Source organism: Schistocerca nitens, chromosome 6, assembly GCF_023898315.1.
Source record: "Schistocerca nitens isolate TAMUIC-IGC-003100 chromosome 6, iqSchNite1.1, whole genome shotgun sequence".
Classification (NCBI taxonomy): domain Eukaryota; kingdom Metazoa; phylum Arthropoda; class Insecta; order Orthoptera; family Acrididae; genus Schistocerca; species Schistocerca nitens.
The window spans coordinates 694,020,181-694,164,359 of NC_064619.1; the positions used below are offsets into that span (position 1 = coordinate 694,020,181).

The 144,179-nt window shown below is 39.7% G+C and overlaps 1 protein-coding gene and 1 non-coding gene across 3 annotated transcripts; one reads left to right on the forward strand and one right to left on the reverse strand.

Moving 5' to 3' along the window:
* Positions 1-6,839: 6,839 nt before the first annotated feature.
* On the reverse strand, positions 6,840-83,818 carry LOC126263012 (polynucleotide 5'-hydroxyl-kinase NOL9). Of its 2 annotated transcripts, XM_049959978.1 has the most exons (8): positions 83,501-83,818; positions 81,771-83,419; positions 60,081-60,297; positions 59,816-59,958; positions 48,538-48,772; positions 27,063-27,164; positions 9,810-9,997; positions 6,840-7,132 (listed from the first exon to the last, which is right to left on the reverse strand). In XM_049959978.1, exons 1-8 carry the CDS (start codon positions 83,575-83,577, stop codon positions 6,879-6,881), a joined length of 2,865 nt encoding a protein of 954 aa, XP_049815935.1. In that variant the 5' UTR covers positions 83,578-83,818; the 3' UTR covers positions 6,840-6,878. The 2 variants fall into 2 exon arrangements, 1 of the variants encoding a protein (XP_049815935.1); XR_007546796.1 differs by lacking the exons at positions 6,840-7,132; positions 9,810-9,997 and adding an exon at positions 39,890-40,062 and having other exon boundaries at positions 27,077-27,164.
* Positions 30,417-30,491, forward strand: Trnas-cga (transfer RNA serine (anticodon CGA)). Its single transcript has one exon. It is a non-coding gene; the product is annotated as a tRNA-Ser (tRNA).
* Positions 83,819-144,179: the final 60,361 nt, after the last annotated feature.

Below are 144,179 nucleotides of genomic sequence, written 5' to 3' on the forward strand. Positions count from 1 at the left end.
AGTGCTTCAGACAGAACTTGCAGAATGTTGTTAATAATTTTCATAATCATGTTGCTGTAACAGGGGGTGACTTCAACTTGCCAGGAGTAGACTGGGAAAGTCACGCTATCAAAACTGGTGCCAAACATGGGGATGCATTTGACACTATTCTGAATGTCTTGTCTGAAAATGACTTTGAGCAGACAGAGAACCAACTCATGAAGGTAATGTCTTAGCCCTCCTAGCAACAAACAGATCTGAACTTATCGAATCATTTAATGTAGAGGAAGGAATCAGTGACCATAAGGCTGTGGCAGCAACTATGACTATAGGTTTTATAAGGAATGTTAAGGGGCTCCGGAAAGGCTCAAAATCATGAAAAGTTCAATTTTTACTTTTTTGCGTTTTCTGAATCTGCAGACTATTACCTTTTAATAGATATATAATTTATTCAATTCCGAAGACTACAACTATTTTTAAATTTTTTTTGAAATGTGTTCTACATGGGCGTGACCCACTGTGGCGCTGTTAAACTGCTGTCAAATGGTGTTATTATTAACGTCCGTGTTCATCAGGTACATTTTAGTTATGTGAGATAAAGTATGTGTTGTGGCTAACCTGTGATGGTTCAATATATATAGCTGGTGTGATTGTAGATTGTTTCATGTTTATTTACTCTGTCGTTATCTCGAAAATATTCGTAATTAATTCTGTTTCTTGAGTCTCTGTTTTGTTGAAGTATAATAATGAGTAAAAGTAAAGTTATTAGAAATCCTCTGAAGGCTTTTAAGAAAAGGAGAAATGTTGGAAAGCCAAAGGTATGTGTTATTACTGTAAACAATAAAGACGATGAAAATCCCCAACATAGCTTGTGTCCCAAAGAAGAAGACAGTTGGTGTAAATATAACAAAGGATTGCTAACTGGTGAAGTGTACACTCATAAGCATAGTCTGCCTCATGCAATAATGGAGGTGATAAAACCTATTTTCAGAGACTTAGCAGCACCTGAACTGTTGAAAAAGTGTATTCATGGAAAAACTCAAAACCCCAATGAAAGTGTAAATAGTGTTATATGGTCGAGAATCCCCAAGACTGTATTTGTTGGAATAGAAACACTTCACTTTGGTGTGTATGATGCTGTTGCGACTTTCAATGATGGCAACATTGTAAGGTGCAAGGTATTTAGAAATATGGGAATGAAGATAGGTTCTAACATGGTACGAGCGATGCTTGCTTTAGACAAGGAACGCCTTCGGGCTGCAGACAGGGCTGTAAAGAGTCTAGAAATACAAGCAAGAGTAAACAGGAGGAGGAACAAGAGGAAGCTGGAGGAGGAGTTTGCAGAGGATGAAGATAATCCATCCTATGGACCTGGAATGCACTAAAAAGTTAATCCAATCTTTGTCGCTCGATTCCCAAAACTTTTATTTTCTCATACTAATTACATGTTTTCTAAGGATCTTCCAAACATATTTGCTTCAAACTTTCAGTAAATGTTACACAGTACCTTCTGCATAATTTAACACAGCCTTTTTCCAAAAAACTGTATATTTTTGAATATATAAATAAAAAATTGCAAAAAAATGTTGTGAATTTTCAGTACAATTGAAAAAAAATCATCTTTAATAACTGAACTAAAATTTTGTAAAATCCCTGTGTTAAGTTGTAGCCCATATTCCAATAAATAATCTGTAAAAAGTTCAACTTCCTACCTCAAATACTTTGTGAGGAAAGATGTAATTTATAAGCGTTATTTTAACATTGCAAGTATAGGGTGTTCCAGAGCCCCTTAAGAAAGATTGGAAGGTACTTTTGCTCAGCAAGAGTGACAAGATAAAATTGCAGATTATCTGAGTAGTCAGCATCAAATATTCAGTGATGAGGACAAAGATGTGGAGCACAAATGGAAAAAAAAATTCAAAAGCATCATTCAATATGTCTTAAACAAATATGTTCCAAGCAAGGCCTTAAGGGATGGGAAAAACCTATCATGGTTAAATAGCCTTATGAGAAAATTGTTACGTAAACAAAGAGAACGCCATCACAGATTCAACAGAAGTAAAAACCTAGCTGACAAACAAAAGGTGAATGAAATGAAAACAAGCTTAAAGAGAGCAATGAGAGAAGAGTTCAATGACTTTGAAAGTAAAAGTTTTTCAACCAATTAGAGTAAAACTCCTAAGAGGTATTGGCCTTATATAAAATCAGTAAGCAATTCAAAATCCCAAGATAACAGAGAGAAGGCCGAAATACTGAATTCAGCCTTTCAAAATTGTTTCACCGTGAAAGATCGTAACATGGTCCCTCCTTTCTATCATTGTACAAATGTTGAAATGGCAGATACTAAGATAACTAATCACAGGACAGGAAATCAACTATAATCGCTTAGTAGTGAAGGTACGTGGAGCAGATGGGATACCTATAAGGCCCTAAAAAGATTGTCCAAAAGAAGTTGCTCCTCTTCTAGCTGCAGTCTGTCATAAAGTGCTGGGGCAACAAAGGGTACTTATGTGACTAGAAAAAACCACAGATCATTACTGTTTACAAGAAGGGTCACAGGGCACAAGTATGTAATTACAGGCCTATATTGTTGATGTCAATTGGTTGTAGAATTATGGAAAATTTTACTCTCAAGAATTAGGACTTTTAGGAAAATTAAAATCTCCTCTAGAAATATCAATGTGGATTCAACAAACAGGGATATTGCAAAATTCAGCTCACTCTTTTCCTCCTGCAGACAACAGTACTCAGGTTGATGCTGTGTTCCTTGACTTCAAGAATTCGTTTGACACTGTCCTGCACTGGCAGTTAATGAAAACAATATGAGCTCATTGAGAATCACACTAGATTTGCTACGGGATGCAAAACTTCCTTGCAGGTAGAACTCAACACGTCACTTTTAAAGGAACAAAATTGACAGATGTAAAGGTAATTTCTGGAATACCAGAAGAAAGTGTGGTAGGACCATTACCATTTACAACATATATAAATAAATGATCGAGTAGAAAGTGTTGGAAGCTCTTTATGGCTATTCACAGATGATGAGGTTAGATTATTCATAGAGGATGTGGTTGTCTATAAGAAAGTAGCAACGCCAGAAGAATGACCTGCAGGGAATTCATAAATGCTGCATACTCCAGCAGTTGATCCTGAATATAAATAAATGTAACATATAGCACATACACTGGACAAGAACACTATTGTTGACAAATTGCTAGACACAGTACTTACTGTAAAATATCTAGTAGTGACTACCAGAGTGACCCTTAGTGGAATGACCACATAAAACAAATAGTAGGAAAAGCAGATGCTAGACTGAGGTTCAGAGGAAGAAACTTACGGAAATGTAACTAATCCATAAAGGAAGTAGCTCATAAGGAACTTGTTCGACCAAGTCTCAAGTATTGGTCATCAATATGCAATCCTCACCAGGTAGGACTGATGGAAATGAGCAAAAAGATCCAATGTAGAGTGGCATGTTGTGTCAAGTGATCGTTTAGTCAGTGCGAGAGTGTTAAGGGAATGCTCAACAAACTCCAGTGCAGCTGTTACATGAGAGGTGTTCTGCATCATGGAAAAGTTTGCTATTGAAATTCCAAGAGAACACTTTCTGGGAAAAGTCAGACAATGTATTACTTCCTTGTGCATACATCTCATGAAAGAGGGAACCAGCCGCGCAACTGGCTCCTTAGCCTTAGCAACAGGTACAAGATGCTACCCACTGCTAATAACACTTCTGAGCCAGTATGGGAGACCTGTTCTGTTGGGTCAGTGGCTGATTTTCCTGCCCAATCCGGACAAGCGCAGAGGGCGATAAGAACATCTGGCAAATTAGAGCCAATAATGGGGCTTACTAACAATCTTTTTTTCTACGCACCATTCATTGGGGGGGGGAGATTAGTGAATATATCAGAAGTATCCTCTGCCACACACCACTTGATGGGTTGGGAAGTATAATGTGTATGTAGATGCAAAATATTTTTCAGTTGTTTGTGTAGTGTCTCCTGGCACAATCTGCAGACCTCCCATTATTCATTTGTCTGCATGTCCAACTCTTGAAGTTTGAAAATGTTGGAGTGGCACTCTGGTTCATTGTTCACTGGCTGGTTAGCTCAGCTAAAAGGTCAGTTGAAGTCAGGACATACAGCCTACAACAGGACCATACCTAGTAAAGCACTGTGGTGTTGAAATCAATCTCCAAGATTATGACCACTTCACTGTACTTTACTGAATAATCCATCAAAAAATTTTCCCTGTTCTCTTCACTTTTTCACTTTCATACTGTCTGTAGACAAAAGCTGACCCTTTTAGTTCTAACAGTGAAAGGCTCAGAATTGACTACATGTTACAATCATTTAAGTACAATGAAAGAAGATGCATATAAATTCAATCTTAAAACTCAAACACTTTTATTTTAAATTGTACATAACGGTATTCTTGACCCTATGCATCCATTTTCAGATGTTGTTTTATTTAACACTTTTTGGTATCTATCCACAGAATGTACAGGTGCGTAGAGACCCCTTACACAGTAAAAAGGTGTGGGGGGATCAGAATTTGAAATTCTATTGACAACAAAGACTACACAAAACACTTATCTTGGAATGCATAAAAGTGAAGAACAAAATTGGCTGCGGCCTTTTCAAATGAATCATCCCATTGTATTTTCCCTAACAGTTTTAGGGAAAATATTCTTTTCAAAAGTTCAGTAATAACCAGTGCACCACCTTGCTCATTAGTATATTTGTGTCTTCCTGATTGCTTTAACATATTATTCACAGTAGATTACAGTATTATTCAACAATTAAAAGTAAATATTTCTTCTTAATGTTTCGCTCATTATATGGCCATTAAAACCCTTCTCTTTTTTAAAATGATGATGTTTGATATCATCATCATCATCATATAATTATTTGGAAGAAAATGAAGGGTAATATATATATACACTCCTGGAAATTGAAATAAGAACACCGTGAATTCATTGTCCCAGGAAGGGGAAACTTTATTGACACATTCCTGGGGTCAGATACATCACATGATCACACCAACAGAACCACAGGCACATAGACACAGGCAACAGAGCATGCACAATGTCGGCACTAGTACAGTGTATATCCACCTTTCGCAGCAATGCAGGCTGCTATTCTCCCATGGAGACGATCGTAGAGATGCTGGATGTAGTCCTGTGGAACGGCTTGCCATGCCATTTCCACCTGGCACCTCAGTTGGACCAGCGTTCGTGCCGGACGTGCAGACCGCGTGAGACGACGCTTCATCCAGTCCAAAACATGCTCAATGGGGGACAGATCCGGAGATCTTGCTGGCCAGGGTAGTTGACTTACACCTTCTAGAGCACGTTGGGTGGCACGGGATACATGCGGACGTGCATTGTCCTGTTGGAACAGCAAGTTCCCTTGCCGGTCTAGGAATGGTAGAACGATGAGTTCGATGGCGGTTTGGATGTACCGTGCACTATTCAGTGTCCCCTCGAGGATCACCAGTGGTGTACGGCCAGTGTAGGAGATCGCTCCCCACACCATGATGCCGGGTGTTGGCCCTGTGTGCCTCGGTCGTATGCAGTCCTGATTGTGGCGCTCACCTGCACGGCGCCAAACACGCATACGACCATCATTGGCACCAAGGCAGAAGCGACTCTCATCGCTGAAGACGACACGTCTCTATTCGTCCCTCCATTCATGCCTGTCGCGACACCACTGGAGGCGGGCTGCACGATGTTGGGGCGTGAGCGGAAGATGGCCTAACGGTGTGCGGGACCATAGCCCAGCTTCATGGAGACGGTTGCGAATGGTCCTCGCCGATACCCCAGGAGCAACAGTGTCCCTAATTTGCTGGGAAGTGGCGGTGTGGTCCCCTACGGCACTGCGTAGGATCCTACGGTCTTGGCGTGCATCCGTGCGTCGCTGCGGTCCGGTCCCAGGTCGACGGGCACGTGCACCTCCCGCCGACCACTGGCGACAACATCGATGTACTGTGGAGACCTCACGCCCCACGTGTTGAGCAATTCGGCGGTACGTCCACCCGGCCTCCCGCATGCCCACTATACGCCCTCGCTCAAAGTCCGTCAACTGCACATACGGTTCACGTCCACGCTGTCGCGGCATGCTACCAGTGTTAAAGACTGCGATGGAGCTCCGTATGCCACGGCAAACTGGCTGACACTGACGGCGGCGGTGCACAAATGCTGCGCAGCTAGCGCCATTCGACGGCCAACACCGCGGTTCCTGGTGTGTCCGCTGTGCCGTGCGTGTGATCATTGCTTGTACAGCCCTCTCGCAGTGTCCGGAGCCAGTATGGTGGGTCTGACACACCGGTGTCAATGTGTTCTTTTTTCCATTTCCAGGAGTGTGTGTATATATATATATACGGAAAAGAATGTCCATTACTACTACTTTCTTTGCATTGTGTTACATGCAAAGAAAGTTTATACAAACTCAAAGGAATTAGAGGTGTCACTATAGTGTGATAAAAAATGTTAAAATCAGTATACTTTCAGAGTCTGAAATATCACTGTGTACATTTTAAACTAAAACTATTTGGAAACAAATGTATATGGTTTGCAGGTAGATAACATTAACAAACATTATTCAAATGCCATATTTTTAATTTGCCCCTTTTACCTTATGATAAAACAATTTGTATTGCAGAAGGTTTGTTCCATAAACAGTGGCACATGGTAAGTATTTTGCAACAGCAATTTGTCTGACAAGCTAAGTAAAACACTAACTTAGTGTCACTGCAAAATTAGGAAAGACATGAAAGTCTAGTAAGTGCAATATTCAGGTCTTGTTACAAAAATACAAAACAATGATTAGAAGATGTATTAAAGCTGCCACAGTATCTGAACCATTTTACACCTTTGCAGTTTTATTTCCATAACATTACAGTTCAACTGCAGATGACAACAGCAAATGGTAAGATGATTTTTGTGAAAGCCTGCCTGTGGGTTGGCCTGGTCCAATGACAGTGTATGGGATATGACCAACAATGCCACAAGTGGCTTCCCTAAGTAGGACACTTGAAGGTAACTGTACTGTTCCCATTACCAGGCAGTTGACTTTCTGGATCTCACTTTCAGGTAGCGGTGAAATCACGTAGAGCTGTCTTTCTTGCATATCCACTCCACGAATAATACCTTAAAAAATATATATTTAAAAAATTAATGACACAAAAGTACTTCTCAAATTGATATGTCCTACTACAAGATAATAATGGGAGGTTTTATGCAGAAGTACAACAAAATGCAAAGAACAGTCTTACAGCAGGGCCTTTCAGTAAGATACTGGGAACAGCGAAGTTTATACATTGCTAGAGTTTGGGCAAAAATGACAAGTTACTTAGCACATTTTTTCAGAAGGAAACAAATAGAAAATTGATTTAGGAAAGGATAAATTGAGCTAAAGGTATTAGTTTTGCATAAATAATAACAGGAACATTAACAAATGTGCTCAAGCAAACAAAAGTATTCGGAATTGTGAGAAGATACAATGACAATATAATTAGAAAAATTATAAAAAACAATAACAGTATAAAGAAGGTAAATCAGAAACTTAACACTGATGTCACATTTCATTTGTTAACATTATCACCAGCCATACAGGAGAGAAAAAGTATAATCACTTAAAGACACCAACTGGCTTTAGAAGTGGATAGGTATATCATATTCGATCATTTGCAGTTCATAAATGTAATTATTGAATAGAGCAATGAATATGAATTACTAAATGGTCTGGAGTTCATAGATTTGGAAAAAGCTTTCGACTCACTTTCAATTAAAGAGCACTTGCGAAACAAGGCAATTATCCAACTTGCATTAGTACACAGGTGAGTATACAGGATGAACCTGAAATCTACTGACAACACTCTGAAGGTTGTTCAGAGATATTGTACAAGTTTTCATACTATTAAATTGTTACCAAGGAATCTGGTGTTAGTAGTAGGGTGCCTATTATATAAAGGCTTCCAGTGACAACAAAACTTTGATTTTCAATACTTCGTGAAATTACTGACTGAATTTGAAAATTTTAAATGATGTTATAATCTACTCATCAAGAGGTATAATCTTATGTTAAAAGTTCAACATAATAAGACAAGTATTACAATCAGAAACTTTGTGTTTGTCTTGAGGGAGGGTAATCGAGGCCAAGCAATGCCCGGACTGTGTTTATGCATTATTTGAGACTTAATGACTTCCAACAATCTCTCAATTGAGATAAATATCCATATATCCCCCATTTTATGTGATGCAGCATGTATTCAAGGACATCATTGTCCTTCTCTCTCTCTCTCTCTCTCTCTCTCGGAGGGGGGAAAAATGTAAGACATATAGCTTCATTGTTTGAGCAGAGTAGTTGTTTATCACAAAGAGATTACCATTGTAATTATTCACACTTGGGAACATTCTCTACTAATTGACAGCCCATGATGACCTGATTGCATCTTATTTCTAACTGACACATCCTACAAGATGTACTGTTCCATGAAAATAAGTGATACTCTGTAACAAAATATTGTTTGAAGTAGTGATGAAGCCACTTCAATTCAGTAAATATGGAAACATTGTACTGTTAATGGGCCTTTTGTTTTCAGTGAAGAGCGAATTAAATTGGAAGATAAAGCTCACTTTTGATAACTCTTCTCGACTGCATATCTTCTCCTGTCAAAAGTGGCAAAATTGCAGTCCCGTTTATGAAAGCTTTCCTGATTTTGTCTGCTGAAAATATGCACTGAAAATTTTTAAATTACTTGACTTGATTCTGTTCTCGTTTGTTTCCTTTTTTGCCTGCACTGATCTTAGTGATTGTGGCCAGGATAACCAAAAGGTGGACTCCTATTGTTTTATTAGATTTTCACCCCATGTGCCAGTAACAAGTGGTATAATGTACTCATCATAATAAAGAAGTAGGAACTCTTATTCAAAGTAAAGAGTAGAAGTGTTAGTTTCACTTTCTGTCAGCTTCACGGTCATTATGTATCATACACGAGATCAGTTTGAATAGAACATGAGGGACAATTGCACACATCCTTCTGCTCTTGGCATTCACTATAGTTATTATACAAAAATCATGGCAGTTCAGCTATATAAACTTGAATAGTGAATATTTTATTGGGAGAGCCTATTTTAAAATTGCACTCCTGACATTACATTTCTATATAGAAAATTAACTCCCTCATAGGGCATTGGGCATTGTCATATGGTTTTTACTAGAGCATTAACATTTTTGGAAACTAATAAGTGGTTTTCCCTTTTCTTTGACATTATTTTATGTAATTAGAGACAAAAATAAACATTCTAGGTACTTTACTGTTCTAAGCAATGTAAAAGCACATATTTCTCTCTCTCTCTCTCTCTCTCTCTCTCTCCCCTCCCCTCCCCCCCCCCCCAACCCCATCCTAAAATAAAAGCAATGTTAATGGTAAGAAAGTAACTATGAACAGATACATTTAATGAATAGTTAGTGAACGCCCATGGATATTTAGCAAAACACAATGCAAATAGGAAATTTTAAGAAAGAAGTATAAGGTACAACACTTATGAAAAAGATCACATATTTGTATCAGAAGGGAAATTTCTCAAAAATATTGTAAAGTTAATGAATTAAGATGAAAATGTTAAATAATTTGTTGCAAAGAAAGTGCATATAATAAAATAGAAAATGTAGTTGTCATTAAAAACTTGTTTTGATATACGAGACCCAAAATCTGCTTTGCTTTGTTAATATGAGAAATGTAAAAGATGCTAAATTTACTTTCTCAGTAAATATGAGGTTGTATCCAGTATTAAAAACAAGCATAAGGAGGACAAAACTCACCAAAACCCAAGCACTGACAAACAGGAGCATGCAGCAGTATACACGGAAGATTTGGATCACTTGGCTGGAGCATTTCCCCTTTCTCACATATACAGAGCGCAACAAAACTGCCATTCATAACACTTAATACTGAGTTTGGGTTTATTGTTTCATGACTAACACACAGTTTCAGATCTTTAAAGCTGCACCTGAAAAAATAAAGATATTGCTATAAAAACAATAATGCTGCTACTGAAAATGTTATGTAAATGAAAATTCACACATTGTATAATTACAAGGTAACAGTTAGGTAACATGAAAAAAGCAAAGGAATTCAGAATCTTGTAACAATGATGCTTATCATGGACTATAGTTTTCTATCTTTCGGGTTTTGATGTGGTTAACTATCATCTTTACACCAGCTCGGAATTAACTTCTTAGTGTTTGAATTTTCTGTTAGAGGTTCTGCTCTACATGATTTTGTCTTTCTGGAAGTATGTCATGAAATGCAGCATTCTCTTTGTTGAGATTTTCAGCATTTCTTTTCTAACTCTAGAAAAAGAATCCTCTGTTTTCAGAACTAGTATGTGATTCTGCTGCACTAATTCTCCATGGTATTTCAGCAAAATAGATCATTATATAACACTCTTCAATGTACTTTAAGATATGATTTATGTCTACAATATTCTGGTTCTAAAGTTTTGTTATCAAACTATTACTTATGGCCTGTTCTTATCTTAACTGCAAAGCACAGGTTCATATTAATTAGATATAACTATCTTGCAACATAATTGCCACTTGCACCTAAATATAGTGCTAAATGTAGTATTAGAAAGTCCTTAATGGAATACAAATAAGGAAAGGAATATTGTGGAGACATTGAGCGGTTGATAGGAACATAAACAAGACTAAAAATGTTGGTAAGCTTTCAGATGGAATTCCACACAGCTATCTAGTACATCTCTCTCTCTCTCTCTCTCTCTCTCTCTCTCTCTCTCACACACACACACACACACACACACCTCTGCATGTAACATTATTCCAGCTGCCTATATTGTGCTCAGCTCAACTGAGGTCATGGGTTGTACCAGATGGAGTGGGTTAGTGGAGGGAGAGAGAGAAACAGCAAGGACACAGGAAAGTAACGTGGCACGTGAGGTGGAGGTGAGGACTTGCGAGGGGGAGACAGAACAGAGGAAGATGAAGTTGACAAACAGGAAGCTGTGTGTGTGTGTGAGGGGGGGGGGGGGGGGCGGCATGGGTACATCGAAGGGCCTGTTGTAAAGAAAATAACCATTTTTGGTAATAGAGAGAAACTGATCTAGGGGGTGGAGAATCCAGATGGCACAGGTTATGAAGCAGCCACTGAAGTCAAGTAACTTGTGCTCAGTTCTGTATTCAGCCATTATGTGGTCAACTCTACTCATTACCTCAGTTTGGCAGCGCCCAGTAATTTAGATGGACAATTGGTTAGTAACCATGCCCACTTAAAAAGAAGTGGGAAGGTGAGTGCCTCCCCAGCATCTCACTGTGTGCCACATGCAACTCTTCCTGCCTGTGGCATATGAGCTCAACAGTGTCACATTCCTATCCTGTGTGGTTGCTGCCTCTCTCCCAGGTAATGCGTGTCTGTGAAGACTGCTGACCTACTATGCTGAAGATCTTACTAATGCCTTCACAGCAGTCAAGTTCCTGTGCCAGTACAATATATCTGTGAAGGTGTATGTGTACTTTGCAGTAGTTAGCTTTGAAGGTGGACATTGTCTAAAAATTTAGTAGCATTCTCAGTCTTGTTTGCATGTCTTTCTGAGAAAATACCTTAAAAAAAGAGAAAAATGCCTGTAACAAATAACTGCCAAAATGTACACCATAAAAATCAGAATGAGATTGATTTGGGGGAAGAGACCAAAGGGCGAGGTCATTGGTCTCATCGGATTAGGGAAGCGAAAAATCAGGATTTGGTTTCTGTATGCGACTATGTACAGCTAATGTGATTGATGTCACTGCAGGGACAGCTTAACTCTGTGCCACTCTTAATTCAGTGAACCCATAAACGAGGTGCATGTAGGCCCACTCTTCATCTGTAAACCTATCCATAGTACAACTGTGTATCAGTATTAACATGCAACTAATACTGCCAGAAAACAAAACCCTAGACACAAGCAGTATTGAATGCAAACCTGAGGAAACGAATTAAGGAGGGCACTGCTGCTGTCAACAACATGTGCTATTAGCAAATGGAAACAAGACATGCTACGCGTACCCATTGACGTTTGCATTGTTGTCAGTGCAATACAGATACAAAGCTAATTAGAGCAAGAAACCAAACAAAATAAATGCAATAGCCCTGAAACAGGAGATGTGAGTTCCTTATACCAAAAAACTCAGAAAGTATCCCTGAACAACCCCTGAAAGTGTGTGTGTGTGTGTGTGTGTGTGTGTGTGTGTGTGTGTGTGTGTGTGTGTGTGTGTGGGCGCGCGCGCGCGCGCGCGTGTTTGTAATTCTGTCAGAGATGGTAAGGCATATGGAAGAGCAGTTGAACTGCATGGATATGTAGCACAGTAGACGAGGTTTGCCATTTGGGCAGTAAAATAACTGATGGTGGCTGAGGTCATACACACCACTGTCAGAACCTTAGAACATGAATATGAAAAGGAGTTAAAAGCGACTGCATGTTAAGCCCAATCAATGGAAAGAAAGACAGTTAAGAACGTGGGCTTACTCTTGGAGAAAGGTCCACAAAATAAGCTGTAGAGACAACTAAAAATTACATGTCCTTCCCCATAGAGGTACGATGGATAAAGGGTAAAACTCAGTCGACAGCCAACGCGTCATTTGCTGAAACTGCAGATAACTAAGACGGCATACGTATATTAGAACATAGGTAGTTAAAAAAAGGGCATTTGGTCAGGAAATGGCGAACTGTCAAAGATTGATGACAATGAGCACAAAGTGGTGGGAATGGTGATGGCTAAAACCATAGTGCCTATTGAGGGTGGAGGGTGCAGTCATCTGCAAGTTGCGGTTCATGTCAGCACCAATGATATCTGTCACTTGGGTTCTGAGGTAGTCTCAGTTATACAAGTGGCTGGCAGGAGGCTGCTGGCCTTGCTCACAAGAAGCCAACAGAGCTCACAATTTGCTGCATCATTCCCAAAATCGACCGTGTTCTACCACTTTCTTCCTTTGTCGTTAATGTTTTACTACTGACACAACACTTCGTTCCATGCTTCTGTGCAGGTATGTCCATTTTTTTCCAACTTTTGTTACTTTCATTGTTTTCCAGCTTTTAGTACCTGCATTTTATGTGCTGTTTTATCTTCTTGTTTCGTGTATTTTACTGACACTTGTCTCAATCTGTTTTTATGCAGGCACTAAAGACCTTCCTGTTGTGCGCCCATACAAACATTTCCATCCATCCTTTAGTTTGGAGTGAAGTGGAGAGCCTCAACCAAAGGCTCCATTCATTCTGTGATGGCCTTGGCTGCAGATTTCTAGAGTTGTGTTATGTGATGGAGAATTGTATAACTCCCCTTGACATGTCAGGAATACACTACACGAAGGAAATGGCTACTTGGGTAGCAGAGTACCCTTGGAGCGCACTTTTTTTTTTCTTTCAAAAAGGAAACAAAAGGCTAGGCATTAGTTTGAGGTCCTCTGATGAACACTCGCCAGCTGATACGCAGAGAGTGAAATCAAATCCCATATGAAGTGAAGACCCTTTGACTGTCAAAATTTTGGCAGTACAGAGTGCGTTCCGTAAGTAATGCGACCAATTTTTTTCTGATGCAACAGTACACCACAGCGTTGTAACCAGCTGGGCTAAGTGGATGGGGGTGTTAGCTTCAAAACACTCTTTGTCTCATTCAGCTGCGAGCTGCCGGAGTGTCAGGACATGCATTTCCGTCAACCCCGTTTTGAGTTTATGTAACACGGCACAATGGATCATTCTGTAGAGCAACAGTATGCTATCAAATTTTGCATTAAACTTGGGAAGTCCGCCACCAAAACGTTTCCATTATTTCAGCATGCCTTTGAGAATGATTGCTTGTCCAAATCACAAGTTTTCCGATGGCACAAGTGGTTCATGAAGGGCTGAGAGGAGATAACCAACGAACCTTGCAGTAGACGGCCATCAACCACAGGAGTCGAGGAAAATGTGATGCATGTGGGCGATTGTTTGAACTCTGACAGACGGCTGAGCCTTCAATTGATAGCAGAAACTCTAAACATGTCAAAAACAACTGTTTTCCGCATTGTGACCGAAGATTCGAACATGGGAAAGGTGTGTGCCAGACTCGTCCCAAAAGTGTTGACCAACAAACACGAGCACATGTGAGTGTTTCGGTGCCGAGAAATGTTGGAAATGTCTGAAAATGATCTGCTTTTATGTAAAGGTTTCAAGTTTAATGTACAACCTAAATGTACTTCTCAAAGTGTAGAAAATTTAATTGTCGACCTCAAAGTTGGGCTTGATTGTTCTAAAATAGCAAAAAATGTGCAAACAAGAATAGCTTATAACGCCTGTAAAATAGTCCAAAAAGATTACTCTATTCAAAATCCTGTTTCTGCTGTACATCAAACGTTGAAGAGCATTAATCTTAAGCTTAGAAATAATGAAGCACTAATAACTAAGGCCGACAAAGGCAATTCCCTAATTATCGCCCACAAAAGCGAATACATCCGTAAAACTGAAATGTTTTTTGAGGAAAATGGCATCGTGCCAATCGAGGTGGACCCCACACCCGTGATCCAAAAAGAGATAAGGTCGGCTCTTAGCAGTACAAAAAAGTTAATCGGCGAGTTTTATAAAAAATGCCTTATAAACATGAATCCGAAACCGCCTATTTTGAGAAGCCAGTTTAAGGTTCATAAAATTTCCCAACCTATCCGTCCGATCGTTGACAGCACCAAAAGTGCATACCACAAACTAGCTTGGTTCCTACACCGTAAATTGAAAGAGTATTTTGTGTTTGAAAAAAATTTCTCCGTCAAAAATTCGGTAGACGTGGCCAACAAACTTAAAACTTTAGCCTGTTCTGACATCACAAAACTCGTATCATTTGATATTAAAAATTTATACACTAATGTACCCGTTGAACAGACGATGGACATTATAGAATCCAATTTGCGATACCATAAAAAATTATCGGCCCCTGAGATCGATGAACTAATGGTTCTGTTACGCACCACCCTCAAGTACAATTATTTCTCTTTCAATAATAAAATATATTCGCAACCCTGTGGTCTAGCTATGGGCAGCCCGTTAGCTGGTATCATGTCAGATATTTTTATAAACTCAATGGAGCAGATGTTTTTTCGGAATTATCCAGATATGGCAAATAATATAATATTCTATGCGAGATATGTAGATGACCTGCTATTTGTGTTTGAAGGTTCCCATGAAGAGCTAGAACTTTTATTTACCACTTTCAATAACCTACATGAAAAAATCAGATTCACGCAAGAAAATCAGACAGCTGATAGGACCTTAGACTATCTCGATCTGACTCTATCCATTATTGGCAACAAAATAGATTTTAAAATTTTTCAGAAAGCAACCTATTCCGACATCATCATCCCAGCTGATTCCACCCATCCTCAGGCCCAAAAAATGGCCTTTTTTCACTCGAGTATCCATCGAGCTCTTTCCATTCCACTTTCGCCAGTCAACTTACAGAACGAATTAAAAGTCCTCGAAAACATCGCTCAGAATAATGGATATAATCCCAGTATAGTGAGACAGTTGTTCAATAAAAAAACACGAAAGAAGACTACCACTCTTTCCAGTTCAGATACTCACAATCAACACCAGGCAACGAAATACATATCAGTTCCCTTTATAGGTAACATCTCCTATAAGGTAGGTAGGTTATTAAAAAACCTAGGGTGCAAAGTTTCATACTCTACCACCAACAACCTCAAAAAGAACTTAATTCATTCCCTGGTTAAAGATAATGATAAATCATCGCTGTCAGGTGTGTATAAAATCACGTGTGCTGAATGCCCTTCTTATTACATTGGCCAGACAGGAAGGGCCCTGTCTGTTAGGTTTAAAGAGCATCTGCCAACAAAAAGCGGTGATGGAACTTGAGGATCTACATTTGCTGAACATCTGGTCCAAAAGGCGCATGCTCCCAAGCCTCTAAAAGACGCAGAGCTTTTGCATAATGAAGTAAAGGGATGTAGGCTAGACACCCTCGAAGAATTGCAAATTTTTAAACATCTTAGTATTGATAGAGACAACTTACTTAATGATCAGCTGCAATTAAAAAATAGAAGTTATTTCGAAGGATTCCAACCTTTACTCCAGTGGAGTTGACCAACAGTCCGCCTCGAATGACCGATGCTGTTTTCCCCATCTGCTTCGTCCCTTTATTATAATGCAATTGTACATGTGTATCTTTGTACCAAAAAAAAAAAAAAAAAAAAAAAAAAAAAAATTTGTTTAATGTTGCTATACTAATAGATAGGTTTGTCCAATTTAGGACGGCTTTCAGTCACATTTTGTTTATATGTATAGTTGCTCTAAGTAATTTTGAGACAGTTGTCTCTCGCCCCTGCGCTTGCGCATGCGCTTGGCCGCGGCCAGCCTCGCCGCGTAACGGCTCACAACGCCTAGTTTTCGAGCCGCTTACGTGTGGTCCTTATTTCTGGCCGGCGTAGCGTCCACATTCGCCTCAATGGTGTTAATTTTGACTGACATAATCTTATGATTATGCGTCGTTAATGTTAATTTTTAATCTGTGACATGACCAGAGTTTGGCTCACAAAATAATTTAATTTTTGTAAGTATCCCAATTTCTTTAATATTCAACATTAGACTGATAATGCATTGTAGTAGTAACATATGTCTGTATGTGGTTTAATTTATAGGTTCTGAAGAAGATTCCATTACTGGAATCGAAACCTAGGTAAACGAATAAAATTACCTTGCAACTGAAGGCTGAAAAAATTGTTTAATTGTTATTCTTGGAACAAAAGCTGTCTGAAACCTGAAGTAAGAAGCTCCAAAATATTTAGCAAGGCAGAGTGTGTGTGTGTGTGTGTGTGTGTGTGTGTGTGTGTGTGTGTGTGTGTGTTTTAAATGACGTAGGAGGGACGGTGTTCAGTGTAGTAGTCACCAAAAATATTGTTTCTATCAAGGTCAAAATTTAATCTGACTGTGAAGTCATCTGGATTGATTAACAGGCCTAGGTGAACTTAAGTTAATTATTGGATGTTTTTACCAGTCACCAAACTGTAGAATCATTCAAAGAAAGTCTATGTACAGTAGTGTAGAGCTACCCAGATTGTGTAATATTAAATTGGAGGTGAATTTAATCTATCCAAGCATAGACTGGGATGTCTATGGATTCACTGCAGGTGTTGCAGCCAGCCAGCCTTATTAAGTACTTTTGAATATGTTTTCCGAAAACTGTCTTGAGCAGCTAGTTCAACAGCTCACACATAATGGAAATATTTTAGATCTTGTAACTGCAAACAGGCCTGACCTTGCCAAAAGTGTCAGTATAGAGACAGGGACTAGTGATCATGATATCATCATAATGGCAATGTCTACTAGTAAAGACCGATTGTGGTTTAATAATAAAATTCAGAAAAATTTAAGAAGTAGAGATTGTTGCATTTTCATTTCAAAAAAGAGCACATAAATGTCAACAGGCAAAAGCTAGTACAAATTTGTACACCTGTAAGAAGATCAATGGGCAAAACATACAACTTCCACACTCATACCTTAGCAATCAAAGGACTCTGTCCAGTCACTTGACAACCAGTCTGATGTGGTAATAGAAGAAAGCAAAAGGAAACCTGAAGTTTTAAATTTCGCATTTGAGAAAACATTTACATATAAGCATCATACAAAAATACCATTGTTTGACTGTCACACGGACTCCAATACAGATAACATAGAAATAAGCATCCCTTACGTTGAGAAGCAACTGAAAGACTTGAAAACAATTAAGCTGCTAAGTCAGGATGGAATCCCAATTTGGTTTTACAGAGAGTACTCTACGGTACTGGCTCCTTACTTAGGTTGCATCTACTGCAAATCTCTTGCCCGGGTGATTCTCCTATACAAGAAGGGCAAAATAACAGACCCACATAATTACAGACTAATTTCCTTAATATAGGTTTGCTTCAGAATTCTTGGACGTATTCTCAGTTTGCATATAATAAATTTTCTAGAGAAAGAAAAGTTTCTGTTCACAAATCAGCATGGATTTAGAAAGCATTGCTTGTACAACACGATGGCAATGGGTAGATTCCACAGTCCTAGATTTCCAGAAATCATTTGTTATGGTGTCCCACTGCAGATCGTTAATGAAGAATTAGGCTCCCTGATATGTGAATGGCTCAAAGACTTAAGAAGTAATAGAACCTGGTACATTTGCCTTGGCGACAAATGTTCACCAGAGACAAGGGTATATCAGGAGTGCCCGAGAAAAGTGTGGTAGTACGACTGCTCATATTCTCTCTATACATAAATGATCTAACAGACAAAGCGAGCAGCAATCTGCAGCTGTTTGTTGATGATGCTGTGGTGTAGAGGAAGATGTCATCGTTAAGTGAGTGTAGGGGGAGACAAGGTGACTTACTGGATACAATTTCTAGCTGATGTGATGAATGGTAGCTAGTTAGTTAGTTAGTTACTTTCATATTCCATTGATCATTTTGCACAATAAATTGTCATGATGTGGAACGAGTCATTTTAGATTCATATTGCAAATTAATTTGTACATCTATCTGGACTCTAAACATTACCACATTATTATTATTATTATTATTATTATTATTATTAATTCCCCCTCCCCGACATGAAAACAAGAAGTACAGATTGAGTCAGCAATTCCTACCCACCACCTTTTACATTACACACTACAAACACAGAAATTCTTCTACAGAATAGAATGAGTTGACAAGGAGAAACTTTATCAATTTATTTTCAAAATTTACCTTTCTGTCTGTTAGACATTTTATATCACTGGATAAGTGGTCAAAAATTTTTGTTGCAGCATTGTGCACCCCTTTTTTTCTAAAGACAACCTTAATGTTGAGTACTGAATGTCATTTTTTCTTCTAGTAATCTAATTATGTACATTACTGTTCCTTTTGAACTGTAGTGGATTATTTACAACAAATTTCATGAGGGAATAAATATACTGTGAAGCAGTAGTCAGAATGCCTAACTCCTTAAACAGATGTCTACAAGATGATTGCAGGTGAGCACCACATATTATTCTTACAGCATGTCTTTGGGCAATGAAGACCTTCTTTCTTAAAGATGAGTTAAAGCAGAACATTATTCCATAAGACATTGCTGAATGAAAATAAGCAAAATATGTCAACTTACTGATTTCTCTCTCTCCAAAATTTGTTATGATACTAAGTGCAAATGTGGCTGAACTAAGTTGTTTTAGGAGCTCCGAAATGAGTTTTTTTTCAATTTAAATTTTCATTAACGTGGACACCTAAGAATTTCAAAGTTACACTTATCACTGGTGCAATACCCCCAGAGGTGCAGAACTGAATATATGTGTCTTTGTGAAATTCAGGATGAGACCATTCCAAAAACCAGTCAATGATACTTTTCAGAACTTTGTTCATCACTTCTTCCATTTCTGTATGTATACTGGGAGTAATGAAAAAAAAAAGTAAGTTAAAGCAGATGAGTAGGAAAGACAATCCTGTAACATTTGAATACAGCATTAGTAGTATGCTGTTGCACAGTCATGTTGATTAAATACCTAGGCATAATGTTGCAAAGCAATATGAAATGGAACAAGCACGGCAGCAGAGAAAGCGAATGGTGAACTTCGGTTTATTGGGAGAATTTTAAGAAAGTGTAGCTCACCTACACAGGAGACTGCGTATAGAACACTATTGCGACCCATTCTAGAGTAGTGCTCAAGTATGTGGGATTCCCACCAGACAGGTTAACGGAAGACATTGAAGCATTTCAAAGGTGTGCTGCTAGAGATGCTTTGTGAACTAAAATAGGAATCTCTGGAGGGAAGACAATGCTTTTCTTGTGAGGCACTATTGAGAAAAGCAGAAAATGTATTTGAGGCTGACTACAGAATGATTCTACTGCCACCAACGTACATTTTGCTTAAGGATCACAAAGATAAGATGAGAGAAGTTAGGGCTTGTATGAAGGCGCATAGACAACCATTTTCCCATTGCTCCATTTGTAAGTGGAACAGGAAAAGAAATGGCTAATACTGGTATGAGGTACCCTCTGCCATGTGCCTTATGGTGGCTTATGCAGTATTTATGTTGATGTAGAAGAATGCTGGAGATTAGATGGGTCTAATGAAGTACTGGAAGGACTTAATAGCACAACCTGACTAAAAGTAGGGATCTGTGGATAGGATACATCCTGAAGGACCAAGGAATTGTCAATTTGGTAATGGAAGTAAGTGTGGGGGATAAACTTTGTAGAGGGAGACCAAGGGTTGAGTATAGCAATCACGTTAAAATGGATGTATGTTGCAGTAGTTATGCAGAGATGAAGAGGCTTGGGGAGAATAGGCTAGCATGGAGAGCTGCAGCAAAACCAGTCTTCATACTGATGATCATAACAACATATTTAGAAAAGGATTTCATTTCTGCCACTTTTATTTTAAGCACATTTATATGTGTTACCTGTACAGTCTTACAAATACTTGCTGATCTTTAGTAATAATAGCTGTTTATTTAATCTTTAATGTAATTTATGCTTACAATCCGGTGGCTCACAGATCAATAATAATATGGAACTGACATTACAATGAAAACACAGAAAGCACACAAATATATACTAGAGACTATGCATGTATTTACATCATTCCTTTATGTGGGTGTTTTCCTGGAGCATTTCTTTTTCTGTTTGCCTGTCACCTCTCCAGTCTATCTCCACCAACACATTCTGTCATTTTCTGACATCAATTCTACGTCTCGCATTCCTCCTTTTTTTCATTTCTAATTGTCAGGACATGTTTTTGACCTGAACAATAATAAATGTATGTCCTCTGGTATTCTTGCGTTTTCAGTTAGCTGGCAGTGCTGAGAAGCTGCAACATTTCAATGAGTTGCATACGTATCAACTTCTGTAGTGTTGAAACACTGAAGATGTCCTCCTATATATACACAACAGGTAGCTTGCCTTGTGTATGCAGGTGTCAAACAGGGAATGTGTCAAGCATAGCACATTAATAAATAGTGTGCCAGCTACTGTTTAGACATGACAGAAGATACGGGTAGAGTAAAATGTAAAACTAGATTAGAAGAGGAAAACAATCTACAAAGAAAAATTCATTAAAGAATAATAAACAGAAATAAAATGAAAAAAAAGAAAATGGAAAAAAAGAGAAACAGAAAAATGTAGGGTTAACAAATTGCTTTATCCTCTGGAGTTCGGTGAAACTGTGCAGTGTGGGAGGACTAAATGACTCATGTAGTACTTTGCCACTCTTGTTTATTGTATTTTGGCACTCTTGTTTATTGAGATGTACTGCAGAGCACTGTTTCTCAACCTTTTTCAACTCAGTTCCCCTTACTACATTGAAATGAAAGTCAAGTCATTTCCACGGTAGACAGTTTGATTGTACCTATCCATGTGCTGTGCCAGTTTACTGTGGTCATCCAAGGTCATTTAGTGTAGACATATAACCTAGTAAACAACTCATGTGGTTGATTCTTCGTTAGCTTACACTGACCCATTTCGTCTCTAGATAGGCGTTTGTTACAATTATATCCCCTTTTTTTAGTATTTACTTATTTACTCTCCCATTCCCCATAAGAACCACTCCCCCCCGACCCATCTCTCTCTCTCTCCATCTCTCTCTCTCTCTCTTTTCCATTTGATCCCTTCTTTCTTTTGATTCATTATGCTTTAATTCCATTATTAATTCCACTTTTCATTTCCTCTTACCAATCCAATCTAAAAAGAAGGTAGAATACTGTCCTTTTAATCTGTATTTTTAGTGATATTACTCTCCACCTACCCTGAATACAATCTCCCCCATCAAATTCAGCTTTCCTTCCTAAGGAAGGCACCTATTGTGCCTAAAGCTAGAAAAGCTGTGCTCTATTTTCATGTACTTCTATCAGCAGTAATAGGTGTTGTGACTCCTTTTAGTATCTATCTGGTTTTTCTTCTCTCTCTGTGATTTTAACAATCTCCTGTGTTGAACTTTCCTTTTTCTAAAATTATAACGTACTATGTTCATACAAAAATGTGGCATGTAAGTAGAAACAGGTCAACTGCCAAAAAATGTAAATTAGAATTATTGGTGAACTGCTGAAACTGCCAAGGCCAACAACATATATTCTGATACAAGTGCCACAACAATGGGAAAGTGTTTACAGCATTTGAAAGATAACATTCATTCTAGCACAACAACATTGATGTTCAAATATTGTGTGTGTGTGGGGGGGTGGGGGTGGGGGGTGGGGGGGGGGTGCACGCACGTGCACATGCATTTAATAATTTACTTTTTCCCTCTTCCGGGATCCTGTAAATGCAAACAGCTTTCACATGGCCAGACACTTAAGTTCTTGAATGATTTCTACTCGTTAAAAGATACAGTGAAGCAAAATTCCTATGCAATGTCTCACATATGTGTCTGCAAAATGATAAGGCAGAGACCCAAAGTAAATAATGGTGCTTATAAAACTGCTCAGCTGTCTACGTAGGAAGATACTGAACAACTGGTAATACCACAGACATCATTTGTCAAGTGACAACTGAGGTGTGATAAACGTCAACTACAACATGTCACCTATTAGATTATTCTGAATCTTGATTCCTAGCAGTGAATTATTCACTCTTAAGAGTTTGCTTTGCCATGTACCTGGGGAGGGGGGGGGGGGGGGAGCAATTTTTTTCCTCACATACATGCACGCACCTGATGCTGAGAGCTGGGGCAGTGAGCTAACCTATGATTTGATTGATTTGTTATGCCTACTCACATAAATCAAAAGAAATCTTTTTCATACTCCATACATAGATTTGTACTGGTATTACAATTACACCGTAAAAATCTCAGTTCATTATCGGCATCACTTTTGGAGGTATAAAGTTTTACCTAGAAGCCATAATAACTTTCCTGGTAGTACAGTAGTAGAGCTAGGGGTTGTAATGTATTCATTTACAATCTTGTACAAAACTATAACCTAGGAGTCAGTTCATAGTTTTCTAGAATTTTTTTTAATTTTGTTAAAACAGTTTGATAACAGTAATCGCGTAAAAATTCTTAGTTAGTTATGTTTTTTTTTAGGGGGGGGGGGGGAGGGAGGGAGGGAGGGGGGGGGAGGGAGGGAGGGAGAGGGAGAGGGAGAGGGAGAGAGAGAGAGAGAGAGAGAGAGAGAGAGAGATCCATAAAGTGTGGACGTTTTATTACAAAACTGTGCAAAATTTTTGCGTGGGGAAATTCTTGTGCAATCATGAATCCTGTGACGTATGTCCATCAAGCATTCTTTTATACAAAAGCAGACACAAGAAAAGTTTGATGTTGATGTTTTCTCTGCTGCACCCATATAAATATACTACACACACTTTAAATCAGTTTCTTATATAGCTTTGCCCTGACAAGCACCGTTCTCTGTTAGGTCCATTTATATCAGCCTTATCTTACCTTATCTTAAAATTGCACTGTTGTACTGTACCATACAATGTTGCTTTCCTGCCACACATTGTTGCTTTCCTGACAAGGTGTTTACAGGCATGGTCTTTCTGACCCACAGCCCATTGCACTCCCTTTGCTCCAAACTTGCCTCAATTAAAAAGCAATTTATTTCACACATCAGCCACACAGTGGTGCCTGGTTGTGCCAGGCTGTAGTTAAGCAAACCTTTCCAACTTGTGGAAACATTTAGTAATTGTATATGTAAAACTATAAAAATAAAGATGTGCGAGTTATATGTACATACTTATGCATTTAATTTCTTATTTCTGACTTATAAAGAGACAGAATTCAGACTGCAAGAAAGTCTGATTCTGGCACTGCACACGGGTTTTGCAACTGCTTTCCCAATGTCACAGTGAAGGGGATAAATCAATCGTTTTATTTAAATTAAATTTGGGTTCATAAATACAGGGTTTCTTTTATAAATTGTTTTCTATAATTACACTGGATGCTACGGGGATTACTGAGAGTACCAGAGAGCTGGAGCTCTTCTGGTTGGATGCGTAAATCATCAGCCTATGGGAATTAAGCATTTCCTATGCTTAGTGCTGGTGCTTTGTGCTGCAGTTCTGTCTCCAAGGTCGCTCAGAGACCGTCATACTTTGCAGCTCAATGTGGAACCACGCCACATAAATTTTTGTTAAGATGAAGAAAATGGTGTGTTCTGTCAGTTCTTTTATCCTAGTTGTGAAGTAACTACAGTTTTAAATGTTTCAGTGAAAGTTTGAGAATTCTGAGCTTGGAAGTTATTTGCATGTGAACTTCTGGTCATATTTCAACTCCACATGGCATGTTTCTTGAATACTTCAGGACATCTTTTTAAGAAGATCAATGAATGACTTGCTGTAGTAACTCGAGAATAACTGTGGGTCAGTAACTGTGCAGGGTGTGAATACTGTTAAGGTTGGAGCAGTCAACTTCTAGCTTCTTATGTATGAAAACTAGTGGTGAAAATAATAGTTTCAGCAGTAAATATGGACTTGATAGCCATTTATCACTTGTTTTGGAGGCAATAAAGCCTGATTAATTGAACTTTAAACCATTTTACACAAATTATTTAGAATCCTGCATGCCCAATATTTTTATGAACTTACAGGCACTGCCTCCAAGCTAGAGTTATGCGAAGTTATGCACAACAAAAATAAGATGAATATGTTTCTTGGATTTACGTGGCAGCAAAGGGTTATTTTATGGAAACAGAACACAATATCTGGTGAAAGGACACTTTTTAATGTCTTGCGATTGTGATTTTACCCACATTGAGAAATGAAAGAGGCTAACTGTGTGTGAAGTTCCAAAATACACTCCTGGAAATTGAAATAAGAACACCGTGAATTCATTGTCCCAGGAAGGGGAAACTTTATTGACACATTCCTGGGGTCAGATACATCACATGATCACACTGACAGAACCACAGGCACATAGACACAGGCAACAGAGCATGCACAATGTCGGCACTAGTACAGTGTATATCCACCTTTCGCAGCAATGCAGGCTGCTATTCTCCCATGGAGACGATCGTAGAGATGCTGGATGTAGTCCTGTGGAACGGCTTGCCATGCCATTTCCACCTGGCGCCTCAGTTGGACCAGCGTTCGTGCTGGACGTGCAGACCGCGTGAGACGACGCTTCATCCAGTCCCAAACATGCTCAATGGGGGACAGATCCGGAGATCTTGCTGGCCAGGGTAGTTGACTTACACCATCTAGAGCACGTTGGGTGGCACGGGATACATGCGGACGTGCATTGTCCTGTTGGAACAGCAAGTTCCCTTGCCGGTCTAGGAATGGTAGAATGATGGGTTCGATGACGGTTTGGATGTACCGTGCACTATTCAGTGTCCCCTCGACGATCACCAGTGGTGTACGGCCAGTGTAGGAGATCGCTCCCCACACCATGATGCCGGGTGTTGGCCCTGTGTGCCTCGGTCGTATGCAGTCCTGATTGTGGCGCTCACCTGCACGGCGCCAAACACGCATACGACCATCATTGGCACCAAGGCAGAAGCGACTCTCATCGCTGAAGACGACACGTCTCCATTCGTCCCTCCATTCACGCCTGTCGCGACACCACTGGAGGCGGGCTGCACGATGTTGGGGCGTGAGCGGAAGACGGCCTAACGGTGTGTGGGACCGTAGCCCAGCTTCATGGAGACGGTTGCGAATGGTCCTCGCCGATACCCCAGGAGCAACAGTGTCCCTAATTTGCTGGGAAGTGGCGGTGCGGTCCCCTACGGCACTGCGTAGGATCCTACGGTCTTGGCGTGCATCCGTGCGTCGCTGCGGTCCGGTCCCAGGTCGACGGGCACGTGCACCTTCCGCCGACCACTGGCGACAACATCGATGTACTGTGGAGACCTCACGCCCCACGTGTTGAGCAATTCGGCGGTACGTCCACCCGGCCTCCCGCATGCCCACTATACGCCCTCGCTCAAAGTCCGTCAACTGCACATACGGTTCACGTCCACGCTGTCGCGGCATGCTACCAGTGTTAAAGACTGCGATGGAGCTCCGTATGCCACGGCAAACTGGCTGACACTGACGGCGGCGGTGCACAAATGCTGCGCAGCTAGCGCCATTCGACGGCCAACACCACGGTTCCTGGTGTGTCCGCTGTGCCGTGCGTGTGATAATTGCTTGTACAGCCCTCTCGCAGTGTCCGGAGCAAGTATGGTGGGTCTGACACACCGGTGTCAATGTGTTCTTTTTTCCATTTCCAGGAGTGTATTTAGTTTGCCTCATAACTGAAACTATGCATACAACACCACTCATAGTGACTGTTATGCTGGAACCAGACTTTTAAGGCTTTTAAGTCAAGTGCTGAAAAACATAAGAATTTCACCAACATGCATATTTCAAATGTACAGTGGATAGACTGACTGCTGAATAGGTAGAGGTACTGCAAGTTTGGTCAACTGTTACTGCAACTGAAGAGTTCAGAGAACTTCATATCTTGAGGAGGAATGTGAAACCTTCTGATCTTCAACAGGTCCAGCTGGGAACACAAGCATATGAATTTAGGTCATCTGAAGAAAAGAGAAGGGATTTAGCTAAAATGATATTGAAAGAGAAGTGACGTTAGGAGAATCTTGTAAAATGAGTGAAAATGGGCACGATTGCAATTATGTTGTTATTTATGTTAAAGCCATTGTGGACAGAACATCACAATCAGATTTTGTATTATTTTGTTCTTAAAGCCACTTATTCAGAGTAAAACCTGTACAGTTTTCATGTTTGTATAATGTTCCCCAACTTTTATGCTGCTTTTTTATAAGTACTATAAACATTTCACTGATTATCTCCAAATCAGTGTTTGGGAGCTTGACACATTATTTACTTACATGCCACAAATATTATCCAAGCTTTTCTTTGTGATCAGCAAAGATTATTTAATTATAATTTCTGTTTACACTAGGTTCATACCATATGCTGGCTCCTGAAATGAATGAGCTATATTTTCAAACACTTTTCACGGCATTGGATAAAAAATTATAGTAACATCAATGTCCATATAAGACACTTGTAAAAGGTACAGCTCTTCCAGTTTCTTTAACAAATGGTATCCCTTATTAATAAAATAAATCAATTTCTTTAAAATACTCACACATAAGGCACTAGCTCTGTTAAGGAGTAGTTTGGGGGCACAGTTATTCCACTCAAATAGGACATAACAACAATCTCTCGCATTGTCCGAGAATCTAGACCCCTGAAACCAAAATTTTAAAAATCAAAATAATACATTATTTGACATAAATATAATGTTTTGATGGCATGTAATTAATTTTTCCTATCGGTTATATGTTAGGTTTTGGAGCAAAAGAGCTGTTTATCACATCTTGGTGATACAATTTATTTCCAACACAAACACATTACCTCTCAATTATCTTAAAAAATGTTCTAAGCCACTAATGTTTCAAAATGAGCATACTATTCACATGCTCACCACAACAAGCACAGCCCGAATAATACCTGAAAAAGTCTACACTAATTTCGCAGCACTCAGATTACATCTCACAAACAAAAATTACTATTTTTTGTGTGTTGGAATATGTGGCATAGCATTAGACTAATTGTGATTGTGGATGTTAAATTATCATCTTTGTCATAACTGGTAATCAGTTTTTTAATAATATTTTTCACCGTCAAGCTTGTATCAACTGAGCAACCACTCATCAGATGCTCTGTTTAAAAATACAGAAAAAAGATAATAGTAAAAAACTAGGAAAAATGTACTACAAAATTAAACTAATTTCTATACACAACTACAAGCACTTGAATACATTGGATGGTAACAAGTCACTCATCAAAATAAAAGTTGCCTACAGAAGTTAGTTTGAGTTTGTAATTTAGTTTCCTAGTATTTTACTGTCCTTATTTGCCTTTCTTTTTAAACCACTATCCAATGGTGATTTGATTGGAAATCAAAACCAGATAAGACTGGAGCCTGAAAAACTCAGCTTTTTAAGATGGCCTTAAGCATGCTGCTGGTAGCCTATAATGAATATTACCAATTCCAATTGAGGGGCACTTTAACCTCCACAACAACAAACAAAAAAGACCTGCTGGTAACAGAAATAGATATTCCAGAATGAGATTTTCACTCTGCAGCGGAGTGTGCGCTGATATGAAACTTCCTGGCAGATAAAAACTGTGTGCCCGACCGAGACTCGAACTCGGGACCTTTCCCTTTCGCGGGCAAATGCTCTACCATCTGAGCTACCGAAGCACGACTCACGCCCGGTACTCACAGCTTTACTTCTGCCAGTACCTCGTCTCCTACCTTGCAAACTTTACAGAAGCTCTCCTGCGAACCTTGCAGAACTAGCACTCCTGAAAGAAAGGATATTGCGGAGACATGGCTTAGCCACAGCCTGGGGGATGTTTCCAGAATGAGATCTTCACTCTGCAACGGAGTGTGCGCTGATATGAAACTTCCTGGCAGATAAAAACTGTGTGCCCGACCGAGACTCGAACTCGGGACCTTTCCCTTTCGCGGGCAAGTGCTCTACCATCTGAGCTACCGAAGCACGACTCACGCCCGGTACTCACAGCTTTACTTCTGCCAGTACCTCGTCTCCTACCTTCCAAACTTTACAGAAGCTCTCCTGCGAACCTTGCAGAACTAGCACTCCTGAAAGAAAGGATATTGCGGTGACATGGCTTAGCCACAGCTTGGGGAATGTTTCCAGAATGAGATTTTCACTCTGCAGCGGAGTGTGCGCTTATATGAAACTTCCTGGCAGATTAAAACTGAGTGCCCGACCGAGACTCGAACTCGGGACCTTTGCCTTTCGCGGGCAAGTGCACTACCATCTGAGCTACCGAAGCACGACTCACGCCCGGTACTCACAGCTTTACTTCTGCCAGTACCTCGTCTCCTACCTTCCAAACTTTACAGAAGCTCTCCTGCGAACCTTGCAGAACTAGCACTCCTGAAAGGAAGGATATTGCGGAGACATGGCTTAGCCACAGCCTGGGGGATGTTTCCAGAATGAGATTTTCACTCTGCAACGGAGTGTGCGCTGATATGAAACTTCCTGGCAGATTAAAACTGTGTGCCCGACCGAGACTCGAACTCAGGACCTTTGCCTTTCGCGGGCAAGTGCTCTACCATCTGAGCTACCGAAACACGACTCACACCCGGTACTCACAGCTTTACTTCTGCCAGTACCTCATCTCCTACCTTCCAAACTTTACAGAAGCTCTCCTGCGAACCTTGCAGAACTAGCACTCCTGAAAGAAAGGATATTGCGGAGAAATGGCTTAGCCACAGCCTGGGGGATGTTACCAGAATGAGATTTTCACTCTGCAGCGGAGTGTGAGCTGATATGAAACTTCCTGGCAGATTAAAACTGTGTGCCCGACCGAGACTCGAACTCGGGACCTTTCCCTTTCGCGGGCAAGTGCTCTACCATCTGAGCTACCGAAGCACGACTCACGCCCGGTACTCACAGCTTTACTTCTGCCAGTACCTCGTCTCCTACCTTCCAAACTTTACAGAAGCTCTCCTGCGAACCTTGCAGAACTAGCACTCCTGAAAGAAAGGATATTGCGGAGACATGGCTTAGCCACAGCCTGGGGGATGTTTCCAGAATGAGATCTTCACTCTGCAACGGAGTGTGCGCTGATATGAATCTTCCTGGCAGATTAAAACTGTGTGCCCGACCGAGACTCGAACTCGGGACCTTTGCCTTTCGCGGGCAAGTGCTCTACCATATGAGCTACCGAAACACGACTCACGCCCGGTACTCACAGCTTTACTTCTGCCAGTACCTCATCTCCTACCTTCCAAACTTTACAGAAGCTCTCCTGCGAACCTTGCAGAACTAGCACTCCTGAAAGAAAGGATATTGCGGAGTTAGCCACAGCCTGGGGGATGTTACCAGAATGAGATTTTCACTCTGCAGCGGAGTGTGAGCTGATATGAAACTTCCTGGCAGATTAAAACTGTGTGCCCGACCGAGACTCGAACTCGGGACCTTTCCCTTTCGCGGGCAAGTGCTCTACCATCTCAGCTAACGAAACACGACTCATGCCTGGTACTCACAGCTTTACTTCTGCCAGTACCTCGTCTCCTACCTTCCAAACTTTACAGAAGCTCTCCTGCGAACCTTGCAGAACTAGCACTCCTGAAAGAAAGGCTATTGCAGAGACATGGCTTAGCCACAGCCTGGGGGATGTTTCCAGAATGAGATTTTCACTCTGCAGCGGAGTGTGCGCTGATATGAAACTTCCTGGCAGATTAAAACTGTGTGCCCGACCGAGATTCGAGTCTCGGTCGGGCACACAGTTTTAATCTGGAAACATCCCCCAGGCTGTGGCTAAGCCATGTCTCCGCAATATCCTTTCTTTCAGGAGTGCTAGTTCTGCAAGTTTCGCAGGAGAGCTCCTATAAAGTTTGGAAGGTAGGAGACAAGGTACTGGCAGAAGTAAATCTGTGAGTACCGGGCGTGAGTCGTGCTTCGGTAGCTCAGTTGGTAGAGCACTTGCCCTCGAAAGGCAAAGGTCCCGAGTTCGAGTCTCGGTCGGGCACACAGTTTTAATCTGCCAGGAAGTTTTAGAAATAGATATTAATGGTCATGCACTATTTATATTGTTAGTATCGAGCACACATAAACTTTGATATATAATGGAAGCACCCAACACAGCACGATCGACACTGTGACTAAAATCAATTATCCTAAGACAGAAATAATGAACAACCAGCAATTTAATGGAACATTGTTTAAATTAACAGTGAAGTTATAAAATCAGTTACTGAGCTTTTGCATTTATTACACTTGAAAACAACAACTAGACAAACAGGAAATAAATATACATAAAAATAAAAGTATCACGAAAGGCTTTCAGTATGCTAAGCAGAGTTTTCACAGCAGTGATTTTCTTGTGTCGGAAATAGAAAATCTACAATTAGTTTGAATTATCAATTTGGTTGACAGCAGTGAGACATGAACTTTTAATATGAAAACTATTCAAAAGCTGAGGATTGTTCAATGAGATAAAGAGATACACCTATGTCACCATCGTATCTCTGGCAAAGATTACTATCAATGTGTTCTCCTGTAGGATCAACTCGAGGAACGAATCTCCACAGTCACGGAACAAGTCAATACATGAAATTGTAACAGAAAAGTAATAAGAGATAAAATAAAATGTTTATGAATCCTAAAAATACAACAAGCTATAAGTTTATATAAAGTCAACAATGTAACATGGAAATTAGCTTAATCTTTCTAGTAACTCCTCGACAGGATAGAAGGAGTGACCCATGAGCAAACTCTTCTGTTTGGATTTTAAAGCACGTGGATTACTTTTGAATCCTTGTGACAGCTTACTGAAAATGGATGCAGCAGAATACAGCACACCTATCTCTATAAGAGTCAAGGAGGTGCAAGGCAAATGCACAGTGAATTTTCTGTGTAGTATTAACTGAGTGAAAGCTGCTAATTCTTGGGAATAAGCTGATATTGTTAACAAGCAATATTTTGCAGAATATATATGCATATTGGGAGGCCAATGTCAAAGCACCCAGAGTAATGAATAGGGGTCGACAACAGGTTCATGAATTTACATCACTTATAGCCCAAACTGCCTTTTTCTGATCCAAAAATACCCTTTGACAATGGGAAGTGTTACCCCAAAATATAACATCATACATCATAAGCGAATGAAAATAATCAAAGTAGACTACTTTTTATATCAAACTATCACTTACTTTAAAACAATGGAAAATCCAGGATGGAACATAAAAATATTATGAGAAGGAAAGTTGCTATTTACTCTAGCATATAGCAGATATACTGAGTTGCATATAGGCACAACAAAAAAACTCTCACAATTAAAGCTTTCGGCCAGTGACCTTGCTCAACAATAGCCCCCCCCCCCCCACACACACACACACAAATGCAACTCACACATATGACTGCAGTCTCACCGTATTTACTCGAATCTAAGCCGCACTTTTTTTCCGGTTTTTGTAATCCAAAAAACCGCCTGCGGCTTAGAATCGAGTGCAAAGCAAGCGGGAGTTCTGGAAAAATGTTGGTGGGTGCCGCCACAACTAACTTCTGCCGTCGAATATATGTAGTGCCACACAGGCATGCTTTGTAGGCACAAAGATAAATACTGGCACCAAAATCTCTGCGTCAGTAAATAAATTAAAAAAAAAAAAGTGGAAGATGAGCCTTTTTCCTCCGCCCAGAGTTTTGACCACTGCATTTTGGTACATTATCCAACGAAGTAAATACAAATTATGTATTGTTGATCTTCGAATGTAGCAGCATTTCAATGTACTATGAAAATCCGACTGGCAAGACTGTTAGGGATGTTTGTCAATATGGCCAACTCTACGTTCTGAATTTTTTTCCTACCTGTGAGAAGAGATGGTTGCTAATAGGAGCTTTTATGAATTGTGAATCACATGTAGTATTCTCTTCGCCATAAGATTAATACGAATATAAACATTTTGCCATGTATTGTTTCGTGTTTGCTACTATCTCATTTAAATCCTGTCTGCCTAATAAACTATGTAACTAGAGTGAGACAACAGCAAACTCGGAAGAATATACATATCATGTCATGTTTATATTCGTATTATTCTTATGTCTGATAGTGATACAGTCAGAAATGAAGCACGGCAACTGACTAGATTTTTAAATCTAAGATGACTCTAATTTCTGTGCAGAATGTAATGAACTAAAGAGGCACCTGCAAAGATTTTCAGACGGAGAAAAATTTTCGCTAAAATTTCGTTCAGAACATCATCTATCATACGCAGTCTATTATTTGGTTCTTGTTGATCATTATCAAAGAAAGCAGTAGTGTAAGTAACAACAAATGTTTCGCTAATGAAACGATTCCTCTCTATTTTTTATTTGTAAGCGGCGGTAGCGCGCACAAAAGCAAGCCACGCCGCGAGCGGCGACAGGCCGTAAACACGCACCTATCAGAATGCGACAAACAATGCATGACACAGTACAGTAATGCATTTTCAGCTTAGAGTGACGTAAACACCTATAACAAAGAGAACGGCACTTATCAGATCAAAGAAAAATAAGCAATCAATTCAAACCAGACGAAGCACGTGAAAAAGGAAGGATATCCGTATAAATATGGATGGAGCGCGTGACGCGTAGCAATGGCTACCTGGTAAACCGTAACTGTTAAGCTTACGACTCAAACCAAACTACTGCAGCTGTATCGTCACTCATTCGACCTAAGTTGTGTCTCATATTACAATTAGACGAACTTTGTTTCGATTTGGAGGTGCGACCTAAAACTTTTCTCTCCCCTTGAATTTCGAGTCTCAAATTTCAGGTGCGGCTTAAGATTTGGGAAATTTTTTTTTCCTTGATTTCGAGTCTCATTTTTCAGGTGCGGCTTGGATTCGAGTGCGGCTTAGATTCGAGTAAATACGGTCAGGCAGCTGAAACCACACTGCAAGCAGCAGCACCAGTGCATGATGGGACTAGCAACTGGATGGGGGTAAGAAGGAGGCTAGGCCAGGGTGGGGGAGTGGGGGAGGGACAGTACGGTGGGGGTGGCAAACAGTGAAGTGCTGCAGGTTTCATGGAGCTTATGGGAGAGTTGGGGATTGGGGGGGGGGGGGGGGGAGGGGGGAAGGCAAAGTAGCAGAAAAGGAGAGAAATAAAAAGACTGCGTGTGGTGGCGGAATGATGGCTGTGTAGTTCTAGAATGGGAGCAGGGAAGGGGCTGGATTGGTGAGGACAGTGACTAACGAAGGTTGAGGCCAGGAGGGTTACAGGAACGTAGGATGTATTGCAAGGAAAGTTCAAACCTGTGCTGGTGGTGGTGGGAAGGATCCACACGGCACAGGCTGTGAAGCAGTCATTGAAATGAAGGAAATCGTGTTTGGCAGCGTGTTCAGCAATAGGGAGGTCCACTTGTTTCTTGGCCACAGTTCGTCAGTGGCCATTCATGTGGACAGATAGCTTGTTGGTTGTCATACCTACATAGAATGTAACACAGTGGCTGCAGCTTAGCTTGTATACCACATGACTGGTTTCACAGGTAGCTCTGCCTTTGATGGGATAGGTGATGTTAGTGACTGGACTGGAGTAGGTGGTGGTGGGAGGAAGTATGGGACAGGTCTTGTATCTAGGTCTATTACAGGGGTATAAGCCATGAGGTAAGGGATTGGGAGCAGGGGTTGTGTTAAGGATGGACAAGTATATTGTGTAGGTTCAGTGGATGGCGGAATACTGCTGTGGGAGGGTTGGGAAGGATCGTGGGCAGGGCATTTCTCATTCCAGGGCGTGACAAGAGGTAATCTAAACCCTGGTGGAGAATGTAATTCAGTTGCTCCAGTCCTGGGTGGTACAGAGTTACGAGAGGATGCTCCTCTGTGGCCGGACAGTGGGATTTTGGGAGGTGGTGGGGGACTGGAAAGACAAGCCATGAGAGATTTGTTTTTGTACAAGGTCGGGAGGATAATTATGGTCAGTGAAGGCTTCAGTGAGACCCTCGGTATATTTCAAGAGAGACTGCTCGTCACTGCAGATGCAACGATCATAGGTGGCTAGGCTGTACGGAAGGGACTTCTGGGTATGGAATGGGTGGCAGTTATCGAAGTGAAGGTATTGCTGGTGGTTAGTAGGTTTGATATGGATGGAGGTACTGACATAGCCACCTTGGAGGCAGAGGTCTACATCTAGGAAGGTGGCTTGTTTTGTTGAGTAGGATCAGGTAAAGCAAATGGGGGAGAAATTGTTGAGGTTCTGAAGGAATGTGGATAGGGTGTCCTCACCTTCGATCCAGATAGCAAAGATGTCAACAGTGTACCTGAACCAGGTGAGGGGTTTAGGATTCTGTGTTTTTAGGAAGGATTTCTCTAGATGGTGCATGAATAGGTTGGCATAGGATGATGCCATGCGTGTGCTCCCATAGCCATACCCCAGATTTGTTTGTAGGTAATGAGTGAGTGTGTGTTCGTGGCGACTAGGAAGGAGGTTGTCGGTTTGGAATCCATCAGGCATTGGGAAAGGTAGTGTTCAATAGTGGTAAGGGTAATAGGTCGAAGGTGTTGGTCTACAAGAGCAGAAATTCTCTGTGCTGCATTCTACGTAGGCATGACTACCAAAAAGCTGTCTGTCTGCATGAATGGCCACCGACAAACTGCAGCCAAGATACAACTGGGCCACCCTGTTGCTGAACACACTGCCAAACATGATCTCCTTAATTTCAATGACTGCTTCACAGCCTGTGCAATATGGATCCTTCCAACCAGCACCAGCTTTTCTGAATTGCGCAGTTTACCTGCAATACATCTTACATTCCTGTAACCCACCTGGCCTCAACCTTCGTTAATCACTGTCCTCACCCATCCACCCCCTTCCCTGTTCTCATTCTAGCACCACACAGCTGTCATTCCACCACCACACCCAGTTTTTTTTATTTCTCTCCTTTCCCACTACTTCCCCCCCCCCCCCTCCCTCCCCACCTGTCCCCTGCCCACCGTATAACCTGCAGCACTTCACCGTCCACCACCCCCACCAGTGGTTTCAGTTGCCTGAGACTGTAGTTGATGTATATGAGTTGCATCTGTGTGTGTGTGTCTAATTGTTGATGAAGGCCAATGGCCAAAATCTTTAATTGTGAGAGTCTTTTTGTTGTGCTTACCTGCGACTCAGCATCTCTGCTATATGGTGAGCAGCAACTTTTCTTCTCATAATATTATCACTTACTTTCACAAGATCCTGAACATGGGCTTTCCATAATGGTTTACTGTCTATCTGAACACCCAGAAATTTGATCATATGCCCATTTTGTGTACCTAAAGTTTCAGGTTTTGTTGAAATATGTGTTAGAAATTGTACAAACTGAGTCTTACTGTGATTTAGTGTTAGTTTATTTTCTACAAGCCATGAACTTATGTCTTGAAACTGCACTATTTGAAACACTGCCAATGTTGCACACAACATCCTTTACTACAAAGCTAGTATCATTACAAAACAAATATTTTATACTCGCCTGTTATACTAGGAGGCATATCATTTATATAAATAAGGAAAAGGAGTGGCCCAGCACTGATCCCTTGGATAGCCCCCATTTAATTGTGCCCCCTTGGGCCCCACATCATAGCCATTATCAATACTGTGAGAATGACCTTCTGCTGTCTGTTCTGAAAGTAAGATGTGAACCAATTGTGAGCTACTCCCTGTAGTCCATAATGGTCCAACTTCGGGAGCAATATTTTGTGATCAACACAATCAAACGCATTAGTTAAATCAAAAAATATGCCTAACATTCAAAACCGTTTGTTTAACCCAGTCAGTACCTCACAGAGAAAAGAGAATATAGCATTTTCAGTTGTTAAACCACTTCTGAAACCAAACTGTACATTTGACAGCAAATTATCCTCATATACAGAGAGCCTTTTCAATAACTTTAGCAAACACTGATGGCATAGAAATAGGTCTAAAATTGTTTACATTATCCGTTTCTATCTTTTTATAAAGAGGCTTTCCTACTGAGTACTATAATCATTCAGGAAACTGCCATTCCTAAAGGAAAAAATTAAAAATATGACTAAGTACAGAGCTAATGTGTTCAGAATAGTACTTTAGTATTCTGCTAGATACTCCATCATAAACATGAGAGTTCTTAGTCTTCAGTAACTTAATTACCGACTCAATCTCCCCCTTGTCAGTATCACGAAGGAGTATTTCAAATATCTGTCTCGGAAAGCCATTTTCCAATAGAATTATATGATTCCCTGTAGAAACTACATTTTTATTTAATTCACCACCTATGTTCAGAAAGTGGTTGTTAAATACTGTACATATATCTGACCTATCGGCAACAAACATTTTACTACATATTGACTTTATATCCTTGTCCTTGTGCTGCTGACCAGACACTTCCTTCACAACTGGCCACATCGTTTTAATTTTATGTTGTGAATTAGCCATTCTATTTGCATACCACAGACCCTTCGCCTTCCTAATAAATAATTTTGAGCAGTTTACAGTAATGGGCTACTGTAGTTCGATTGTGACTTTGATATAATTCCCATTTTGTTCTGCATGATATCCTTATCTCACTACTCAGCCGCCCAGGCTGCCTTTTATTGCTAGTAACCTGTTTTGAACACTCTGATGGAAAGCAACTTTCAAAGAGCTTGAGAAATGTGTTAAGGAAAGCATTAAATTTGTCATCTATGTTATCAGCACTATAAACATCCTGCCACTCTTGTTCCTAGATGAGGTTAAAAAGAAACTCCCTGCTGCCACTGGATTAGCTTTCCTGCATAGTTTGTGATTATACAAAACATTTGTTTGAGTACAAAAACCTTTTAGCCATAGAATTTGCGCATCATGGTCTGAAAGGCCATTCACCCTTTTACTATCAGAATGTGGATCTAGTAATGTAGAACAAATGAAAATATTGTCTAGGGTTGTGCTACTGTTCCCCTGCACCCTGGCTGGAAAAAAAAAAAGTCTGCATCAGATCGTATGAATTTCCCCTGCACCCTGGTTGGAAAAAATACAGTCTGCATCAGATCATATGAACTTAGGAGCCCTTACAACATACTTTTTCTTGCACGATCATATACAAAATTAATACTGAAGTCACCACACACAACTAATTTTTGTACTTCCTGTAAAATGAACCAAAACCCCTCTCTAGGTTGAGCAGAAATGCTCTGATGTCAGAATTAGGGGACATATAAATAACAACAATCATGAGTATAGTTTCACTAACTTCAACTGCCCCTGCACAACATTCAAATACATATTCAGTGCAGAGCTTTGATATATGTACGGACTCAAACGGAATACGGCTTTTTATGTACATGGCTGCTCTCCTAGTCCGCAAACAACCCCTTGAAAAACAGCCAGCTAATCTATATCCTGGTAAAGGAAGCCGCTGAACTGTCACACTATTTAAGTCGTGCTCTGATACCAATGCTGCCAGAGTGAACATCTATAAGCAGTTAACTAAATTTATCTCTAATACCTCTTATATTTTGATGAAATATGCTAACTCCTTCACGAGGCACTCAAGCACTCACAACGGAGTCACCGCACTTGGGTATCATCAGATAAACCACTGGTCAGCCATGCTCAATAATAAAGAGGAACAGTTATTGATTGAAGCAGAATGTGAGCACAGAATTTTATCACACAACCTAGAGTATGTGCAAATAACAGTTCACATTACTTACACAACATTTCTGAATGGAATACTATTACCTGATTCCTTAATGGAATATACTATCAAAAATGTTACATTTCTATATACATTCTTACAATCGCTGAGTGTATGACTTGACCTTCAAATGAGATGGCTTGATGTCAGCTTTGCTATCTGTAACAGTAGGTAACTGATATGCCAGTATGTGTCTGCATTACCAGTGCATGTCTGCATTAGCTAGCAACACACAGACTTCTGTGTGCACTTGGAATGCCACCTCCAAATTAATTACGGGTAGTCAGTACCACCTTCATTGCCAGTTCTATATTTAACTCGGATGCATAATGCCTTTAAGTGATAAGCTGATAGGCTGTCTGATACAAACAGATGCCACATGTCTGTTCATTGCAAACATAACAGATTGTGGTCTAGTACAGACAGCTCCTCAGCCCTAACTGCAAAAACAGTCTGGACATGATTTCCATGGCTCAAAACAACACTGCATATGCAGAAGCAATCTTACGCAACACCCGACCACAGATTTAATCTCTGCTATTGTTTGTTGTTCGATGTCTGACAAAAAGCGAGGGATTTCATAATTGATGTGTAAAATGGGGTCACACGAAGTTGATGGTGTATGAAACACTAGTGGAAACTGAAGAGTGTGTGACTGGTAGAATTCTAGCTGCCTACCTCACTGTACAACAGACAGCCAGGATATTTGAGAGAGTGCAGCAAATTTTTTGTTATGTTGTAACACACACACTGAGACTGGTGCCTGTCACTCTGAAAATTTGCTGTGTACTTCAATTGCTGCTATAAGGTGCAAATTGTTTATGTCAATAAAGAAACTAAATATTTAATTTTCTACCATTAGTTCCATATTTCAACATATTCAGTTTAGGGTCCTCTATTGTCTAATATTGACCCCAAGATCTTTGCACACATAATGCTTTAGTACCTGCAACTAGTGCTGTGTAAGCACCTCTTTGATGACCTCATGATGAAACATATTGCTCTTCTTTGGATCTTCTTTGTCTACTCTATTAATTCTACCAGGCAAGGGTCCCAGAATGAGAAGCAATGCTGTGTATAATGATTACCTAATATTTTATTGGCAATTTACTGAATTTTGGAAAGCTAGTAACAAATCTGAAGACAAAAATAAATCCAGGGAGTGCTGAATCTACAGGAAAGCTTTGTTGTGTGAAAATAAACTAACACGCAGATTCACAAAATACGGAATTTTGTGTGTAAAAATTGTCCATGACCCCATCACAACCAAAATGTGTGTGCATTGGTTAACCAATCATTCATTATTTCCTGCTTAGGAGAGAAAAAAATGAAGTTTCAACAATTTCCATGCTCTTTTTATATTCTTTTCTCTTGAGAAGAGCCATACGTAATTTAAATTTCCATTCTGTTTACACTCAGCTACACGGCTCACACCTCAAATGTTAATATATGACTATTCCTTTGTGAAACATTCAATATGTCTTCAGAAATAAGATTAAGCCAGATCTTTGACTTACAGAGAAAGTGTTCAGAGTGAGTTGATGAAAATACTTCATGGACTAATACAGAATACCAGCTTCCTACTACTTCTGCCTCATAGAGAGACTGAAGGGAGTCTTGGCTTCCAGTACCCGTGGGAGAAAGGATAGTTTCAACACAACCTTCAACTGAACAATGGATAAAAACCAAAAAAAGAAAATACAGATTTTTTAAATTATCTATACTACAAATAATATAGAACATTAAATTTGAACTAGTTACCTCGGCTCACTCGGAAGACAGCTGGACAGTATTCAGCCAAAATATTAGAAGAAGTCGAGATTATGTGGCTGCACGCCAGAAATTTTATGGATCAGTCTTTGTGACACAAAAATATTAAGACGCACATTACATTTGATAACTAGTTTTGGTTGTTCATACAACTATCCTCATATCTGAAAGAACAAGCAGAAACAGAAAACTGCTTTGGATAAACTGTCTTAAAGAGTTTTGATATTTAAAGTTGCTACGCACCATATAGCGGAGATGCTGAGTCACAGATAGGCACAACAAAAGATTTTCACACTTAAGTCTTTCGGCTATTGGCCTTTGTCAACAATAGACACACATTCCCGCACACACACACACACACACTTACGCAAATGCAACTCACAGACATGACTGCAGCCTCAGGCAGCAGCACCAATGCACGATGGGAGTGGCGACTGGGTGGAGGAAAGGAGGAGCCTGGGGCAGGAAGGGGGAGGGATAGTATGGTGGGGATAGCGGACAGTGAAGAGCTGCAGGTTGGCAGTGGGCACGAGAGAGATGGGGAGGGGGAGGAGGGAAGTAGCGGAAAAGGAGAGAAATAGAGAAAAATAAATAAAAAAAGGACTGGGTGTGGTGGTGGAATGACGGCTGTGTAGTGCTGGAGTGGGAGCAGGGAAGGGGCTGGATTGGTGAGGACAGCGACTAATAAAAGGTTGAGGCCAGGAGGGTTATGGGAAAGTTGGATGTATTGCAGGGAAAGTTCCCACCTGCGCAATTCAGAAAAGCTGGTATTGGTGGGAAGGATCCATATGGGACAGGCTGTGAAGCAGTCATTGAAATGAAGGATATCATGTTTGGCTGCGTGTTAAGCAATAGAGAGGTCCACTTGTTTCTTGGCCACAGTTTGTCAGTGGCCATTCATGTGGACAGACAGCTTGTTGGTTGTCATGCCTACATAGAATGCAGCACAATGGTTGCAGCTTAGCTTGTAGACCACATGACTGGTTTCACAGGTAGACCTGCCTTTGATGGAATAGACGTTATTAGCGACCCATACATCCTCCCACCACCACATACTTCAGTCCAACACAAGCTGTGTCATGACAGCTGAACATTCCATAGTCCTCCATTTGAAAAGTGTCCTCTATTTGAAAAGCACTGAGAACAGTTGTTCAATGGTATGCACATAAACTCACAGACTGCTGTGGATGCAGATGGCTAACAGCTGTGGGTGCTTGCAAAGGCCAATTAAGAACTGGCAGATTAAAGCAGTAGGTAGTGCACAAGTATGCACAGCTACAAACCATACTACAAAAAAGAAATATTATTATAGTTTTAAAAAGTAAAAGAAAGGATTAAAGACAAGGGTAAGAAAAACAAATGTATCTGACAATCTAATGGCAAAACTATAGTGACAAAGTGACGATCACTTGAAAGAGAACAGTTACTGGAAAAAGACAAATATATTTAAGTAATGTTGAAAGCCAAGGACTGCCATAAAAATACCAGACATTAACGACAAGCAATCAAAATAACAATAAAAGTTGAAAGACTGCCAATGTAGATGAACCGCTATTTGCCAGCACATGACTACAGTGAAGACTGATGTCAAATGTGCATGAGCACATGGAAGCAGCAAGACAGAAATGCAGACTGCAATTGTCAGGATAACACACAACAAACAACTCTCCAGCAAACATCAGCTAAATACAATTAAAGAAGATCATCAAAAATATTAAAGAAGTAATATAAGATCAAGGGTTTTTTCCTTACAACTATAAGTTTCTAATTACTCCAACAAATCCAGTGTCATTCGTTTGGGCCCATTGCGCAACATCATACCACATCCAACACCCTATACCACATAGCCCTCTCAATGATGTGCACACCAAAGGGCAATTAATTTGAATGTTTCCTGAAACAAGTATAAAAAGAATGGCCCGTCTGGCCAATGTAACACTGATCACAGTCATAACATTTAATTTTATACACTCATGAGTTATTTAATATGTCATGTTTAGGTTCAATTCGGCATTGAATGAGTGTTTTTCGTTTCTTAGTTTTTACAAATATAGCCAGACTGTTCAGTTTGAGACGCAGCAGCTACAAACCTACTTTTAATTCTGCAGTTATTACTGTTAGGCAAAGTGCTGTCAGTCTTACTGTATATGTTGGCACTGTTTTTTTAACTAATCTTTACCTTGATTGTTATGTCGTTACTTTTTTACATTACTGTACCTTGAAATATATTCTTGAAGACTGATTAAATCAATTTATAGAAATTTTCTGTTCCTGCTTGTGCTTTCGGACCTGGAATAATTGTATGAACAATCGAAACTAGTTAATGTTGTATATGTTTTGCAATTGGGACAATTGAAAATTTTTGTATAAGTTTTAAAAATATTTAGTTTTGAAGTGTACCATGAATGTCAGAAATTAAGTATGTGTTATTAGTGCAGTTGAGGCTTATATCACTCCTATTTAGAGCCCATGTTTCGGGAGAATGACTCATGGGTGCACAGTGACAGGTGGTCTGAAGCAGGTTCAGTCGAGTACATAGTTCTAATTTTCATCTGCTAGAGGACAGTAGTGGATAGGACTAAACAGACAGAATTCTAATATAGTTAAGAATTTTGACCACCAGAGTCCAGTAGTGCACAGAGGCACTCAAGAAACAGGCCAAGAGAATGTTTTTGCAAATTGTTCTGTTTATTTCTTGAAGGCTGTTTTGTTTATTTATGTTTATACAGTTTTGTATATGCTATTAGCAGTGTGAATGATGCGTGAATGTGGTCTAAAGTAAATATGTAGATCATTGGTCTACTGATGAACATTGTACAAACTAGTGTGAGAAAGTTTTGAGACAGTGTGAATGCAGAAGACAGGGAATTTTCTATCATAGTATGTTAAGCAAGTTTATGGTAAAAGGAAAGCTAATTTGAATACAAATGAAAATAGTTAATAATGTAAAGTGTAAATAAAATATCAGTATGTTAAATATTTATTTCAGGAAAAAGTACAGTTCAAAAGTGTGTTATTTGTAGATCAGTTAGTCATGAAAAATGCGAACTAATGCAGGAAATAATTTTTTTCTTTATTTCTATTGGCCTTAAAGAAAACTGATCAATCAGAATGGAGTATTCTTCACACATCTTTTCCCTGGAACATATAGAATGTTTACAGCCTTTCAATGGTACGGTCGAGTGTAGTATGAGCTCCAAAAAGGAAGTTATAATTTGCCGGTTTTAGTTATGCTACATGTTTCAAAAGTGTTTTAAAGTGAAGGCATATTTATTCCAGTGTGGCTTTTTAGAAAGTACTGATTTTTAAGTAATTTTGTGTGTGAGAAAAGACAGTAATTCCGTGTGGCATATTGAGCAGATCGGTGACTAAAACCTTGAGTGCATTAGATACCAATAAACTTAATAGTATGGTGAGCATTTTCATTTGAGAACAAAATCCATTTTTAGTAGCTGTTCGGATTTTGGGAAATCTCTCTCTCTCTCTATTCTTTTAGTCGGTTCCGACCCTTCGTGACCCCATGAACCAAATCACACCACTTTTTCCTGTCTTGCACTTTCTCCCGTAGACCTTCCAGGTTGGAACACATTGCTTCCGTGATGCCATCGATCCATCTCATCCTCTGACGCCCTCTTCTTCTAGTTCCTTCAATCTTCCCCAGCATTAATGTTTTTTCCAGCGAGGCATGCCTTCGCATTGTGTGTCCAAAGTAGGTCAGCTTTTGTTTTAACATTAGACCTTCCAGGGAGAAATCTGGTTTAATTTGCTCCAATATTGATCTGTTGGTTCTCTTTGCAGTCCATGGAACTCTAAGAAGTTTCCTCCAACACCACAATTCGAAGGAGTCAATTCTTCGCCGTTCAGCCTTTCTAATGGTCCAGGTCTCACATCCATACATCACAACTGGAAAGACTATAGCCCACACAATACGGATCTTTGTTGCTAGTGTTATATCTCTGGACCTTATAACCTTGTCAAGGTTTGACATTGCCTGTCTACCGAGCAACAGGCGTCTCTGGATTTCATGGCTGCAGTCGCCGTCAGCAGAGATCTGGGAACCGAGATAACTGAATGTGGTCACTACCTCCATGGTTTTTCCTGCTATATCCCACAAATTGGTAGGTGTAGTTGCCATAATTTTCGTTTTCTTCACATTCAGCATAAGACCGGCCTTTTCACTTTCGTCTTTCACCTTCAGTAAGAGTGTTCTCAATTCTTCTTCACTTTCTGCCAACAGGATCGTATCATCCGCGTACCTGAGGTTGTTTACATTTATTCCAGCTATTTTAATTCCTGTTTCTCCTTCATCTAGCCTCTCATTCCTCATAACATGTTCTGCATACAGATTGAATAAGTACGGTGACAGTATGCAGCCTTGCCGGACACCTTTCTGAATCTTTATCCATTTCGTTGTTCCATACATAGTTCTCACCGTGGCTTCTTGGTCAAGGTATAAACTCCGTATCAGATGAATGAGGTGATCTGGTACACCCATGTTTTTCAGTATTTCAGTATTGGGAAATACGTTACCATAAATGTGCTAACATGAACGAAAGCGTTTGTCCATGACTGTGTTAAGATTAGCATGGGCTTGATAGTGAACGTGTACTTTATCGAGGTTCAGAATATACCAGCATTTTGCCAGTATTTCCACCTTTCATTCAAAATTAAGACCTTTTTCTGATTCTTGGAATAGTTATGTTGCATGCAGCCTGGTGCGAGTTGCAGTACGGTAGGTTTCTGCTCAGCTTTCCAACCAGAGACCTGCTGTAATGAGTTGATAGGTAGGTGCAAGTAAAGGATGAAAGGAACTGCGCCGCCGCACACAGTGCATCAGTGCAGGAAAACTGGTACGGCAGATGAAGGAGGTCAGGCTCGCAGTTTCAGCACACCGCGGCTGCAGCATTCAACAAAAGATAAGTTAAGTTTGTTACATTTGTTGTGTGTGTGTGTGCGTGTGTGTGTGCGCGCGCACGTGCGCAAAGACTGAGTAACATGGAAAGTGATAAAGATTTTGTAAATAAGACAAAAGAGGAAGATCTCACATTCACTGTAAGTGCTTCACAAACTAGCACACCCGAACAGAGACAAGAAGTAGATTTTAAAGTAAAAGAGGAGGTTTTTGACAATATTTCTGTGTTATTTACGGACAGTGGAGTAGAATCTGTTTCAGCGATGTCAGTTAATGTAAATAGTGGGGATGGTGTATATCCTGAAAGTGACATAAAGCATGAGATCAGTAACAACCAATTGTGTGTTGACGGTGTTGGTAGTGTTATTGAATCAAATGTGTCAAATGTGGATACCAAATTTGGTATAGTACTGGTGGAATGAGGTAAACAGGAAACAGTGATGCAGAAAATAGAGCCTGGAGGTATGGAAGAAATGTTTGCGGCATTAATGGGTTCCATAAAAGATGGAAACAAACAACATACTAATTTGGCTGAAACAACTGGTCACAAAATTAGTAAACTTGATGAAATGCTCGAAAAGCAGACTGCTGTTTTAAAAGAAACGTAGAAAAATGATTTGAAGCCATTAGAAAGTAAAGTGGATGGCAAAATTTCTCAAGCTGAGAATAACTGCCAACAATTCATTAAAACTGTAAAAAGTGAATTGCTATTGGAAACAAACAAAGGGTAGATTTGATAAAAGAAACTGTGCAGGAAGTAGAGGTCAAAATAGCAGTGGTAGAGTCTATATGTGTAAATGATCACAAATTGTTAAACAGTAAAATCAGTTCTGAATATGCCAAATGTATGAATGAAGTAAAAAGTGTGTCTGACTGAGTGGGTGTGTCTGAAGAAAATATTCTTCAGCTAACTAACCAGGCAGAAGAGGTTGAAAATAAGTTGGATGAGCATAGCAGTAGATTATCCCAAGGTGAAATTAACCTCAGACATGGAACTAACAGTAGTTAGTATAGTTTTGTAGCAGAATCATCTGAAATATCATATGTCGCTAACAGGCAGTTTTTACGTTTTGATCCAACAGGAAATGTACATCCAAAAGAATTTTGGAATGACTTTGAAGGTGTTCTACTTGAGTTTCCCCAACCTGTTGTATATTTTCCATACCTTTATATGCCATAGCTCTTGTAAGCATTTAAAACTAACTTTAAATATGATAATTACACAATAACAGTTCACTCAACCGTATCTTGTACCACTTCGTACTAAAGTAATCATGTTTTGTTTCACCCTCACCCGACATAGATTTTTCATTGCGTGGGTGAGCGGATGTGGAGGCACTTCAGCACTGGTGAACAGCAGCTGGTGCCAGCAGCATCGGATATATGTTGGTTTCTGCGTCTGCATCCCCGCAATGTATGTGAGAGCTGTAGACTCCCTGCACTGGATCTTCTCTGCTGAAGCGTTCTATGCGTACTTCTTCTTAGCAAATACATCGAAATCTTTTTTACTATTATTATCGTTGTGAATTTTTCATTTCTTCAATGTTTTTCCATTTAAATTTCGCTCCATAGGATACTTGAACATATTCCAATGTCTCAGAGTAATCCCCTTGTCTTATTATGTTTGGTTACCTTGGCAACACATAACAGCTTCTTCTCTCATTTTTGACTCAAAATTCCTGTTTTCTCAGTCCTTTCACACAGGTCACCATGTTCTAACATTCTGACGACTTAAAGTGTGAGTGTTGATCTGGGTTATATTAGCTTATTCCCCAAACCACCTTCCACTTCTTTACAAGATGACTTACTTGGAATTTGCAGCCACTCTTCTTTACTGAATAGCCAGCTGCTGAAAACCCTCTTGACTTCTTCTCCATCGAATAACACTAGGTACAGGAATTTTTAGTCTTTCTACTTCTGAAATAAGTAGACATACAAGCTTTACTTTTCATCAACTAACGACGTATTTTACCTCCATATACAATAAAAATATCACTTTCCACATGAATATGTAACTTTCTGCAAGTCTCTCGTGCAGTCGGACGTTAGAAACAAGTAGAGTTTCAGATAAAAGAAAGTTGGCTTGGATACCATGACCTTTCTTAACATGAATCATAAAATGAGTCTTGCCTCTAACTAGGTTGTGTCGAGAGTCCACAAGAATACTTTTTCAACTGTTCTTGTTTTAATAACAATAGTCAATGCCACAATAATCACAGAGCTGCATATAAACTCCATGGTTCTGCCTTACACACTCACTAAAACATCTATGGATTGCCCGAGAGCTGCTTGTCAGCGCCGTCCGACCACCACGTCTACTTTCTTCCCGCGACTGATTTTAAACCCACACACATAAACGTGACATGTGGTAGGTAGGATTCTACCATCCCACACTCATGTCTAGAATATCGTGTATTCGAGACAGTAGAAGGCTGAGTGGTTCTAGAATTTACACACAAATTCTCAAATCACTATAGTACGTAGTTCTAATTTTCATCTGCTAGAGGATGGTAGCGGACAGGACTAAACAGAAAGAACTATAATGTAGTTAAGAATTTTGACCACCAGAGTCCAGCAGTGCACAGAGGCATTCAAGAAACAGCTCAAGAGAATGTTTTGTGAATTGTTCTGTTTATTTCTTGAAGGCATTTATGTTTTTTATGTTGATACAATTTTGTATATGCTATTACTAGTGTGAATGATGTGTGAATGAGGTCTAAAGTAAATACATAGATCATTGTTCTACTGATGAACACTGTACGAACTAGTGTGAGAAAGTTTTAAGACAGTGTGAATGAAGATGATGGGGAATTTTGTATCATAATATTTTAAGTTAGTTTATGGTAAAAGAAAAGCTAATTAGAATACAAATGAAAATAGTTAATAATGTAAAGTATGAACACAATATCAGAATGTTAAATATTTCTTTTGGGAAAAAGTACAGTTCAAAAGTGTGTTATTTGTTGATTGATTAGTCATTAAAAGTGCAGACTAATGTAGGAGAATATGTTTTTCTATTGGCCTTAAAGAAAGCTGACCAATCAGAACGGAGTATTCTTCATGCATCTTTTCTCTTGGAGATATAGAATGCTTACAGCAGTCTAGAAGTCAGAGCACAGCCTTTCAATGATAGTCGTGTGTAGTATGAACTCCAAAGGAAGTTATAATTTGCCGGTTTTAGTTATGCTACATGTTTCAGAAGTGTTTTAAAATGAAGGCATATTTATTCCACATGACATATTGAGCAGATCAGTGACTAAAACCTTGAGTGCATTAGACACCAATAAACTTAATAGTATGGCGAACATTTTCATTTAAGAACAATCCATGGTAAGTAACTGTTCAGATTTCGACAAATACATTAGCATAAACTTGCTAACGTGAATGAAAGGGTTTGTGCATGACTGTGTTAAGATTAGCATGGGCTTGGCAGTGAACATGTACATTATCAAGGTTCAGAATATATCAGAGTTTTGTCAGTATTTCCACCTTTCATTCAAAATTAAGACCTTTTCCCAATTCTTGGAATAGTTATGTTGTATGCAGCCTGGTGCGAGTTGCAGTACGATAGGTTTCTGCTCGGCTTTCCTACCGGCAATCTGCTGCAACGAGTTCACAGGTAGGTGCAGGTAAAGGACGGAAGGAACCATGACACCGCACAGTTTCTCAGTTTCATTCCCCAATGCAAGTTTCCACTAATCCTAAGATCTACTAAAAAGCCACTTACCACTCAGCTTCTTGTCCTTCAGATTTAGACTCTGCAGCTGATGGGATGAGATGCAAATCATAAGAAAGGTTTCTATTAATGTAATTAATGTATTTCAAAGAACTTTTGTAATTTCGAACATATTCAGCCTCCAGGTGTTTTGGATAGTTTCGTTTGTTTGAGCGACTTTGCAGCTGGACGACATTAGTTGGAGATAACATGTGGAGCAAGTTCATCATTAGCTCAACTCCAAGACCTATAAACAGAAAAAATAATAAATCAAACACGGGAACCTCCAGGCAGGAATCACAACACTGTAGGAAAAGACAGATTGCTATTTACCATAAAGAAGACACAGCATGTTGCAGACAGGCACAATTAAAAGACAATTATACAAACCTTTCGCGACAGCCTTCATCAGCAAAAGATAAGACATACACCATTAACACACACACACAAGGAAGCACACCTCATGCACACACAACCGCCAACTCCAGCATCTTGGGTCAGAATGCATCTATCAAGTGGAATGCAAACAGCAATCTGGAGGAGGCAGGAAGGATAAGGGATAGTTGTGTACGTATGAGGAGAGAGATAAACGTTGCGGGAGGGACTAGACTGCCAACAGGTGCAACACCGGGACTTTGTGCAGCAGGGAGGAGGGGGAAAAAGGAGAAACAAGGAGAGAGTGGGGAAAAACAGCCAAATGCATTGGCATAAGGCTGCAAATAAAGAGGGTGGAAGATGAGAATGCGGAATGTGGAGGAGATGATGGATGGGGGGAGGGTGGGTGCAAACAGTTGGGTGAAATGTGGGGGGACAATATACTACCATAAGTTGAGGTTGGAATAATTATGGGAGCAGAGAATGTGTTGTGATGATAAGTCCCATGTGCACAGTTCAGAAAAGCTGGATGTCGAGGGAATGATCCAGGTGGCTTGGGTACTGAAGCAGCCATTGAAATCAAGTCTGTTATGCCCAGCTGCATGTAGTGCGCCCGAAAAGGAAGTGCTGGGTGGGTGGATTGGGCACATTTTGCACCTGAGTCTCCCACAGGGATAAGATCCTTGTGGCAAGGGGTGAGGATTGGGAGTAGCATAGGGTAGGATGTTGCGGAGGTTGGGGGGGGGGGGGGGGGGGGCGAGGGTGACTGAATACCACTTTAGGAGGGGTGGGAAGTATCTGGGGTAGGATGTCCCTCATTTCAGGGCATGATGATAGGTAGTCAAAGCCCTGGCAAAGGATGTGGTTCAGTTTTTCCAGTACAGGGTGGTACTGGGTGATGAAGGGGCCCTTCCTTTGTGGCTGGTTCTTGGGGGTGGTAGGAGTATCGGTGCTGTGAGGGGAAATGGCATGGGATATCTGTTTGCAGACTACATCTGGGGGATAGTACCTGTCTGTGAAGGCCTTGGTAAGACCCTCAGCATATTGGGCAAGGGTGTTTTCGTCACTGCATATACGCTGTCCCTGGGTGGCCAAGCTGTATGGAAGGGATTCTTTGGTGTGAAAGGGATTACAGCTGTCAAAATGCAGGTACTGGTGGTTGGTGCGTTTAATGTTGACAGAGAGGTGCAGGTCATCATCTAAGAAGGTGGCACGCTGAGTTGAGGAGGGCCACGTGAAGCGGATAGGAGATAAGGTGTTGAGGTTGTAGAGGAACGAAGTTATGGTGTCTTGGCCCTGAGTCTAGATCATGAAGATATCATCAATGAACCTGAAACAGACTAGGGGTTTGGTGTTTTGGGAAGCTAGGCAGGTCTCCTCTAGATAGCTCATAAAAAGTTTGGCATAGTAGGGTGCCATGTGGGTGCCCATGGCTGTGCCATGGATTTGTTTATATACCTTCCCGTCAAATGAGAAGTAGTTGCGGGTTAGTAATGAGGTAGTGGGTCTGAAGTCTGAAGGACACTGGGAAAGGTAGCTTTCAACAGTGGTAAGGAAATCATGAGACACTTGGATGTGTTATGAGCATGTTCTGTGCTTAGCCAACAGTGGAAAAACTATAATACTCATTTTTAGTTATTGTAGTGGATTCCATTTTTGGTCCCAGTTGCCATGTAAAATCTTATTGTGCGGGTACTGTTTACATTTTATTTACCACCCACCACATTACAGTTTTATCTACGTTTGGGTATTTCTTTGAGGAGAGTATTAAATATATATATAGTGGCCAACATACCAGCTTACTTGTGGTTTAATGTATAGACTGTATTAAGTGATACAGTTTTCTTTCTGGTGATCAGATAATAAGAGTAAACATTCATCAGTACATCTTTGTTAAGTTACTAGCAACTCAAGGCTCCCTTGGACCACTAAAGTCACACATATAAAAATGTACTTATTTCTACTTCATTGATGTTGATACAGAGGTTTATTATATTCCTTTAACATTACAGCACCTCTTAAATGCACTAAATATAAAACAAAAAGTCTAGGTCAGTTTCTCACTTGGGCCAAAATACACACATACGAGATGTTGTTATAAATTAACGGGACTATTGCTGTAAAACATTTTATTTAAAAAACAAACATATTTAGTTACTGTCACCTTCAATATACTTCACCCCCTATCCATACAATGCTCCAGCTGAATTTTGCATTAAGGGAAACAGTGCTAGAAGTCTTCCTATGTGAGCTCCTTGATGATGCATGCCACTTTTTCTTTCACTGCTTCAGACTAAAATCTCGTTCCTTTTAATGCAGATTTGACTTTGGGGAATAGGTAAAAGTCAAATGGTTCTAGGTCAGGTAAATAAGGTGGGCGATCTCACACTATGAAGTTGTACTTCACTAGAAAGCTCTTAACAGGCAATGCAGTACAAGCCGGTGCACTGTCTTGATGCAAAACCTATGACTTGTTCTTCCACAATTTGGAGCTTAACAAGAACCTTGACCTTCAGGAACCTGGAGAAGATACACAGGCATATATATATATATGGAAACATTCCACGTGGGATGGGTACCAGGATGGCCCCCTCGTACGCCAACCTATTTATGGGTCGCTTAGAGGAAGCCTTCTTGGTTACCCAGGCCTGCCAACCCAAAGTTTGGTACAGATTTATTGACGACATCTTCATGATCTGGACACTCAGTGAAGAAGAACTCCAGAATTTCCTCTCCAACCTCAACTCCTTTGGTTCCATCAGATTCACCTGGTCCTACTCCAAATCCCATGCCACTTTCCTTGACGTTGACCTCCACCTGTCCAATGGCCAGCTTCACACATCCGTTCACATCAAACACACCAACAGGCAGCAGTACCTCCATTATGACAGTTGCCACCCATTCCATATCAAATGGTCCCTTCCCTACAGCCTAGGTCTTCGTGGCAAACGAGTCTGCTCCAGTCCTGAATCCCTGAACCATTACACCAACAACCTGAAAACAGCTTTCGCGTCCTACAACTACCCTCCCGACCTGGTACAGAAGCAAATAACCAGAGCCAATTCCTCATCCCCTCAAACCCAGAACCTCCCACAGAAGAACCACAAAAGTGCCCCACTTGTGACAGGATACTTTCCGGGACTGGATCAGACTCTGAATGTGGCTCTCCAGCAGGGATACAACTTCCTCAAATCCTGCCCTGAAATGAGATCCATATTTCATGAAATCCTCCCCACTCCACCAAGAGTGTCTTTCCGCCGTCCACCTAACCTTCGTAACCTCTTGGTTCATCCCTATGAAATCCCCAAACCACCTTCCCTACCCTCTGGCTCCTACCCTTGTAACCGCCCCCGGTGTAAAACCTGTCCCATGCACCCTCCCACCACCACCTACTCCAGTCCTGTAACCCAGAAGGTGTACACGATCTAAGGCAGAGCCACGTGTGAAAGCACCCATGTGATTTACCAGCTCACCTGCCTACACTGTGAAGGTTTCTATGTGGAAATGACCAGCAACAAACTGTCCATTCGCATGAATGGACACATGCAGACAGTGTTTGTTGGTAATGACGATCACCCTGTGGCTAAACATGCCTTGGTGCACGGTCAGCACATCTTGGCACAGTGTTACACTGCCCGGTTATCTGGATACTTCCCACTAACACAAACCTATCAGAACTCCGGAGATGGGAACTTGCCCTTCAATATATCCTCTCTTCCTATTCCCCACCAGGCCTCAACCTCCGCTAATTTCAAGTTGCCGCCGCTCATACCTCACCTGTCATTCAACAACATCTTTGCCTCTGTACTTCCGCCTCGACTGACATCTCTGCCCAAACTCTTTGCCTTTACAATGTCTGCTTGTGTCTGTATATGTGTGGATGGATATGTGTGTGTGTGTGTGTGTGTGTGTGTGTGTGTGTGTGTGTGTGTGTGTGTGTGTGTGAGTGTGAGTGTATGCCTGTCCTTTTCTCCCCCTAAGCTAAGTCCTTACGCTTTAGTTTGGTAAGTTACATCATCTAAACATTCCACGTGGGAAAAATATATCTAAAAACAAAGATGATGTGACTTACCGAACGAAAGCGCTGGCAGGTCGATAGACACACAAACACACACACAAAATTCAAGCTTTCGCAACAAACTGTTGCCTCATCAGGAAAGAGGGAAGGAGAGGGAAAGACGAGAGGATGTGGGTTTTAAGGGCGAGGGTAAGGAGTCATTCCAATCCCGGGAGTGGAAAGACTTACCTTAGGGGGAAAAAAGGACAGGTATACATTCGCACACACACACACATATCCATCCACACATATACAGACACAAGCAGACATATTTAAAGACAAAGAGTTTGGGCAGAGATGTCAGTCGAGGCAGAAGTGAAGAGGCAAAGATGATGTTGAATGACAGGTGAGGTATGAGTGGCGGCAACTTGAAGTTAGCGGAGATTGAGGCCTGGTGGGTAACGGGAAGAGAGGATATATTGAAGAGCAAGTTCCCATCTCCGGAGTTCGGATAGGTTTGTGTTGGTGGGAAGTATCCAGATAACCCGGACAGTGTAACACTGTGCCAAGATGTGCTGGCCGTGCACCGAGGCATGTTTAGCCACAGGGTGATCCTCATTACCAACAAACACTGTCTGCCTGTGTCCATTCATGCAAATGGACAGTTTGTTGCTGGTCATTCCCACATAGAATGCATCACAGTGTAGGCAGGTCAGTTGGTAAATCACGTGGGTGCTTCCACATGTGGCTCTGCCTTTGATCATGTACACCTTCCGGGTTACAGGACTGGAGTAGGTGGTGGTGGGAGGGTGCATGGGACAGGTTTTACACCGGGGGCAGTTACAAGGATAGGAGCCAGAAAGTAGGGAAGGTGGTTTGGGGATTTCATAGGGATGAACTAACAGGTTACGAAGGTTAGGTGGACGGCGGAAAGACACTCTTGGTGGAGTGCGGAGGATTTCGTGAAGCATGGATCTCATTTCAGGGCAGGATTTGAGGAAGTCATATCCCTGCTGGTGAGCCACATTCAGAGTCTGGTCCAGTCTCGGAAAGTATCCTGTCACAAGTGCCACTTTCCTTGACATTGAGCTTGTGTCTGTATATGTGTGGATGGATATGTGTGTGTGTGTGCGCGAGTGTATACCCGTCCTTTTTTCCCCCTAAGGTAAGTCTTTCCGCTCCCGGGATTGGAATGACTCCTTACCCTCTCCCTTAAAACCCACATCCTTTCGTCTTTCCCTCTCCTTCCCTCTTTCCTGATGAGGCAACAGTTTGTTGCGAAAGCTTGAATTCTGTGTGTATGTTTGTGTGTCTGTCGACCTGCCAGCACTTTCATTTGGTAAGTCACATCATCTTTGTTTTTAGATATATTTTTCCTACGTGGAATGTTTCCCTCTATTCTTACCATACGAAAGTGCTGGCAGGTCGATAGACAGTTTGTGTGTCTATCGACCTGCCAGCGCTTTCGTATGGTAAGTCACATCATCTTTGTTTTTAGATATATTTTTCCTGCGTGGAATGTTTCCCTCTATTATATTCATATCATTAATAAAAACAAAGATGATATGACTTACCAAACGAAAGCGCTGGCATGTCGATAGACACACAAACAAACACAAACATACACACAAAATTCAAGCTTTCGCAACAAACGGTTGCTTCATCAGGAAAGAGGGAAGGAGAGGGAAAGACGAAAGGATGTGGGTTTTAAGGGAGAGGGTAAGGAGTCATTCCAATCCCGGAAGCGGAAAGACTTACCTTAGGGGGAAAAAAGGACAGGTATACACTCGCACGCACACACACACACACACACACACACACACACACACACACATATCCATCCGCACATAAACAGACACAAGCAGACATGTCTCCTTCCCTCTTTTCTGATGAAGCAACCGTTGCGAAAGCTTGAATTTTGTGTGTCTATCGACATGCCAGCGCTTTCGTTTGGTAAGTCACATCATCTTTGTTTTTAGATATTTTTTCCCACATGGAATGTTTCCCTCTATTATATTCACACACACACACACACACACTATCATCATATCTCTTAATCTTGATTTGCTCATTCGAGCTTTTACGCTCTCAGTGATGTTGGGTCCCTCCAATGCACAGATTGGCACTTAGTTTCTGGATCATAAGTGAAAAACCAAGATTTGTCCAACAAACTAGGATCATTTTCAATGGCATTCAAAATGTCAGTACAAAAATTTTCACAAGCTTCCTTTTTGTTCGATCATGAGAATTTTTGGCACCAGTTTCAAGCACACAATTTGTCTTACACATTCTTTGTCAATCCTACAGTTACAGCAATTGATCGAATATGCCACCAATGGTCAGATAAAATCAGACTACCTACTTTTTTGATATTTTCATGTGTTTTTGATGTTGAAGTGCATCCCAGGCACGAGCCATCTTCTACATCTTTTTGGCCACCTTGGAAATATATGAACCACTCAAAAACTAATTTATTTGATAAACAGTCTTCAACATACACTAGTTTTAGTAAAATGTAGGTTTCAGTACAGTTTTTCCGAGTTTCATCTAGAACTTCAGAACAATTCGTCGCTCTATTTTTACACTTATCACTTTTCTGTCAAAGAAAACAGCTCTTACATAAACGAAGGCTGCAGCCACACTGTTGTGCCGACAGACACCAGAGATGCACATTTGACTGAGAAGCCTTCACAGTTCACAGCTATTGGTCGTTCACCTTTCGTGAATGCACACTTATTTTGTGACAGCATCACTTCCATTATTTTATAGCTACACCTTGAATAAAGGTGTACTTAGTCATGTTCCACCAATGTAAAAGCAGATCTTTACTGTATTCTTCTAATGTTATAACGCACTCAATATGCTGCTGTACAGGAAGCACAGAATGTAGGCTTCTTATACAAGATTGTCACAAACAACTGCATAGCTTATACGTGGTTACACACTACACAGGGTGGTGAAAAATGACCTGATAATAAGGTCAGCAAGGTTGGGGACACTGAATGGAGCAAAATTATCCAGTTACCCATTGATTGGAAGTGCACCACTGGGAAGATCCAGCTATAAAATGATAACCAATCAACAATGAGCACACAGTAGTTTGTCTGATAAGCAAAAGTGTTTGGGTGCAAATGAGCTCAGTTTTGTCTGATTAAGCTGCTGTTTATAATCTTAACTGTTGTTACAGTACTTTAAGAGTAGTTGGTTTAACAATCAAGCTCTTATTAGTAAACATCACAGAAATTAACATCTAATGTAGCTAGCCATGGATAGAAATTAAAAATTAGCCTACCTTTGACTGTTCAGCTGAAATCATTACCTTCAGCTAATTTAATTAGTAACTGGAGTCCATAGCATAACAGGTAGCAAATGGGGCAAATTAATATAATTGTACACACTTTCACACAATTGTCACAGCTTGGCTGTTGTTTTATGACTATAGCTTCACAGCAGTACATTTCCAATCTCTGGTTATTTGGAAGATTTTGCCCAATTCCATGACCCTACCTCACTCTGATCCTATTATCACAGTGTTTTTCCCCCTTTATACCAGCAATAAAGTTGTAAATATATCTGTTAGTGGACCCTTTACTTAAGTATCAATAGCCAGAAGCTTTCTTCATGTGCTCAGCCTATCCTCTTTGCATTGGCTTGGTTATCAGAAATCTGCAGTCCAGTTCATAATTATACAGAGTACATACAACAGAACAGTGACAATATGAAAATGGACGTTATACTAAGATTGCAGATATGAATAAATGTATTTTACACTTCAGCAACATGTAATACTGAAAAAAGTATCTTATACAACTATTTAAACATTGGAAAGTCCAGGATCAAATAACAACAATATTAAGAAAAGGATAGATTTCTACCTTCCATATAGACTGTACACTGAGTTGCTGACAGACACAACAAAAAGACTGCTATAAATTTTAGTTTTTGGCCAAAATGCCTTCTTCTGAAGTAAAAAATACACACACACACACACACACACACACACACACACAGACACGCGCACATGCGCGACTACTGTCTCTGGCTGCTGTGACTGGACTGAGTCGTAACTGTACCTGATGGGAGTAGCAATCCAGATGCAGTTGGGATGCTTCAGGGGAAAGGGGGGTAGGGTGGGGTTGGGGGAGGTGGAAAAGTAAGAAATAAAGAAGGGGCAAAGGACTAAGTGGATGCATTGATGGAATAGAAAGTTGTGTTTTGCTGGAGTCGAAGCAGAGAGGAAATAGTGGAGGATGAGGAATAGCAAACGTTGAGGCCAGGGGGGTTACGGGTATGTATGTATGTATATTGCAGGGCAAGTTACCTCTTGCACAATCCAGAAAAGTTTTCCACTTGCACAATCCAGAAAAGCTGGTGTTGGGTGATTCAGTTGCTCCAGTTCTGGGCAGTATGAGTCACAAGGGGTGCACTTCTTTGTGGCCGGACAATAGATGTAGATGAATGGTGAGACAAGGAATGGAAAATCTGTTTCTGGACAAGGTTGGGAGGGTAATTCCAATCTGTGAAGATCTCTGCAAGAGCCTCTCAATATACCAAATGTTTCACAGAGGTCTCCCAAGCTTGTTCAGAAACAGATTTCCTATGCCTTGTCTCACCATTCATCTACCCCTCCCGCACATCTACTGTCCGATCACAATTGGCACTTCCCTCATGATCCAGTACTACCAAAGACTGGAGCAACTGAATCACATTCTCCGCCAGAGTTTAGACTACCTCTTGTCATGCCCTGAAAGGAAGAATATCCTATCCACTATCCTTCCCACCCCTCCCACAGTGGTACTATGCTGCCAACCAAACCTATGCAATATTGTTATCCATTCCCACTCCACTCCTGCCCCTGATCCCATGCCTCATGTCTAATATCCCTGTAATAGATCTAGATGCAAAATCTGTCCCATATATACTTCCACCATGAACTAATCCAGTCCAGACACAGGAAACCCCTATCCTATCAAAGATAGGGTTACCCATGAAAACAGCCACGTGAATTACAAAATAAACTGCAAACACAATACTACTTTTTACATTTACCTGACAGCTAACAAGCTGTCTGTCCGCATGCATGGCATCCAACAAACTGTGACTGTGAGGCAGCTGAACCACCCACTTGCTGAACATGCTGCCCAACACATCATGCTTCACTTCAATGACTGTTTCATAGCCTGTGCCATCTATGTCCTTCCTATAAACACCAGCATTTCTTAAATGTATAGCAGTTCTTTTGTTGTAACTGTCTGTGACTTAACGTCTCCATTATATGGTGAGTAATAATCTTACTCTTTTCATAATATTGTTATATAACAATTTTGTATACTTGTATGAAAAATCATCAGTTCCTTTACCCCATACTGTGTGTTTCTTTTGAGTTATAATAGCTTCTTATAATTTTAGATTTATTATTGGAACCATAGCAATAATCGTGTCATTTAAGTTATAATAACTACTTTTATTTGAGTATGTCAGATTTACATTGCAACAGTTTTCAAATGTATATTCAGCACTTACAGATCATCCTCTCATGTATTTTTTCTGTTGCTATCCAGGTTGCCTACAGATTATCATATAGAACAGAATTGGTAGTAAATACAGGTTTCATTATTAGTAGCTCACGGTATTATAAAAAAATGACTTTCTTTACAGAAATCAATCTGTTCAATTAACTGCATGAATTACTGAAGTATTACACACTGCTACTGCATTATTTTCATTTTTGGTGACAGTCAGTTCTGCAATAAGCATGAAAGAAGATTAACTTCTCTAATGACCTCCAGTTTTGTTATGGTATAAAATGCTCTTAATCAGGAATATGCTGAAATCAATAGTGCAAAATAGTCTGGTGAACAATAATTTTCAGTAATGAAGAGCAATGAAAATAATTAAATCCTGCTCTGACTCACAAGGACTTCAAATCTAAAATTTTCAGATATTAAAACTATGAAAAAGAACAGGCTATTGCATTCTAAACTCACGACTGGTGGGCAAATAATTACTACATTCCAGTTATTTAAGTGCCTCAAAGCTCAAAAGCCAGCCATTCAGTTTCAAAGGATTCAGTGCCACCACAAGAACTTGCACAGTATTAACTCCCCCGTGAGCAATGGGCAAGTATATCTCTCTGTTCCACAGGGGGAGCAACTTAATTTCCTCATTTGTCAGTGCAACTATTAATTTCACTACATCTGTATTACTTGGAATTAATGTCTAAAGCACAGACACTGCAGGGAGAGTACATCAAAATCAGGCATTTGAGATTGTTGATAAAATAACTGAATTTACATATGGAGAGAGAAATGAGGCAGTTTGGAACTTCTTGTGGCATGTAGTGGCTGCCTGCAATGGATTCCTCATCACTATCTTGGTCCCCTTCCCTGTCCATCCACAGGTGCAGCTAAGGTTCATGTTATATTTTACTTGGTCTTACATTCTGCAAGAATATATTTTATTTACCAGATAGCAGTGTTAAGCTGTAGCACATTTCCTGGAAGTCAAGACCCTCGGCACCTACTTGTGTTCCCCTGTCATGTGGATGAAAGGACAAAGATGGGTCTCGCACCACCAGTGTTTGCCAAATCTGTATTTATTCTTACAGGTGAGTTGTTCAGTCTCCAAAAAATGTGTCATAACTCGAATTAACGTCTAATAAGTCTTAACTTATACTACCTCTTTTATCTCATGCCACTTCAAGAAATCTTCGGGTTTGAATCTTTGTGATTATCTATGTATGCCTAGCTTTGTTACCATTTGGTAAGTACAGTTTTAATCTGTCTACATTTTATTGCAGTCCATTTTTGTTCCATACAGGTAGTTTGAACCTCTACACTAGCAAAACGGACTATCTATCAATACATCTGATGGAGTAACCTCCAGAATCCATGTAACATAGGGCAAATAGCCATTTACCTTTGCAAAATCCCATAGTATTAACAAACCATGGAATGTGCTGAAACTCTGCTTGGGATTTGCAATAATCAATTATGAACTTTGCACCTTCAAGGTAGAGTGTGGGACAATTGCTCACATTAACATCTCCTATGAAGACCATCCTGTATAAACATAAGAACAAAGTATATTAGACACAGTAATTTGTGTGGGTCACCTTTATCTTATCAAGAAAAAAACACAGTTGCATTGTATACAGTTTATTGGCTTCAGTTACCAATTTTACCTCTTCGGTTGCAGGAGATGTGTAAAATTTGGCCCAAGTAGTGGCTTCTTGATAATTACAGCAGATATGCAGCCAGGAACTGTAAATTCAGCTTGCCCCAAATCAAAATCAAGACAAAGGATTTCCTTATATGAAGATAGGCTCCTATTTATAAGAAACCTTAGCAAAGTTGATTTTCCAACCCCTTTTCCACCACATATGACAGTGCAGTTGGTTTCTACAAAAAGAAAAAAAAGTCATTAAAAACAACTACACAGAAATACTTAAAACAGCAATTGTCATGTTTCAAAGCAGATCTTCAAAGAAAGAAGACCCACTAAAAAATAAACTTTGGCTCAAAACAATAAACAGTACGTTAATTGGTTATTTTTAAGCTCAGAACACTCATCACAGTAGTTATTAGTGTATATGATATGTTAATTATAGTCCAATTAAAATTACTTGATAGTTAACATCTGTCTCTTGCCGATACAGAGTTGCCACATTGGCTGCCAGCTACTGCTCAGCTACAGGCAACATAAAAAAACATCAGGTTGCTTACCAAATGCTTTTTATGTATAATGTGAAGAAATGCTGGAAGTAGCCACTGCGAGGTACGTCAGAAATGTGAGATGCTCTGTTGGCAACAGATTCTAAGTGACCAATGACTGAACTGCAGCAGACGATGTGTGTAGTAGCCCTGAGTTTAAACTCCTGTCCCAACCTAACAACACCTCCTGATGTGCAATGTATCCGAGAAGATGGGGGCTACAGTCTGCAGCAGAATTAAAATCACGATCACTTTGTTCACGGCGATTAAAGCTAACCTCTATGAGAAAACTCATGACAGAAAAGTTTACATTGCAGCACCAAAGGCAACCTGTAATTTCTCACTGTCATCGGTTACCTGAAATTATCCTATTGGTTACCTGCAATTATCTTCAAACTGGCTACACAAGCTGCCACTTTTCCAACCGAAGAGCAGTCCTGGTTGGCACTTGACTGCAGATTATAGGTGACAAAGGCAGATTCCAAGTGAAAAAGGAATGATAGGAAGAAAAATAATAACAACTAAGAAAGTCAATAAATGATGAAAGTCACATGGAAAAGTATTAGAAATAAAAAAATTCCAATGCATTATGATGAAAGTCACATGGAAAAGTATTAGAAATAAAAAATTCCGATGGATTGGAACCTACATCCTTCAGCATAGGGAATTTATATGCTGACCACTGCACTATGGCAGCACACTGTATTATAGCCTTATATTAATGACTCTGCTGAGCAGTCACAATGATGAATTGAGCCTTCACAAATTCATCTTCACACAATGTCTTGCGAAGCTTATCTAATGTTTGACTTTGATGTAAAATGTGTCCATTAGTTCACAAAAGTAACAAATAACGGTGTTTATAAGGCTAGATGCTACACATTTATATGTGCATTATGTATGTATATTTATTTCATATTCCAACTTTGCATTTATTAAAGAACATATCTCTCAGATTCACTACTCATATCTTGGATATGGTCAAAGATCTTTATGGCTGCATATTTCACTTCTACCTGTTCTAGAGCAAGGTTAAATAGAGAGAATCGTGGAGCTCACAGTTCAGCTCACAACCCACAACCATATTTAGGTATAATTACACAAACCACTGGTAATAATATATCTTGAGAACCTTGTTCCCTATTAAATTGATCAGGCTGATCATGGTTACATCCTGTTTTTATTTTATGTCAATGATTTATCACTAAATATAACATGACACTCAAGTTTATTTGCAGATGACATATCTGTAGACCTACTCATTGAAAGTGAGACCACAGAATAAGTTCTCCAGAGAGTCATTGACACCCTAAATAAATTAGAACATTAGTTTGATGTAAATGGATTAAAACTTAACAGGAAGAAAGCCTGCCTCAGACAGTTTAAAACCAAACAGTCAAAATCATGTGACTTCCAAATTATCCATAAAGGTCACTACATCAAAACACATTACCTCGCACGAGGAATGTTTTTAATGCTTTAACCATTAGGGAAGTTCAAAGTTCCTGTTCGGATAGTAGGTAATTCAGTTGTCAGCGCCAAAGGTATTGGACCAGTAAAGTTAAATGCACTAGTAAATGTTGTATGGGAACCTCGTAAACTGGACAATACATTGTATGTTCCTGGTTTGACAAAAAAAAATCTTTTTTTTTCAGTGAGAGCAGTAGCCAGTAAAGGTTTAGAAGTCACGTTTAACAATAACAACATTCAGATATTTAGTGAGAGGCTGGTGGCAAGTGGTGTAAAAACTGAAAATCAATGTTACAGAATGTTATTTTGAATGGAAAATGTGGAACAAGCAAGTTGTGTATCATCTGACTTTGCAGTGTTATGGCACAAAAGGTTGAAACACGTAAATTTTGAAAATTTGAAGAAACTGACTGATTGTGTCTTGATTCCACAAATAAAATCAGTTGCTTTAAGTAAGTTCTTGTTTGAATCATGTCAGTATGGTAAATTGAATAGGAATGGATCCAGATCAAGTTTTCAGACTTGCTCCTGTGCTCAAAGGAGAATTTATTCATGCTTACGTATGTGGACAGATGCCACACACATCATTAGGTGGAGCTAACTATTCTTTTATTTGTAAGGATGACTGTACTTCATATAGGTTTGTATATTTTCTCGACATTAGAAGTGATATGGCTTCCATGTTCTTAGAGTTTCAACAGTCAGTGGAAAGGCTGTCAAGGAATAAGCTTAAAGTTACTATGACTGATAATGGGAGAGAGTTTATTCATGATCAATTTCATAATCATTTCAAGAAGACTGGTATCATCCATGAAACCTGTTCACCATATACACCAGAGCAAAATGGTAAAGCTAAATGTGAAATCAGATCTATAGTCGAAAGTACTCACCCAATGCTTCTCACTTCGGACAGAATCAACAGGGTAGTGTATACATTAAATTACTGTCCACATAAGCCTAATTGTGATGAGATGCATTATGAGAAATGGTTCAGAAAGAAAAATCATTAAAGTGTATGAGGAGATTTGGTGCTGAATGCTTTATGCATATTCCCAAACATTTTCAATCCAAATTTGAAAGTAAATGACAGTATATGGTAATGGTTGGTTACAATAACAATTAAAGGCATTATTAACCTGTAACAAACAAGATAACTGTTTCACAATACATGGTTTTCAATGAAAATGCCACAGGATATCCTACAGAACTTGGACCCAACAACATTATGCATGAGTACAACTTCCTGACAGATGCAGAAGGAAATGAAGTTCAACAATCTGTTGAAAATGAAGAGGAATTTTTGCAAAAACAAGGACCTTAAGCTACTGAGAAGGTTTCTTTGTTAGGAATAAATCTAAGAAAGCATGATGAACTTGCCCTCCAGTTCCTTCCCAAAATAACTGGCTTATGCAGCAGTCAGTGATGAACTACAAACTTTCAGGGATGTAATGGCATCCAGAGAATGAGAAGTGGTATGAAGCAATGAAAAATGAAAAGTCTCCATGAACACTAAATGGTATCTAGGATTTAGTGGATCTGCCTCAAGATCGTCAGGATGTTAACTGCAAGTGGGTTTATAAAATTAAACATAAACCATATGGTAGAACAATGAGAAATAAAACTAGATTATGTGCAAAAGGTATTCTCAGAAACTGCAACACATTTTTGAACATTATGTACAGCTAAGGAATATCACCATTGACTAACACAGCCACAAGAGTAACTAAGCATTCTGCATCAATCACTGACCGTGTACTAAATGACCTGGAGAAAGCAAACTGTAATGATGTTGTAGGTAACCTGGGCCTTTCATATCATGCCAGTCAGCTCTTAAAATTAAACATAGATGTGGAAAGTTAAACAAAATACTCACACATAGAAGGGTTTTCTCTAAGCAAAAAAGGGTTGAATTTACCATGAAAATGAACACTGAAACATGGGAAGAAGTGTCCTTGGAAACTAGTACAGACAGGAAGTTTCAGTTTCTATCGAAATTTAAATTCAGGTTTGAAGAAGTGTTCCCAAAAGTACTATGAGTCACTAAAACACGAAACAACAGTGACTGGGTGACCAACAGGACAAGGAAAATCCTACGTAACACTCGAACACCTCAGCAGCATAAAAACCAACCAAAATGATACTGCATTTCAAAAATACTATAATCCATACAAAAAATATATATATACAACAGTGTTAATAACAGTAAAATGGCCTCAAAATCATAAAAATTATAGAAAAGGGAGAAAACAAAATGAAAGCATCCTGGGATGTCACCAAACAGGAGACAAATAGAAAAAAGACAGAACAGGTAAACATACAGACACAACACAATGGTGCCACAACACGATCCAAACAAAAATTGCAAATTTTGCAAATCAATATTTCAGTAACATAGCTACAACACAAATTTGACAAAATAAGCCTGTACAAACACTGAACTATGTTCCAAACACAATGATGCTGCAATCCACCACTTCAGAAGAGATAAGCAATGTTGTTCAGAACCAAAAATACTGTTTCACCATGTTTGACACACTGGGGAACACACTGGGGAAAATCATTGATAATATCACAATTAGTATTGGACCAAGCACACTTCCTTGGGGCTACAATATTAATATACTCAGTGACAGAAAGGTGTAGTTTGTTCGAGAGATTTCTACCCGCAGCACTCTCTTTTTTGGGTATGAATGAAACCACTTATTTGCTACCCCTCTTATTCCTATAGCTTCCAGTTTATTTAACAAAATTGTGTAATCTACTGCGTCAAAGGCTTTATTGAAGTCAAGGAAGATGCCTTTTATATGCTGTCATTTATTGAGTGCTTTCAGAACAACACTGGTAAAATGAGCCATTGCAGCTTGCTGATTGTGTGCTTTTATGAGGCCGGAACCCAAACTCTTCTTTACACAGAAGATTGCACTTTGTTAGGTATCCCATGAGTCTGAATTTCATTATGGTTTTGAAAAAGATTGTTTCTATTGAGGTTGACGTGGAGTGTGACAGTGAAGTTTTATGATCATGTATAATAGTTACAGGTGAAACCAAGATTCCACTGTAACAGTCATTCAAAGAAAGTCTATGGCCAGTAGTGCATAAATACCTAGACCATGCATTGCTAGTTGGAGGTAACTTGAACCTACCAAGTATAGACTGGGAAGTCAATGGATTCATTGCGGCGGTACAGGCAATCATGTGTAATGTTTTTGAACTGGTTTTCTGAAAACTGTCTTGGGCAGCTAGCTCAGCAACCCACACGCAATGCAAATTTCTTGCACCTTGTAGCTGCAATTAGGCCAGATCTCATCAACAATGTCAGTATAGAAATGGGGATTAGCGGTCATGTTGTCAGAACAATTATGGTTACGAACATTAATAAGTCAGTCAAGAAAGCTAGGAGTGTGTTCTTGCTATATGGAGCAGATAAGCATTTGTTAGCATCTCACTTAGTGAACAGATATTGCTTAGTTCCAGTGAGATGGACATAGAGGGATTATGGGCAAAGTTCAAGTAAATTGTAAATCATTGTCCGGAGGGTTATGTGCCTAGTAAGTAGATAAAGAATGGCAAAAACCCACCACAGTTTAATGACTGAATTCGGAAGATGCTGAGGAAGCAGAGGCTGTTGCCCTCTCAGTTCAAAAGGGAACACGCAACTGATGGAAAGCAAAGATTTGTAGAGATCTATGCATCTGTGAAAAGATCTATGCCTAAAGCAAGAATAAGTACTGCTGTTAACTTTAGCAAAAGATCTAGTGAAGAACGAAAGAAAATTCTGGTCCTATGTAAATTTGCCAAGCACGTCTGTTTGTTGACCAGTCAGGCGTGGCAGTTGAAGATAGCAAAATGAAAGCCGAAGTTTTAAATTTCACATTCAAGAAACAATTTATGCAGGAGAATCATACAAACATACTTTCCTTTGACCATAGGACAGATTCCCGTATGGATGACATAGTAATAAGCATCTCTGGCACAGAGAAAAAACTTGAAAGCAAATAAGTCACCAGGTCCAGACTGCACTTATTGCGAATCTTGCACTTATTGTGAATCTCTCACCCAGCATTAAGTTCCATGCAACTGGAAAAAAGTGCAAGTGACTCCTGTATATGAGGAGGATAAAAGAACAGCCCCACAAAATTACAGACCAATAGCCCTATGTTCAGTTTGCTGCAGAATTCTTGAACATATTCTCAGTTCTTGGGACTGAGAAGCTTATGTCCAAGAATCAACATGGCTTCAGAAAGCATCGCTCGTGCAAAACTCTGCTTGCTCTTCTCTCACATGACATACAGTGAACTATAGATGAAGCACAACAGGTCTATTGCATATTTCTATATTTATGGAAATCATTTGACATGGTATCCCACTACAGGCTGCCAATGAAGTTACAAGAATATGGAATGAATTCACAGATAAGAGTGTCATTTGAAGACTCTTAAGTAACAGAACCCTGTGTGTTGTCCTCAACAGCAAGTGTTTAACAGAGGCAAGGGTATGTCAGGTGTACCCCAGGGAAGTGCGATACGACTGCTGTTGTTCTCTATATACATAAAAGATTTGGCATATGAGATGGGCAGCAATCTGCAGTTGTTTCCTGATGACACTGTTGTGTACGGTAAAGTGTCAAAGTTGGGAACCTGTAGGAAGATACAGAATGACATAGACAAAATTTCCAGTTGGTGTGATGAATGGCAGCTACATCTAAATGTGGGAAAGTGTAAGTTAATGCAGATGAGTAGAAGAAACAAACCTGTAAAGTTCAGACATGGCATTAGTAGTGTACTACTTGACACAGTCACGTCATTTAGATATATGACTGTAATGCTGCAAAGCAATAGGAAATGGAATGAGCATGTGAGGACTGTGGTAGGGAAGACCAATGGTCAACTTCAGTTTATTGGGTGAATTTTAGGAAAGCATGGTTCATCTATAAAGGAGACCATATACAGGACACAGGTGTGACCTATTCTCGAATACTGCTTGAGTGCTTGGGATCTGTACCTGGTCAGATTGGAGGATGACGTTGAAGTATTTCAGAGGTGGGCTGCCAGATTTGTTACCAGTGGGCTTGAACAACACATAAGTGTTACAGAGATGCTTCGGGAACTCAAATGGGAATCCCTGGGGGGAAGGCGACATTCTTTCAAGCAAATTTAGAGAACCGGCATTTGAAGTTGGGTGCCGAAAAGATTCTGCTGCTGCCAACTTACCCTGCATGTCAGGACCACAAAGATAAGATTCGAGAAATTAGGGTTCACTCTATTTGTGAGTGGAACAGGAAAGGAAATAACTAGTAGTGGTACAGGGTACCATCCGCCATACACCGTACTGTGGTTTGTGAAGTATTTATGTAGATGCAGGTGTATATGCAGGCATCATCACAATTAGCATTCTTTAATAAAAACTGAAAGAACTACAAATAAATCAGACCAAATGTGGAACATTAATTTTCACAAAAAAATTGATGCAAGTTGTATGAATATTTTCTGTGAGTAACTGCAGTGGAATTCTGGCAATGATTCTGAGTCTTAAGCTTTTCACTGGAGATAAGCACAAAAACATTAAATGAAATCTGGGGCAAGCTATCTAAGCATGATGAATGCCATGGTCAACCCAACCAAATATTTATTTATTTATTTATTTATTTATTGCAATTCCTAATGAATATTCGATATTACATGCAGAGATTTCTTTATTCATTTGTCATAAATAGTAGCAAGTTCAAAAATCAAATGAATTCAGTATGGAACAGTGCACTCTTAAAGAGGGGATAAGGCCTAGAACAGAAGCAGTGCCACCCAAGACACATATCCTGTATTGCCTGTAGGTTGGCAAAATGTCTGTTCTGCACAGCGAATAGAAGGGTAGTTTTATGTTGCCAGTGCTAGATGAGGAAATAGGCAATGCAGTTTTAACCCCAAAATTAAAACCATTTCATATTCTTCACAGGTTATTCGTAGTTATGTTGAGCCATGAAAGGTTGCCTCAAACTGTCCCCTTACCAGTGAAGTTTTCTTTGTTTTTGGAATGAAGGCTGTGGTGACAAGAATGATCTGTAGTATTGACCAATGACCACATTACATTGAAAGGTACACAAATAATGAGAGGTTGAGTGGTGGACTGACACCGAAACATGTGGAATGTTTGAACCAGAGACTTGAAAGGTTCTGTGATAAGATGTGGCTGTGATTTCTGTCACAGGTCACAGGGTATGCACTACGTTAGTGGCTGCTAACTAGGAGCTGACTGTGTGTAGGGTGCACACAAGATTTATTTTGTTTCTTTTTTAAGATTACAGAGATAGCCCAGTAGAGATAATGATAGCAGCACTAAACTCTGAAGTATTAGTGTGAGACAAAAAGAAGTCTGTCACAGATGGGACTATTAATCTTAGTGAGCAATTTCTGAAGCATTTGCAACAAATTACAGATTATTATTATTTTTTATTTATTTATTTATTTATTGTTCCGTGGGACCACATTTAGGAGAAGTCTCCATGGTCATGGAACGAGTCAATACATGAAATTATAACACGATTGTAGAAACAGATAAAATGAAATATAAGAAACATATTCAGGCGACAAGTCGTTAGTTTAAATAAAGAAAATCAAGAATGTAACACTGGAATTTGCTTAATTTTTTAGCTCTTCCAGGAGCTCCTCGACAGAATAGAAGGAGTGAGCCATGAGGAAACTCTTCAGTTTAGACTTAAAAGTGTTTGGGCTACTGCTAAGATTTTTGAGTTCTTGTGGTAGCTTATTGAAAATGGATGCAGCAGAATACTGCACTCCTTCCTGCACAAGAGTCAAGGAAGTGCATTCCACATGCAGATTTGATTTCTGCCTAGTATTAACTGAGTGAAAGCTGCTAACTCTTGGGAATAAGCTAATATTGCTAACAACAAACGACATTAAAGAAAATACATACTGTGAGGGCAATGTCAAAATTCCCAGACTATTGAATAGGGGTCGACAAGAGGTTTTCGAACTTACACCATACATAGCTCGAACAGCCCGTTTTTGAGCCAAAAATACGCTTTTTGAATCAGAAGAATTACCCCAAAAAATAATACCATATGACATAAGCGTATGAAAATATGCGAAGTATACTACTTTTCGTGTTGAAATGTCACTTATTTCAGATACTGTTCTAATGGTAAATAAAGCGGCATTTAGTTTCTGAACAAGATCCTGAACATGGGCTTTCCACAACAGCTTACTATCTATCCGTACGCCTAGGAACTTGAACTGTTCCGTCTCGCTTATAACATGCCCATTCTGTCTGATTAAAATGTCAGTTCTTGTTGAATTGTGAGTTAGAAACTGTAAAAACTGAGTCTTACTGTGATTTAGCATCAAATTATTTTCAAAAAATGGTTCAAATGGCTCTGAGCACTATGGGACTCAACTGCTGAGGTCATTAGTCCCCTAGAACTTAGAACTAGTTAAACCTAACTAACCTAAGGACATCACAAACATCCATGCCCGAGGCAGGATTCGAACCTGCGACCGTAGCGGTCTTGCGGTTCCAGACTGCAGCACCTTTAACTGCACGGCCACTTCGGCCAGCATCAAATTATTTTCCACAAGCCACGAACTTATATCATGAACTACATTATTTGATAATGTTTCAATATTACACACAAGATCCTTCACTACCAAGGTGGTGTCATCAGCAAACAGAAATATTTTTGAATCACCTGTAATACTAGAAGGCATATCTTTTATATAAACAAGAAACAGCAGTGGCCCCAGCACCGACCCCTGGGGAACGCCCCATTTAACAGTGCCCCATTGGGACTGAACATCATTACCACTCTCAATATTGCGGAGGATTACCTTCTGCTTTCTGTTCTTAAAGTAGGAGGCGAACCAATTGTAAGCTACTCCCCTTACTCCATAATGTTCCAACTTCTGCAGTAATATTTTGTGGTCAACACAGTCAAAAGCCTTTGTTATATCAAAGAAAACACCTAACGTTCGCAACCTTTTATTTAATCCGTCCAAAACCTCACAGAGAAAAGAGAATATAGCATTTTCAGTTGTTAAGCCATTTCTAAAACCAAACTGTACATTTGACAGCAAATTATGTGAATGTAAATGCTGCAGTAACCTTGTATATACAACCCTCTCGATAACTTTAGCAAACACCGATGGCATAGAAATAGGTCTATAATTGTCAACATTATCCCTGTCTCCCTTTTTATAAAGTGGCTTCACTACCGAGTACTTTAATCGGTCAGGAAACCGACCACTCCTAAAGGAAAAGTTACAGATATGGCTAAGTACTGAGCTAACATACGTGGAACAATACTTCAGTATTCTGCTAGATACCCCGTCATATCCATGAGAGTTCTTGGTCTTTAGTGATTTAATTATTAACTCAATCTCCCTCTTGTCAGTATCATGGAGGAGCATTTCAGGTAACAGTCTCGGAACACTTTTTTCTAAGAGCGCTATATGATTCCCAGTTGGGACTAGGTTTCTATTTAGTTCACCTGCTATATTCAGAAAGTGATTATTAAATACTGTACATATATGCGACTTATCAGTAACACGGACATCCCCACTATGCACTGATTCTATATTCTCGACCTGTCTCTGCAGACCAGCCACTTCCTTTACGACTGACCATATGGTTTTAATTTTATCCTGAGACTTAGCTATTCTATCTGCTTACCACATACTTTTTGCCTTCCTAATAACTTTTTTAAGCACCTTACAATACTGTTTGTAATGGGCTGCTGCATTTAGATTTTGACTGTTTCTAACGTTTTGATATAATTGCCACTTTGTTCTACAAGATATTCTTATACCTTTAGTCAGCCACCCAGGCTGCCTGTTTGTGCTAGTACCCTGTTTTGAACGTTCTAACGGAAAGCAACTTTCAAAGAGCACGAGAAAAGTCTTGAGGAAAGCATTATATTTATCGTCTACTGTATCAGCACTATAAACATCTTGCCACTCTTGTTCCTTGATAAGGTTTACAAAAGTCTGTACAGCAACTGGATCAGCTTTCCTAAAAAGTTGGTAACTATATTTAACATGTGTTGCAGCACAAAAATCTTTTAGACTTAAAATTTGTGCATCATGATCTGAAAGGCCATTCACCTTTTTGCTAACAGAATGCCCTTCTAATAATGACGAATGAACAAAAATATTGTCTATGGTTGTTCTACTGTTCCCTTGCACTCTCGTTGGAAAGAATACGGTTTGCATAAGATTATATGAATTAAGAAGGTCTACCAGCATCCTTTTCCTTGCACAATCACTTATACAATTAATATTGAAGTCACCACATATAACTAACTTTTTGTATTTCCTATAAAGTGAACCAAGAACCTCCTCTAGCTTTAGCAAAAATGTTGTGAAATCGGAGTCTGGGGATCTATAAATAACAACAGTAAGTAGTTTAGCTCCACACCTGCACAACATTCAAACACCTTTTCAGTGCAGTACTTTGAAACATCAATTGACTCAAATGGGATACCGTTTTTCACATACATGGCTACTCCCCCACACCGCAAAGAGCTCCTAGAAAAGCTGCCAGCCAACCTGTATCCTGGTAAAGGAAGCCTCTGAATTATCTCCTTATTTAAGAAGTGTTCAGATATACCAATAATTTCAGAGTCAACATCTATAAGCAGTTCACTAACTTTATCTCTAATACCTTGTATATTTTGATGAAATATACTAATTCCCTCATTAATCGGATACCCAAGCTTTGTAGAAAGTGGTTTCTTTGTTAGAGAGACTTCCCTTAAGCAGGAATACCTATCAGCTGACTTCAATCTAAAAAAGGTACAGCTCTAACACCCACAACTACCGGAATTTTCCCATGAGTGATCCCACCACCCCCACCTATGCTGTCACCTATAAGTTTTGCCAACCTCCCCTTCCCATACCTGTTGAGGTGCAGGCCATGTCTAGTGAAACCCGTCCTGCTGATAGACTCCACCGACACCACTGAAATGTGACTCATGCCTTCTGTCATCAGCGCACCCCCAAGTCTCATGTTATTACGCCTGACGGCTGTATTAAGATGAGGCCGATCGTGACGATGAAACAGTTCCATGAAATGCACATTCGTGTTGCCATCTATGTCATACTCCCCATCCCTATCAATACTATTACCAGCCCCACCCACAATCACTACCTGATCCTCTTTAGTAAAATCCCTACATAACCCCCCTATGTTAAAAGTCACCTGAGCCAATCCTGCATTAGGCTTCACAATGCTGGTGACCTGGTACTCACTCCCCAAAACTTCCTGCAACTGCTGGCCTACACCTCTACCATGAGAACTACCTAACAGCAGAACCTTCTTCTTTCTCTTAGACTTTGCAACTGTCCTAGCCACCGTAACTGCTGAGGTCTGCTGCATACTTCCTACATCTACAGCTACTAGAGATTCCTCTCCGTTAGACTGTGACAGTTGGTCATATCTATTACAAACACCAATAGTAAAACTATCTGAAAATCTCCTTCTCCTAGCAGATCTCTTGCCAACAGCCAGCTCCCATTCCCCAACCCCCTTCTCCCTCCTCATCCTATCTAGCTCCTCCTGTGCGTTTTTCAACTGCACCTGAAGGGCACAGATCTTACGCTCCTGCTCCTCTATCAACTTACTCTTGCTACATAACCTACAGTTCCAGGAGAGGATCTCACCAGAATGCCCACTGGCTTCCCCACTGCATTCCCCCCAGTGAAAAAACTTCGAACAAGTCTCACACCGCAATCCACCACTCACGAACCTACGGCAAAGCCCAGACTTCTCACTCATGGTAAAATTTTACAATTATTGAAACAAGAAAACAACTTTATCTAAGTTCCGCTACTACAATAAGAAGATGTTAAAAACTGACTACAATAATCACAAACTTGCTCTACAAGGGAAGTAACTACTATTATTGACAGTATTAATCAACAACAAACGAGAATATAACAAAATACTAACACAGAAAGAAAATCAAACGTCTAATGACAGTAACGAAACTGAAAGCAGTTCGCAAAAATTTCTTCTGAAGTTATTTCACCGGAAAACACCAAGAACACCGGTTGAAGACTACTAAAGTTCCTAAATAAACTACTATACACAAACAATTAATTAGTACTTAGCTTTCGATGCGCCGCTACAGCTGCAACTGGTCAGCGCGGAATGTAAACACGGGTAAGAGGTTAAGTTGCTCGATACGAAACACTCACAAATATCAGGCCACAACACAATAAATGCAGAGGTGAATGAAGAAACCACTAATAAGTCACTTATATAGTAAATATTATCACAAAACAGTTAAAATATATATCTGAAACCTAAAAATAGATGAAAACTTAGAGAGCGATTTCACACGCAGTCACGTGCTTATGACGTCACACCAAAGATCTTATGAAGTGCTCCTGAAAGCAGTGGAACTCATATAATGCTAGGTACAGAAATCTGGCTTAATTGACAGCAGGAAACTATTTGAAGTAAATTGAAGTGTATACTGAAAGAATAGGCTAGTTGAAAATCAAGGTAGTGCAGTTTTTACAACAGACATGAAACTCAAATTCAGCAAACAAGAAATTGAACCTGCATGTAAGATTGCTGGAGCAAGACTTGGTAACAAGGGTGGGCATAGACTTATAAATGGTTCCTTCTATCGAACACCAGACTCACCTTCCAACCTAACACACGTCTCACACAATGTCACAGATCAATTTGTCGCACCAGTACAAGAAAACCCCAGGTTGTGAGTACGTATATTAGCCAACATACTGCCTTCGCTGGAGGAGACTAATCATCTGACACCTGATTGGAATAATTACAAGCTTGTAAGTTATGGTTTTGACAAGCCACCCTACAAAACACTACCCAATACTTTCTTGGAAAACTACTTACATCCAATAACTTGGAAGAGCGCCCATGATAGAAATATATTACATCTAATGTCAACAAACAGACCTGAGTTCTTTGAGGACATCCACACTGCATCTGTTATCAGTGATCATGAAGCAAGTGAGGCAACAATGATTGTCAAACTCTAAACACCAGCTAAAACTAGCGGGATGATTTACATGTTCAGTAAGCTAGATAAAGATCCAGTCATGTCATCTTATGGAGGAAATCAAAACATTTATCTGTGGGCAGGAGCATATAAAGGAACTGTGGCAGAAGTTTAGAAGAATAGCTGACACATACAGCATACATAACGTACAACAGTTCATGGCGGGGTGGGATCCTCCATGGTATATGATCACAGTAAAGGAACCTTTAAAGAAACAGCAACAACTGAATGACTGTAAAGCAAAGTATTAGGCTCTAGACAGACACAGAATTAAACATATGCTGCCGTGAAAAGGGCAATTTGTGAAGCCTTCAACAACTATTATATCACAATCTTATTGAAAGACCTCTCATCAAATTCTCAGAAATTCTGATTGTGTGTGTAAATTTTTGCAAAGGAAGATACATGGCTACTGTCCCAGCTTAATACTCACACCACTGCAAAAACGTGTCATAGATATCAGTGCCGGTAATACCGAGAAACAGATGAAATCACTAACATGAAGAAAGGTCAAATTCAATGCCGAAACTGCAACTAAGTTAACCCATCTTTTAGTCATAATATACTGTATTCATCAAACAAAAATTTGTTTCCTGTGATTGGAAGAAAGCATAAGTCATGCCCCATCTACAAGATGAGTAGCAGACGTGATCCACAAACCTACTGTCCAGTTTCACTGACATCCCTCTGTTGCAGAATCCTAGAACACATTCCAAGCTCAAAAATAACGGAATATCTTAAAAGAAGTACTTCCTCCACACCAACAAGAAAGATTAAAAAAAAAATCATGCAAAACCTAACTTGCAGTTCTCTCACGTGATATTCTGAAAGCAATGGTTAAAGACAATTAGGAAAATGTAATAGTTTTTTTTATTTCTGAAAAGCATTTGATTCAGTGCCACAAAAAGACTTATTAACAAAGGTACAATCACACAGGGTCTTCTTCCTGTTAGCATTAATCTCTTGTAGAACGGGGTCTGCTGCATTCAAGATTTGGCAACATTATTTTATATTATTTTGTGGCCAGGCATGCTTCCCATCATCACAGTCATCGGAGGGAAGACTTGTGCGCCACCTGTCTGTGAACTGTGTAAACGTTGTTCTGTGTGTGTGATCATTTTTTAACTATTTATGTATCGTACTTTCTGAGAAGGGAATTGGGAACAAGCCCATCATTTGGCTAAAAAGAAAGCATGGGGAACTGCCTGAAAGCCACTCTCTGGGTGTCTGGTGCACCAGTCACGGTCATTAATGTGCCACACAGATCTGATATGCTGCTGCCTGATCGCCCCATCTTGCAAGCCAGCATGCTGAGTGTTTCCCTATACAAACAGGTCTACAATCATGTGGAATATCAAACAAAACTGGACAAAGGGTTCCTTGGTATGAAGGATCAGCGTGTTATCTTGGATATAGAGGCACTGTTAATGCGCTTGAGGCATGCCCTAATGAAGTGTGTTGAGACCCTTGTATTTTAACACCTGGCAGACAGTATCTGGAAAAAACTGCACAAATATCCAGTTATATATAGATAAGATTTCAAAGTGGTTTAAGAATGGCAACTCACAAAACGAAGTATCTAGGACTATATTATCAATTAGCCACAATTGGAATGTCAACTCATAAAATTGCTGGGTGCAACAATCTGTGGGGGGATACGAAATAATATAGGCTGAATCTTAGGCAAAGTAAGTGGTAGACTTCAGTTCATTGGCAGGATAATGGGGAAATGCAGTCAGCATATAATTGAGATTGCTTGTGCTAGAATATTGCTTATGTTTGTGACACCTGTACCAAATAGGACTAACAGAGGATATTGAACATTACAAAAAAGGTGTCATGAATGTCAATGACTGGCCCATAGGAAAGTGTCCCTGAAATGCTCAAAATCCTGAATTTGTAAACACTTCAAGACAGACACCACCTAGTCTGTGAAAGCCATATTACAAAAACTTCAAGAACCAACAGTAAATGAAGAAACTAGGACTACACTAAATATTTGTATGTAACACTCTCGCAGGGATGGCTAAGACAAAATTGGACTACCTTTGTACACAGAGATGCAATTACATGGTCATTTTTCACGCAGTCCATATGTGGTCGGAATGAGAAGAAAACCTCTGCCATGCACTACACAGTGGTTTGCAGAGAACGTGTGTAGATGAAGAGGCACTTACACAGATAGCAGTGCACGTTAAACTGCTGCTTCCAGGATGGGGAGGTGTGTTGGCCCTGGATAAAATCCAGCCAGCGGATTAACGATGAGGATCAGTGTGCCAATCAGCCTGAATGTGATTTTTAGGCAGCTTCTCATATCCCACTATGTGAAACCAGGCTGGCATCCAAGTCCTGTCTCAGTGACAGGATTTGCAAAGAATTAGAAAACTTCCATGCTCTTTCACATGAGTAACATTACACGCAGACACCTGGAATACACACACTCCGTCCCCGCATCCAGCAAGCCCATTAAACTACCCATGCCTACCCTGAGCCAACACGGAACAAATGCACATTAAAAAGAAACAGTATGTATGTGGAGAGGCACAAGGAAGGAGACAAGGGTGGAGGGAAGAGAGAATGACCTCTGAGTGTGAAAGACGTCAAAGGAATAGAACAGAAATGTGGTACCAGTGAGCTCACCTTGGCACAGGCACGGGAAGTTTTATGTGACATGCTATGAAGTGAAGGATTCAATTGGGGAGCGAGGGTAGTGGGAGGGGCGGTGGTGTGGCAGAAACTGTGGAATGAACAGTACAGTACCTGATACATACAACGCATTTTGTCTACGGAGCCAATAAATAAATATAAAAACATGGATTAACAAAGTATAAAAACATATATTAACAAAGTTTAGCGGGAGTATGGGGACACAGGTGAATGTGGTTGTGGGGTAAAGGTCAATATCAGGGCCAGTGGCAGACTTCATGTTCCCTGCAGCAATGCTGTCAGTACTGACCTTGAGGTATGATAGGAATTGAAAGGGGGTGTGACAGCTGCTGATGGTATGCAGCCAACGAGAGAGTAAATGACAAAATGTTTCGAAGCAAGATACTAAGGAATATTGTCACTTTCTTCTATGCCTCTATACCACAACCTTGTAAAACATTCAGAACACCAATCAAGGTGGCGCAATGGTTAGCGTACTGGACTCGCATTCAGGAGGGCAACAGTTGAAACCCGTCTGGCCATCCTGATTCAGGTTTTCCGTGATTTCCCTAAATCATTTCAGGCAAATGACGAGATGGTTCCTTTGAAAGGGCACGGCCAACGTACTTCCCTAATCCAATGGGACCGATGACATCGCTGTTTCGTCCCCTCCCAGAAATCAGCTAACCAACATTTGGAACAAACATTCAAATATATGTGACAACCAAGATTGTAAATACCTAATCACAACCTCGTGATTCATGACATATTTGGGGGGGGGGGGGGGGGCTGGGACAACAGCAAAGAAGAGAACACTATCAATTTCAGTGCCAGACTTGCACTGCCTCTTTTTTCACCTCTCACTGGTTACATTAAAGTATCATTTCACTGGTACATGAAATTGTCACATTGCTAACATTTGGGCACTAGAGAAACACTGCTGTAACTGGCAGTGGCCCTGATCAAAACTGTAGGCAGGAATGTGACTAGTAGAGACTGAAGCAGGAGGACCGTAGAATCAAAGGATGTGTTGTAAGAATAATTCTCATTAGCTAGTAATGGGTGTAAGTAGTATGAGTTGCAAAGCAGTCACCGAGATTAAGTACCCTGAGCTCACTGACCTACTTTGCCACTGAGACATCAGTTTCACTCTTAGCTATAGTCTGGGCCCCAATACCAGCTTTTGCGAACTGCATAGATGAGAAGTAACCTTCCAACACATCCTTAGACCGAAAATTCCTAATGACTAAAACTCTGTTAATTACTTCCTCATACTCAACTCCACCCCTCCATTTCCTAGTGGCTTGCTCTTCATTCAATCAATCTACACCCACTATATGCTCTTTGCTCTCCCTCTTCCTGTTTACCACCCCTCCTCAACCACTTTACTGTATGTGAGATGCAACTACCTTGCCTGCACGAGGACAGGTTCAACAGTGTTACATTCCAATCACGTTCCCTTGCTGCCTGTTCCTCTCAGCTGCCATCCTCCCTTTCTTCCATTCCTCTCTTCTTCCCCTCACCCAATCCACCCAACATAATTTGCCCCCTCAGCTGACCTGCAGTAGCAGGACAATGTAGCCTTCCATGAATATGTACACGTGTGTTTAATTATTCTGTTAGCTCCAAAGAAGATATTGTTGGACTGCTTTAATCTGGCTTATGTGCCTATTGGCGATTCAGTGCCTGTAAGGTGACAGGTTACCCTCACTCCTCTCATTTTTTATCTTCTTACCAGGGCATCCCAATACTGTACTCAGATTGCAAGGTAATAGCTTGGAATGACAGGAATGGGGGAAAGAAATACAGTAGAAGAAGAATGGGTAGCTCTGAGGGATGAAGTAGTAAAGGCAGCAGACGATCAAGTAGGTAAAAAGACGAGGGCTAATAGAAATCCTTGGGTAACAGAAGAAATATTGAATTTAATTGATGAAAGGAGAAAATATAAAAATGCAGTAAATGAAGCAGGCAAAGAGGAATACAAACGTCTCAAAAATGAGATCGACAGGAAGTGCAAAATGGCTAAGCAGGGATGGGTAGAGGACAAATGTAAGGATGTAGAGGCTTGTCTCACTAGGGGTAAGATAGATACTGCCTACAGGAAAATTAAAGAGACCTTCGGAGAGAAGAGAACCACTTGTATGAATATCAAGAGCTCAGATGGCAACCCAGTTCTAAGCAAAGAAGGGAAGGCAGAAAGGTGGAAGGAGTATATAGAGGGTTTATACAAGGGCAATGTACTTGAGGACAATATTATGGAAATGGAAGAGGATGTAGATGAAGACGAAATGGGAGATACGATACTGCGTGAAGAGTTTGACAGAGCACTGAAAGACCTGAGTCGAAACAAGGCCCCGGGAGTAGACAACATTCCATTAGAACTACTGATGGCCTTGGGAGAGCCAGTCATGACAAAACTCTACCATCTGGTGAGCAAGATGTATGAGACAGGCGAAATACCCACAGACTTCAAGAAGAATATAATAATTCCAATCCCAAAGAAAGCAGGTGTTGACAGATGTGAAAATTACCGAACTATCAGTTTAATAAGTCACAGCTGCAAAATACTGACACGAATTCTTTACAGACGAATGGAAAAACTGGTAGAAGTGGACCTCGGGGAAGATCAGTTTGGATTCTGTAGAAATGTTGGAACACGTGAGGCAATACTAACCTTACGACTTATCTTAGAAGAAAGATTAAGAAAAGGCAAACCTACGTTTCTAGCATTTGTAGACTTAGAGAAAGCTTTTGACAATGTTGACTGGAATACTCTTTTTCAAATTCTGAAGGTGGCAGGGGTAAAATACAGGGAGCAAAAGGCTATTGACAATTTGTACAGAAACCAGATGGCAGTTATAAGAGTCGAGGGGCATGAAAGGGAAGCAGTGGTTGGGAAAGGAGTGAGACAGGGTTGTAGCCTCTCCCCGATGTTATTCAATCTGTATATTGAGCAAGCAGTAAAGGAAACAAAAGAAAAATTCGGAGTAGGTATTAAAATTCATGGAGAAGAAGTAAAAACTTTGAGGTTCGCCGATGACATTGTAATTCTGTCAGAGACAGCAAAGGACTTGGAAGAGCTGTTGAACGGAATGGACAGTGTCTTGAAAGGAGGATATAAGATGAACATCAACAAAAGCAAAACGAGGATAATGGAATGTAGTCAAATTAAATCGGGTGATGCTGAGGGAATTAGATTAGGAAATGAGACACTTAAAGTAGTAAAGGAGTTTTACTATTTAGGGAGTATAAAATAACTGATGATGGTCGAAGTAGAGAGGATATAAAATGTAGACTGGCAATGGCAAGGAAATCGTTTCTGAAGAAGAAAAATTTGTTAACATCGAGTATAGATTTAAGTGTCAGGAAGTCATTACTGAAAGTATTTGTATGGAGTGTAGCCATGTATGGAAGTGAAACATGGACGATAACTAGTTTGGACATGAAGAGAATAGAAGCTTTCGAAATGTGGTGCTACAGAAGAATGCTGAAGATAAGGTGGGTAGAGCACGTAACTAATGAGGAGGTATTGAATAGGATTGGGGAGAAGAGAAGTTTGTGGCACAACTTGACTAGAAGAAGGGATCGGTTGGTAGGACATGTTTTGAGGCATCAAGGAATCACAAATTTAGCATTGGAGGGCAGCGTGGAGGGTAAAAAACGTAGAGGGAGACCAAGAGATGAATACACTAAGCAGATTCAGAAGGATGTAGGTTGCAGTAAGTACTGGGAGATGAAGAAGCTTGCACAGGATAGAGTAGCATGGAGAGCTGCATCAAACCAGTCTCAGGACTGAAGACCACAACAACAACAACAGCTTGGTAGTGAGTTAGTAAAACCAGTTAGTTACTTAGTTAGCTGTATGTTCCATTGATCATTTGCACGAATAAATCGTAATGATGTGGAACGAGTCATTTTACATTCACATCATAGATTAGTTTGTAAATATGATTCAAATGGCTCTGAGCACTGTGCGACTTAACTTCTCAGGTCATCAGTCGCCTAGAACTTAGAACTAATTAAACCTAACCAACCTAAGAACATCACACACATCCATGCCTGAGGCAGGATTCGAACCTCCGACCGTAGCGGTCGCTCGGTTCCAGACTGTAACGCCTAGAACCGCACGGCCACCCCAGCCAGCTGTAAATATGGGTACTTGCTGAGCACTCATTAGTTCTTTTGTTTTGTTTATTACTATTATTAAATATACAGATGTGGGTTAGTAATTCCTACCCACCATCTTTTACATATTACAATAATAGAAATACTTCTACAGAATAGGAGTTGTCATGGAGAAACTTTTTAGTTGCTGCATTGTAGCCTATACCTCTGTTTGTGCTACAGACAACCTTTGCACTGAGTACTGTGGCATTGTAATTAAGTACAATCATTGTTCTTTCTGAACTGCAGTAGATTATTTACAACAAACATTATGAGGGAATACACATACTCTGAAGCAGTAGTCTGAATGCCCAACTCCAACTCCTTAAACACTGAAATATCGTGGTTTTTTTTTTTTTGTGAATATTTTGTTGGCTGCCTGATCATTAGTGTAGCTGATAGTCTACGATACACAGAAAGTTAATAGTGTGATGTTGAGTTTCTGAAGCCCAAAAACGTGCTGTACTGAGAGAAGGGTTATCCATGATGACCCAAAAATTATTTTTTAAAGTTATGATGAATATCTCATGAACTTTTGAAGTTATGACCACAGATTTTGCAAATACATTGCACATTCTGTGGCTATAGTCACATCAGGATTTGACACAATTACATCAACTCATTCCTACAAAAACTGTTTGCTGCTCTTCCACTGCATGCTTACAACCTTATATGAGGACATGATTTTAGCTTCAATTACAGTAATACTTCTCTTATGATTTCAGCAGAAAACTGGCAAAAACATACAGTATCAGTTAATTCTAGTTCAAACCAACATGTGCAGCTTTTTTTACACAATGTGGCATAACAAGTAATTAATCATGTATGTACATACCTTTTGAGGAATTTTGGGATAATATCACATCTGATAAACTGTCCCAGTCATCTCTTTTGCAAAACAGTTTCACATTTTCTGCAGAGTTTTCAAGCAATAACTCACAGTCCAATTTTTTCTCTGCAAATGAATACTTCTTCTTTGTTTTTGCAACTGATAAACTATTAGGAAATAATTTATTTGGCAGATGCAAACTCAGATAATCAACAACACTGCTCTCTGCCTTTTCTAATAAAAGTACACTGTCCGACTCTTCTAATGAGTCAATGAGGTTATCAGGTAACTGATTATGTGCACAAACTGTCAAAAGGTGGTCATCACTGGCAAATGTATTACTTGACGCACATGAGGTCATGCACAAAAGACTTACACCACGAGGTGAAAAGATTGTATATTTCTCATGTTCATTACCTGGCTTCAGTTTATATCCCAAAATTTCTGCACAGCCAACAATTACAGAAACCGTAAGCTTTCCTCTGACGTAAACTGAAGCCCCACTTTTCATTATCAATAGGAACCTATCATTTTCCACAAAACGAATATCAATTTGTGTGCCACAGGTGTCAACATCACTGGCTGTAGATACCATAGATTGTGTTTTGCTGCGTGTATGAAAGATATCCCTTAAAACCGAAACATCACAATCATTGGTATCTTCAATGGATAAAGATTGAAATTTTTCCCTTACAAATGTTTGTGGCACATTTAAACTACAATTTGTGTCATCTGGAGTACTAGCCACACCACCACCTTTAGCACATGTGTAAACATGTGAGTCATTACATACTTCTTCATGGGAACAAAGAATTTTCTTCATATTTTGTGTCATTTTGGCAACATCGTCTCTGCCCCCCTTTCCATTTCTGCAAACACTTTCTAGCCTTGCTGCTATAATGTCTTCCATTGAATTCTGACCTTCACTTTTCACTATTAACGGTGCAATATCACACATATCTGTACCACATGATGGCACACACTCTTCAGTATCCACATTATGCACTTGTAGACTGATAAGCTCTGCTGAATCAGACACAAAAGCATTGTGACCTGCAGCAAAAACATTGGGGTAACTGTCATTCTCATGACTTTTCTCAAGTTGGGATGAGATGACAGGAGCTAGGCCTATATGTTCACTGGCACTAAATTCGGTAATTTTCGACTTTCTTTTCTTCTCTTTCCTGTTTCGCAATTTTTTCCTGGATGTTTTTGAAACACTGTCTGCTCCTTGTTTTTCACTGTCATCCTGACTGGTCCCAGTCATGTCACTGACCGGTAGTAATAAAGTAGCAGCAGTAGCTCGTATTTCAACGTCTCTCCTCTCACTTACACTCTTTCGTAAAGGATCACAACTCTTGTTCAATAAGTCAGTTTTTATCTCTGTGACAATTTCTGGTTCACTTTCATTTCCTGAAGTAATGGTATCATCCCTATGAGACATGCCTTTTTGTGGTGTTACTGTATCGGCTGCCTCCAAAATTTTTGACGTGACATCCGTTATAAACTGAACCTCCACATTCTTGTTCTTCTTCATTCTCCTGGGGTCCAATCTCCAGGAACTTAAATCCACTGGTTGCACACCCATTCCGGAAGCCTCGAGTTTACCCCGTGTCGTTAATTCATTATTACCTGACCTTGCTGACAACAAGTTTCTGTCGAAAAAAACATAAATTAGCGACATATTCATTTCACGAGTGATGTAAGGACAATACTGTAAACTAACGTATACTTACTTTACTTTATTTCTAAATCCTTTTCGTTTTTTTAGCTCCTTCGACGCTGTAACATGCGCAGCTCTGAATCTTTCCATGTTTATAGGCTGCTAAATTACTTAACACAAATATTAGCGCACAGGGCAAATAATACATAAATCAGTAAATAGTATTTTCTCGTGAAGATACAGTGCAGTTACGTGTCGAGGGTACAAAATAAAGAATATTTAAGATCATACTTCTCCTTTTCCCCTTCTCCTAAAACTATCACTATAGTATTACACATAATCGAACATGTTTTTTTCCGTTTGTACACAAACCTACACGTGTTCCGCTGGTACAACGTAAACAAATAGTTTTTCGTCTTGCCGATAATGTCTTTGAGCAGAGAAGTCAAAGGGAAAGCTATCATTACATGACGGCATGTACTTCTCATCACCAAGGTCCAAGAACATTAGCAATTGCTGCTACGTGGATCTTCCCTCATTCTGTTTCGTTCAACTCAACAACGCAGATGTTGAATAGTTTGTTTGTCGCGCCTCAGTAGTTAGCACCATGGCAAAAAAATGGGCATTGCCTTTAACTAAGTAAAGAGATATTCACAAAAGGTAAAAGATTTAAAACACTGAGATAAGATTCTCATTACAGCCTTCAGCTATTCCTTATTCCAAAATAATAACACAGCATCGTTTTATGTGACGCAATGTATTCCAGAGGTATTGTCACTTAGAGTATGGAGCAGCTAAGTTAGTTCCGGGATGCTAAACAGCTCTTGTGACAGATCGTTTCACTGGAGGGAATTTGATCGCATGGAAGTTGGGGAACAAAATGACACTCTTCCTAGGCACTGTACAGTGTATATATGAAAATAGCAGAACAGGATGGGAAGATTAGAGCCCTTCAGGCTGAATTAGATAAAGCTAGGGAGGAACTAATAATGTTAAGGGGGGAGAAGGGTGAAGAGAAGTGGGAAGTGGTAGCAGGGAACAGGGGCCACGGAGAGGGGACAGTATCTGACAGTTTCGTTGTTGGCACAAAAATATATTTGCCCTGCTGCCACAGTTAAGTAATGAAGAGCCTTATGTAGATGTAGCTGATGCACAGCAGAATTCAGTTAGGAAGTCTGTTGCTTCAGAAAAAGTAGGAAGTAGAAAGAAAATTCTGCTGTTAGGTATCAGTCATGGAAGAGGTGTGGGCCAACTTCTGCAGGGAAAATTAGGTGGCAGCTACCAGGTCACAAACGTTTTAAAGCCAAGTGCATCTCTCAGCTAAGTGATAGAGGGCATAGGATCTTTGTGAGCAGGTTTCACCAAGGAGGATCATGTTGTAATAGTGGGTGGAGCAGGGTACAGTATCGAAAGAGACCAGGGCTACAGTATTGAGAGTGACCTGGCACAAATAGCATCAGCAACGAACCATACTAATGTTGAGTTTGTGCCTGTTTTCAATCGGTACGATATACCCCAGTTGAACAGCTCTGTGAGTAGAGTCAATATGGAGTTGGATCGACTGCTTCGGGCTGGTGCTGGGTCAGGGATTGGTTTAGTTCCTGTTGACACTATTGGTAGGTGGGGCTTTACTTCTCATGGTCTGCATCTCGATAGAATAGGGAAGGATATACTGGCTAGGTTGATAGCAAATTCTTTAAGGGGGACACTGCAACTAATCGAAGTAGTTCTTTTTTAAGTTAAGCTCATTATCTACACACTCAATATTGAAACAAGATGTATCTGAAAATGTTTAGCACAATACTTGTGAAGATAAAAAAATAACAGTAAATTTATTACATCAAAATATCAAGTGTTTAAAAACAAAATTAATGAATTTCAGATCTGTTTAGATGAGCTACAGTCTACAAATCCTGATGATATTATTTGTATTTCTGAACATCATTTAGGAAGTGAAATTGAGATACTTAATATGGAAGGATATACCTTAGCTTCAAAGAATTGTAGAAAAGAAATGGAGAAAGGTGGAGTTGCCATTTACATTAGAAAGGGTCACAATTATAAAAACATTGACATTCTTAAATAATGTAGTGATAAGTATTTTGAAGCATTTGCCACACAAGTAGAAGCACACAACATAAAAATAATTATAGTCACAACATACAGGGTTCCATCTGGTAATTTCTAGATATTCACTAAACAGCTTGATGCAGTATTAAATTTCTAAACTTCTAAAAATAATGAACTCATACTAAGTGTAAATTTTAATTTAAATTTTCTGGAGGATAGTCACTCAACATCCATACTAAAGAGTCTTACCATTTCGTATAATCTCATTCCCTTAGTTCAGTTTCCAGCCAGAGTTATGGGTACCAGCAGCACTGCTATTGATGACATTTTCATAGATACTACCACACTGCTAAATCATAGTATAAATTCAATATTTAATGGCCTTTCAGATCATGCTTACATTTAATATAGTGGGGTCTGATTCAACTAAAAAACAGGAAGTGGGAAACTATATGAATAATAAATCAAACAGGAACTCAGGGTTTAAAAAACTGTTTGAGGAGTACAGACTGGAAAGATGTATACAATTCCCCCAGGATAAATGAAAAATATAACCGTTTCTCTAATATGGTCATAGGTCACACTGCTGCCCTAAGAAAGTAATCAAAGCAAATAGAGTAAATGTTTCAAAACCTTGGATTACAAATGGAATAAAAGTATCTTGCAAAACAAAGAGAGGAGTGTACCTAATATCAAGGGAAAACGATGGCTAAACAGAGTAATCAGGACATCAAAATGTATTTATTTTCAAGAAAAAATAAATGCCTCTAACAACAAGATAAAAACTATATGGAACATAGTAAAATGTGAAACAGGAAAAACTAACCAGGCAAATGAGGAAATTATGTTAAATGTAAGTAATGAGTTGATTAGAGATACCTCCAAAACTGCAGACACTTTCAACAACTTTTTCCTTTCAATAGCAGACAACTTAGTTTTGCATCGTTCCTCAGAAGACGGCTTAAAACATTTAAAAAATGCATTTCCGCAGAAATTTAACAAAATTCAACTATATCCTACCTCACCAAAAGAGATTTCTAATATTATTAGCTCTCTTAAAAACAAATGTCCCAGTGGTTATGATGAAATCAACACTACCATAATTAAATGTTGCTCCTCAGAACTTTGTGAAATACTGACTTACTTATGTAACGAATCCCTCCACAGTGGTACTTTTCCAGATAGACTTAAATATGCTATTGTCAAACCATAACACAAAAAGGAGACAAATCATCAGTGGAAAACTTCCACCTATTCCATTATTGGCTATATTTTTAAATGTGTTTGAAAGGGTCATGTACAATGGACTTTATAAACATTTAGTACAGAAAAATATTCTCATTCGCAATCAGTTGGGATTTCGGAAAGGATTGTCATCTGATCAAGCTATGTTCACTTTAATGGATGATATATTAGAATCAATAAATGGAAAGTTACTGCCATTTGGAATATTCTGTGATCTGGCTAAAGCTTTTGATTTTGTTAATCATGATACCCTTATACAAAGGGTAAAATATTATGGGATAACAGGAGTAGCAGGCTCATGGTTCTCATCCTGTCTTTTTAACAGAAAACAGTGTGTGTCTGTATCACGCTTACCACATAACAATAGTCATTCAAAATACGAAACCATCAGACAAGGGGTGCCCCAGGCTTCTATTTTAGTTCCCTTGCTTGCCTATTATATATTAATGACCATCCATATGCAGTGTCACAAAATTTAGTCTAATTTGCAGATGATACAAGTATTGGTATAAAAAACAGTACCCATGATCTGACTGAGCAATCAGCTAATGATATATTTGTAAGTATCAATGGGTGGTTCACAGCAAGTGGATTGTCACTGAATTTTGACAAGACCCGGGACATACATTCATTCTATAATTATAGAATATAATATGTTCGACATTCATTGATTTGGTGAAAGCATAGGGAACTTAATTCTGCTTTGTTGGATAGATATAATATGTCTTTCCTCAAAAGTCAGGTCTTCTGGGATTTACAAGCAATCTTTTGTTTTTAAAGGAAAACGGCATTATTCAGTAAATATCTGTATGTTAGAAGAGAATCGTAAATAAACTTTACTGCTCTGTATCGTTTCATACTTCCCAGGGTCCTTAGGAAACGAAATAATGTCAAATGTGGTGTCATTTTATGGTTATTGGCGATTTTTGTGGCCCTTTGTATACTCTCTATTATAAAAACTATGTCACAGATCAGTATGAACGTTAGTATTCGCACTCATCTGATATCGTGTTCAGAAGTGTTGCTTTCTGGCCACTTGTGGTGCTGTTATTGTTGTAGGTAACAAAACTGACATTGAGTCTCAAGTCTCTATGGCAGCCTGTGATGGGAACTTTGTTAGTGCCGACAGAGATTAAAACCTACTTTTGGCATAATTATATCCAATTTAAATAGTATCATGTTCTTACTATCGAAATCACTGTGTAACGACATTTCTGCACAAAAAAAATGGAAATGAGCACATGGCATCGTTGGCTGGGAGGCCTCATCTGGGAAAGTTCAGCCGTCAAGTGCAAGACTTATTTCCATCAACACTACATTGGGCGACTTGCTCGGCAGTGATAAGGATGTCATGATGATGAGGACAACACAACACCCAGTCCCCGAATGGAGAAAAATCTCCAACCCAGCCAGGAATCGAACCTGGGCCCGCTTGCATGGGAGGCGTGCTCGTTACCAACAAACTAAGCAGGCAGACTTTTCTGCACAGCAGTACGAAAACTCATTACAAAATTAAGTAAAGGAAATGTTATGTTTACAACAAGTTTACCCAACACTAATAATAATAATAATGATAAAAAACAGAACTGCCTTCAGGGTGTTCAAAATGGGAGTTAGAATTTCAGATAAAATTTAGAAAAAATGCTTTTGGAAATGCAGTAAGCATATGGATAGTAAATAAGTATCAAATTGCAAGGTTTCATCTCTTTTATGTCTGTATGTACATCCGTAAAGAGCAAGAAACATTGCTCGAAAGGAAATTGTAGTAGCTATACTCATTTCTTTACTTTTCGAATGACATTTAGTCCTCTTTCAACAACATTTCTGTTAAAATCGATTCACATTTGAGGGAACAAAATAGGATGTATCGGAATGGCAAAACATTCCAGAATGTATTTAAATAGTTGCATTAACACAGGACAGGATGTAATGGCCCATCAAACTCATGAGTTTTAACACTGACGTTGACATTGTGATGATCAACTCACATGGTTGTGCTCACATTTTTTAAATAGGAATTGTGATCTTTACAAGGCAAATTTCAACTGTTTTACACGTGAGGTGCACATACACAATGCAGTAGCTTACATACATGGATGCTGGGGTGCTCACTTGTGCGAAAATGACATTTATGGACTCAAATCGTTTGCAACTTGTAAGGATAGCTTGAATATTAGAGAAGCAGTACAGAATGCAAAACTATACAAGAAAGAATGTGGGTCTGCAAAATACTAAGTGATGCAGATGGGGAGTTCTATGCATTATACAAGGATCTCAAGCATGAGGAACCTATATCTTATATTTTAGAAAGTCGAAGCGTAAGTTTTTTCATTTGTTAAGTCAAATTGCAGCCAGAAATACTGAAAGAAATACAGTGTTTTGAGCTGCTATCACATCCCACGAAAACTTGGGTTGTTCAGGGTTAAGTTTAATTACTAATCCAGTGCTAATGTTTGTGCAACAATCATGACCCTCAATACCATTTTCTTCAAGATTTATAAGTTTCCTCTACATCTTGTATTTGGACAGTAACAGTTCAAGTGTCCGTTAGTTACTGAAACCACATAAATATTGACCACTGATGCTTGCAAAACTGTTTCACACACAATTCAGAGAGCTACTTAATAATAAATGAGGCAGACACAAACACATATTTAAACAGACAATTTGCAGTGCCAGCAGGTTTCAGTCGATTTCTTTATGAAACACTACAAATGTCTGCGAACATACAAATACATTACACCTACTAGTCAATCAGATTCTATCCATTGTTCTGTTTTCACTTCAAGTTGCAGCCATGTCGCGATCCATCTCATTGTGTAGTATTAAATACAGCACCAGTATGTAAAAATCCACGTTACAAATGTAGTAGAGCGCAAGTAATTTAGTACACTCATGTCATACAATAAGACTGCTGCCTCATTGCTTCAATTAATCTTTAATTATTTATTATATATTTTAACAAAACAAATAACGAAATGAAACAATTTATAACAAATAATGAACAACAAACAATCGATATCAACCACAAAAACCATGACGAAATAAACTGCGGAGATCTGCACAAGTGTACATTTCCATGTAACCGGAGGAAATGATGTTTTGGGTCACATCAGCTGTGAAAACTTTCTCCACGAAAATTTTTGATGATGGCATGATGTGATGTGATGGGACGGTCAGTGTGGATGCCACCACTTAAATGCATTGCAGAATATTTTGACGGGATGGGACAAGACATAACGTGATGGGCGGTGTGAATTGGTCTATATCCTGAGCTGAATGTTCGCCTCATTTTCCGCAAAGAATTGGATATTCATACTTGTTTACATATGAGTCACAATGCACGTGGAGATCTCTAATTAAATGTATTGAAGTAGTTGCTCAGCTTTATTAGATTTCTAAGTGACAAAAAAGAGCTATAAACTGGTGGAAAGACAACTGGGAATCAAGACCTGACACTCACTTTTGTACTGTAAATATATGTTAATAAAAGCAGTTATGAGCACGAAACCAACTATATACAAGTGCGTTTCTTTCTCCAATTCGAAAAGTGTACTGATGCAGTTTGTCTCAAAATTTTGTCGACTCCTGAGATATTTTCACAATTGAGAAAGTGGAGAGGAATATTTGTGATGTACCTTTACATTGTTTTCATAAACATATACACACAAATTAAATAATACTTGACCCCATTTCCTATATAGTTACGGTAGGACGAGTGATAATCTAGACATGTTAACAGCCGATTGGTCACTGTGATGGATCCTGCACAAGTGACATAATAAGGCCAACATTGGCCATCACATTATATCATGTTCCATCCCATCAAAACGTTCTGCAATGGATTTAAAACAGCGGTATCCGCATTGGCCATCAGTCCCATCACATCACATGACTGCATCGCAAAGTTTCTCATGAAGGAAATTTTGACAGCTGATGTCATCCGACCACAGCTGAGCACGTGATCCCCAAGGTCATTTCCTCCTAATAAACGGCCATGCACAGCTTTCCACATTTCGTTTCGTTGTGGTTTTCATGGTACATATCAGTTGTTTATTGTTTGTTATTTACTAATAATTGTTTTGTTATTTCTTTTGTTAAAATATACAATGTGATGCACAAAGATGTGCAAATATTTTAATATGTTATTCTACAAGTAAAACTAAAGAAAAAATTTCATATAAACATAGGTCTGCAAATGTTAATTTACAGAGTTACTGCTACTAAAATCTTTTGCCTGAAATTTAGCAACTTCGCTAAAATGAAGACATCGTAAAATTGCATGAAGTTAAAGTACAATTTCCTATTATTTTGTTGTTATTGGTCTGGTGAATCTAATAAAACATGTCCCAGATGTGTATTTGCAGTAGTTTTCCAGAACATTCAGAGAAGCAAAGATTATCATACAAGTAAATTTGTTTACTTTCCATTAAGAATGTAGAAACGTTCATATCATTGTTGGCAACCTTTAGTGAGTTGTTTCAGTCGTTTCCTAACCTTGGAACACGATAATTTTCTGTATTGTCCAGTGAAGAGCATAATAACAACAGTGTATTTAAGTGGAACCACATAGTAACTGCTGTAGTTTGTAGAATATTTATGAAATAATGATACCTTTTAAATTTAAGATAGAGGAATACGCCCATACGGTGCTTATTTACAGCAAATGTGATGGTAACACTATGCCTGCAGTTAACGAATATCGCATACATTATCCAACTCGGATGATTCAAAAATGCTCGAAACATTAGTGGACTTGCTTTTCTGGATGTTCTGGAAAACTACTGCAGATACAAGTCTGGGACATGTTTTATTAGATTTACCAGGCCATTAACAACAACAAAAAATGGAGATCATGCTTTACTTTTTCCTTGTACAATTTTGCGATGGTATCATATTGTCACAGAAGACGCTGAGTAGCACCGTGGTGTAGTGGTTATGATGCTAAACTGTTGCATGGAGGGTCGTGTGTTCACAACTCACCTGGACTGTACAATTTTAATTTCTATAATCGATTCAATTACATTCTAGAAGTATCCACAAATGTCAAACATCAATGTGCTGGTATGTTCTGTAGCTGTATATATAGTGGATATGTTCTGGCCAGAGGCATTTCACTCCGCTGAATAAAACTTTGTTAAGTGAAGTTAGTGTTCTTCAGTCACCTAATTACCCTTCTTCTATATGACAATATTAACGAAGTTGCTAAATTTCAGGCAAAATTTTTATTAGCTGTAACTACATAACTAAACAGTTGTGGACCCATCGTTATGTGAACTTTTTTCTTGAGCCTTACTTGTAGAATAGGATTTTTAAATATTTTCATATCTTCGTGAATCACCCTGTATAATAAATGACTTAAGATTAGCTGAAGCCATGAGGTAAGAGTCTCAAGTGCATGACATAAGCATACTAAATTACTTACCCTCTATCACATTTTCAAAGTTGATTTTTGTACATACTGGTATTGTATTTAGTATTTCATAATGAAATGGAGTGCAATATAACTGCAACTTGAAGTGAGAAAAGAACTGCTGGTAGCATCAGATTGATGACTAGGTGTAATTTATTTTAATGTTGTCGGGCTTTTGTAGTGTTTTATTTAGAAATTGAATGAAACCTAAGACATTACATATTGTTTGTTTAAATATGTGTTTGTGTCAGGTTCATTTATTGTTAAGTATATCTATGGATTTTGTGTAAAACGGTTTTGCAAGCACCAGTGGTCAATATTTTGGTGGTTTCAATAGCTAATCTCAGTACAAATAAGGCACTTGAACAATTAAAAGCCATATATAAGATGTAAAGGAAATTTACAACCCTACAAGGGAACGGTATTGAGGGCCACGGCTATTGCACAAAAATCAGCACTGGATTATCATCTAGATTTAACCCTGAATAAAGCAAATTTTCACAGGATGTGATGGCAACTCATAACACTGTATTTGTTTTAGTATTTCTGGGCGCAATTTTATGTAAGAAATTAAAAATTGGTGATCTGACTTTCAAAAATATTTACAAAATGCAAGTTCTTTTTCTCAAACTTCTTGTAGAGTGTGTGAAATTCCCTTCTGCACCACACAACGACATTTTTCGGACTGACACTCTTTTGTGTATTGTGTAATGACACATTTCGACGCAGAAACATATAATACCTTAAAAGCTGCGCCAAAGATTAAATTGAGAGGCATGTAGATTATAATCTTTGTAATGTTCACATTGGATTCTCTTTTGTTTCATACTCCAAGGAGCTAAGGGACACTTCCGATTGTTGCCTCGTGGAGGATGGACGTAATTTTTGGTGTGTGCGGAGAGGCAGCCATATTGTTAGTAATTATGGTTTGTGCGATGAGCAGAGCAAGTCTTATTGTCTTGTGAATAAAAAATAGTGAGAAGTATCGAAGTGTTACGAAAATTATTTAAAGCAACGTAGCATTGTATTCCTTGGTTTCCACCGTCTTCATGAAGTGAACCGATGCCGACTTAGGAAGATACACATGGTCAACAAAGAGAAGAACATCGATGGCGACTAATGAATTAATATTGTGGCAGAAGGACTAATTCTACGTCTAAGATGAGAACTCTGATTAAATCAACAACGATGTAGAATTCAGAATGTAATTAATCGGAATGGTAAATTATATTACAGGCATATTTCACGCAGCACTGTCTTTGTCCGCATTCAAGCCGGTCAATACAATCCGTAAAAAAAAAGCCTTTCAAAAATTCTGAAGTTACAGTTCCATATCCATAATTTTTCCTCATTCCCAAAAAAAATGCAATAAATTCAAATGTTCTTTATTTATTTCGCCACACTGGCGACCGCTGACAGGGACAGTGCTGGTGGAACAAAGAGTAAGTACTTGATTGTTGTACTACAAATGTACTTGTACTAATTGCCCGCATCTCGTGGTCGTGCGGTAGCGTTCTCGCTTGCCACGCCCGGGTTCCCGGGTTCGATTCCCGGCGGGGTCAGGGATTTTCTCTGCCTCGTGATGGCTGGGTGTTGTGTGCAGTCCTTAGGTTAGTTAGGTTTAGGTAGTTCTAAGTTCTAGGGGACTGATGACCATAGATGTTAAGTCCCATAGTGCTCAGAGCCATTTGAACCATTTTTGAACTAATTACTGTTTCTCTGTTATATGACGCACATGGAAAATGACGAATAAGGTGAAACAATATTAACTGTATAAACAGATGGCACAATAACCAGAAGGAACAAGGACAAGGATTTACAAATCTAACGTAATCGTGAGTGATGCAGCTCAGCCGTAATTAAGGTAGGAAAGCGCAAACGCATGCAGCGGCTGCACCTTGGCTTAGCTCCCCTTAAAGCAGAACCTTTTCCTTTCCATATTAAAATCCTGGTAGTGTTTGTGGCAACACACAATTACACTTTGATAATTACTTTTTTATGTTCAACAATCGCAGAATTAGAAGACGTAGTGCGCCATCTTGTAAATTTCCGACGCACAACAAATAACAATCGCGAGATATTTTTATTAATTCAACTGCGAGAGAATTTAAAGATTTAGATTCAGTAAAGTACAGATAAAAAAAATCTCTCCACAATGGAATCGGAGAATTTTAATTTGACAAATGTTCGTGGACACGTCACCGATTCTGACAATAGTGACGTACATGATGTCGCAGTTAGTTTTTCAGCATAACATAATGTATAAGTAAATACAATTCAATTGCACTCCACAGGGATTAACAATAACTAACCACTTGCAAATGAAACCTTGTGCACTGTCGATGAAGCATCAATTACCAGATCAGCTGAAAATATTTCGCGTGAAATCAGTGAACCTAGCCCGGTTTCGATTCAATCAGACCGTGGCAGAGAAACAATGGCAACAAATAATGGCATAAATACAAACACACAAGCTTCGTCAGTTACGCTTGAAGCATTATATGGTCTGATGTCAAACGTGAGCAAGCAATTATCTGATTTAAAGATCAGCCACAACACAATGAACACAAAACTGGCGAATCTAGAAGTCAGCCACAACACAACCAACACAAAACTGTCGAATCTAGAAATCAGCCACAACATGACAAACACAAAATTGTCAAACATGGAAATTGGGTTCCAACAGCAGTTTTCAAGTGTAAACAAGCAATTTGAAAACATGCACAGACATTTCGATCAACGCTTAAATAAACTCACCAATGATATCGATCAAAAGATCGAAGACAAAGTCATCAAAACCGTCAATAGTGTATACAATGTATTGGCAAATGACTTAGAAAAGAAATTGTCAGATCTTACAAACAAACAGGAACAGGAACTGTCAGAAATAGTAGAAACACACAATCAAACACAAACCGTACAAAAAGAAATACACAAAAACGTACAGGCTATTCAATTAAATTTAACAAGAGTACAGTCCGCATGTGAAGAAATACCTGACCAAGTTAATAAAGTTAACGAAGAAGTCGGTTTTCTGAAACAGGAGACTTGACGTATCAACGCGAACATTATCAAAATAAATGAAACTTTAGAAAACGGTAATGTAAATGAATCAATAACTGACCAGGAAACAAAACTTTTTGAAAAATTAGGTAATGAAATCAAAGTAGCCGAGGACAGAATACGCAAGGAAATTGCTGGTAGACTGAATGTTTCAAATGACTTGCCTACGTCAAGCAACAGGCAGTGCGACACTTATTCGCCCGTGCCAGATTACGATGTCAATAACGCAGAACATCACGTGCCCAGTCCGGCGTATGTGCACGCACCGGCGCAGGCAAACAATGGCTATTCGCCAAACGCGGTGCTTCAACAGGCAGTAGGCGTGTCGCCTTGCATCTCGACGATTCTAGTCGATGAGAGCCTGTTGAAACATAGACAGTTTCCAGTTTTCTCCACAGAATCCAGAAAAACTCATCCAGTCGTATTCGTAAGAGCATTTAAAAATGTCTTACCAAGAAACTGGACTGAGGCACATAAGATTAGATATGTAGTAGGCTTCACACAAGGCGACGCACTTTTGTGGGCCACGGACATGGCTGAACAGTATGTCACCTGCGAACAATTTGAACGGGCTTTCTTGGAGAAATATTGGTCTGCTGGGGTCCAAGAAAGACTGCGACGTGAGGTATTCAACCCACAACCGTTCAACCTCAAAAACGGCGGGTTGAGAAAGTATTTCGAAAAGTATTTGAATAAGACGCGCTATTGGAACAATCCAATACCGCACGTAGATGTTCTCAAAATTCTGAAAAACAGATTACCCGCGAACTTACGCGAAAAATTGGTAACCATACTGGAAAACGACCTTAAATACTTTATTTCCGTGCTTGACTCAATTGATCTAATACATGAAGAAGAGCCGAGCTCAAGTAGTCGGAATGAACACTCTGTAACCAATCAAAACAACGGTAACTGGAATAATTGTAATGGCAGTGGACAAAACCAACACAGTTGGCATCCGTATGCGACAAGGCCAAATAATGGAAACTGGAATTATGGAAATCGGAGGAATTCGGCGCCACAGAGACGTGAAGACCGAAGATATAGTACAGATTACGGTCCACGCCGGTATGGAAATTATAGAAATCACGTGAATGATTGGTCAGGTCCGCGTTATGAAAGGCGGCACACAAATGAAAATTACAATAGTTACGGTAATAGGAATGACCTACCAAGGAGGAATAGCGATGGCCGGTCGCAAGAAAATGTTGCACGCAGCGGTCCGGAAACTAATTGGCGACAGAATAACCACTCAGAACACTTTGTAGAGGTAACGGACAGTACTGAAGCAACGCCGTTGTCTCCCCCGGTAAACAACAATCGGTCGTAATGAGCCCCCACCGGCCGACCGATTTGACAACAGGGGGCACAAACAAGCACACATTACATCTTAAACAATTATTTTTAAGATATGATCAGGATAGGACCGTAGAAGATGATCTATGTGAAGAAGAGATGAAAGCACCAGACAAGGTAAGTGACCTCGTGCAGGCTGTAATAACAGCAAAAATAGGAACTATAATTACCAACGTAATTTTAGATACAGGCGCATCTACGAATATTATTTCTAACAGTTTATTTAAAGAAGTTTCGAAAGCATTAAAAGTATCAGTGTTGCAAACGGAAAATTGTAAAATCTTGACAGCTGTAGGTAACAAGTCAAAAAGTATTAAGTGGCAGACGCAAATACCTGTTACCATTAGCGATGTCACGATAAACTGTACATTCCTAATCGTTGGCAAGTTAATCGTCAATTGTATTTTAGGTATGGAAGTTTTCCGGCAGCATAAAGTAAACATCGACATAGGCAGTGGACTTTGCTATTTCCGAGTGGGCAGTCGTAGTGTGAAGGTCAATCTTGTAAAGTCAACAATAGATCGTAATGGCCAATTACAGAAACAAGCTGAAGTAAAATTAGTTTATCCACAAGTTTTATTGATAGATATTCCTTTCCTCGAACAATTAGACACGGAAATAATTAACGAAAAGGCCGCCCACGAGAAGGTAGGAAAATCCACTTGTCTTTCAGAAACTCAACAAAATGAACTAGCAGATCTTATTTATGAATACCGACACATTGTTAGAAAACAGCCGACAATAATCAAAAAGTATGAATACAAAATGGAAGTCTACCCACATAAAACGTACTGCCATAAATCATATGCGATACCATGGGCAAAGAAAGAAGCGGTTCGCAAAGAAATAGATAGAATGGTTCTGTGGAAGGTGATAGAACCTTCGCATTCACCGTACTGCAGTCCCATCCTAGCTGTTAGCGAACCTGACGGATCAGTCAGATTAGTACTTGATGCGCGGGAAATTAATAAGATCATCGTACCAATACGCACTAAGCCGGAGAACTTAGATGAGCAATTGCTTAAATTTCATGGAGTGAAGTATTTAACATCCGTTGACATGAAGGCTTCGTATTGGCAAATAGCCCTACATAGTGATAGCACAAAATATACTGCGTTCATTCATGCTGGCAGAAGCTATCAATTCCAAGTACTGCCATTTGGACCTAACGTGAGTGCTGGGGTGTTTATAGAGGCTTTAAATGGAGTATTGGGTCCAGAACTGATTAGCAAAGTGACGTTGTATGTAGACGATCTCTTGATAACCATGGAGACCTGGCAAGAGCATTTAGAATTGGTACACAAAGTGTTCCAAAAGTTCCGAGAATATGACGTCGCAGCAAATTTTAAGAAGCCCGAATTCGGAAGGGATCGAATAAAATTTTTAGGCCACATTATTTCACCAGGCGGAATTTTACCAGATCCAAAAAAGCTTGATGCCATAAAATATTTCCCCTCACCACAAACACGTAAACAATTGAAAACTTTTCTGGGGCTCACGTCATTTTTTCGAAAATTCGTGCCCAAACAGTTACTGAATAGTGATTCCCTACTCAACCTTTTAAGGAAAAACCACACATGGTTGTGGACAGAAAAATGTGAGGAAGATTTCGTAAAAATCAAACAGGCACTCATAAACGCACCCATTTTGAAGCATCCTAACATGAACTACAATTTTTGTTTGAGCACAGACGCATCATGTCAGGGATTAGGCTCTTGTCTGTTCCAATTAGTAAATGATGATGGAGAACAGAAAGTAAACATAATTAGTTTGGCAGTAGAACGTTAACGGAATGTGAAAGAACCTATTCGGCAACTGAACTTGAAGCGTTAGCTGTAGTGTGGGCTTTCCGCAAGTTCCAATACTATCTCTGGGGAAGGCATACACGAGTGTTTTGTGACCATCAAGCATTATCGTTTTTACTCACTTGCAAATTGTGGCACAAACGGATTGCACGTTGGTGTTTATTCCTCCAGGAATTTGATTTCGAGATAGTTTATATCAAGGGTGAACAGAATGTAATTGCTGATGCATTATCGCGTTTGCCACAAGGCTTGAGCGAATTCAATGAATTGATCGAACAGACTTCCGATTTTAGAGTTTTTCTGATGCATGATGGCACATTTCAACCATATTACAGAAAGATGTGTAAAGACATGAGCAAACTACAAAAGGAAGACAATAGATGGAGACAAGTTATACAAAAACTGCAGGCAGATGACAATAGTACACTGAAACAATATTACACAATGTCAACCGATGTTCTTTTCTACAGGCGCAATCCACAATCCAACACCTGGTGTGTCTGCATCCCGGAAGAATACATAGACAATTTGATAAGACACACACATAGAGTATGGGGACACTATGGGGTATCAAAATGTACAGCGAAAATATCAACGTATTGTTACTTCCCGAACCTCAGACGCAGGATTGAACAAATAATAAAAAAGTGTACAATATGTCAGAAGGTTAAACATCTTAATAGATCTTGTTTGGACGTATTACACCCTATCATTCCAACTAGACCAAGAGAACTAGTTTCCGTGGACGCAGCAGGACCATATCCACGAGCTAGGGGAGGAGTTAAATATGTGATCGCATTTTATGATGTCTTCACAAAGTACTTAAAAATGTATGCTATAAAAGCAGTACTGTCAGGATCAATAATCAAACGCATGATAGAAGACTACATACCACTAGTGGGAAAACCGAAAATTATATTAACTGATAATGCAACAAACTTCACTAGTAATAAATGGAAAACATTTCTCGAATCTCAAAACATAAAACACATATTGGCATCCAAATTTCACCCAGAATCGAGCCAGATTGAGAGAAATTTCAAAGAATTTAATCGCTTTTTAAGAACTTATATACCAAATAAACAGACAAAGTGGATGGAATACATAGCCCCATTTCAGCATATTGTAAATAATTTAATTCATACTTCAACAGGCTTTACACCTACAGAGTCAATGTTTCAAGGCACAGAACTTGACGAATGGGCTAAACCTTTACCTAAATAAGCCACAAAGGAAATAACACTAGACGAAAAGGCATGTCAAGCATTACTACAGATGGAAGAACAAGCAGAAATAAGGAAAAAACAGTTCAACAAAAAGATAAGAAAGGTTACACAATTTAACATTGGACAGGAAATACTATTACGTACCCACACAAAATCCTCTAAAATTAAGGCATCGAACAAAAAGTGGCAGTTGTTGTATGATGGCCCTTTCATTATAATAGACAAACCCCACCCAGGATGTTATCTGTTAGGTAACACACGAACGGGCAAGATGAAAGGGTTATACCTCCACAAGGATATCAAGGAAATTTTTCATTAAAGGTTATATATTATTTTAGCAAAATTGAAATTATACAACCTTGGATCACATAGTAAAATTGCTGTCATTAACCTAAGAAACTTGCGAACACACAAAAAAAAAACTTTAAGTCTGGTGTTCGTAGTTTGAGAAGTACATTCAAAAAGACAGTCAGTTAGTGAAAAACGTGCATTAAACTAGAAAACATAACTGAAATTTCAATTAACATCGAAACTAGTAATCAACTGGGCGCATATGCCAGCTAAACAACGCATAGTTAACCACACCTCATGAAACATGTGTTACTGTGAGTCTTAACACTATAAAATAAACCATACGGTACTTTTGTAGTCTAACTCAGTTATTTAAGAGAGAGGAACAAAGACAAATTAGCGCAAAGGTCAGAGTTTGTTCGCTTGAGACGAGCAACAAACTACGCATCGAAGTTGCAATCCAACGCTCAGCTCATGAGCACGCGATAGCTGCATGTCAAGACGAGGTCATTGGCCGCGCTTTAGGCAGCGAGCCGGGGAGAAATCTTCCCCCTTCCCTGTCCGATCAGCTGAGTGTATACAAAGCGCGAAGGCGCAAGCGCGATCGAGTCCAGGCGGCACGTGACTCTATTACACGATGGTGGCTATCATGAATAATGTGCACCAACAATGCAGAGTTTTCCCCGCGCCTACAGTCCAGTCGTGGTACATAAGCGCGCATGCGCAGAACGTTTAAAAGTTTTGAGACCACTCTTACTATGAGACACAGTAATGAAAGCCATTCAAAAACAAGAAAGAAAATGGTACACAAGTCCTGTAAATAGTAGTTTAGAAAATATAATTATAAGCTGGTACTACGTAATAAAAGTGAACATACAAGTACATACTGGTCATGGACGGTATTGTAATATTATATTATACTGAGTAAAAATCTTAGCTTGTACGGAAGGAGAAAGAAAATAGAAAAAAAATTAATAAATAAATAATGCAGATATATAACTGGAAGAAAGGCTATATACACGAGAACAACACACAATTACATATAGGGAAAAAGCAGCAAAGAGGAAAGCAAAGAGATAATGCATACATTTACATTACACAGTAGCTAGCGATTTTCAGAATGAACAACAAGGTATACGTGTGAATTTTTGTGACTAAGGAAAAGAATGACACAAGATTTAAAATAGGAAAATAATAAACAGATCTATGCAGCGTGAGTAATGAACTGAATCGCTCTCAAAACAAATACCTAGGATTTATAGAGAGAGAAACACATTAACGTTAGGAAACACCTAAAACACTCAGCAAACAACTTTGAAAAATATATAAGCTATACACGAGGTTACATGTAAGAAAGCTAAAGTGTGAAGGAGGAAAATATGGAATGATTGCGCATTAATGGAACGTAAGGCAGTTATGTATGTAAGAAGAAATATTTAGTTGTAAGTATTATTACTATGAGGGGACGATGCTCAGCACACCCTGAATTATTTTGGAATATTGAGGGAATGGTGCAGGGTACCGAAAAAGGGCCCCACCAGCAAAGTGTATATTATAGTGGTAGATATTTTTTGTGTGTATAAACGTATGTATGAATGCGTGAAAGGCGAAAGAAGCTCTGTACATGTACGGAACCTAAACAACATAGAAGTGTATAAGGAAAATTAAACTCTAAGACAACCTCGTATAAACATATATACCTAACGTCAAGAAATAACTTAATTAAAACCGTAAGACTCTACGAGTTTACGAGAAAATACGAAAAACCTTATACCCAGTGCAACATTAGCGATTCTTCACTCATGTATGCAGAAGGAAGGTATGAATTACTCTACACACTTGAAATATGAAATGATAAATCATGTCCAAATTATATCTTTCATACATATGACGATTTACAGTAACAAAGAATGAAAATGATATCGCCGCTATACGAGAAACAGGTAAGTAGTGTGATGGACGACCTGTAAGCAGAGGAATCGTTTATAAAATAAACGATGAAAAAAAAAGTCATACAGAATTTCATGCTGCACTGAAGCTATGAAAGTCGGATTATTCGTGTACATAGATTTTCATGACAACCGATGTATTAAAATGTCTGTATTTTTTCTCCCATGATAACACAAGACGCCTATAAGCGCATTTTAATTGAAGATGATACACGCACACAAGGACGTGCCACTATTATGAAACACTGTACATAGTAATAGTAGTTACACCCTGAACTTCAAAATTTTATGTTTATATGTCCATGTTAATGTAGGAAGTTTTATTAGGGTTAATGATTTACAAGCACACCAGAATGTGCTTACACCCAAAACATAGTACATATTAGGGATATGCTGCATATAAATGATCATTTCGTGAATTTTCAGATTTTATACTAAAAACCGTAGCATACACGTAGTCGTTGCCACTACCCTAAGTAGAAGGTAGAAAATTCCCTGCCCAAACTTCAGCGGAGCGGTTACAGGTGTATTCTCTGCATGCTGATGCATGTCATTGCGTATGAAGAATACGTAACGGAGGTAAACCTTAACTTATACTCGAGTTCAAGAAGGAAAACAAAGGACTTGTTCCTTCTAACTGATTAATGGAAAATGTGTGTGTGTCAGTAAAATCCAAGACGAAGAAGCCACTACGAGTGGTCAAAAATTTTCAATTCTAGTCAATAGTTTTTTCCTGTAATTAATGTAACCAATGTATTGTATGTGTTATATGTTATTCCATTGTATGTGATGTACATTGTATTTCATGCCAAGTCCCATGAGTTACAAATTTGTGAATACTTATGTACATTGACCAGAAGTATTGAGGGAAATGAATCTCGGTACAATAGGTAAAAGGGGTTAATGCGAAAAAAAAAGTGTAGTGAAAAAGAAACTTTCGATCGCAATACTCCCGGTTAAAGTGGTGTGTGTAAAAATTAAAATTGTGCAAAGTAGTGCTACGTTGCAAGTGTCAGAGAGCCTAAACAAGTGACATGGAAAATTGAAGCTTGTATAGTCAAACGACCCATGGCGTCACAATAAGAAAAGACAATGCCAAACAAGTTTGACATGGTACGCTTCTTAACTGGAGCTGCATCGACAGGATCGTCCTCCGCCTCGTATATAGTGTAGTGTGTTCTTCGGGGCACATATTCCAATGTACCTCGTCGTATCCAGTCTAAGTACTGGAAGGAACTACAAAAAGGACACGCATACTGAGGTTCGGAAGTCTCGACGGTACCCGCACGTCGGTGTATATTCAGTGCACTGGCGCGCGCATTCAACCAACGTCGCCCGCTAACGGACGACCAAACAATCAGGCTCGCGTATCGCCAGCCCATATTCAACACTGGGGCTAGCGAACAAAGCTCGTCGCCCCAGAATAAATACAGAAGGCAATACAAGGACTTAATTTTCACCTCTGATGAGGAAGGAAACATTTGTAAATAACGTTGTATTCATTGTATATTTTATTGTACAAACTTTACAACATGATGTCGTTTTCTCAGTATTAACCAGAATTTTGTATATTAGGATTAAGGTTTGTAAATATAAGCATAAGTATACCAAAAAACTGACACACACTCAGTAATACCAAAGAATTTGCAGTGCCATGAAAATGAGACAATAAAAATGAAGTTTGTAAATAAAAGACCCCCAAACCTATCAATTGCAAGGTCGACTACTGTATCCTGTCAACCAAATAAAATTTTCTAGTGACAGTATACAGTAGGAGGGCAGTTGTAATGACACATTCCGACGCAGAGACATACAATACCTTAAAAGCTGAGCCAAAGATTAAATTGAGAGGCATGTAGATTATAATCTTCGTAATGTTCACATTGGATTCTCTTTTGTTTCATACTCCGAGGAGCTAAGGGACACTTTCGATTGTTGCCTCGTGGAGGATGGACGTAATTTTTGGTGTGTGCGGAAAGGCAGCTATATTGTTAGTAATTATGGTTTGTGCGACGAGCAGAGCAAGTCTTATTGTCTTGTGAATAAAAGATAGTGAGAAGTATCGAAGTGTTACGAAAATTATTTAAAGCAACGTAGCATTGTATTCCTTGGTTTCCACCGTCTTCGTGAGGTGAACCAATGCCGACTTAGGAAGATACACACGGTCAACAAAGAGAAGAACATCGATGGCGACTAATGAATTATTATTGTGGCAGAAGGACTAATTCTACGTCTAAGGTGAGAACTCTGATTAAATCAACAATGATGTAGAATTCAGAATGTAATTAATCAGATTGGTAAATTATATCACAGGCATATTTCACGCAGCACTGTCTTTGTCCGCATTCAAGCCGGTCAATACAATCCATAAAAAAGCCTTTAAAAAATTCAAAAGTTACAGTTCCATATCCATAATTTTTCCTCATTAAAAAAAATGCAATAAATTCAAAGGTTTTTTATTTATTTCGCCACGATTGTTTTGCACATTTATCATCTTCCTCTAATAAACAAGCTATCCCCATAAGTTGCAAACCTTATGAGTCATTTTAGTACAAATGCTGTTTCCAGCATTCACATATATAAGCTGTTGCATTGTGTACATGCACTTTGCACATAAAAACAGATAAAGATCATCTTGCAATGGCTGCAGTTCCAGCAAAAAATAATTGAGGATATCCTTGTAAGTTGATATCATGTGATTTGAATTGACTTGATGTGATGGACCATGTGAATACATCCTGACGAAACAGTTCATTGATGTCATGGTGCTGTGATGGCCAATGAGAATGGGACTTTACTGGTACTATGGGAAGGACCCACTGATATGCACTTCAGAATGGTTTTCTGAATATGTATGTAAATGTGGGCTGTTTCTCCTTCAATAGAGGAGACTTTTGCACTTGATACAATTGTTTCATTAATTTATGTTCTTATTCATACATATTGTAGCTTTCCTCTGTACCTGTATCAGCTAGTTAGTTAGTTACATGTTCCATGTATTATTTGAACGATTCTTTTATCGAAATGACGTGGAACATGTCAGTTTACAGGATATGTATACCTTATTTAACATTTTACAATGAAATGCATTGCAGTATGACTGCTACTTGAAAAGAGTAAAGTACTGCCGGTAGAATCGGTTTGATTAGTACCATAAGTGGACATTATTTGTATGTTGACAGCCATTTGTAATGTTTGATAAAGAAATGGATTGAAATCTTCCAGAGTAACAGTGGCAAAATGACATTTTTGTGAAGTATACATCAAGTAACGTGTAAGAGTTGTTTGTTTAAATATGTGTTTGTAAAAGCCTTATTTATTGTTAAGTAGCTCTGTGGATCTTGCGTGAAACAGATTTCCACAAAAATTTGCCATGTACTGCCAACTAAGTTTAAACTTAAACAAACCAACTTTCACAGGGTGTGATGGCAACTTTTATTAATTTTAAGTGCAATTTATCATAATAAATTAAAAGTTTGTGCTCCGACTTTTTTAAAAAAATAGTAAAATGCAGATGCCTCTTCTGAGGCTGCTTACAGAGTGTGTAAAATTCCTCTTCTGTACCATATAAAGACATTTTTGGACCCAGTCGTTTTTGGATTGTTAAACATTTATGTCATCCTTCTCTTACATACAAGCTATCCCTGTAAGCTACAGACCATTCGAGTCTAATAAATGTTATTTTTGCACAAGTGTTGTTTCCAGCATCCATGTATATAAGCTACCACATTGTGTATGGGCATTTCTTACATAAAAACAGTTGAGAATCATCTTGGCAAAATTGCAAATCCAGCAAAAAAACAGTTGCTACATCAATGCAAGTTGAGACCACATGACTTGAATTGACTTGATGACATGAATAGTTGCATAGACCTTGATGTGACTGTACCATGACGTGATGGTGCCATGACATAACAGTGCCGTGATGATCATTGTGAAATGGTCTTAATTGGAGCTTCTTACCATCGCATCCTTGTATAGGATTCAGGAGAGTGACTGTTTAAATGCCTCCGTGTACACTACACTTAGTCTAGGCTCATCCTTGTGATACCTATGGGATTGATATGTAGTGGGTTGTTGTATATTGTATGATTTATTATATAAGCCTGGTTCTTGAAACTTTGTAAATTGGCATTGTAGGGATATTTTATATCACTCTTAAAGTGTCTGCCAGTTAAGTTTCTTCTCTGTTTCTTGTGACAGTCTCTCACAGGTCAAACAAACCTGTAACAATTCATATTGCTTTCTCTGTTTACATTCAATATCCCCCTGTTTATTCTAGTTGGTATGAGTCCCAGACATTTGACCACTATTGTAGGACGGAATTGCACAAATGCTTTGTAAGCAAACTCCTTTGTAGACTGCATTTCTCTAGTATTCTACCAATGAACTGAAGTCTACCTGCTGCTGTACCTACAACTGAGCCTATGCAATCATTCCATTTCATGCACTTAGAAATTATTAAAATAGCGGATTTGTGTGTCGACCTATTACAGTGGGTACCTATTAATACTACAGTCATTGCTTACTATGTCATTTTATTTTGTGAAGTGCACAATTTTATATTTCTAAGCATTTAATGCAAGTTACCAATCTTTGCACAACTTTTAAATCTTACCAGGATTCGACTGAATATTTGTGCAGACTTTTTCAGACAGTAATTCATGGTAGATCAATGCACAATCTCCAAAAAATCTGAAGTTATCAATAACATTTTCTAAAATCAATAACACACAGCAAAGATCCCTGTGCATTTCCCTAGAGTCACTTCTACACTTCCCTATTACTATCCATCCAGTATAATATGCTGTATCCTTTTACCAAGAAATCCTTAATCTGGTCACAAATTTCATTTGATACCTTGTATGATCATATTTAGGCTAATAAGTGTACATGTGGAACTGAGGCAAACGTTTTCGCAATCAAGAAACTCTGCATCTACTTAACAGTCTTGATACATGACTTTCAGGGTGTCAGGTGAGAAAAGTGCGATATGGATTTCCACATGACCTGTATTTATGAAATCCATGCTGGGTGGCGTGGAAGAGGTCATTCTGTTCAAAACACTTCATTACATTGGAGCTCATAGTTTATTCCTAAATTCTGCTACAAATAGCGTCCGATGAATCGACAGAAGATTATGATTAAAAGAGGATCTAATTCAGCCACAAGTTCGATACAGAACCTGATAGGGCTGCAGATATTTGTTCAATTTTAGGGACCTCACCTGTTTCTCAACACCACTTACACTAATATCTCTGTCACTTATCTTTGCAAAACTGTGAGAACTGAATTTATGCAAATCCCTTGATTTTGTCCTGGACAGGGAGAGTTGTAAAAGGGAGTTCAGCATTTTGGTTTTTGCTTTGATACCTTTATTTTAGGTTACTGAGCAAATGAAGAGTTAGTGGACACTAATTTTGGTACCACATTTACAAGAAATTATAAAATCCAGCTCACTTGCCCTTTTGGAAAACATGTACAACGCCTCAAATGAAAGGGGTGGGTAAGGGACTGATTCTGTGTTATAAAATTTACCAAGAAAAATTAATGTGAAATTTGGGTGGCAGATAGTGAAACAAGCAGTAAACTGCCTTGTTCATAGCCAGTATGAACTGCATTTATGAATTAAATCTTTTTTTGCTTAATTAACAATCGAATCACAGCCATAAAAACGGTACAAAGGCAGTTAACTAAAAAACCGCATTCATGAGAGTGAAACTCAGAGAAATAGCTGTATAAGATATCTTCAGGACAAAAACTCTGCTATCACCAACAACAGGCATACTGTACACAGTGGCCCAGTAGTACATAATGACATGCTGTCCATTTGCAAGCACAATCCTGAGGTACGAGTCATGCGCTCCAGTCAGCAGTCAGACTAGCCACCCAATCATAGGATCACACTCCCTTTGTCAGCGCCACATGGCAGCAGTCCAGTGCTACTTATATGCAAAGGGCTTTCACGCTCATAACCGGTAGGATGGAAGCGATATTACTGTTTGCTAGCATAATGCGACATACATAGATTAGTGCAGACATACAACAAATCATTGAATTTTTCATTAACATTATTCCAAATCAATGACTTTTATGTCTAATCCAACGAATTTTTCAAAAATCCTACCCTCCGCTTCAGTTAAACGTGTAAACCGAAGAACCAATTGTAGCTCTGAAATCTGTAAACGATGTCGAAAGTCATAGTCTCCTTCCATGCAAGTGAAACTGACTGGTTGGGATGTAATCTGTCTCTGGACGTTTATGACCTCTCGTTAGCAACTGCAATCATATGCTACCATTATTGACATGGGAATGGTTCTTATACGAATCAATAGAATGTAAACTCGAAATGTTAAACATTACATAAGGTTGGGGAATTTTTGTGATGTGATATGAAACACGCAATTGCTATTGCCCTTTATGTAAGTTCCTCAACGTACTGCATATGCTATAATGGGAAGTGCCACCTGTCAATTAGGAGTTGATGCTGCACTAATGGGTTGGATTAATAAAAACGAGAACATTCTAGAGAGTAGATACTGAGAGCAAAAGCACATTGGCAACGAAAGTACTCAGTTTTGTATGAAAAAAAAAACTACAAAGCATAATCTCTAACCTGGGAGTACTTTCCAGTGATGTACTTTCTCACTATCTTCCCACAGTCTAACATAACAGTCGCGACACTCACGCCTATAAAATTGTTACCGTTTGACAGCTGAAGCGACACTAGCGCCCCAAGCAGTGAGAAAGGAGAACGTCAGATGCATCGTAAGCATAATGTTTGTTTTGCAGCCATTTCCTATGCGATTTACGAAATATTTGAATTATTTTTTTGCCTCCAAAAGTCTGTGTAATATCAGGAGACGTAGAGGTTTCTAAAACTCATTCTAAAATACGTGCAAGAAGGCATAAAAACCATGAATCCAGTAGCAAGTTACAGCACACTCATGAAGGAAAACTTGTGACATTGGATAGAACTGCAGCTTACCACGTTGATGTCAAAGGAATATAAACACACAGATTCACACATACGAAGTACAGACATTGTGCAAAAGGGGTCGACGACCCATTTGTCGTTCCTCTAGGCCTACTGTGTTTTAGTCATTGTAGCATGTTGCTACAAGTACGACCTTCATCTTTATATTATTCTAAGTGCGACAAGCAACTGCCAAAGAATGGGAGAAATGTGCTGTGCACATAAACCCCAAGTCCTCAAAGCCAACAACACTATCAGATGTGCTGTCATATGTTAAATTTTCCATTAGAGACCTTTTATCCAATAACATATTCACTAGTTTATCAGTACTAGGAGAAATAATGCACTGAGCGGTTCTAGGCGCTACAGTCTGGAACCGAAAGACCGCTGCGGTCGCAGGTTCTTGCCTCGGTCATGGATGTGTGTGATGTCCTTAGGTTAGTTAGGTTTATCTAGTTCTACGTTATAGGGGACTGATGACCTCAGATGTTAAGTCCCATAGTGCTCAGAGCCAAATAATGCACTTTCTGCTTTGAAAGGTGGAATATTTTGTCACTTATCCCAGATTTTATTTTTATGCCTTCGATATACTTCTGTAACGTACATACCGATGGAAACATAGAACATTCTGACAAAACCGGTATGCCTGAGTGCTTAATACAATACATTTAAAGCAAACAGCTTATTTTCGTCTTTCCATCTTGCAGCACGTTTCTCCTTCAATGGCACACTAATCTGGCTTAACAACAAGTCAAGAGCATCTTTTTTTTAAGTATCGGGATCCTACAGTCCTCAAAATTGGATTGTACTTCTTCACTTGATCCTTCTTGGTACGATGTCTGTTGCTTTCTGTATTTTAAATGATAGGAACTTAATTGTTCCATAATAGTTTTGCACGAAGTTTAGCGATCTGCACATTCTGACACATCGCACGTTTTTGCAAGACATGAATAACTGCACTTAATCTATCCACTTCATCGTCAAAGTAGGCCTGTATTAGCGATTCAGATGAATCAGCAGCTAATATATGGAGAGTTGAACTGGTTGCTTCTATGCCTTAGGTGTGTTTTACAGCTTCAGACGAATTATCGACAGTTGATGTGGCTTAGTTGGTAGGTCAAACAGTGTGGGTACTGCATTCCACAAGGGTTTGTCTGCATTCATAAACTGGTTTTGTAAGGAGTATAGCGAACAAAACGTAACATTGTTATAAAGGTAAACAGGGTCTTTTTCATAACATCTTCTCGTCTGCTGTTCACTAGCCATTTTCTGCTCCTAAAAGGAAACATTAATCATTTATACACATGTAGTTGGTAAGCGAACCCTTACGATACAGTTCAAGAACATGACGGTATATACATCTCAGGATCCTTAGGAAACCTAGAAAAAGACACATGTGGTATCTTCTTCTTCTTGTTGTTGCAATTTATTCCCCTACAGACGCTCCCGTTTGTAAAATCCATTGAACAAACCAAAATAAAGAACTACTACTCGCTTTCGCTATCACAATCGCGGCGAACTCAACAGTTTCACTTACTGGCCGCTTGGCACGCTGTTGGTGCATTAGGCAACGAAATCGAGGCAAAATGTCACGACTTCTATGTTAGACTGTGACATCCCCACCTTAGTGAGTAAGTTCTCGGAAAGAAATTGAAATCTAACATCTTTGGTTCTCAATTTGTTTTATTTTCATATGTTGGTGTTAGGCCGGTATTACACTATCAAATTTCTTTGTCCAATATCTTTGTCAAAGATATTTGATAGTGTAATACGGACTTTGTCAAGTGTCGTCCAATATTTGATCAAATCTTGGAGGATGCTAAGTTCACCCAACCTGGATATAATGTGACGTCATTATGACGTATAAACGCTTTAGTCGATTAACACACCTATCGACTTTTACGAACGTTCGAGATTCTAAACTGTCGTCAGCTAGTGGTTTGCTTTGACACGTGCGATTCTGATAACAGCTCAGTGTGGCATCGTATGTGTGTTTCGCCAAAATAAAAGTAAAAGAGCTGGATATTAATAGAAATATTCCTGACCGTAGCCTTGAAAAAACCACGGACAACACGTTTCGTAAAAAAGTGAAGTCTTCTTATGTCCCGACCAGATTAGATTGTGTGATTGTTGTATTGAATGCTTACGCCTAAAATAATATTTATTTATTATCAATATTTTAGTATGGTTTCATACAATTGGTCTTGTCAGTACATATTAGATTGTAACAGCATACTCTTGCTGACTTTTTTTCTTAATTTATATAGCTGAAAGAGAACTCGTGCAAGTTTGTTAGCTAAGTAATTTATATGTCCATCCCAAGATAGTCTTTTATCAACCATAATTCCAAGTAATTTTACACTCGGACCGCAGAGACAGGTACCTTAGTGTCCAGTAATGACTAGTGTGTAGAATGATGGAATTTCGAACTGAAAAAGAAAAATATGAGGCATTGTTGAAGAAAAATCGTCGACCGGAGATGAAATACAAGGGGAAGTGGATTTCTCAATGTAATCTTAACCAAAGGTTAGTGTCTTGACGCATCTGAAGATTTTGGCTACTGAGTGATTCTTCTCACCGAGTACGAATAAATGACGCACTTCAGCTGGGTCAGAAGTACATCAATTTCTGCTTGAGATTCACAATAACCACGTAATTGCCCGTCGTCATCGATACTGAACTCTTTCAGCTTTTCTCTCATTACTCTCTCGAATGCTGAACACATAATTAGAGACGAGCAAACGAAAAACAGCGCACAGGACACAAACACAGTACAATACACGATTTAAACGCAAGGAACGCAAAACACATTTAAACGAATGGCGCAGAGCACAGCGCTACCCTGTCACAACCCCTCGAAAGTTCACAAAAGTCGAATAGTCGGTATACGGTTTGTATCGTTTTCGATGTAGCGTGTGTACGTCATAATGACGTCACATCGTCTCCAAGTCCGGTGAACTTCGCATCCTCCTCAAATCTAGGTCCTCGCTGTATATTTGACCAAAGAAAACGCTTGTCTTCTGTTCACTGCAATGTGACATGTTACCACATGGAGCGCTAGCATCGCTGCAGCGTTCTGTCGTCTGCAGTGTTTTTATAACCAGTGCCGGTAAATACAATTTGTGTGTGCCGACAACTACGAAATTAATAGAGATGTCTGAAGCTGATGAGGCGCTTTACAACGTGAGGCACCCTGAATACAAAATAGATTAAGAAGATTGGAGACCTGACCTGACCTAACCTAACCTAACATAACATAACCCTCTCCTGTGTCAAGGAATCGGAATGTTACAGTGATCCTGTCTTCTGAAGATGTAGCAGTTCTTAAGTGAATATTGTGCTTTGTGATATGAGGATACACTTCATTGAGCACATACAGAAATGTATGCTCCTCCATTCTTAAGTAATTGATGTACGACTTGACGTCTTCCACTGTAAGCTCACGTAACAAGTTTTGTTGAATGCTTTTATCGTGTCGTCGTAAAACCCACGGCTTCACCCAGATTAGATTAGTTTTTCGTTCCATAGATCCGTGCTGAGGTGATCCTCGTCGATGTGGAACATGTCGATTTTTTTAAAGCTGAAATAACAATACTAATAGTATGAATAAATACAATACATCATTTGTTTCTATTAAAATTTTCGCCAATGGTGTAGAAGGAGTTGGCCACTAGTAAGTCTTTCAGGCTCCTTTTAAACTGATCTTTATTTGTAACTAAATTTTTTATGTTTACTGGCAAATTATTGAAGATGAGTGTTCCTGAGTAGTGGACCCCTTTTTGAACTAAAGGAAGTGCTTTTAAGTCATTGTGCAGATCATTTTTGTTACTGGTATTGTATGTATGAACTGAGTTGTTTGTTGGAAAAAAGAGATATATTATTTACAACAAATTTCATTAAGAAGTAAATATACTGAGAGGCAGTAGTTAGTAGTGATGGGCTAAACTGCGATTTTCCGATATCAGTGATTTCTGTGAATGCTACTTTTCAGTATCTGTTATTCTTAACTGCGATTTGTCGCAGTTAAGAGTCGCAGATAAGGAACATAGGTCGTGTATCCCTCCGCCACTGCTATTTCTGCGATTTCTGCTACTTCCGCGATTTCTGCGACTTCTGCTACTTCTGTGACTTCTGCGATTTCTGCTACTTCTGTGACTTCTGCGATTTCTGCTACTTCTGCGATTTCTGCGACTTCTGCTACTTCTGCGATTTCTGTGACTTCTGCTACTTCTGCGATTTCTGTGACTCCTGCGATTTCTGCGACTTACCACTGTATGAAAAAGTTACATCTGTCAACACAGAAAATTGCATCGCAAAAAACCTGTCATTGGCAAGTATGTTTTACGTTTTTTCTTCCGTTGGCTTTAATTTTGTATTAAAGAAACAACTGTGAAAATATTAATAGTGTAATTAATATGTAGGTAGCCGTACAGTACCGTAATAGTTCGTATTTAGAAAATGAATTCTAACATATTGTTATGTTCACAGGTACCTGAACTTCATTTCAGTCACTCAGTAAAGTGATAACTCAAAATATCATTGTCAACAGATCTGAAGAAATTGCCACTGCGTCTTTAGACCGTTTTCGTCAGACGAGAGGTTAGTTTCTAAGCGTTTCGATGGACTTAATTACTTCAGTGAGATCGTTCTTGCAAATGTGATATTCATTATAGCAAATATTAGCAATCTACTCTGTCAATTATATTGCTAGTAATTAATGACAGCAAAAATTGTTTAATAATCCTTGTGTTTTTGCAGACACAGTTCTGACTCTGATTACTGGTTGCTGTACGTATCTATCCACATCAAGGCTGTTGGGAGAGACTCGTGAAGATTCAAGACAGCTCTTAGAGGATTTGCAGTTTAAAAGTGAAATAATTGTGAAATAAGTGTGTGAATGATTAAACTGTGTTTTATTGAAGTTGTTGTGCGATTTTAAAGGAACAATAAATGTCAAATACAGTGAGTGAATAATAAAAATCTCATTTTCCACATGTTTAAGCCGTCCTATACCCATAATTTTCCGCCACTTACTTATTGAAAAACACTTGTTGGAGAGCGACATGCCGCCCCCCCCCCCCCGCCCTTTCTCCACAATCTGGGTGTGACACTGACCTGTACCATATCCCGAAGTCTACAATATGCATTTTGAGGCTGTTGATATGAAAGTGGGCAGTACAGATCTTCCAGTTAAATCAGGAATAGCTTAAGTGCATTACTTGAAAGTAACACAGGAAAAGCTTACTTATGTAGGTGGTAGTAGTGTCGGCAAAAAGTTCTTGCGTGTGAAGTTGCCATGTAGAACACCAGGTGTAAAACTTTTCTCCCGAGTCTTGAACTGTGTTGGAACAAAAGTGAGGCATTCATATGACTGTTTTCATTTCTCTACACTTATACAGATGTCTGAGTTCTGCTGTGTTAACATTGCAAAGTCCTGTAGGCATGTGGAGTATTAACCAAAACTGTCATATTGGAAGCAGAATCAAACACATTTGTTACGTTACTTGATATTTTCAGGAAAAAAGAGCAATGTTGCTTCTTATTAATATAATACATTCAGAGTCACAGCAGTATTTGACCAACCATAACTGATGCTGAATGTGCATGTGGTCATATAATATGAAAGGCTTATTTCAATAGTGGTACAAGTCCATTACCTCCACTTTTCTGTCTATAATGCTTCTGAAATTAGTGATCCAAACAAACATAAATAAAGGTTCATCTCTAGCAAGAAGCCATATGCTTGAATATTTCTGGTATCTCAACTGCAGATTTTTTAGCGCTCATTTAACTTTACGACTCTGTATCTCAAAATGAACAAAAATGGACTTGTACCACTATTGAAGTAAGCCCTTCATATGCACACACAGCACATCGATCTCGTGGGGCACAAGGCTCTCATAACGAAGTACGTACGTCGGTCAACAGATGACACTAGGAAAAGTATGTTAACTGCGCTTTTTAGTTGCTACTTGCGACTCTCAGTTGCGATTTGTCACAGAAATGGCAGTTTGACTCGGTAGCGAATAGCGTAGTATGAACTTTGCTCAACAGATGCGAGTGCTAACTGCGCTTTTTAGTTGCTACTTGCGACTCTTAGTTGCGATTTGTCACGGAAATCGCAGTTGGACTCAATAGTGTATCGCGAACTTTGACCCACAGATGGCACTGTTAACCGCGCTTTCTAGTTGCTACTTGCGACTCTTAGTTGCGACTTGTCACGGAAATCGCAGTTAGACTCGATACCGTATCGCAGAGATGGACGTAGTACGAACTTTGGCCAACGGATGGCACTGTTAACTGAGCTTTTTAGTTGCTACTTGCGACTCTTAGTTGCGACTTGTCACGGAAATCGCAGTTGGACTCCATAGCGTACCGCAGAGATGGACGTAGTACGAACTTTGGCCAACAGATGCCACTGTTAACCGCGCTTTTTAGATGCTACTTGCGACTCTTAGTTGCGACTTGTCACTGAAATCGCAGAAAGCAGTGCTAAATTCGACCAATAGATGGCTCACGTCTTTGAATGTGAAATACTTATTGCGACTGCTAACTGTGACTGAAATCGCAGTTAGATTCTGTAAAGTTGCTACTGTGATATCTGTGACTTCTCAGTCACTGTGATTTCTAACAGATACGCGATTTCCTGCCCACCACTAGTAGTTAGTATACCCACTTCTTTGAAGAGGTTTCTGCAGGACGTCCGTGAATTTACCCCACAAATAATACGTATTACACGCTTTTGGACTCTGAAAACTTTTGTTTGACTTCAAGATTTATCCCAAAATATTATCCCATATGACATTATGGAATGAAAGTAGGCAAAGTATGCAAACTTTCTCATTTTTATGTTGCCTATGTCTGCTAACACTCGAATTGGAAATACAGATTTGTTAAGGCCTTTCTGCAGTTCTGTGGTGTGCTCCTCCCAACTGAATTTATTATCAAGTTGTAATCCCAGGACTTTTAAGACTGTCAACCTCGTATGTATGGTTCCATTTTTTCCCCCACTTCTTTTCCGCATGTGCACACAATGCAATTGGGGTACGTACAACTGCTGCGGTTAATAACAAGTTGTTGTCAGCCATCTTGAACTTTGACGAAAAATTTGATAACAGTGTAATACCCCTTCTAGCACTACGTCAAAGATCTTTGTCAAATATATTGGATGGAATATTGGATCACATCTTTGATCAAATCTTTGACAAAGAAATTTGATAGTGTAATACCGGTTGCCGGCCGAAGTGGCCGTGCGGTTAAAGGCGCTGCAGTCTGGAACCGCAAGACCGCTACGGTCGCAGGTTCGAATCCTGCCTCGGGCATGGATGTTTGTGATGTCCTTAGGTTAGTTAGGTTTAACTAGTTCTAAGTTCTAGGGGACTAATGACCTCAGCAGTTGAGTCCCATAGTGCTCAGAGCCATTTGAACCATTTTGTAATACCGGCCTAAGGCCGAAAGTTTTTCTTACTTTATTTTTGTGCCGGAATGGAAGATTCCAAATTACCCTTCGTGAATATTATAAAGAATTATCCTGCTACTACCAGAAAATCACAAACTCTGGCCACAAGAAGGGAGAAGGCAGATAGTATAAAAGGAATACAACGTCGTTACAGAGCTAGTTTTGGAAAAGACATTTCAGACAGGCAGATTAGGAAAAAACTGCATGATATAAAGTCGCGCATCAAGTCTCAGACTGATATAAATACACTCCTGGAAATGGAAAAAAGAACACATTGACACCGGTGTGTCAGACCCACCATACTGGCTCCGGACACTGCGAGAGGGCTGTACAAGCAATGATCACACGCACGGCACAGCGGACACACCAGGAACCGCGGTGTTGGCCGTCGAATGGCGCTAGCTGCGCAGCATTTGTGCACCGCCGCCGTCAGTGTCAGCCAGTTTGCCGTGGCATACGGAGCTCCATCGCAGTCTTTAACACTGGTAGCATGCCGCGACAGTGTGGACGTGAACCGTATGTGCAGTTGACGGACTTTGAGCGAGGGCGTATAGTGGGCATGCGGGAGGCCGGGTGGACGTACCGCCGAATTGCTCAACACGTGGGGCGTGAGGTCTCCACAGTACATCGATGTTGTCGCCAGTGGTCGGCGGAAGGTGCACGTGCCCGTCGGCCTGGGACCGGACCGCAGCGACGCACGGATGCACGCCAAGACCGTAGGATCCTACGCAGTGCCGTAGGGGACCGCACCGCCACTTCCCAGCAAATTAGGGACACTGTTGCTCCTGGGGTATCGGCGAGGACCATTCGCAACCGTCTCCATGAAGCTGGGCTACGGTCCCGCACACCGTTAGGCCGTCTTCCGCTCACGCCCCAACATCGTGCAGCCCGCCTCCAGTGGTGTCGCGACAGGCGTGAATGGAGGGACGAATGGAGACGTGTCGTCTTCAGCGATGAGAGTCGCTTCTGCCTTGGTGCCAATGATGGTCGTTTGCGTGTTTGGCGCCGTGCAGGTGAGCGCCACAATCAGGACTGCATACGACCGAGGCACACAGGGCCAACACCCGGCATCATGGTGTGGGGAGCGATCTCCTACAATGGCCGTACACCACTGGTGATCGTCGAGGGGACACTGAATAGTGCACGGTACATCCAAACCGTCATCGAACCCATCGTTCTACCATTCCTAGACCGGCAAGGGAACTTGCTGTTCCAACAGGACAATGCACGTCCGCATGTATCCCGTGCCACCCAACGTGCTCTAGAAGGTGTAAGTCAACTACCCTGGCCAGCAAGATCTCCGGATCTGTCCCCCATTGAGCATGTTTTGGACTGGATGAAGCGTCGTCTCACGCGGTCTGCACGTCCGGCACGAACGCTGGTCCAACTGAGGTGCCAGGTGGAAATGGCATGGCAAGCCGTTCCACAGGACTACATCCAGCATCTCTACGATCGTCTCCATGGGAGAATAGCAGCCTGCATTGCTGCGAAAGGTGGATATACACTGTACTAGTGCCGACATTGTGCATGCTCTGTTGCCTGTGTCTATGTGCCTGTGGTTCTGTCGGTGTGATCATGTGATGTATCTGACCCCAGGAATGTGTCTATAAAGTTTCCCCTTCCTGGGACAATGAATTCACGGTGTTCTTATTTCAATTTCCAGGTGTGTTCAATGGACAACATTAAGATCTCACTAAAAAATTGGGAACAAATGTTTTTGAAGTTTTTAGATGGAGATGATGTCAACCCGACTATACACAGAATTCCTAGTAAGTCCCATTCTTTCCGTTTTTTTTTTATTATGTGCCTAATGTTGTGAAACTGAGAATCAGTAATATATTTATTTTTAACATGTGAAAATGAAACAATGTTTTGTAAAATTCGTCTGATATTGGATCACTTTTCTGTAAATGTATCGAATTGTACTATACATAAAATTGGAAAATTCCTCCCACATTCTGCATAAACCTGCTTGCTGTATATACTGACTAGGAACTGAGCCGTGACACTCATACTTTTTTTTTTAAAAAAAAGGAGCTTGTATAGTAGGTGTTTCCACCTCTATCATCTCTTTCCCAGAGAGTAGTTCAGAGATAACTGATACTGATTGTACATTCTTCGAACCACGAACAGTTTTGCGGCGTGAGAGAGCATCAAAACGATGCAGACTTTGAACAGAAACGGATGAGTCAATGAATTTGTCGAATTCTGAGCTACAGCGACTAGTGGTATTGTACCAATTAGACATCCTGAAGGGTAAGCAGCAGAAATTGGCACGTCAATAACAAGAAAGAAAATAGAATGAATTGAGTAATGTCAGAGTACAACACCGTTTTTTATTAATAAAAATATGTTTTTTAAAATGAGTAGTGGGAGAAATATCCTTTATGTGTAAAGCTCAAATGCTGAAAGCCAATAACAATCCCAGGATTGCTGTCATACGTTAAATGTGCCATTAGAGACTTTTTTACCTAATGTCATATTTTCTAGTTTATCAGTATTGGAGAAATGCTGTACCTTTTGCTTTAAAAGGCGAAATATGTTGTCACTTAGCTCATATTTTATTCGTATCTCTTCGACATACCTCTGTAGTGTATGTGCTAATGGAAACATAAAACATTTTGACAAAACCTGTATGCCTCATTGCTGTAATATAATAAATTCGGAGCAAACAGCTTATTTTCGTCTTTCCATCTTGCAGCACGTTTCTCCTTCAATGGCATACTAATCTGTCGTACAACATGACAAGGGCATCTTTTTTTTAAAAAAAATATCGGGATCCTATAGTCTTCAAAATTTGTTTATCATTTTTCACTTGATCCTTCTGAAACAGTTTCCATTGCTGTTTGTACTTAAAATGATAGGCACTTTCCTTGTACCATAATAGTTTTGCATGAAGTCTAGTGATCTACAAGTTCTGACATTTCAAACGCTTTTGCAATACACCAATAACTGCACTTAATCTAATCACTTCATCGTCAAAGCAGGTCTCTGTTGACGATTCAAATAAACCTGGATAGTTGAACTGGCTGTTTCTATGTCACAGGAGTGTTTTACAGCTTTAGACGGATTGTCGAACCTTTGTGGCAGTTTCCTCTTCATCGTCAGTTGAGGTGGCTTATTAGGGATTTCAAGCAGTGTGGGTACTGCATTCCACACGAGTTTATTACTGTCTGCGTTCATGAACTGGCTTTGTTCGAAGTGCAACAAACAAATCTTAACCTTATTATAAAGATAAACAGGGTCTTTTTTCATAAGATCTTCTCGTCTGCTATTCACTAGACATTTTCTGCTCCTAAAACGAAACGTTAATCATTAATACACATGTAGATTGCAAGCGAATCCTGACGATACATACCTATCACGGTCCTTAGGAAAAAAAGGCAGATGTGGTACCTTCTTGTTGCTGTTGCGGCAATTTATGGCGCTACAGACGCTCCTGTTTGTAAAACACCGTTGTCAAAACCAAAATAAACAACTTCTATTCGCTTTCACTTTCACGATCGCGCCGAACCAACGATTTACTTACTGGCTGCATGGAGCGATGCTGGCGTAGAAGGCAACAAAATCGAGGCGATGTGTCGCGACTGTTATGCTAGACAGTGGCATATACACTACATGGCACGTCAACGTCGAAAGAACGTCGTGACGTTACAGCTGGTTCATAAAATACTCACCAGATGCACTATTTCGTAGTTCATGGTAAGTAGTCATAAAATTCTGAAATTTAGTTTAAAGCAGTCTGCAATGATCGCTGTTGCACTTGATGATGATGAACAGAGAGCAAAAAGTGTCTGGGTTTGAAAAATGCTAAAAAGTAGAGACTGTGAAGGAGACTTCCACACTCTTTACACTGAGATAGAAGAAGAGAAGACGTGTTTTCAGAATGTCTAAGCAACAGTTTTTTAACCTGTTAAGTGAGATGCAAATAAAAATTACGAAGAGAAATTCAAGATCTAGGCTCCCAAATTCATCTTGACAGAAGCTGATGGTTTGCCTATGGGATTGCGGTGGCCGCACCGTTCAAACGCGCGAAGGGCTGAACTACGGCACAGCCGACACAAGTAAGCGACTCCCGGCATTCATGAGTGCAGCTATACCGCTACGCCGAATTTCGGCAACGGTGCGTCGCGCACCGGACGCACGGAACAAAGCAAGGGGACAGTGCGAGCCGGTCAACGCAACGCGACACCCGTCTCCTCTCCACCGACTTCGCCGTCGCTGACCACGTGCGTCGAGTCAACGCGACTCCCCCGCAAACGCGTACGCGCAGTCTGCAACGCAGTCGCTCGTTTCGTGGAGTGCCACCTTCCGTTTGACAGTGCCTTCCTCCCTTCCGCGGACATCGCGGCGCTTCCACTCGCGCCAAGAGCTGGACATTCGACGACGCGCCCTTTATCTCGCTCGGTCCACGCGGTCGCGCCACGGCTGATCACTGGAGTGTACACCCTCCGGGATCTGTGATCGAGCCGTACCGCTAGGGCAACACGCCATTACGGACGAACGTTAATGATGCATTGCATTTCTGACATAGTGTAAGACTTCCAAAGAATAAATGTGTCACGACAAAACTGCTGAGTCATTCCATCACCAAGCCTCTCCCTTGAACATAGTGCGTGGGCACAGCAATAAAGTCGGTTCACTGCACGTTAATGACTGTAAGTGGTGATACCACACGTCCCTGCTTCAGGATGTCTAGATGGGCCGTTTTAGTGTACTTGAGCTATATTTACATATATTTTGTGAGTTGCTGTTCGTTGTTAATTTATCGCAAATCTTATTTTAAAATTCTGCATGCCACATCAGCTTTATTCCCGGTTTTTCTTTCCGCTATTTCACTGGAAAAATCGTGAGTAAAGCATCTTGAACAAGATATGTATCATTTATTTTACAATTTATTCGTTCAGTGCATAAAGTAAAATATTTAAATTTGTGTTGTCTTCTAGTACACATTGAGAACTTTTCGCAATAGCAGTCAATGGGGAATATTTTCGTATTAGTTTACACTATGTACTTGCTCACCAAGTAGGTTACAGTAAGACCCCTCGAAACATTATTCCCGAGAAACCCTGACGTAAGACAGACGTGACGTGTTGATGACGTTCCGTTGACGGCATGTGTGAATGCCACCGTTTGAACTACTGAGGAGAATCTTTTGACGTGACGATGACATTCCATCAAGAGTGAATTCGCCTTACGTGTCATTTCAGTTGCAAAGATTATCTTCGTCTGTTTATTTAACTTGTGTCTAGGGACATAGACGACATAAAAATGAAAAAGCTTGCATACTTTGCCTACTTTCATTCCATAATGTCATATGGTATAATATTTTGGGGTAACTCTTCAAGTCAAACAAAAGTTTTCAGAGTCCAAAAGCGTGTAATACGTATTATTTGTGGAGTAAATTCACGGACGTACTGTAGAAACCTCTTCAAAGAACTGGGTATACTAACTACTGCCTCTCAGTATATTTACTCATTAATGAAATTTGTCCTAAATAATATATCTCTTTTTCCAACAAACAGCTCAGTTCATACATACAATACCAGGAACAAAAATGATCTGCACAAGGACTTAAAAGCACTTACTTTAGTTCAAGAAGGGGTCCACTACTCAGGAACACTCATCTTCAATAATTTGCCAGTAAACATAAAAAATTTAGTTACAAATAAAGATCAGTTTAAAAGGAGCCTGAAAGACTTACTAGTGGCCAACTCCTTCTACTCCATTGACGAATTTTTTAATAGAAACAAATGATGTATTGTAAATATTCATACTATTAGTATTGTTATTTCAGCTTAAAAAAATTGACATGTTCCACATCCACGAGGATCCCCTCAGCACGGATCTATGGAACGAAAACTAATCTAATCTAATCTAAAACAGCAAATCTTGGGGCCGATCGGTTGCGCTCGGCTGACTTCCGGTCTCCAGCTCATAGCGCTTTCTGGTGACAGACAGCGAAAGTTTACAGTCCATCTGTCCAGACTCTCCTTCAGACATTAGTGAGCCCTATTGCTGGCGTGTTCCGGTTATGTTACATTTGTTTAAGTTAAGAGTGCTCTCATTTGAAATATCGAAAAATATAGTTGCAGTTTGTCCACTGCAATATATGGTGATCATAAAACCATATGTCGACATACTGTCCGAGACACAGGAATGATAATCAAAATTTTCGTAATGTAGTTTAGTCTTACTGACCCAGTAATTACGGAAAGAAGTCGTTGCCTTGAAATTCTTCTACTCTCACACCAAATATTAGGCTTCTCATATGTGTAATTTATAGCAAATTTCATCAAAATCGTAAATGATGAAATAAGAATAGTGAATTTTTTCTTGGAACAATCTGATATATAAGGTCCCATTTGCTGTATGTGTAGTTTAAAATCTAATTTCTGAGACATTTATAAGTTTAAAGATTGTAGCAAAGATACATAGTATCATGTATTTCCTCAAGTCCTTACCATTAAAAAACTGTGCTTTGACAGTTTACTTTGCTTTTTTAACTCATTGTCACTAGCAGTGACAATTTTCTTCGCTTTTTATTTATCGGAGAAAACAGTAATCACAATCAGACGCCACAGGCAGTTTTTATTCGAAACTCGCACCGTTGTACATTGCTAAAGTAGTCTTCATAATCAACCATGAATTCCTGCAACACAATTTCCACCTTAGTTGCAGTTTATTCATCCGAAACATTTTAAGCAAGAAAATTTCCTAGGTCATTACTACTGAGGGCACTATGGAGAGAGTGCGCCCGATTTTCAAAATGTTGCATACTCTCATAAAAACTGCATAAAACACTCGTATTGCGTAGATCGTCTTCTAGTAATAGACTCTACTAGCTTACATCACAAAGCCTGCCAGCTGTTTCTGATTCTCACCTCTGGGTTTGTAAAATATAATTACACGTCTCTTTGTTAGTGTCAGATTCAATGCGCTGAAGGAATGTTACATGAAAATGCAAAGTCACTCGTAAACTGCTGTAGTTGGACGCGAATTTCTCGAGAGAAGTTGCTTAAAGGTTAAAATTCAGCTACACGTTAATGAAGGAAAAACGTGTCCATTGGCGTTTGTGCGGCCAAAGATAAACACAGGATTCAGATGATCTGTCCATGTAGTCCTCTGTAGTTTCAAACTTAACATTGTTAGTCGCTTAAGTAATTAGAACTGGCCCACTTTTCTCTTGAAGAATTGCTCTTAGTTTGGAGAGAACTTTCCAGTGGTTTTAGTTGTAGGGTATATTCTCGAGAATCTTTTGCTGTAAAGTCCTTCATTACCGTAACCTGTAGGTCCTAAAAACTGCATAAGCAGCCTAGGCACATTGTGGTGTGAAGACTGTGATGACGTACATGAGATTAACTTCCGGTAATTAACATCCAATTTTAAATTTCGCGCGGAATGAATCAAAAGCTCCTTTTCCTAAAGACGATTGTAAGCTTCTACTGTCCCCCAACAGGAAGTACTATGAACTGCAGACCGAAGTTTGCTGAGCGCAACCGATGGGAACCAAGATTTGCTGTCCTTAGACACAAGTTGTTATTTACTAACTGTGATTTGAACGTTTATTTCACCGTTAACTGTATACATCGTTTAGCTTTGGAAAAACCTCTTGAATATCACTTTCACTCAGCTCACACTTAATAAAATATTGCGAGCTATTATGCCGTGAACGGGATGTCACTTTAAAAGCCGGCGTTACGTCCCCGTCTGCGGAAGACATTTTCAAGGGGGATCATAGCTTTGTTGAATGTCCGATTCACACCCTGGCTAGTCAGTAGCGATCCAGTATGCGGATCGGACATTCAACAAAGCTACGATCCCCCTTGAAAATGTTCTCTGCAGGTGGGGACTAAACTTCAGGTTTTAAAGTGAAATTCCATCGACCACGGCATAACAGACTGGAATATTTTATTAACTGTGACAATTCCGGCCGTGAAAGTTTACATTTTACAATTTCACTTAGCTATCATGAAATAAAGTAAACTCGATCTCAACAACATAATCTCAACAATATTGTACAAATTCCGGCAATACGCTGTAAATGAGACTTCAGATCCAAAATTAACTTCTCTTCATCTAAAAGTTCTTTCTTTCAGGGTCAATAATTCATAAAAATGATTCTCCCAGTAGAATTCCAAAATCTTCAGATGTTTTAGGTCACTTTTTCAAACTTTATAACTGAAGTTTACACATACTGATAATAGTGCAGCATCTGAAACATCAACGACATATATTAACATATGACAACTGTTGGTGGCCAAATCTAAACAAGAGCTGAATACATATTTTAATCTATTACAATTCAAAGTTACAAATTCCATTTGTCGTCACCAGTGATCTCTATATGGAGATCACTAGTCGTCACTTAGCCTAGAGTTGGGCGAGTCACTTCAGAAGGTCTTCTTTGGAAAATTGTCATCGACTCGACGCCAGTGTAGCCCACTAGCCCAACAATGACGGTTGCGTCATGACAGGAAGACTGTTCCGTTCCGGCTGCGGCCCTCTGCTGTGAGGCAGCACATCAATATCTGATGCTGACGCTAATATTCATGACGTTATAAGAATGGCATCCGGAGATCACGAGAAATATGGGCTTGTCTACCAAAATTCGTGAAAACTAGCCTCTATGCAGGGCCCATGGGAAATGTTGTGTGCTGTTGGGAGCTTGCATGCATTTAAAACGCGCAGTCAAGAATTGTTAAACTAGTCTGAAATAGTTACTCGCTCCCTGCTGCTGCACTCTTGAGACATGCACTGCCATGGCCTGTCTATTCGTGGACATCACAAAGCATCTGAGCTTGCAGGTATTGCCATCAGGTGACGTTAGACCAGAACTAGTGCTTTAGTGCATGTAACAGGCTGCCATTTCCACGGTGGTCAGGACATTTAAGAGGAACCAGTGAATTAAAATCAGGCTCGTCATTTTCTAGTTTTGATTAATGATGTATGTCTATTTTTTATGAAGTAAAACTATTATTATAGACTTGTGTTGAAATTTCATTATTTTTGTGCCAAGTGCACCTGTTTATGATGATCACACCTACGATCATTCAAGTCCAGAAAAAGTATAATATGCCATAGTGCAAGCAGAGCATGTGCTAATGAGAAAGCATATGAAGCAACTTACAAATTACGGTGTGGGGAAAAAAAAAAAAACAGTTGTGCAGTTGGAAACTTGATTGGTGATTTTTAAAAAAAGTAAAAAAGACTACATAATTCAGTTTCTAATATGTTAAGTAGTGAGAACATAATGGATATGTTGGAGTGTTTCGAACTTCAAGCTATTAGTAAAGTACCACAACATTCTCAGAAAATAAGGAAATTGGCTCTGACCCTAAATTTTTATCCTGCTAAGGCATAATACCGACTTACAAAAGTTTGTGAAATTATCTCATGTAAGAACACTTTACTGCAGTTACTGAGAAGTTTCTTATTTTTTCAGCAAATGAGCTTGCAGCTATTGCCATCAGGTGACGTTAGACCAGAACTAGTGCTTTAGTGTATGTAACAGGCTGCCATTTCCACGGTGTGATAAATCTACGCCACAAGCATCATTTTATTTGTGGAATAAATCATTTTTTAAATCTAAATATTTTGAGCAGAGAGATAAGATTGCAAGAGAACTATACAACAAGCTTATTTTATTTAAAGGTCAGTGAAAACATTACAATAACAGAATTCAACGAAAACACTGTAAAAATGAAATGCCAATGAAAAAAATCGTGGAAATATCAATAAAACACTGGAAAAATGAAATGACACTAGATTATTTTATTGTCTTGTAAGTCACTGTTATTATTGTTGTGCACGACTCCATACACAATGGGAAGGAGAGGCGGGCTCCAGAGTGGTGTGGCATAGGAAAGCTGGACACGAGCAAAAATGATTAGCAAACAAGTTAATTGTAGGAAGTGGAGACATTACCAATATTGCAGAGTCCAACCCATACAATAACTATAACGATGATGGAACTGTGACTGGCTGGAGTGTGCCAAGTTCTATAGTGAAGTGGCACCAAGCATGATTGAGGCATGTCACTACCACTGGCCATCCTATATCGTGGTGACAGAGGGTGTTCGTGGTACAGGGCTGCTGGAGATGTGGCTCAGAAGATGTGTATGATTGGGTCCACCAGATCCGGCGTGACCACTATTGGCATCAGAGAGAAACTCGTAATTCTGTTTCTATAACTTCGATGGGGTGCTGTTGATATGTGATGCCACAATTATTATTTAACTACTTGTGTTAATTGCCTGAAACAACTTATTAAATATTATCACCCATAATGGACTGGGTTTGGAGGCAAGGACTGCATGCTTAAAATACAAACAAAAATTCAGAATATTGCACCAGTCACCGTTTCTCTAAGCTAAGCATAACAAGTTTCAAAGTTTACTCACTATTTTTTCATGTAGTACCTGCTGAAACTGCATTGATTTATGTTAAATTTGCAAGGGGGCATGACAACAGCACCCAGTACTCTTGATTACAGAAAAAGTTGTGGTATTCAATTTGCTTCAGACATGGCGGATGTATGCCCATTCTATAAAATTTAAACTAATTGGGAATGTGCTTAAAGTACAGCAAAATGCAAAGGTTAAAATTAAGTAGCCCAAAGACAACTGCTGCTTTTTGGGTAATTTGAGTCTCCATGTGCAGAAAGAGCACACTGTTGCAAGAGTGCGCCCAAGCTATAGCTTTTAGCAGGAGGGGCAAGACCTTAGAGTATGGAATATTTTATTATTCTGGAAGACAAATGGCAACTTGTAAGCAGCCATAAACAATTTCCAGTTCTGATCTTGTTAAAAACCTGTGTAATACAGCTTTTTAAATAATTTTCTTTAAAGAAGAACACCTGGCTACACGACAATTTTTCATCTCCCTGAGAGAAAGGGGAAGGCCCCCAGCTGTGGGCACCCTTGCAACCTCCAAATAAACAATTTTGTTCCGCTCAGGCAGAAGATAACTTAATATAATAATTAGTTTATGATTTTTAAGGTAGTTTTATTTGTTTCATAAGCTGGCTAAGAACAGTAATGAGTACTTGTTACACCTGTTGAGTTTCATCCTTTGTTATTTTGACACAGTTTTCAGTCAAGAGAAGATTTCAGTGCATGTATAAAGATTTCACTTTGTATTAATGGCCTATTCTCTGACAAATTTGCTTCAATTCTACTATGCACTCCCAAACACCTTAATCCTTACTGTTTATTCTTGTTAGCCGGAAACTGTACTCACTGTATTCCTGATTTAGTAGGACTCACATGTCTGTCTTTAGAAACACTTCCACGTGCACTCTAATATTTCTGAATATTCAAAGTTATAGACTTTAACTGTAGTTACTGAGGAGATTCGTACAAGAATGCTTTAAGTTTGATCAAAACATAATTTTCAAAGAAAGCTGTGATCATTTTGGTACCCTGTGCCCTTTGTCTTCAATAATGCCCAACTAATGGTTCGTAAAATGTTTGTAAAGTATTGTTGTGTGCATAATATATGGTGTGATACAGGGTAGCCAAAATAAAACTGAACTGGAAAATACTTGAGGCAGAAGCAAAATGCTTTGAGTAAGTTGATGAAGTGAACATGCCAGCAATTTCCACTGCTGATGTGAAATGTTGGCAGAATGTTACCACAAAATGCCTGTCTCGGGACAGTTTATTTTGGTTATTCTGTAGCAATGGTTTTACCCCAGATCCTGATGTCATATTTTTCTTCCAAAAAGTGTTCCTCTGCAGCAGATTAAGTGTATTACTCTACTGTACGTACTTAGTAATGGTGTCTCAGTAGACAGTATTTTGCTGTCCAATTTCATGTGACACATTATACACACCCAAACATATTACTGCAGTGCCTTTTCCACAGATTAAAAGTAAAAATTTAAATACTATTTAGTTCTGTTACAGATGTCATTCATAATTAGCCTACTGAAATTAAAATTAGTCTGTTTTTATGGTCCTTGCTGAGTTGCAGTAAGTTTTGTATCTTGTAGCAATTACACATTGTGTTCTGTTACCCAGGATTCACCCTAACAGAATAATATAAAATGGAGAACGTTAGTAGTATTTGTTTAGTGATATGTATACAATTTGGCTAACTGTTGAAATATTAGAGGTAAAATTGTGGATGGTGTAACTTTACTGAGGATTTTGGATGATGTGAGAGAGTCCATCTATACTGAAGAAGTCACTTTTGGCAGGACCTGTGCATCTTGAGGGATTTTGGCATCGGCAATAAGCAGCTCCTATGTGTGTTGGCTCTGATCACACATATTGTAAGAAGTAACTTGATCTGCTTGATTCACATCATGGTTTACAGGGCAACTGGGGAAACTTGCTCTTGTAATTTTGTACGGACACAATACCAGAAGTAACACCAAGCAAGTTTTAGTCTGGTTCCACATGAATAGATTGACAATAACACTGAATGAAGCATAGAATGTTACAAAGTCTCTTAGCTACAGAACACCTCAACACACAGTCTTGAAGGTAAGCATATGATGGGTAAGTAACTATAAGCAAGGCCAATGACCTGCTGCGTCAGGCTTATATTGGGCTGTTGTGCACATGGCTTACATGCTGCACTGTCTGTCCAGGTTGCAAGGTGACCTCTCTAGGCCAGCTGTTGAGGCACTTGTATGGTGTGCTGTTTGATTATGCACACTCACACTACAGTGTTACAAGACTCCTTCTCCCTTGGGAAAAATCGTTCACTGTGTAGACATCCATGTCTACATCCGTAGGTGATGACTACTGGGGCAGGTGTCGTGCTGGCACAGGAGAACACAGTCCGAACCAATCCGGACCGATGCAGCACCCATTCGCCCGTGAGAGACCGTAAGGGAGCACTCACGATGACGGTGTCCGTGTCCACATCTAGACAGGCACTCGACGACTGAGGCACCAGAGAAGATGATGGTGGCTGTGACAGCAGCTGCTGAGATGAGGCAGCCCAGTGCTGACTACTCCACCCAGTGGCAGCAGAACCCGATCGAAGATGTGCAGGAGCTGGAGGGGGTGTGGACCGTGCCACGGAGGCTGATGCAGGTGGTGTGGGCAGTGAGCCCTCTGATGTGCAGCTCGTCAGGAGTGGATGCAGCTGCTTGTAGTGTCATAACAGCAAACCAGAACTGCAAATGACACAGGAGCAGTGGCCTCGGAAGTGACAGACGACCACTGCCAGCCGAACCTGCGAGACCAGACGGCAAAGCCAGAATGGGATCACTGTGAGGCGAGTGACCACGTGTTGACCAGAGCTGATAAAGCAGCGTACGAGGTTGGCGACCGTGAAACGAAACCCGCAGGATACCTTTACTGATTGGAGTGAATCTATATGAACTCGAGCACCTATTAATCCTTTGACTGCCATGTGCAACACTGGCGGTTGCACCTCGTGTGGTGCACTGTCGTGCCGCTCACTGTGCGTTGGGTGCCGAATGCTTCTGGCGCGCTCGCCGTGTGCTGTGCTTATAATACGCTCACTGTTATTTGGCTTTCTATTTTGTTCCTATTTTTGGACTGGTTTTGGAAGATTTGGGGATATTTATCTACACTTCATTATTGTGTGAGGTGCGTTTTTATTATAATGTATATACAAATAAAGACGTTTAAAATAGTGATATGCTTCTACATTCTCTCGAAACAAGGTTTAACAGATTTTTATTGCTGAAATTGTGTGTGGTAAGTTTTGAAGCATGGAAAAGTTACATTGGATTCCTTACAGCACAACTTAGTTTGTTTCCTAACACCATTTCGTGTACAGACTATGTGTATCTTGTACTTTTCCCACTGATCTGCTAAATGTGTCGACACATTTAGTGTTGTAGGGTACTCTTGACGTTTAGCGTCACCTGCCCTCTTGAGATCGGCGTAAGAAGTTTCAAAACTTTCTCTAATAACACTGAGATGAAACCTATCGTATTTTACTTTTGTCCCATTTTTCCAATATAAGCAAAAGGCATTGAACATTTCTATGTCCAAAATATGGAAAAACAATTTCCTGTATCACTTAGACAACTTCTGTGTACTTTCCACTCTTCTTATTAGCATTTCTCTTCGTCCAGTAGTCCCATTGATTTATTGTAATCTGTTACCACACTCGGTTTCATTTCCAGATCACCACTCTTTTGATCTCTTTTTGAAGTCTGATGTATTTCAGCTTTGTGGTACATTGATAGCATCCAGACTTCCTTCTTTTCCTGCCACCTCAGAGCAATTAGCTTTCCTGATTTCTCAGTTTCTCCTCCATTACTGGCATTTATTTCTGTGTTCGCCTAACTGGACCACATGTGTTTGTCACTCTATCATACAACCAACAAAATAGATCTGGGCTAGTATACCAGTTGTGGACAAACAGCGTATGTCCTTTCTCCAAGTAAGGTTGGAGTAATGTGGCTATTGTATTTCTGGACTGTAGTCATAGTTTGCAGAAAGGTGCAAAACTACAGTTTGACAGAAATCACAGTAGCGTCATCTGTTGCGTCTAAAGCAAATTACTCGTGCAAGTGCTGTGAGCATCAGCCAAAAGCACTAACATTCACTTCAAATATAGTCGTGTTCCGCATATTGAAACGCCATCTGTTGCGGTTAGAGCAAACAATAAGGTGTGACAAGAGTCTGCCAGTAGCACTGCAAACAAACAGACATCTTATTGAAGCGCAGCTAAACAATAGGCGAGCAAACATCTCAGAGCTTCTACAGCAGTCGGCAGCACCCGGGGCATGACAGTGCTGAACTGCTGTGGCAGTCAGCCGCACCCAGGGCACGGCGTGCTTGTGCTGCTGTAGTAGTCAGACACAGTCAAAGGGTGAAGGGTTTCCATGGGAAAAGTTTGAGTAATATAGTTTTCATTCGGGGTTTTGAATGTACAGACCAGCTGCTCCACCTCCATTGGACGGGGGAGGAAAGTGAGGGGCTGTAACATGCCGAATACCACTCTTTGTACAAAAATCTTGAGACACAAACTGTGGGCCATTGCCCATCACAAGCTTATACAGCAATCCTTCTATGTGAAAAATCTTTGAGAGGGCCATGACTGTAGCCACCATGAACATAGGTGGGCAATGAACCACCTAAGGAAATTTTGAGAAAGCATAAATAAGTACAAGCCAAAGGAGTTAAGGAATAGACCTACAAAATCAGCAAGAATATGCTCCCATGGTCAATGATGGGACGAGCCACAGTGAAGGAGAGGCCAATGGTGCCACTCGATCGGTAGCACACTGCAGGTAGGCTGTCACAATGTGCACAATCCCATTGTCATTACCCAAACAAAATACATGGCGGTGTGCAGCAATTTTGTATGAGAAATACCCCCATGTTCCAGGTGGAGAAGGTGCATGAGATGCCACCACAATGCAGATGGGCGCCGACTCACCAGTAGCCAACAGTAACACACCATGAAGAACTTAGAGGCAGTGGTAAAGAGAATAATAATTTAATAATTATGCAAAGGACCCAACACTCAATCTGGTGGTTTATCCAGCCTGCTGTGGTGGACAAATTGAACAGCCTGGCATAAGACAGGATCAGCCATGACAGGCACCAAAATCTGAGAACTGGTAATGGGAAAACCATCCATAGTGTTTTGGGCTTTGATATCTAAATGAAAACAATGATCAAATGTTTGATCAGGACTAATCGGCAATTGAGAAATTGCATCCACATTAGCATATTGTGCTGTGGGTTGGAAATGAATCTCAAAGTTATAGCATGACAAAAACAGTGCCCAGTATTGCTGGCAATGGGCCTCTTTATCTGGTAAAGACACTGAAGGATTGGAAAGAGAAACCAGACGTTTAAGATCAGTAACTGAATGGAGCTTAGAACTGTATAGGAAAACATGAAATTTTTTGAGCGTGTGCTGAATAGCAAGTGCTTCTTTTTTTGTTCGCAAGTAGTGCTGTTGTGTCTGATTCAGAGTTTTGGAAATGTATGCATAGGGAATTCAGAGCCATCCAGCCTGTAGTACCGAGAACAAGATATAAAGATTCTGAAATGATCATCTGTTGAGAAAGGTGAGACTAAAATATCATCCAGATAGTTAATGCATCCTGGTAAAGAGGCTGTGAGTTGCTCTGAAAATCAATGGAAAATGGCAGGATCACTAGTCATTCCAAATGGCAGGTAATGGTATTGATATGACCTGAGGAGAGTATGCACCATGAGGATATGCTTGAAATCATGATCCAGAGGCAGTTGTAAGTAGACTTCTGACAAGTCTATTTTGGAAAACTATTGGTCCTCAGACAGCCATGCTAATAGTTCATCCTGAATGGATAAGGGATAGGTATCAATAATAGACTCTGAATTTACAGACACTTTAAAATCAACACAAGAGTTTTTGACATTTACCAACAGAGCAGACCATTCATGACAGGAGACAGGTATGATAGCATGCAAAGACACAAGTCACTGTAGTTGCAATTTGACTTGCTCCTGTAAAGCATTTGGGACTGAGCTGGCACAAAAAAAAGGAATATTCTGAGAAGAGCACATCCAGTTATTTGATGGAATCATATCTGATACCAGATGCACTTCATCGGAAATAGAGAACCCAAAAAAGTTTTCAGTGGTGGCATCATCCACTACTAGAAAGGTCAAAGGTCAAACAAATGCTTTGTACACTATGGAAATAGAAAACTGTCCCAATATGGGTATTTGTTGTTTGTTGCAATTCACCAATTGATGAGAGACAGTAGACAAAGCCATTAATCCAAGATCTGCATAGATTTGAGAATTTACCAGAGTTCCCACATCCACTTGTATTTTTAACATTTTGTCCATCACATGTACTTCAATGTAGAGTTTGTTTGGTGCTATTGTCACTTGGGGATATCTGATGAAGGAGGTTGAGAGTTGCATAAAATGTACCCCCCCCTTTCTTCTTTTTTTTACATCAGTTTCACATCACTTTGAGCACATGGCCCACTCCTGTTGAAGAAAGCAATAAGGGCACAATGGAAGAGAAGCACATGACTGCTGTTGTTATGCTGACTGCTGCTGTTGCTTTGCACAGTGCTCCCCCTTGTGGCATGGAGACAGTGACTGCATATGAGCTAACCGACAGTGACTGAGTAGGGGAGGAAGCAATGGTGGCTACTTCCCACAATGCTTCTATCTGATTTTTTGCTGTCCTAGATACTTCAAAAGACTGAGCAATGTTCAGAGGAGCTATGAGAGAGGGATTTTTACATTGTAAAGCACATTCGTGAACTTCCCCATCAAGGGCCAAGCATATTATAGCATTGTGAATCACTGAATCAGCATGTAAGTCCCAGTGGGCCTGTGTAACAAACTGGCGATGACAGCTGAGCCCATGAAGTTCTGCTGCCCAAGCTCTGTGTGACTTGTGGTCACTTTTGACAATGGTAGAACTCAATGCAAGCAGCAATGCATGACCGCATTTGCATTGATAATAAGAGAGCAGCTGGTAGGTTTCTGAAGGGGAGCTAGCTGACACAAGGGGTGATAACATAAGGAGAAATTCATGACAAAAATAAAGCTTCGCACAAGTTGGGGAGGTGACTCCAAAAGCTTGAAAATGTTGCCATAGGCATCTATCATATGCGCTCTCATCTTCCACAGAATTGTCATATGGAGGAAATGTTGGGGGTTGCATCAACAGTGGTAGAACCTGGTGTGCTAACATGCTGCCAAATTGTTTAGTGCCATGGAGAGAGCCTGGTCTGTGAGAGCTTGCTGTTATCCAACAAGAGATTGAAGAGCTTCTTCCACTGACACAGTGGTTGTAAATTGCACCGAAGAAATGAAACACTCAGAGTAGAATCCCATCCTTGTTACCAAGTATGTTTTATCATTGTACAGACACAATATCAGAAGTAACACCAACCATGTTTTATTCTGCTTCCATATGAAGAGATTGACAGTAACATTGAATGAATATAAAAGAGAAGAGATTGACAGTAACATTGAATGAAGTATAAAAGAGTACAAAGTCTCATCACTATAGAAGACATCAAAATACAACCTCATGGGTGAGCAATCAATTAGCAAGTAAATGTAAGTGAGGCTGAGGGCCTGGTGTGCTAGGCATATATTGGGCTGTTCTGCACATGGCACAGCGCTTGCTGCACCATCTGTCCAGGTTGTGAGGTGACCTCTCTAGTCTGGCCATGAAGGCATTAGTATTGTGTGCTGTTTGATTACACATGCTCATGCTATTGGGCTACAACAATAACCAACTGTGAAATATGGATGCTTATGTTAGCTTCATTACTTTCAAGACTGGGGTGACATAAGAATACTACAAAGTGCCAAACAGTGATACATATTGCATATCCCAATTTTCTGTAGAGTCATCATATGGAGAAACAGTTAGGGTTGTGCCAATGGCGATGGACCTGGCAAATTGTTTAGCACCATGGAGAGAGCCTGCTGCTGGTCAGTGAGAGCTTGTTGTTTTTCAATAAGATATTGAAGAATTCCTTTCATTGACATGTTGGCTATATATCACATGGAGTAGAATCTGGCACTCGTTGCCAAGTATCTTGTGCTTGCTGCACCGTCTCAGCAGGATGTGAGGTGCCGGCTGTGGAGGCACTTGTATCATATGCAATTTGATTATGCACGCTCACACTATAGGGTTACAACACTTGCCATATAAAAAATGAGTGATGATCAGGTTTTTACGGTGATGTGGAAATTCAAGTGTTCTTAATAAACAATGCAAATTCTTTGTGAAACTTTTTTCTGTTCATACCTTTATCCTAGTACATTAAGCCAACAATCTTTAAGTGAAACATCCAGTTGATCATTTCTATATTAACTGGACTATGTGAATTTTGTGAATTTTTATGGCTTTGCTTCTTTTCATAACAAATGTTCAACATCCATTGAAGTCCTGTATAAACACGGTAGTACATTATTGTTAGTATTCTATAGATCCACACACTATACTGCAATCTCTACAATGGGATTTTTGTATATGTATTACTCAGGTGCAAAAATGCACTGAGTAAAAAATAGCAAACTGTTGAACTGGGATTGTTTTACACGTTAAAGTATTTCCTAAATTTTCCTTGTCTAGTTTTCCAAATTCAGCTAGGTTTGTAAGGACCCTGAGCATAAGGTATACGCATTTGTAACATGACTGACAGACTGAAAGTACTGCTAATGAATGATGATTTTGCTATGAGGGATTCTCCTGTACACATTGCTTTCTTAATCAGTTGTTTTGCAACATTACAAACAATATTTCAGACCCAAAAATCTGGTAGAAGTGACAAGAAATATTAGCTAGGAAAACATATATATATTAGGAGCCCAGAATGATTAAAATTATTTTGGGTTTAATTTTTTTTTTTTTTTTTTTAGTGTAAGACTTCTGAAGTATGAGAGTTGCAAAATCTGCAAATAAAGCAGTGCAAGACATATGCATCCTAGTTTCCTTTGCCTGCCCATTACAAAATTGGATTTAGGATTACAATATTTTCTTCAACATGCTGGAACCATGTTATAAAAAGATAAGTTGAGAAAGCCTGTATTGGATAATAGACAAATGCCTGCCAACTGTTTTGGTGCATATACGAGGCCTGTTCAAAAAATTCCAGAAGTTTCTTAATTTTGTGACAATAGTGCATTGGAAGGAAATGCGGCTGGCATCTGTACATGTGCCTGTGCTTAATGTATAGGTACCAGAAGTTTCATTGTTGTATGCCTGATAGTGACTGTTCAGTGCTGTATTAAGGAGAACTTTGTGTCACACAGTTTGCGAATTTCAAGATGTTGGAGTTAGAGGAGAAAAGTATTTGCATTAAATTTTGCGTGAAACTCATGAAAACCTTTACAGACACACACCAGATGATGCAGGAAGCCTATGATGATGAGTGCTTAAGCCATACTCAGTGTTACGAATGGATCACATGGTTCGAAAAAGGGTGATCGGAAGTAAAAGATGACCCTCGTTCAGAATGCCCTTCAACATCTACCGATGACACTCATGTCAGGAATGTCAAAGTAATTGTGCATGCCAGTCGAAGGCTGGCTGTTTAAGAGATTGCAGAAGAATATAACATTTCAGTTGGATCATATCATGAAATCCTGACACAGCATCTTGAAATACATCATGTTGCCGCCAAGTTTATCCCACGGCCCATGAGTCAAGGCCAGAAAGATCTTCGCCTCACAATCAGTAAAGAGCTCTTGAATCATGCAGATGAGAACAAGATGTTCCCTAAGAGAATATCAGATGATGGGATGCGGGTGTATGATTGTGATGTTAAGACCAAGGTTCCACGTGGGAAAAATATATCTAAAAACAAAGATGATGTGACTTACCAAACGAAAGCGCTGGCAGGTCAATAGACACACAAACAAACACAAACATACACACAAAATTCAAGCTTTCGCAACAAACTGTTGCCTCATCAGGAAAGTGGGAAGGAGAGGGAAAGATGAAAGGATGTGGGTTTTAAGGGAGAGGGTAAGGAGTCATTCCAATCCCGGGAGTGGAAAGACTTACCTTAGGGGGAAAAAAGGACGGGTATACACTCGCACAAACACACATATACAGACACAAGCAGACATATTTAAAGACAAAGAGTTTGGGCAGAGATGTCAGTTGAGGCGGAAGTGCAGAGGCAAAGATGTTGTTGAATGACAGGTGAGGTATGAGTGGCAGCAACTTGAAATTAGCGGAGATTGAGGCCTGGTGGGTAACGGGAAGAGAGGATATATTGAAGAGCAATTTCCCATCTCCGGAGTTCGGATAGGTTGGTGTTGGTGGGAAGTATCCAGATAACCCAGACGGTGTAACACTGTGCCAAGATGTGCTGGCCGTGCACCAAGGCATGTTTAGCCACAGGGTGATCCTCATTACCAGCAAACACTGTCTGCCTATGTCCATTCATGCGAATGGACAGTTTGTTGCTGGTCATTCCCACATAGAATGCATCACAGTGTAGGCAGGTCAGTTGGTAAATCACGTGGGTGCTTTCACACGTGGCTCTGCCTTTGATCGTGTACACCTTCCGGGTTACAGGACTGGAGTACGTGGTGGTGGGAGGGTGCATGGGACAGGTTTTACACCGGGGGCGGTTACAGGGATAGGAGCCAGAGGGTAGGGAAGGTGGTTTGGGGATTTCATAGGGATGAACTAACAGGTTACGAAGGTTAGGTGGACGGCGGAAAGACACTCTTGGTGGAGTGGGGAGGATTTCATGAAAGATGGATCTCATTTCAGGACAGGATTTGAGGAAGTCGTATCCCTGCTGGAGAGCCACATTCAGAGTCTGGTCCAGTCCCAGAAAGTATCCTGTCACAAGTGGGGCACTTTTGTGGTTCTTCTGTGGGAGGTTCTGGGTTTGAGGGGGTGAGGAAGTGGCTCTGGTTATTTGCTTCTGTACCAGGTCGGGAGGGTAGTTATGGGTAAGTCTTTCCGCTCCCGGGATTGGAATGACTCCTTACCCTCTCCCTTAAAACCCACATCCTTTCGTCTTTCCCTCTCCTTCCCTCTTTCCTGATGAGGCAACAGTTTGTTGCGAAAGCTTGAATTTTGTGTGTATGTTTGTGTTTGTTTGTGTGTCTATCGACCTGCCAGCGCTTTCGTTTGGTAAGTCACATCATCTTTGTTTTTAGATATAAGACCAAGGTTCATTCTTCACAATTGATTGGGAAAGGTTCTCCAAGACCAAGAAAGCTCGTCAGGTCTGGTCAAATATCAAAGCCCTGCTGATAGTTTGCTTTGATTTTGAAGCATTATTTCATCATGAATTCATGGCACAAGGACAAACTGTTAATCAAAGGTGCTTTCAGGACATGTTGCGACACCTGTGGGAAAATGTGGGAAGGAAACGGCCTGAAATGTGGCAAGACAATTCGTGGCTCTTGCATCACAATAACACACCCCACATTCACCCCTGTTGGTGCATGACTGTTGCACAAAACACGAAATCATTTTGTTGCCTCATCCTCTATGCTCTCCAGACCTGGCCCCTGCGGACATTTTTTTTTTTTTTTTTTTTTTTTTAATTTCCAAAGCTGAAAATCCCATTGAAAGGACAAAGATTTGCAACATAGACAAGATTTTTAAAAAATTCACAGATGGGACTTCACATGATCCAGCAAGAGGTGTACCAAGACTGCTTCCAGAAGTGGAAACGGTATTGGGAGTGGTGTACCAATTGTGGAGAGTATTTCAAAGGAGACCACGTCCAATAGGTAAAAGGTAAGCAAAGAAAAATTTTGTGGACAAAGTTCCAGAGCTTTTGAACAGACCTTGCACATATGTTGTACACAGGAGCTTTGTGTAAATATATCTTGTATTTAAACAATTAAACACAAAATTATGGATGGCTTCTGATATACATTAGTACTGGCCTTCAACATCTACCATAGAAGCATTTGCAGTTTCTGGAGAAAATTATCTTATACTTTGAAAAGCAGTCTAAATACAGGATATTAATTTTTGGAGACGTAAATGTTGATTTAATACTAAAGTCACCCAAGAAATTTCATTTTCTTAATGTGGTATGATATAATGATTTTAGTGCATTTATAATTTAAATATACAATTTTCTTGTCTTGATAATGTAATCATCAATGTTCAGAAAAATTAGTAGAAACTTGAGTTATTCTGTATGTATAATACCATATCACTAGACTGTGGTAGTGGACTGTCTCCCAGATATATAGGTTTTGGACTGACTGACTTGCAGTGTATCTCAGAATCTAGGTTTGTTTGGTAGGCAACAGATTGGTTGTTAGTGCAACATGGCCCCATTACTTAATTTTTGTGCATAAAGCTTTACAGTCAAAGTTAATAATTAAAATACCTATACAATACTGCAACAAAATAAAGTATGTTAGCCTTCTGTGTGATGAGAACATTTAGAATAAGGATGAAAAATAGAATCACAATCTCAAAAATTCTTATCTTGAGGATGAATTTCCATTATTTATCAGTGCACTCAGAGATGTTAAAAACCTGTTGTCTTACAGCCATAAATAAGAAATAAAACAGCTTCTAGGAAATATGATTTCTCACATTTGTGCATATATGGTTCACACCTGATTTGTAGAGGCGTAGAATTCTGGTCAATATTTCTCTTGAAAAATCAAAAACTTGTGGCTCAGAAAAAGTAAACTACATAATATTAAAAGTAAATACAGGGCAGAAATCAGATACACCAAATGCAAAGTGAATGATGAGTACATCAATAGTTATCAAAACAATGCAAAGCTGCCTGAAATGTGATAAAAAAAATTGAGCAGAAGTAAAAATAGTTAAATTTATGATACAATTAATATTGTCACAAATGAAAAAATCTCATTTGGCAACATTCAGAACTCAAATAATGCTAACAACTTACTGAAACATTTTGAACTCATTGTTCTTGCCCTTAAATACAAAAAGGTTAAAGTAAATTACCATAGAAGTAGCAAAATTAAGTCACTCAGAATTGGAGGACATTTATGGTCTCTCCAATGTTGCAATTAAGAAAAGTTATTGATATAATAGCACACCAAGAATGTTCTCTGGTAAGCAGATATTTAGTAGTGTTTGTACCTGTCATCTTTAAACATTATAGTTTCACATCTACTCAAAAATGGTAACAGTATCTCATGTACTCATCCTTTCAAAAGTACTTAAGTCCTGCATATAGCTGCTAATCTGTGAACATCTATCAACAAATAACATTCTCAGTTACTCATAGGATGGTTTCAGGTCCTGTTTATCAAAAGTAAAAGCAATTGAAGACACTGTTTCATTTGTATTACACTCATTTCACCAACAATTACCTGTTAATGCTAAGCTGGTGGATCTCAGAAAGGCATCTGACTCAGTCAGTCACACGATTCTGATAAAGAAACATCTCTTTGATCAGCTAATACCTGATTGGTCAGAAAAAAATGCTACAGTTGAATAATAAAACAAATGCTTTGCATGTTTAGATTTTTACTATTAATAATCTATGTAAAAAGTATTATGTTGTGCAAATCCATACTATATTCAGATAACACCATATTTGTTACAGTTTGACAGGCTTGGCAGCATTAAAGTATGAGAATAAAAATAACCTCAGTGCATCCAGTTCATAGTTTAGAATGAGTGAACTGTATCTTAATCATGAAAAACTGTAGATATTCTCTTTAGTTTACTAAAGATGGCAGTGATTGTGCTTCTGCTAAACTTCTTAGGATTTATCTTGACTCAAAGTGAACCTGGAAAACTCATTTGGAACATCTGTGTACAAAGGTACTGTTACAGAGGAATTCCTTTCAGTCAAAAAAGTGAATCCTTAATTAGCAGAAAAATGCAGTCAGATGAATTTGTTGGGTCAAAACGAACATGGTGATTGCTGTATGCATAATAGTGGTTATTTCTCCATTTTGACTAATGGTTCACAGTATAGGCACTTGGTGTCAGGTATGAGGCTCTGCTGTGACTCAGTGGCCTTGTGGTGGTCCGTATGATAAGGAGTATTGTAGACAATATTTCAAAAATCTGAAAATAACAATAGTTACATCCCTCTATTCTAAACTGCCTGAGACACACAAAGGAAAGCCAATAGAACCAAAGACTCTGTCAGTTTGTTTCTTGACATGATGCACCAAAAACAGTAGATTGATATCACAGTTACAAGGCTTTAAAAAAACACAAGCCAGTTGCAAACACTTGGGTTTACAATTACCAGTATGCAACAACCTGACAGCACAAATTGGAAAAAAACACATTTTGGAGTTCCTAATACAATTTAGTAGAGGCACACACATACGCTCTTTGAATCATTGTGAATCTTTTAGAGAAAGAAATCAGTAAGTTGACACATTTTTCATATTTTCATTCAATAATGTCATATGGAATAGTGTTATGGAGTAATTCATGTTTAAAAAAGAAAGTCTTTGTTGCTCAAAAACATATAACAATAAAATGTTGTTCTTCCCGACTATCCTCTCATAGACCTGTGTTGAAGGAGTTGGGCATTTTGACTAATGGTTCACAGTATATTTAACCCCTCATGAAGATTCTTGAAAATAATCCACTGCAGTTCAAAAGGAACAATGATGTATGTAATTACAATATCAGAAGAAGAAAACAACATTCATCATTCCACATTGAGGTTGTATTGGCACATAAAGGAATGTTCAATGCTGTCATCAATTTTTTAAATTGCTTATCCAATAATATAAAATGTCTGACAGACAGCAAAATTAAATTTTAAAACAAACTGAAAAAGCTTTTCCTTGACGACTCCTCCTATTCTGTGGAACAATTTTTTTTTGTTATGTGTAAAAGATGGTAGAGGGCAAGGTACTACTAATCCACATCTGTATTAAAAAATGTAAAATAAAAAAAAAAAAAACTTCTAAATTTTCAGCATGCAGCAATATTTACATGTGAATGTGTAGTGTGAATATAAAGTGATTTGTTCCACATTATTGCAATTAATAATACATGTAATCCATGGAATAAGAAACTAACTAACTACACACAGTGAGTGTGGCCTCAGTTGCCGGAGACTGCAGTCATGTGTGTGTGAGTTTGCATTTGTTGCATGTGAGTTGTGTGAGTGTGTATGTGTCTGTCATCTAATTTTAAGGAAGGCCTTACTGGCCGAAAGATATATTTGTGACAGTCTTTTTGGTGTGCCTATTTGCGACTCAGTCAACATCTCCACCATATGGTGAGTAGCAACTTTCCTTTTCACAATATTGTTACATTCCATCCTGGATTTTCCATTGTCTGATTAGCTACACACAGACTATATAAGTACAATAGTGTAATTATGAGGATAAGACTGGTGGTTGGCTAGGACCTTGTTGGAGGAAATATGCTGGCATTTGCCTGAGATGATTTAGGAAATCCACAGTAAACCTAAATCATAATAGCCGGACAGAGCAAACTTCACCATCCAGAATATGAAGTAAATGTCTTAACAGCCACACTGTGTCATTCGGATGGTTCCTCTTATACAATGTTCCTTTTATCATACACAATTTGCAGCAAATACAACACAGAATTTTGCATTGCACCACTATGGATGCCTGCTGTTGACTCCTGGACCATGAACATTGTATCTTACCAATCTTCCTCATAACATGATCACAAAATGATAAGGGTCAATTGAACCTACCAATCCAGCCTACAGATCAGTCTGTCACCATATTCAAGGCTTATCGCACTTCAACCTTTTTTCTTAACACATGTCAATTATACACCGATGAAATGCCCTACAATACTTTATCAACTTTTGACAAAGTATTCTAGCTATTTACAAGGCTTTGGCCAACAGACACAGTCATCTAATGATCCTGGCTTTTGTGTCATCTTGTTGTCACTGTAGGCTTGTACCATGGGGAGCCAGGAGAGGATGTTGTATAGTGGCCAGTATCCTCTTTTGTAACGCAACTGCATGCATGCATTAACTAGGTTTTTTTATTGATGTAAACAGAGAGCTACTTATCTTGAGCTAGTCCATGTGGTACAAGCTCTTCTGTAATAGCCCACATTACCCTCACTGCTGGTGAAGTACATCTCCCACAGTGGACACTACTCTGGTTGCTATTTGCTGCCTGAGGCAGAGACTCTGATTGTGACTGTCTGTGACTGCAAGTGACTGACTGTTACTGATTGGGCCTTCATCTGCGACTGACTGGGCCCTCTGGTCGATGGCGGCAATCTAAATAGGGCGGTTGAGAGGGCATTTGTGACGTGTTCCTTGTGAGTTTGTCTTTGGCCTCTCTGGTGTACTCCCAACCGTACCGTGCCATCTGGCCTATGAGGCAACAGGAACACCCTCCAGAGAACTGCTGCCAGGGCACACATCCAGGCCTGAGGACACGTCCCTGTGCGATGACGCCAACGGTGATGGCGGGTCCACGTCCAGGGATTGAGCGGGTAAGGTGGGGGTGAGGGCATATCATCCATCCACTCCTCCTGGGGTGCCCTGGTGGCTGCGAAGGCCGCACGGTCCCAGGAGGTCACGAATCTGGGGGAAGAAAATCGCCAGAATTATGGGGCAAATGACGTGTGAATTTGGTTCTGATAGTGTAGCAGTGTCCGATGGCAGCGGCCATGCAGAAGTTCCACTAGTGATGGTTCGTCTCATGGGTGAGAGCGATAGGAAGTGAGAAAGAGTTGCAATGCCTATTCCCGTGTGTGGATGATGCAGAGCTTGTCCATCTGTTGTTTGAACGTGCATAAAAAGTGTTCTGCTTCTCCTCTGGACTGAGGGTGAAACAGAGCACTTGTTAGATGACGAATGCCATTTCGTTCACAAAACTGTTCCAAATCACGTGAAGTGAACTGTGGTCCATTGTCCGGTACAAATACTTTTGGCAAGCCTTCTATGCAAAATATGGAGGACAATGCTTGAATGGTGCTACGTGATGTGTTAGAAGCCATAGGCACCGCAAATGGAAAGTTGCTAAGAGAGTCTACCACTATGGGCCAACAAGTGTTCCAAAATGGTCCTGCAAAGTCAGTGTGCACTCGTTGCCATGGGGATCGAGTCTTAGGCCAGGCTGCGAAGGTTGTGGCGGAGCGGATTGGTCCTCCATGCATGCACAACACTGTGCCATGATCTGTTCAATGTGGCTGTCGATGTCCTGCCAAGTACAGTGGCGTCACGCTAACTGTTTAGTGCGAACAATTCCCCAATGTCCTTGGTGGAGCAATTGCAACACATACTCCTGCAACACTTTGGGAATGCACACACACGATTGTCCACTGTCATTTTGAACTGGAATGACAGCTTGTTGAACTGAAATGTTATGCTGATAAGCAAAGTATTGGCATACAACTGAGTTCTGGATACTGTTCAGTGAACAAAGCCAAGACATGCGAATGTAATGTAACAAAATCTTGAGATCTGGATCTGCTTCCACAGCCAGTGCTATTTTTCTGTAGAGCAATGGAAAAGATTGCATAATTCA

What these genes read in the sequence shown, in the direction of transcription:
- LOC126263012 (XM_049959978.1), bottom strand. Translation starts at nt 83,577, where the DNA reads ATGGAAAGATTCAGAGCTGCGCATGTTACAGCGTCGAAGGAGCTAAAA. An exon ending in GGATTTAGAAATAAAGTAAA is followed by an intron (nt 83,420 to 83,500) that starts GTAAGTATACGT and finishes TTTTTTCGACAG; the next exon opens with AAACTTGTTGTCAGCAAGGT. An exon ending in GAAGGACAAGAAGCTGAGTG is followed by an intron (nt 27,165 to 48,537) that starts GTAAGTGGCTTT and finishes TTTTGGTTTCAG; the next exon opens with GGGTCTAGATTCTCGGACAA.